The following is a 144,179-nucleotide window of genomic DNA, read 5'->3' as shown; positions in this document are numbered from 1 at the left end:
TTTCCTGAAATCTACAGATAGACCCTATAATATGTTGGCTTTTTTCATAATACTGGGTAAAGAAAGATTCCAGAAGATCTTCTCATTGGACTAAATCAGGAATCAGCAAATTATGGTCTACAGGACAAATAAGACCTTCTGGCTGTTTTTGTAAATGCAATTTTACTGCCACAAACCACAGGCATTCATTTACATATTGACAGTGGCTGCTTTCACATTACAATGACAGTTTAGTAAGAACACAGAACTTATGGCTCTCAAAGCCTAAATTATACACTATCTAAGCCCTTGCATATATAAGTTTCCCTACCACTGCAGTAAATTGTATTATTCTATATGATTGTGTATAGATCTATGAAGGATCTGACATACAGTTACAGAAATTCAGGACAGCATCCCTTAGTACCACAACCAGTCTACTGATGTCATTGTTAATTGCATTAGTATCTACCCTTATATTTGTGCCTCAGTCCACAGAGACAATTTAATAAATATCACATTGATTTCAAGAAAATCTTATTAGGCTTTTGTCTATGGAATAAAGTTGTTAATTATTTCCATGTCATACAAAGCTCTTCATGATTTGGGTCCAGACTTCCTTTTTAATATCTTCTACAGATACTTTCATCCATGTGCCCTCTGATTTCATGCCATTTACCATGGCATGAACTTTCAAGACAACCTCTGTGCCTTAATCCATATTCATCCCTTATCATGGAATTTCCTTTTCCTCTTTTCTTTCTAATTATAACTCATCTTTCAAGGCTGAGCTGAAATGCCCTACTTCTTGAATTTTTTACATCCTCTCCAGTATGAATTATTCACTACTTCCTTCAAACTTTGATAACTTTTATATGTCAACAAAACTCATCACAGATTTTTCAATAGTATTACAGATGCTTAAAATGTGTGATGAATGATTGAATTACATTCAAGGAAGATCTTCTGAAAGATATACAAGTAAGTACTCATCTAAATCTCATATCCTGTGACTTAAAAATTTAATGGAAGATTAGAATTTATTTCTTTCAGCTCTGAATCTTAGTCATTTGTATTACCTCTCTTCTAGTAACAGCACTGATTGCTGTGACTTTGTCTTATTTTTCTTTATATGTCACAAGACTTATCAGAGTATTTGATAATATGGCAGTTGCTTAAAATTCATGATGAATTGATGAACAGTCATCATCACTTTAGTGTTCTTGTATCATTCTCTTTGTTGTTTGTGATGAAACCATTGGCTATTATCTTCTAACCTAATGCATCAAACTTTATTTCCTCCCTATTTTCTTTAGACCAATTTTAACATAAAATCCCAGCTGCTATTCATACTTTATCTATGTTGTAGTACATCAAGCAGAGAGATAGAGTTGTCTTTTTTATGACCAACTAGTCTTCTTTAACTAGGAGGAGGTGATGAAGTTGTACACAGAAGATAGAATACATATATTTGGTATTTGTAATAGCTGGGCTTATAAATTGTTTGGCATTTTTATTTTCCTTTTAGTTACTCCAAGTCCTAATCTCTAATGCAGCTGTGACAAATTTCCCACTAGCCTCAAACAGTCTATTTCTTTCTCCTCACCTCTTCATACACACTCAAAAGATGGATTCATCTATTGCTCAAAATATTTAGGTCAAATAAATGAATCTCCTCATGGGATTATTATTCCAAACTGTAAGTCTTTAAAAGTTAAGTATATAAATAAAGTTAATGTGATAATTTTAGACAGAAAAATTACCCAGGTAAGTTGCCCAATGTGGATGTAGACAAAGGATAAACTCTATGTGTACTTGCTTTTCTCTAATTTGTGAGCTTTCTTGAGGAGAAAAATCCTACTAAAATTTTATATTAAATTTCAGTAATTTAAATAGGTCTGTTAATATGATAATGCATTAGTCATAGATGGTCAAGTACATGTGTCTAAGCCTGCTTTAAAAATTCTGTTAAACATTATTTCAATACAAGATAGTACCTCAATATTCACCATAATATGAAAAGGGAACTTAAAAGATTCATACAAGCATAAAGACATAACTGATAAAATAAGAATTGGCTCAAGAAATAAAACAATATTTTATAAGAAAGTGGATACAGCCAAGTAGCTACAATTCTTTGATGTGTTTTTCTCCTATGAAAAACATCTGACAGACCAAAGCAACATCACCTATTATGAGTTAATCCAAGGCCAATCTTGAGATCATCCTCCCGCACTGGGGTAACTGGGCTAATGGAATGAATTGAATTTATGTATTCAATAAAATTTATTATTTACACATTTATTACCACACATAAATTTCTCTTACTTAAAGGAATATAATATAAAATATGTCACTTACATTCCTGTGGCAGAAAGGAATAAGCCTCCCATTTAGTGCTAATTGTATTTCTTCCACAAAAGCTAGAACCTACTGTAGTAACACATATTCAAAAGGCACTAAAAAATGTCTATTTAATAAATAACAAAATATTTGCAATGCACAATGAAATAAATAAATATAATTTAAAACATAAATGCATTGCAATCTGAAAATGCAGAAGGAGAAATTAACTATGAGTTTTAGGGAACGGTGCCAAAGAAACTTTCTAGAAGAGATGGCTCTTGATTTGAGCTGTAAAAGGTAAATAAGTTGATTTTGAAAAGGTAGAAAAGAAAATCCCATTTCCTATAATTTGAAAAGAGCCAATGTCTATAATTATAACAAAATTTATTCATGTAATAAAACATTTGTAGGGTAGTATGTATAGTGGTTAAGAGCCTATTAAAATTTTGCCATATTTTATTTACCTACTATTTTGTGATTCTGACCAGCTTATTTAATCCCTCCCTCTAGGGCCCACTTTTCTCATCTGTAAAATGTAGATAATCATAGTATCTACTTCAGTGTACTTTTTCAGGGATAGATTAGTTAACACAAGAAAAGCATTTATAGTGGGTTCTAGCTCATGGCTAGTGCTCAACACATGGAAGCTAGTATTAAGAACATTTCTTACTATAAATCATCTACACAGCACACTCACATACTGAGAATCTGTAGGATGAGTGCTATCATTCATACCCTGTTGGAATAGCTCTGCTGTTATACAACGTGCTTTTGCTTTCAAAACAAAACAAAACAAAAAACTGAAGTTTCAAAGTTAATCCCTGAGACAAAGTGGTAGATGCTAAATTAATCTAGAGCTAATCAATGAATTTGGTAAAATTGCAGGATACAAAATTAATGCACAGAAATCTCTTGCATTCCTATACACTAACAATGAAAGATCAGAAAGAGAAATTAAGGAAACAATCCCATTCACCATTGTAACAAAAGGAATAAAATACCTAGGAATAAACATACTTAAGGAGGTAAAAGACTTGTACTCAGAAAACTATAAGATACTGATGAAAGAAATCAAAGATGGCACAAACAGATGGAGAGGTATAACATGTTCTTGGATTGGAAAATCAATACTGTGAAAATGACTATACTACCCAAAGCAATCTACAGATTCAATGCAATCCCTATCAAATTACCAATAGCATTTTTTACAGAACTAGAAAAAAAATCTTAAAATTTTTATGGAGACACAAAACACCCTGAATAGCCAAAGCAATGTTGAGGGGAAAAAATGGAGCTGGAGGAATCAGACTCCCTGACTTCAGACTATTCTACAAAGCTACAGTAATCAAGACAATATGGTACTGGCACAGAAACAGAAATATAGATCAATGGAACAGGATAGGAAGTCCAGCGATAAACCAACGCACCTATGGTCACTTAATCTATGACAAAGGAGGCAAGGATATACAACAGAGAAAACACAGCCTCTTCAATAAGTGGTGCTGGGAAAACTGGACAGCTACATGTAAAAGAATGAAATTAGAACACTCCCTAACACCATACACAAAAATAAACTCAAAATGGATTAAAGACCTAAATGTAAGACTGGACACTATAAAACTCTTAGAGGAAAACATAGGAAGAACACTCTTGGACATAAATCACAGCAAAATCTTTTTTGACCCACCTTGTAGAATAATGAAAATAAAATAAAAAATAAACATATGGAAACTAATGAAACTTAAAAGCTTTTGCACAGCAAAGGAAACTATAAACAAGATGAAAAGACAACCCTCAGAATTGGAGAAAATATTTGCAAACAAATCAGAGGACAAAGGATTAATCTCTAAAATATATAAACAGCTCATGCAGCTCAATATTAAAAAAACAAAAAACCCAATCAAAAAATGGGCAGAATACCTAACAAGACACCTCTCCAAAGAAGACATACAGATGGCCAAGAGGCACATGAAAAGCTGCTCAACATCACTAGTTATTACAGAAATGCAAATCAAAAAAACTACAGTGAATTATCACTTTACACCAGTTAAGATGGACATCATCAGAAAATCTACAAACAACAAATGCTGGAGAGGGTGTGGAGAAATGGGAACACTCTTGCACTGTTGGTGGGAATGTAAATTGATACTGCCACTATGGAGAACAGTATGGAGGTTCCTTAAAAACTAAAAATAGAATTACCATATGACCCAGCAATCCTGCTACTGGGCATATACCCAGAGAAAACCATAACTCAAAAAGACATATGCACCCTAATGTCTATTTCTGCTCTATTTACAATAGCCAGGTCATGGAAGCAACCTAAATGCCCCTCAACAGATGAATGGATAAAGAAGATGTGGTACATATATACAATGGAATATTACTCAACCTTAAAAAGAAACGAAACTGGGTCATTTTTGGAGACATGGATGGACCTAGAGACTGTCATACAGAGTGAAGTAAGTCACAAAGAGAAAAACAAATATTGTATATTATCACATATATGTGGGATCTAGAAAAATGGTACAGATGAAGTTGTTTGCAAGGCAGAAACAGAGACACAGATGTAGAGAACAAACATATGGACACCACGGGGGGAAAGTGGGGTGGTGGGGTGGTGGTGGTGGTGGGATGAATTGTGAGATTGGGATTGACATGTATACACTAATCTGTATAAAATAGATAACTAATAAGAACCTGCTGTATAAAAAAAATCTTGCACCAGCTGTCCATGTGTTATACTGTCTCATGAGTTGTACTCATTCTGGGTAACTTTCTCATTACCCTTAGCATGGCCTATATAAATGTACATTTCCCCTTGCTTTCTACTGATTAAAACATTCTAACTACTCTTGTTTTCCCAAAGTGAATACCTCAAACACCTCATCATGTGCTCCATGTTCTTGCCCCAGCTTGCTTTTCTATATTAGTCTTCCTCTGCTTCTTTGACACATTATGATGTAACAATATCTAGCTAATAACTATTTTTGTCTCTTCTAACCTGAACTATTGGCTCCACCTGAAATACCTGGTCCACCCTGCTACCTGAAAAAAATAATTATCTTTCAAAACAGTGCCAAAGCATTGCCAGTTTTTGAAAACTCCCTGGTCCCTTTTTTGTCCCATTCCCAGTGTATACTTAACACTTCTCCATGTGTTTATGCATTTTTATTATGGCATATCAGCTTTCAATTTAAATTTTGTTTCCTCATTTTGTCCTCACTACAATGACCTGAGCTTCTGTGCTTATCCAAGTCTGGGTAAAATTAGGTGCCCAATAAATACTTTTTCATCAAATCTGTCAATGTCTTAAAGTACACTAAAGAAAAATAATGTCACAGTATAATTTTTTAGGTGAAATATGTTGGTTATGCCTATAACTTAGATAAAAGTAAAAGATATTTTAAAAATGTATACACAGATCATAAAGTTAGCAAAGTATTGTTTTGAATGCCTTTAAGACAGAGGATGATATTAAGTTAGCACTTTTGTGTAGTGGAATTGTTTAGCAGAATTTAGATCCAGTGAGGAGTTAAAAGTTGAAAATGGCTAATTATTTACAGAAACGTAACCTTAACAGATAGGTCATGTGATCTTCAGTGAGCTCCAGAAGAGAAGGCTTTATACCAGTGGGTTTTATGCTGGTGGAAACCACATAGCTTCTCTCTGACCAGTGCAACAGAAGAGGCTAAGACCCACTAGAATAAGCTGGCATCCTGGCCATGTACAATATTGGAAGAGAACTTATGAGTAGATCAGAAAAAATACATCACCAATTCCATAAAAACCTTTTCTTGTTCATTCAGGTTTATCAACCCCATTTCCTATCAATGACTTTTTAAAGATTTGGATGTTAAGTCCACATCAGAGATGTGTTCTTTACACTTGGCATTATATATCAGACTGGTTTTAAAAGGTTTATGAAAATAGAGAAAAGTTTGCAAATGAAAAAGTTACCTTGCAGTAGTATATCTTGTACATGGTGCCACAGGAAAACAATGTCACCACTGCTGCTTCCTTTCAAATTTTCTTGATAAACATGAATGTATAATAGCTCCTTGTTATACATTTTTGTCTAATAAAGAAGTTTAGGGCATTTTAACAAGTTTTGAATAATTCTGAAAATATGTGAATTAAAAAATAAAAAAAAAACATTCTCTGGTAGAAACCTGTACCTTTTACAAAGCCACAATGACAAGTCACAGTGTTGTCAAAATTCTAATATCAAAATTCTGTCTCTAAATTAACTTCATCAGGAAAGCCACTTCAATAAGGTTCTGCAGGGGCTGCAGAGCCCATTACTAGAAACTCAGGTAGAAAATCTCTATCAATATTCATCAAAAAACACTCCAGCATGTGCTAATTCCACAATAAAAATCTGTACAGAACACAAATAAATATGAAGTTACACCAGGGATTTTCACATTTTTTCAACTTCCGGTATTCTAATGAACAACTAAAGTAAGGCAGAAAATAAACTGGCTTAAATTTCAAAGATCATTGTTAGATTTCTTTAGAATATTTAATTGATATATACATATATGAATGTATTTTCCAATTTAATACTGAGAAATTCTTGACCGTCACTGATGATATGACTAAGGTACTTCTTGGAAACCTTAAGCCAATAATATCTAATCCTATAATTCAGAGTGAAAACAAAATTATGACACTGCTGTCCAAGATAAAGTGTGAAGGACAAATTACTATTCACTTAGCTAATAATTTTTCACTTATATCAGTTAAGTTAGGATGATAAACCACTATGACTAGAATATGAAGTGATTTTTACTGAAATTTTGCATAGTATTTATCATATTTCCCACAGTATGAAGGAGGAGGAGTTTGTGCTGCAGTTAACATAGTTGTGGGAAACACTGGATTTGACCAAGTTTGTGATAGGGCTTCTCAGAGAATCAATGTGTTAATTATTATTGTGAGTCTTCCACAGGGAGCTATATCACACAGCAATTTGACTTTTTATTTTGTCAGTAAGAATCTCTTAAGGTTAATATTCAAGAAGGATGAGGTAAGGAATACATATCTGGGCATTTCAGACAGCTTATGCCTTCTGCATTCTCTTTGTCCATCCACTTAACAAGTCAATTCAACCATTTATTGAATGTTAACTGCTAGACACTATGCTAACCCTTAGTGGGAAATAAAGAAAAACTAATAAGATGTTGTTTCTTCTCTCCAGGAATGCCCTATCAATACAATGACTACGATTCATAGATAAATACAACTTTTAATGTGCAACATTAACATAATAAAGATAAATTAAACCTAAGATCACATAGCTAGTGTTCTCTTGTACTCAAAGGGACTAAATAATGTCCATAATTATACTTTCAATCATTTATGGAAAGTCAAGCTTCTGAAGAAATATCTCTTCCAGTAATAATCTTTAAACACGTAATTAAACTCATCACTATTTAGATTCCATCTGAGATATATTAATTAGACTGCATATGAAAAAAAGAAGCTATAAAAGATGTGGCTTTGAGAGTTCATGCATCATGAGGTAAAAGCACAGACTTTCTTGTCATACTGAACTGGGTTTGAATTTTAACAGTGTGACTGGATAAACTATCTCTTCATCTACAAATTGGGAGAGTGAATAGCACCTACCTCCTAATAGTGCTGAGGTCATCAATTACAATTGCTGATATGTAAATGTGCTTAATAACTGCTAATAATTGTTTATATTCTTGACAATAAAATAGCCATAAATTTATTATATATTATATATCATTAATAATACAGTTTATTTGTATTGTGATTATTTTTTGATAGGCAATTTTCTCTTTCCTAAAATGTTGGCATAAATCATGTTAAATGTCATTCAAAAATACTATTAGTATGCACATTCATGTATAATATAAAAAGCAATTATATCAGAGCAGGGGGAACTCTCAGCTTATACTTTTATAGATGCTTACAAATAAATTTATAAAAATGATTTATTTTGTTTAAGGGAGATATGTTTATTGAGATACTCACAAATTTAAGGCTATTGTTAATATAGGTGTCATTGAGAGTTCATTTATTGAAAAAAATTACAAAATTTGAAATATTATTTTACACTTGACTGGTTCATCTAGGCCACTCTACTTAAATTTTAGCCTAAATGTGGTCTATATTAACATTTCTGGTTACTGATTTTTTTCAAGTTTCATGGGACACTAGTAATGTAAATTTTCATTGTGTGTGCAAATAAGGCATGGATCTCCAATTACATTTATTGATAATCAGTTTTTGCTGCACTCTCTGTGTATACCAAAAGTTCCATGGAGTACCTGAAAGTGTCCTATCAATCATTTTCACATTCTGTTTCCTTGTTTATTAAAGGTCCAAAAGGGCAAGAAAAAGTTACACAAAGCCATTTAGAAACTTAATTTCTGAATTATTGTGCCATATCAAATTGAGCATTTCATGAGAAAAAAATATATTTAATGCAGAAAATTTCATGATGTTATGTGTGCCTACTCTCTATACTGCCTATTTGATGGTTCTGAGGAAATACATCTGTCATAGCTTCATTAGTATTGCCAGCAATAAAAACACATGAGACAATTTATGAAAATGCAGCTAAGCTACTGATTTAATAATCCAGTACCCAAGGTCTCTCTTTCTTTTTCTTCTTTTTAAATTCTATTGATCATGGGACAGCACAGAAAAATATATGACCACATTTAAGCAGATTTCTGTTGCTGTTTTCAATCATTCTAACCAATCATTTTCCCATTAGTAACTGAGGTACAACTTCAAACTTGTTCATAAATTTGTTAATACTACATAATGAATTTTGGTTTTAAAATTAAAAGCAATTAGGCATTAGAAAGTCTTTGCTCTAATTTCTTGATGTCTAAAACTAGTAAAGTAGTCATTATTGATGTGCATAAAGGGAGACAGAAATAATGTGAAAATTAAGTCTCTTTTTAGAACTGTCTATTGCAATAGACTACCAGTTTTAGATGTATATATATAGCTGTTAATTAAGTGATATATTTACTTTCCTTTTCTCCAATGAGAGTGGTTTCTTAGTTGGATAAGTAAATAGATTTATTGGAGAGTATTTTAAGTTATATAAAAATATGTAAAAATGTACTGATGAAAGTAGAAGTCACCTTAAACCCCACTTTATGATATAAACAGTAACTTTTCCATGACTATATTTCATGTATCTCATTATACACACACACGCACACACACACACAGAACTTTACTTCAGTAAAGTTAGATTATACATTGTATTCTTTTCTTCTTCTCCATTCATGCATTCACCAATCTTAACAATCTTTTTTTTTACGTCTTTTTTTTTTCCTTCTGCTTTATAACAAAGTGAATCAGTCATACATATACATCTGTTCCCACATCCCTTCCCTCTTGTGTCTCCCTCCCTCCCACCCTCCCTATCCCACCCATACAGGTGGTCACAAAGCACCGAGCTGATCTCCCTGTGTTATGTGGCTGCTTCCCACTAGCTATCTACCTTAAGTTTGGTACTGTATATAAGTCCACGCCTCTCTTTCGCTTTCTCACAGCTTACCCTTCCCCCTCCCCATATCCTCAAGTCCATTCTCAAGTAGGTCTGTGTCTTTATTCCCGTTTTACCCCTAGGTTCTTCATGACATTTTTTTTTTTAAATTCCATATATATGTGTTAGCATACGGTATTTGTCTTTCTCTTTCTGACTTACTTCACTCTGTATGACAGACTCTAGGTCTATCCACCTCATTACAAATAGCTCAGTTTCATTTACTTTTATGGTTGAGTAATATTCCATTGTATATATGTGCCACATCTTCTTTATCCATTCATCCGATGATGGACACTTAGGTTGTTTCCATCTCTGGGCTATTGTGAATAGAGCTGCAATGAACATTTTGGTACATGTCTCTTTTTGAATTATGGTTTTCTCAGGGTATATGCCTAGTAATGGGATTGCTAGGTCATATGGTAGTTCTATTTTTACTTTTTTAAGGAACCTCCATACTGTTCTCCATAGTGGCTGTACCAATTCACATTCCCACCAGCAGTGCAAGAGTGTCCCCTTTTCTCCACACCCTCTCCAGCATTTATTGTTTCTAGATTTCTTGATGATGGCCATTCTGACTGGTGTGAGATGATATCTCATTGTAGTTTTGATTTGCATTCCCCTAATGATTAATGATGTTGAGCATTCTTTCATGTGTTTGTTGGCAGTCTGTATATCTTCTTTGGAGAAATGCCTATTTAAGTCTTCTGCCCATTTTTGGATTGGCTTGTTTGTTTTTTTGCTATTGAGCTGCATGAGCTGCTTATAAATTTTGGAGATTCATCCTTTGTCAGTTGCTTCATTTGCAAATATTTTCTCCCATTCTGGGGGTTGTCTTTTGGTCTTGTTTATGGTTTCCTTTGCTGTGCAAAAGCTTTGGAGTTTTATTAGGTCCCATTTGTTTATCTTTATTTTTATTTCCATTTCTCTAGGAGGTGGGTCCAAAAGGATCTTATTGTGATTTATGTCATAGAGTGTTCTGCCTTTGTTTTCCTCTAAGACTTTGATAGTTTCTGGCCTTACATTTAGGTCTTTAATCCATTTTGAGCTTATTTTTGTGTATGGTGTTAGGGAATGATCTAATCTCATACTTTTACATGTCCCTATCCAGTTTTCCCAGCACCACTTATTGAAGAGGCTATCCTTTCTCCACTGTACATTCCTGCCTCCTTTATCAAAGATAAGTTGACTATATGTGCGTGGGTTTATCTCTGGGCTTTCTATCCTATTCCATTGATCTATATTTCTGTTTTTGCACCAGTACCACACTGTCTTCATTACTGCAGCTTTGTAGTAAGTCTGAAGTCAGGGAGCCTGATTCCTCCAGCTCCGTTTTTCATTCTCAAGATTGTTTTGGCTATTCGGGGTCTTTTGTTTTTCCAAACAAATTTTGAAATTTTTTGTTCTAGTTCTGTGAAAAATGCCAGTGGTAGTTTGATAGGGATTGCATTGAATCTGTAGATTGCTTTGGGTAGTAGAGTCATTTTCACAATATTGATTCTTCCAATCCAGGAGCATGGTATATCTCTCCATCTGTTTGTATCATCTTTAATTTCTTTCATCAGTGTCATAATTTTCTGCATACAGGTCTTTTGTCTCCTTAGGTAGGTTTATTCCTAGATATTTTAGTCTTTTTGTTGCAATGGTAAATGGGAGTGTTTCCTTGATTTCACTTTCAGATTTTTCATCATTAGTGTACAGGAATGCCAGAGATTTTTGTGCATTAATTTTGTATCCTGCTACTTCACCAAATTCATTGATTAGCTCTAGTAGTTTGCTGGTAGCATCTTTAGGATTCTCTGTGTATAGTATCATGTCATCTGCAAACAGTGACAGCTTTACTTCTTCTTTTCCAATTTGGATTCCTTTTATTTCCTTTTCTTCTCTGATTGCTGTGGCTAAAACTTCCAAAACTAGGTTGAATAAGAGTGGTGAGAGTGGGCAGCCTTGTCTTGTTCCTGATATTAGTGGAAATGGTTTCATTTTTCGCCATTGAGGATGATGTTGGCTGTGTGTTTGTCATATATGGCCTTTATTATGTTGAGGAAAGTTCCCTCTATGCCTACTTTCTGCAGGGTTTTTATCATAAATGGGTGTTGAATTTTGTCGAAAGCTTTCTCTGCATCTATTGAGATGATCATATGGTTTTTCTTCTTCAATGTATTAATATGGTGTATCACATTGATTGATTTGCGTATATTGAAGAATCCTTGCATTCCTGGAATAAACCCCACTTGATCATGGTGTATGATCCTTTTAATGTGCTGTTGGATTCTGTTTGCTAGTATTTTGTTGAGGATTTTTGCATCCATGTTCATCAGTGATGTTGGCCTGTAGTTTTCTTTCTTTGTGACATCCTTGCCTGGTTTTGGTATCAAGGTGATGGTGGTCTCATAGAATGAGTTTGGGAGTGCTCCTCCCTCTGCTATATTTTGGAAGAGTTTGAGAAGGATAGGTGTTAGCTGTTCTCTAAATATTTGATAGAATTCACCTGTGAAGCCATCTGGTCCTGGGCTTTTGTTTGTTGGAAGATTTTTAATCACAGTTTCAATTTCAGTGCTTGTGATTGGTCTATTCATATTTTCAATTCTTCCTGATTCAGTCTTGGCAGTTTGTGCATTTCTAAGAATTTGTCCGTTTCTTCCAGGTTGTCCATTTTATTGGCATAGAGTTTCTTGTAGTAATCTCTCATGATCTTTTGTATTTCTGCAGTGTTAGTTGTTATTTCTCTTTTTTTCATTTCTAATTCTATTGATTTGAGTCTTCTCCCTTTTTTTCTTGATGAGCCTGGCTAATGGTTTATCAATTTTGTTTATCTTCTCAAAAAAACAGCTTGTATTTTGATTGATCTTTGCTATCGTTTCCTTCATTTCTTTTTCATTTATTTCTGATCTGATCTTTATGATTTCTTTCCATCTGTTCACTTTGGGGGTTTTTTGTTCTTCTTTCTCTAATTGCTTTAGGTGCAGGGTCAGGTTGTTTACTCGAGATGTTTCCTGTTTCTTAAGGTGGGATTGTATTGCTATAAACTTCCCCCTTAGAACTGCTTTTGCTGAGTCCCATAGGTTTTGGGTCATCGTTTCTCCATTGTCATTTGTTTCTAGGTATTTTTAAAATTCCTCTTTGATTTCTTCAGTGATCACTTCTTTATTGAGTAGTGTATTGCTTAGCCTCCATGTGTTTGTATTTTTTCCAGATCTTTTCCTGTAATTGATGTCTAGTCTCATAGCATTGTGGTCAGAAAAGATACTTGATACAATTTCAATTTTCTTAAATTTACCAAGGCTTGATTTGTGACCCAAGATAGGATCTATCCTGGAGAATGTTCCATGAGCACTTGAGAAAAATGTGTATTCTGTTGTTTTTGGATGGAATGTCCTATAAATATCAATTAAGTCCATTTTGTTTAAAGTATCATTTAAAGCTGTGTTTCCTTATTTATTTTCATTTTGGATGATCTGTCCATTGGTGAGATTAGGGTGTTAATGTCCCCTACTATGAGTGTGTTACTGTATATTTCCCCTTTTATGGCTGTTAGTATTTGCCTTATGTATTGAGGTGCTCCTATGTTGGGTGCATAAATATTTACAATTGTTATATTTTCTTCTTGGATCGATCCCTTTATCATTATGTAGTGTCCTTCTTTGTGTCTTCTAATAGTCTTTATTTTAAAGTCTATTTTGTCTGATACAAGAATTGCTACTCCAGCTTTCTTTTGGTTTCCATTTGCATGGAATATCTTTTTCCATCCCCTTACTTTCAACCTGTATGTGTCTCTAGGTCTGAAGTGGGTCTCTTGTAGACAGCATATATATGGGTCTTGTTTTTGTATCCATTCAGCCACTCTGTGTCTTTTGGTGGGAGCATTTAGTCCATTTACATTTAAGGTAATTATTGATATGTATGTTCCTTTTCACATTTCCTTAATTGTTTTGGGTGGTTATTGTAGGTATATTCCTTCTGTTGTGATTCTTGCCCAGAGAAGTTCCTTTAGCATTTGTTGTAAAGCTGGTTTGGTGGTGCTGAACTCTCTTAGCTTTTGCTTGTCTGTAAAGTTTTTAATTTCTCCATCAAATCTGAATGAGATCCTTTCTGGGTAGAGTAATCTTGGATGCAGGTTTTTCTCCCTCATCACTTTAATTATGTCCTGCCACTCCCTTCTGGCTTATAGAGTTTCTGCTGAGAGATCAGCTGTTAACCTGATGGGGATTCCCTTGTGTGTTATTTGTTGTTTTGCCCTTGCTGCTTTTAATATGATTTCTTTGTGTTTAATTTTTGACAGTTTGATTAATATGTGTCTTGGAATATTCCTCCTTGGATTTATTCTGTATGGGACTCTCTGTGCCTCCTGGACTTGATTAACTATTTCCTTTCCTATATTAGGGAAATTTTCAACTATAATCTCTTCAAATATTTTCTCAGTTCCTTTCTTTTTCTCTTCTTCTTCTGGAACCCCTACAATTCGAATGTTGTTGCGTTTAATGTTGACCCAGAGGTCTCTGAGACTGTCCTCTGTTCTTTTCATTCTTTTTTCTTTACTTTGCTCTGCAGCAGTTATTTCCACTATTTTATCTTCCACCTCACTTATCCATTCTTCTGCCTCACTTATTCTGCTATTGATCCCATCTAGAGTATTTTTCATTTCATTTATTGTGTTTTTAATCGATGCTTGATTCATCTTTATTTCTTCTATGTCCTTGTTAACTGTTACTTGCATTTTGTCTATTCTATTTCCAAGATTTTCGATCTTGGAAATAGAATCTTGGATCATCTTTACTATCATTATTCTGAATTCTTTTTCAGGTAGACTGCCTATTACCTCTTCATTTGTTAGGTCTGGTAGGTTTTTATCTTGATCCTTCATCTGCTGTGTGTTTTTCTGTCTTCTTATTTTCTTATCTTACTATGTTTGGGGTCTCCTTTTTTCAGGCTGCAGGTTATTAGTTCCCATTGTTTTTGGTGTCTGTCCCCAGTGGCTAAGGTTGTTTCTGTAGGTTGTGTAGGCTTCCAGGTGGGGGGGACTAGTGCCTGTGTTCTGTTGGTTGAGTCTTGATCTTGTCTTTCTGGTGGACAGGTCCACGTCTGGTGGTTTGTTTTGGGGTACCTGTGGCCTTATTATGTTTTTAGGCAGCCTCTCTGCTAATGGGTGGGGTTGTGTTCCTGTCTTGCTAGTTGCTTGGCATAGGGTGACCCGTACTCTAGCTTTCTGGTTGTTGACTGAAGCTGGGTGCTGGTGTTGAGATGGAGATCTCTGGGAGATTTTTGCTGCTTGATATTATGTGGAGCTGGGAGGTCTCTTGTGGACCCATGTCCTGAAGTTGGCTCTCCCACTTCAGAGGAACAGCACTGACTCCTGGCTGCAGCACCAAGAGCCTTTCATCTACCTGGCTCAGAATAAAAGGGAGAAAACTTAGAAAGAAAGAATTAGTAGAAGAAAGAAAGAGAGAGAGAAAGAAAGGAAGAAGGAAAGGAAGGAAGCAAGGAAGGACGAAAGAAAGAAAGAATGGAGTGAGGGAGTGAGGAAGCATGGAAAGAAAGAAAGAAAGAATGGAGGGAGGGAGGAAGGAAAGAAATAGAAAAAGTGAAAGGAAGAAAGGAGCGAGGGAGGGAGAAAGGAAAGAAAGAAAGAAAGAAAGAAAGAAAGAAAGAAAGAAAGAAAGAAAGACTGGAGGGATGGAGGGAGGGAGGAAGGAAAGAAAGAAAGAAAGAAAGAAAGGGGTGGAGGGAGGGAAGCAGGAAGGGAAGATAGGAAAAAAAGAAAGAGAGAAGATAAAGTAAAATAGAATAAAGTATAAAGTATAGTAGCATTATTAAAAATAAAAAAATAATTTTTGAAAAAAAAACAAACAAAACCAAACAAAACAAAATGGATGGATAGAACTTTGGGTCCTATGGTGGAAGCAAAGCTATACAGAGAGAATCTCACACAGAAGCATACACATACACATTCACAAAAAGAAAACAGGTGGAAAAAATCAAAAATCTTGCTGTCAAAGTCCACTTCCTCAATTTGTGATAATTCTTTGTAAAAAGAGGAAGAAGGGAAAAAGTCTGAAATCTTGCTCTCAAAGTTCACCTCCTTAATTTGGGATAATTCATTGTAAAAAGAGGAAAAGGGGAAAAATCTTAAATCTTGTCCTCAAAGTCCACCTCCTCAATTTGGGATGATTCGTTGTCCATTCATGCACTCCACAGACGCAGGGCACATCAAGCGGACCGTGGAGCTTTAATCCGCTGTCTCCGAGGCTGCACAGAGAGATTTCCCTGTCTCTTCTCTGCTCTCACAGCTCCTGGGTCTCAGCCTTGGACCTGGCTCCGCCTCTGTGCTCAGGTCGCCGGAGGGCGTCCGTTCTTCACTCAGACAGGACAGGTTTAAAGGAGCTGCTGATTCGGAGGCTCTGGCTCACTCAGGCCGAGGGGAGGGAGGCGCACGCAGTGTGGAGTGGACCTGCAGCAGCAGAGGCCGGCGTGACATTGCACCAGCCCGAGGCTCTCCGTGAGCTTTCCCGGGGAAACTGTCCCTGGGTCCCGGGACCCCGGCAGTGGTGGGGTGCACAGGCTCCCCAGAAGGGGTCATGGACAGTGACCTGCACTCACACACAGGGCTTGTGGCGGTGGCAGCAGCAGCCCCAGCATCCCACGCCCGTCTTCGTGGTCCACGCCTTCAGCCACGGCTCGCGCCCGTCTCTGGAGCTTCTTTAAGCAGAACTCTTAATTCCCTCTCCTCATGCACTTTTGGGGTGTCTGAAGTCTTCTGTCAGCATTCAGTAGGTGTTCTGTAGGAGTTGTTCCACGTGTAGATGAATTTCTGATGTATCTGTGGAGAGGAAGGTGATCTCCACGTCTTACTCTTCCTCCATCTTTCTCCGCACTCCCCCAGTCTTAACAATCTTAACCAGTATACCAGATATATTCTATTCTTTCATTGTATGCAATGGCATTCATCACACTCATAATCATAAATAAATGCATTCACATGTGAAAGAGAATTAGAAATTATTATTGCTTGTTTAAGAAAAATTGAGTAATATTACACACCTTCCTTATTCTAATCTTATATTTTGCAACTGCCCCAAGTCAACTTATAGTTCATGGCTGCCTACCAGTTTATATGGTAATATATCAACAGGTGATTCAGACATTTTGTATTGGTGAATTCCCACTTTCCTTTTCTTTTTCTTTCAAATATTTAAAAAAAAAATTCCCACTTTCCTTCTTCTTTCAAATATTTTTTAAAAATACCTTTTGTTTAACATCTTAGATTATGGAATTATTTGTTTTGCAATAATTAAATAAACAAAGAAGATAGAATTGGCTATTTATCTTCAACAAAATAAAATTGGATCCTGTATCTCAAAATAAATCCCATATTGATTTAAAACTTTAAATGTAAAATTACATATACATATATAAAAGAAGATTGGGGAGACTTTTAAAAATATGTTTTAAAATACCCTGAAATAATGCAAAGAGAGACATAAATTACTGTATAAAAATAATCACACATTTTTGTCATAAAATATCATCTTTGTTACTAAATTAAACTTTGTTATTAATATGACTAGTGTTGGTAACTGTGTATGTGTGTGTGTGTGTGTGTGTGTGTGTGTGCTGTGCTAAGAGGGTACTTATAGCTATAAATGTTTACATTAAAAAATAAGAAAGAACTCAAATCAACAACCTAACTTTACAAATTAAGGAACTAACAAAAGAAGAATAAATTAAACCCAAATCTAGCAGAAAAAAAGAAAATAAATATTAAAGCAGAAATAAACTAAATAGAGAATAGAGATAGCATAAATTTCAAAAAAAATATTGCATCTTCAAAAATAACAAGAACATTAACAAATCTTAAGCTAGATGGATGAAGAAAAATGAGAAGAGGCTCAAATTACTAAAATCAGAAATAAAAATGGTAACATTACTACTGATTTCACAGAAATAAAATAAGAGAGCACTATGAAAAAATTGTACACCAACAAACAAAATAACCTAGGTGAAGTAGACAAATTCTTAAAAACACAAAACCTGCTAGGACTGAATTATGAAGAAACATAAAAATCTGAATAAATCTGTAACAAGTAAGGAGATTTAATCAGCAATCAAAAGTCTTTTGACAATGAAAAGCCCTGGACCTGATGTCTTCAGTGGTGAATTCTGTCCAATATTTAAATAAGAACTAACATCAATACTTTTCAAATTTTTCCAAAAAATTAAAGCACAAACTCAAAACTCATTATATGAGGTCAGCATATCCTGATACCAAAGCCAAAAAGAGACTCTACAAGAAAAGAAGCTACAGACCGATATCCTATACAAACATTGATGGAAAATCTTCGACAAAATAGTATTGAATTCAAGATCATATTAAAAGGATCACATATTATGACAAAGTGGGTTTTATCACTGGGATGGAGGGATGGTTCAATGTGTAAATCAATAAATGTGATATACTACATTACAAAATAAAGGATGAAATTATATGACCATCAAAAAGTGCAGAAAAAGCATTTGACAAAATACAGCATCCTTTCATAATAAGCACCCTCAACAGATTGGGTATAGAAAAAACATACCTTAACATAATAAAGGACATATATGACAAATCCACAGCCAACATTATAGTTAATGGTGAAAGATTGAAAGCTTTTCCTCTGAGACCAGGAATAAGATAAGGATGCTCACTCTCACCACTCCCTTTCAATATAGTACTGGAAGTCCTAGGTTGAGCAATTAGGCAAGACAAGGAAATAAAAGGCATCCAAATTGGTAAGAAAGAACTAAAATGGTCATTCACAGGTGATATGATCTTATATATAGAAAATCCCAAAGACTCAACCAAAAAACTGGTGGAACTAATCTGGATATAAAAACAGTATACAGAAATCAGTTGCATTTCTAAACATTAACAATGAAACATCTGAAAAAGAAATAAAGAAAACTGTCACATTCACAATAGCATTAAAAACAATAAAATACCTAGAGATTAATTTAAGAAAGTGAAATATCTATACAACAAAAGCTATAAGACTTGTTGAAAAAAATTGAAGACACAAACAAATGGAAAGACACTTTGTGTTCATGATAAGAAGAATTAATATTGTTAAAATGTCCATACTACTCAAAGTCATCTCTATATTCAACTCAATTTCTATCAAAATTACTATGGCATTTTCCACAGAAATAGAAAAAAGAATCCTAAAATTTTTACAGAACCACAAGAGAAGCTAAATAGCCAAAGAAATGATAAGAAAGAAGAAAAAAGTCAGAGGCATCACACTTTGTGATTACAAACTGTATTACAAAGTTATAGTTATTAATACAGTGTGATACTGGCATAAAATAGACCCATAGACCAATGAAGCAAAAAGAGTCTAGAATGAAACTCCCATACATAAGGTTAACTAATACTTGACAAGGACACCCAGTAGGAAAAGAATAGTCTCTTTAACAAATGATATTGGGAAAACTGGATAAACACATGCAGAAAAATGAAATGGGACTCATATCTTATATCACTCACATAAATTAACTTGAAGTGTATCAAAGACTTAAGCATAAGACATGATACCATAAAATTTCTAGAAGAAAACAAGGAAGAAGTTCCTCAGTGTTGGTCTTGGCAATGATTTTGAATGACATAAAAAGCACAAAGAAACAAAAGCAAAAATCAATTAAGTGGGACTACATTAAATGAAATTTCTTTACAGCAGAAGAAATCAACAAAATGAAAAGGCAACCTACAGCATAAGAGAAAAATACTTGCATACTTTATATCTGATAAGGGGCTAAGCTAAAATATATAAAGAACTCAGACAACAACAAAATAATCCAGATAATCCAATTAAAAATGGGCAAAGTAACTAAATAGACATATTTCCAAAGAAGACATCCAAATGGCCAATAGGCACATGGAAAGATGCTCAACATCACTAATCATCATGAAAATGCAAATCAGAACCACAAAGAGATATAACATTACACCAGATAGAATGGTTATCATCAAAAAGAGAAAGGATAAGAAGTGCTAGCAAGAGTGTGGAGAAATGGGAACACTTGTACACTGTTGGTGAGAATGTAACTTGATGAAGGTACTATGGAAAACTGTATGAAGATTCCTCAAAAAGTTAAAAATAGAACTACCATATGATCAGCAATTCTACTTCTGGATGTATACCCAAAGGAACTGAAAACAGGCTATTGAAGAGGTATACATATTCCCATGTTTACTGCAGCATTATTCACAATAACCAAGATATGGAAACAACCTGAGTCAACCTAAGTGTCTGTCAACAAATGAATGGACAAAGACAATGTGAGATATACACACACACACACACACACACACACACACACATACACACACACAATGGAATATTTTTTAGGCGTGAGAAAGAAGAAAATTCCGCCATTTAAGACAACGACCTTGAGGACATTATGCTAAGTGAGATTTGTCAGACAGAGAAAGAGAAATACTGTATAATAACACTTATGTATAGAACCTAAAAAGCCAAGCTAATAAAAACAGGGAGTAGAATGATGGTTACCAGAGTCTGGGGGTGGAGGATATGAAAGATTTTGTTTAAGAAACAAATTTGCAACTAATGTTAAAAAATCCCAGAGATCCAATGCACAGAAGAATGATTATAGAAAATAATACTGTATTACAAACATCAAACATGTTAAAAGACTACATCTTGATTATTCCCACCACAGAAAAAGAAATGATTATCATGTAACAAGATAGAGGTTTTAGCTAAGTCTACTAGGCAATCATATTGCAATACATAAATGTATAAAATTCACTTGTTGTACACCTTAAGTTTACACAATATTATATGCCAAATATATTTCAACATATTAAAAAACCTAAATCAGGAAAAAATGCCATCAAAATTGAAATTTAAAATGTGTGCACTTATATGCAAATTATTCTTCAATAAAATTGATTAAAATTATTGGATGGGGGAGAAGCAATCAAAAATAACAGAAAGTAAAGTGAAGATAAAATAATGACAATTCAAGAGAATCATCTTTGATGACATCAAGTATAGCCTGGTCTTCTCTTCATTCTTTCTTAAATCAATGTAGCTTTCCCATTCCTTTCAAATTTCCTCCTTCACACATCTTATATTATCATATAATATAATTGATGCTTGTGTAAGATGGGATTATCAGGTAGCCAGACTGGAACAGCTGATGCTTATCTCTGAAGATGCATGGAAGTGATGACTGACCCTTGAGCAAGATAAGGATGACTTGTGAATCATAATGTGCTGTATAAAGCTTGGTGACAGCTTGTTCTATTTGTTGGGGGATGTTCAATTTGATAGTTTGCACAACTTGGGCTTGAGTTATATGACCATCTGTGTATGACTGTGTATGAAATACCCTACTATAAGTATCTGCTTGGGTTTCCCTGAAATCACAATGATATCTGGCTCAAATCTTGGGATTTCATAAGCTGGAGTTGAAACCCTATGAAGTTTTGTGAGACTGAGAAGGGATCCTGGTGGGGAGGGGCGTGGGAGACAGTACTGTGCCTGAAATAGCTGAATTCTCAATGATTTCCTGTATGTTTTCCTGTTGCACTATGTATTTAACGTTTATTGAACATGAACAAGAGTAAACTCTATGGAGGCTTGTAAATCATTTCAACTTTTTTTTTTTTTTTTTTTTTTGGTACGCAGGCCTCTCACTGTTGTGGCCTCTCCCGTTGCAGAGCACAGGCTCCGGACGCGCAGGCTCAGAGGCCATGGCTCACAGGCCCAGCCACTCCACAGCATGTGGGATCTTCCCAGACCGGGGCATGAACTCGTGTCCCCTGCATCAGCAGGCGGACTCTCAAACACTGCGCCACCAGGGAAGCCCCCTTTCAACTTTTTAAGTCTTTGTAATTGGTACAATGATTTTTAAGTCATTATCATAATCTAAAATAATACAATTTAATTTTTTATTATAGTATTTAGTTGTTACACTGAGGCTAGGCTTCAAAATATTAAAGTACTTCTTCTGAGCCATATTATTTAGTTTTCCCAATGTGTCCTACCTCCTCATCCCCCACCCCAGGTATCTATCAAGACTAAAGGCAATCTTGAAAAGGTAACATCTTCAGTGTGAATGTTTTTACCACTTGTCAAAGCCAGAGAGATGTAACAAAAAATGAGCTGTGAGGGCTTCCCTGGTGGCGCAGTGGTTGAGAGTCCGCCTCCTGATGCAGGGAACATGGGTTCGTGCCCCAGTCTGGGAAGATCCCACATGCTGCGGAGTCACTAGGCCTGTGAGCCATGGCCGTTGAGCCTGTGCGTCTGGAGCCTGTGCTCCGCAATGGGAGAGGCCACAACAGTGAGAGGCCCGCGTACTGCAAAAAAAAAAAAAAAAAAAAAAAAAAAAGCTGTGGGTAAAATGATACCATTTTAGGTTGACCCCTGGTGTTCCAAATATCAATCTAGCTTCAGAGCAATACATTCAAATTGATAAGGTGATTATTTAATTAGATTTAATTATACCATTTGATTGATAACTAGTACTTTTATTTTACACCTTTTATTTAAGTTGATAGTTTATAAGCATAATTTGAACTAAGCAACAAAGGAAGGTTTTACCAGGATAGAAAATCACATAGCAGAAAAGACATTTGTAGATCTGATCTCAAGAAAGATTTTAAAAAGGACTCTAAGGCAGCTTATAGTATCTTTAACTCTCATATCTCCCTCTCTAAGCATCAGCTTTATTCTTATTCCAGTTTATTTCATGTGGCATGTGCAGATATAAACTCATTCTTCCCATCTTTACCATCAGAAATAAAACACCCTCCAGCACTTTTGAAAAATTTAAGAGATGCAATTTGATTGACTATCCTCAGATCATGGATATTTTACTTGGATCAAAAATCACTGCACATGGAATCAAATACTATAATCTTCTCTGACATTAGAATCTCAAGGTTGCAGTGAGGAAGCAGTAGCTCCTCAATGAGGGGATATCAAAGACATTCTATTTTCATGGGCATACTTCTGTGACTTAGGGAGATATTCCTTTATGTCAACTACATCTCTACTCTTCTATACTTGAAAAGAAAAAAATCATGCACATACAGAATCATACAGTAATATATGTAAGGCTTTTCACTAAAATTTTATCAAAAGTATTTCATTTAAGGAATGTTACTTTTTAGAAAATAGCAATACCAGAATGATCTTTACCATTCTGTGGACATAAATAAAAGAAAATAATGTCTCACTTTAAAAACTGTGAAATGGTTATCTAGCATATTTGTAAGTAAACTTTTAGAGTAAACCTCTTTAAAATCTAAAACATGCAAGACAAGAAAATAACTTTCAATTAATTAGTATCCTTTTCTCATATGCAGAATAAATGTAAGAGAAGAGTTCAAAATATTATGTCAGCACATAAGCATAGTTCCAGTCAAAAGTCAATCCTAAATAATGAGGACTTATACACAAACTCATGATTGAAAATAGTTGATCATCTCATATGCAAATGTTGTATAAGCAGGGACATCTAAATCACCTTACAGCCAAATATTTCACAATTAGTCTTTGACATATTCTGCAAACTATACCAAAGCCATGCCCTCAGCAATATAAAAGTGCAAATAAAGCCAGAACTGCAGGCAGTCATTTATTCATTTCCTCAGGTTAGGTACAATGGTAACTGCATTTTCTAAATTATCAGGGCCATACAGACATTGGAGCTTAAGAACAAGATCCAATTTTATAACAGTCTGTTAAACTATAAGCCATTCTATTGACATAAATGTCCACCATGGTAATTAGCATCTTGAGTGATGATGTTATGAAAACAAAGAAACACTGCATACCTAAAATAAAACATTTATATTATATGAGACCAATTTGATGAAAAGAAGGCAAGCTATGAATGAAAATGTAGGTTGTTTTTTAAAAAATATTTGCTTTTACTGTATATACCAATATTTGCAAATACCATTTAATTAGAAATATGATCATGACAGAAAATAATATAATAAAGACTTAAAATGTTGACTTGTTATATTTAATGTTTGTGCACATAAATATAGCCTTTTACTGATGATCTATAGCTCCAAAATCTTGGAAGCTAAGATTATGCTTTGCAAAACAGGAGCTGTGAAGTCCTGTCAAGAAACACAAGAAATCATTTCCTTAGTTATTTTACTACTAGTAGATCCTGAGTGACAGCATTTCCTGCACAGAAATGCAGGAAGCATTTAATTTTCTTAGGGGCAAACTAGCACTAACTGAGAGATTAATATTCAAACGTGTTAAACAAAGATAATTGCCATAGGAACTGAAATATTCTCTTGAAATTGACAAAAGTGTTCTCTCTATACAGACAAAGCTACATGAGGACACAGATTTCCACCAGAAAATCATTTAATGTATATTGAATTAATAAAATAGAGTTTAGGAGAAGTGATGTCAGCAAAATAGTGTTATATGAAGTTCCAACACTTATATCCTGACAAAAACAACAATTTTAGCAATGACCAATCTTTATAGAAGTCTAGGTGTCCAGCTGAGAGGTTCCAGCACCTCAATAGAGCCAAAAATTCAAGAATAGACATATTGAAGAGGGCAAGAAAAACAGTTTTAGTTTACCTATATTATGCCTTTCCGCAGGTGGCACAGCTCGGTGCCAAAAGAGACCCTCAGCTCACAGTTTCTCCCATGGACAAAGGGTGAGTGAAGTGACCTGCAGCTTCCCCAGACCAATGGGTTGCTGATCAAGAGAGCCAAATCTTTCTCACCTGATCTAGAATACTGAGGGCATTGGCATGACTGAATAGTCTTGGGACTGCTAGGAGCAAAGAAAAAGGACAGAGGCTCACAGTAACTGGTGCATGGATCTCAGCATCCCATGAACTCCAAAGGCCACCTCATTTGTACACCCTTTCAGCTAGCTGATGTGTACCCCCAGTACTCTGTACTTCCGATCTTAGTCAGTGTCCCATGCTCCCCTGCAGGTGGTGGCACAAGCCTCCACAGACAGTGCATGGGATCCCCCACAGAAAGCACAGGGATATTAGCATCAGTCCCAATTCTGTTGGATTGGGAGGAGGCACAGAAGCTTGGACACTTCTGAGTACTGCCATAGGAAAAATAAATACGAGTCTCTCAACAACCAGCTCAGCTTTGCAGGATTGAAAACAGACACAATCCTAAACCTTCTCTCCCAAGAGGGAACAAGAGGACTGGAGCAGTCACATCCATAGAAAAAGTCTAAGATACTCCCTGAATCTCTGACCAGGCTGAATGGTGACAGTCTTTTTCTTCTGAAGCCTGTCAATAAAGACCAGAGGGTGTGATTGCTTCTTCAAATGTGAAGACAGCAATACAAGGCTTCAAGCAACACTAAGAATCAAGGAAATATGATACCCCCAAAAGAAAAAAATTATAGCTCCAGTAGCTGATCCTCAAAATGGAGGTACAAATTGCCTGAAAAAATTTTAAATAATCATCTTAAACAAAGTCAGTGGACTACAAGAGAACACAGACAACTAAATGAAATCAGGAAACCAATACATTAAAAAAATGAAAAATTTAACAAAGTGATAGAAACCATGAAAAAGAACCAATCAAATTCTAGAGCTGAAAAATACAATGATTGAACTGAAAAATTTAATAGAGAACTTCAACAGCAGTCTTGATCAAGCAGAAGAATCAGCAGACTCAGACAGATTATTTGAAATTATCCTGTCAAGAAAAAAAAAAAAAAGGAAACAAATGAAAAGCCTACATTAAAAAAGAAAGGAAAGAAAGCCTACAGTACTTATGGGATACAATTTAAGAAGTCATTATATACATTATGGAAGTCTCAGAAGGAGCGGAGATTTGTAGAGATGTGGATGGACCTAGACTCTGTCATACAAAGTGAAGTAAGCCAGAAAGAGAAAAACAAATATCGTATATTAATGAAGATATGTGGAATCTAGAAAAATGGTACAGATGAACTTATTTGTAGGACAGGAATAGAGACGTAGATGTAGAGAACAGACATGTGGACACAGTGGGGGAAGGGGAGGGTGGGACAAACTGGGAGATTAGGTTTGACATAAATACACTACCATGTGTAAAATAGATGGCTAGTGGGGACCTGCTGTATAGCACAAGGAGCTCAGCTTGGTGCTCTGTGGTGACCTAGATGGGAGGGGAGAGGGAGAGGGAGGTTCAAGATGGAGGGGACATATATATACATGTAGCTGATTCACTTCATTATACAGCAGAAACTAACACAACATTGTAAAGCAATTTTACTCCAATTAAAAAAAATCAACAAAATGAAAAGAGAATGAGAGAAAATATTTATAAATCGTATCTGACAAAGGATTAATATTCAAAATATATAAGCAACTGATATAACTCAATAACAAAAAACAAACAAACAAAAAACTCAAAAAGCAAATAACTTGATGTTAATATGGGCATATACCTGAAAAGACATTTATTCAAATAAGACACACAAATAACCAATGGTATATGAAAAGGTGCTCAACATCATCGTGGAAATACAAATCATCAGGGATGCAACCATTAGGGAAATCCAAATCAAAACTACAAGAAAATATCACCTCACATCTGTAAGGATAACTATTGTCTAAAAAACAAAAGATAGCAAGTGTTGGCTAGCATGTGGAGAAAAGTGAACCCTAGTACAGTGTTTGTGGGAATATAATTTATTATAGCCATTATGGAAAATAATATGGAGTTTCTTTTAAAAATTTAAATGTTGAACTACCATGTAATCCAGCAATCCCACTTCTGGGTATCTACGCAAAGGAATTATCTAGAAGAGGTACCTGTACTCTGATATTCATTGAAGCATTATTCACAATAGCTAAGATATAGAAATAAGCTAAATGCTTAACAATGGATGAATGAAGAAAATGTGATATATACATAAAATAGAATATTATTCAGCCTTAAAAAAGGAGGAAAGTGTGTTATTTACAAGAACATGAATGGACCTAGAGAACATTATGCTAAGTGAAATAAGCCAAACACAGAAGTATAAATATTATATGATATCAACATATGTAGAATATAAATTAGTCAGACTCAGATACAGAGAATAGAAACGTGGTTGCTAGAGGCTATAGGGATGGGGAAATGGGAAGTGATGGTCAAAAGGTACAAAATTTCCATTTTTCAAGATAAAGTTGGTTCTGGAGACCGAATATATAGAATAGTGCCAATAGATAACAATATTTTATTGTTTAAAATTTATTAAGGAGATAAATATAATGTCAAGTGTTCTTACCACACAAAAAAATATAATAAGAAAGGTGATGGGAGTAAATGTTGCAAGGTAATAGATATGTTTACGGCATTAACGGTGGTGAGTCTATATATGATTCTATAAACTAAATATGTACAGCTTTTTACATGTTAATCATACCTCAATAAAGTAGTTTTTTAGAAAATCAAAGGAAGTTTAGTTGTATGAATTTAGTATTTTGTCGGTGTCAAGTTATCTACATAACTAAAGAAAATTTAATAATTGACCTCTTCACTAGAAGTCCAACAATTATGTCAGTGACTCAATTTTCCAATATTGACTTCCCCCACCCATCATTTCTGATTGATGACATAGTTTCATTTTTCTTGGTCTGGAATTCACTTTCCCTAAAATGACTTTTTGACTATATGTTTGTATACTTGACTTAAAATCCAATGAGTGAGATTGTTTCTCTATTTTTAAGAAGATCATCCTACCTTCCTCAAAGCCAATACTGTATAGCTCCAGATATGATTCAGGAATTTCAGTACCAAACTGGAAACATTTTAACCAATTAGGTTATCAATAGAGAAAATGAATCTCAATATAATTTAATCTCATTAGTTAATGTAATGATGCATTTTATTTCATATTTTTCACATAAATTTGTCATATTTAAAATTTTCAAGAGTTAAGTATATATGCAATGCCTGTATTTAATTATTAATGTGCAATCCACTATCTTATTTCAGTCATCTTCCATTTTCTTTTAATCACAATATTGCATATCGGTTTCAGTTCCTTTGAATTTCTTTAAGGTACTTTGTGTTGCAATACACTAACAGATGTATTTGTGTAATTATTTCTTATCTTTTTCTCTGCCTTATAATTTTGTTCACATTTGCTGTGGAGATTTTAGAAATCATGTAGATTGTTTGGTACAGGAAGGAAATCAACCCTGGACTGCCTAATTACTTGCAATCTTCCTGTTTTTCCTTGGATGCATTTTTAATCTTACAAACAGTGGGCATTTTTGTTAACCCTTCCTACATACAGCTCTACTATATTTCCTACCATAGCTTTCTGTATATTAAGTCAAACTAGTTTTATATTGAAAGTGGATAAAGTAAGCCATGGTGTTGCAGAGGAAATACATTTGATTCAACATTTAAAAAATAAACTGTAGCTTGAAAGTTTTACATACAGTCATAACAGAAATATAACTGGAAGACAGAGTATATATATACATATCTATAATACATCTACATTTATCTTAATTAATTGCTCATACATCTCAGTTAGGTTTTTTTGGTTTTGTTTACTTTTAAATTGTCCTGACATTTGGCTTTGTTCACTGCTGTATGATTCACTTCTAAAAACAGAACAGGAAAGAAAAGGACAACAAAAATAAGTTGAAAATTTAGAGAACATAAATTCTTGCAAAAATGGAGAAGCACAAAATGGGAGGAGTATTTGAGCATGGCAGTATTAAATATCAGCAAAATAATTAATCACTAATTGGGTCAAAACCTAATGTTCATTTCCCTTTACTTTTTATCTCTTTATGACTCAAACTCTCAGAGCAGAGTTTTACTGGACATAATGGAAAGGGAAGGAGAGTGATTTGTGACATGTGTGAACTAGAGATTTAGTGGAGTGAAAGATTCTGACATTCAGATTGAATAAAAAGAACTTAAACTAATTAGACCACATAGACTGGATAGTTATGTCCACACAACTGTTTTTTACTTCAAATTTCTTCTTGTTCTGAATTCAAAGCTGTTGGAAGTTGATGTGTTATAAATAATAATTGAGCCACTTACATTTTCTAGGTAGGAAAATTTGATATATTCTACTGATACACATTTTCTCTTTTTCCCTTTATCACCAATCTTATTTATAAATTTTATCTCTTTACTTTCAATTTCTGCCATCTATGTTTTTATTACCTAAGAGATGTCATATAAATAACTGTCAAGGAATTAATTATATAATTCAACCTGAATTAATCCTATATCTGTTGAATATTTGACATTTTCCAGTTTCTCCATAATATTCCAGTTAAGCATATACACACTGTTAACCTTTTTCTCTTCTGTGTTTCAGTGCTCAGACTTCTCTCATTAATCATCTGTACACCTAGAGATTCTGCTCTTTTCTGAAACTCACACCAGACCACAGCTTTAGAGATTTGACAAGCATTAGATACTTTTTTACTTCCAAAAGAAGAATCAAAATATCTCATAACTATCAAAATGAGGCTTAGGGAGAATATGTTTTAGACAGACTTTGGCTAAGAGAAAAAAACATCATCAGGTTCAAGTACTCCAGTGACAAACTTCAAGTAAAAAAGCAAGTCCTTTTATTTGACTGAGATACTTATCCTAATTTAAATGGATAATGCATGATATCAGATATTTTGGTATTTTATGGATACTTGGTAGGATTAATAATAGATTTTACAGAAAATTAGCTCATTTATCTCTGAGGTGACATGAGATGCTAAAATCAACTCTAGAAAATAGAAAATACTTTGATTTTACTTGAATATTTCAAGTACATCTTTAAGGGATGTCATTTTTAAGGAATTCGTTTTCATGTGTGTTAAGCATATGATAAAAGGATACAGAGAACCAGCAAACACACTGTTAAAATTTGTGAAATGGCTCACTGGCTTATGGACTGAAACATTTACAAGGTTACTATGTTCCTCATTAGGAAAACATGATTAGTTTCTCACTAATTAGTATATTTTGGCTGTTTTTTTCTTTTGAAAAAGCCAGAAACTATATTAATTTATTGATGGAAAATAATACCATTTCCCCAAATTGAATTTTATTGGCATATGAATAACTGTATTGGAAGCTCTCAGTGACTAGTGAAATTTGGTTTATATTCATGAGTTCATTTATTCCAGCCATATCGCCTCCCATCAACTTCTTTCATTCATTTGTTGATGATCTATCCATTCATTCATATCTAAGTATATATTGAGTTGAATCAGTTGATGTAGATTCAAAAATGGATTAAATTATTCTTGTTGTCAAGCATAATCAAAGAGGCAGACATATAAAAATACTTGAAAATATGATTACTATTATACTGGAAGTCAATACTAAATATTAAAGTAGCATAAAATGAGCTTGATTAATAAACTCCAGTTAGAGAGTAGAGGAAGACTTTACAAAAGCAGAGACATGAAGTGGATTTTGAAGGTTCAGGAGGTTGACTTAAGGAGGCCAGCAGGGGTTAGCAGTCATGTACAAAGTCTCAGAAAATCATAACCACATGGAGTAATTGCAGAAATTGGTATAATTAATGAACTTAATAGGGCTTTAACATTGGACAGAAGTGGCCAAAAATAAGACTAGATATGTTAGACTAGTGTCAGGTTTGTATGTTCAGATAAAAAGATTTAACATTATTTCTTGAGGAATGGGGAGTCATTTTAAAGACAATGAATTATATTGCTAGATTTCTGTTTTAGTGAAATTATCCAAGTAACAGTGAAAATGACTGAGTTGGTATAGGCAAAACTAGAGGCAGAGAGACAATGTTAGAGTGATTGAATAGTGTAGATGTGGGAGGATGAGAGTTGATCTAATACAGGAATAGTGTGAATGATTAGGCTAAAGAATAAACATGAGAGATTATAATAAATGTGAGAGATTATAATCCCAGAGTTCAATAGATATTAGTGAACAAATAGAAGTGGCAGATAAGGGAAGAAAAAAAGTTCTGATTACAAACTTTTTATAAAAGGAGAAGTACTGTGTACATTTTTATCTTGGGTACCTGTGGGTTCTTCAGCTGAAGATGTATAGCATTCAGTGAAATATACAGCCCTAGAAATATTCTGGGCTACAAGTATAAAATTAACAATTGTTAATGCGTAGGTAGTAGTAGAACTACTACTAGTAGAGGGGGTACATGGTACAGATCGTATACTAATATTAGGATTAACGACACTGCAGGAAACAAGCTAATCAATAATTCACAGAAGTACCTATTTTGTGTTTAATCAGAAATGAATTTTTGGAGAAATAGATTTTTAATGAAAGTCATCCTTAGTTAAGATAAATTGAATGAGAGGGCAATTATCTAGCATCTGTAGAAAAAATATTATTCCTCCAGACATGAATTTTTTCATCTGTCAATGAATGTTTTTGTAATGGGGGTTTATTGCCCCCATGAGGCCAAAAATTGCCCATGTGGAGGGTGTGTGGAAAAAAAAAATCCTCAATCTTTTTATGTATAAAGCAGAAGTGTACATATAGTAAATAGACATATGTCTGTGTATAAAATTTCAAAAGAGCAATGTTTTGGTGAAAAATATTTAAGAAATCTCTTGGAAGGGAGACAATAAAACTAATTAAGAAATACTGGTCTAGTATTGGATGGATTCTTCTATTATTTTGTAAAGATATTTCTGTATATCATATGTGATTTGTGAACTCTTGAATGTCAACTCTCATACCAAATGTGATTTAATGGCCACAAAAGCACAAGGACTGGCAATTTCCCTCTCTTACATTTTTACTCCAGTTTCACAGTCTGACATTTTGACATATTTTGCCCGCTCAGCTGTTGTGAGGATGAACTTCTCTCTGCTTAGTTCATGTCCCTGAGGGAACATAAGCTTTTAATTTTGAAGAAACCAGGAACTTAGTGCCAAAATAATTAGTGTTACTTATTGGAAAATCATTAATGGCATCATCATCAAAATCACTCCAGTTTTGAGAGCTTCCTTTCTCCTAGGATGCTTTCATTTAGTTTACCACGTTTTTCCTTAAAGTGATCATCCAAATAAGTTGTATTTAATTTTTTTAATTTATGCACATTTGACCTAACTATAGATCTTATAGAGAGGATATTTTTAATTGCATGTTAGATTTTGGATAAGTTTTTAACACCTATGCTATTCTGCCTAAAGAAGCAGAGAAGAAGCTAGTAATTATACAAATTCTTCCCCTGGTACTATCACATAAATAATGGGTTGTAAACAAGCTTAAAGAAAAAAAATGTTTCTCCGGATACATTTTGTGGAATAAGCAGGTGACTTCTCTGCCAAATGCATGCATAAGGCAAGCAGATGAGATTTGTAACCTAATTCTTCTCAAACAGAAAGGCAGTTTGGCTAGGTAAGCAAAGAGCAGCCTAAATCCTAGCTGAGGTGAGTAGAAATGGGTTTGTGCATTGAATACCTAAATTCTAGCAAACGAATTCTTCTACATCTGAGGTATCTGAAAATAACATTCTGATTTAAACTGTACTTTTGCTGAATTATTTTGTAAACAAATGAACTTAAGGAGTCTTTAAAAAGAATTTCTGGGCTCATATTGTCATCGAAATTCTCAATTGAGTGACTCAGTGAGAAAAATCTCTTCTCAAAAAGTCCTTTTAATCTTTCAGGCTTTTCTTATGCTCTCACTAAAGATCTAGGTCTGGGGAAAAAATAACAAGATTTTCATTTTTAACATGTGATTTTCTGATATGAAGAAAGTTTTAACTTAGAGTCTACGATTTGCTGCTGGGGAGAGGGTGTCTTGTTTAGCTACAAAAGTGATAGAACAATTATCAGTGCTTATCAATGCATGTTATTTTATTTATTCCCCCCCACATTTAGGAGAATTTTTCAAAGGAGTTCTTGACCTGCAAACATTAACAACATTTTATCTGGTGCCTTTTATTTGTTGTTTTTTTTTTTTTTTTTTTTTTTGCGGTACGCAGGCCTCTCACTGTTGTGGCCTCTCCCATTGTGGAGCACAGGCTCCGGACGCGCAGGCTCAGTAGCCATGGCTCATGGGCCCAGCCGCTCTGTGGCATATGGGATCTTTCTGGACCGGGGCACGAACCCATGTCCCCTGCAGCGGCAGGAGGACTCCCAACCACTGCGCCACCAGGGAAGCCCTATCTGGTGCCTTTTTGATTTGACTCTTCCATTCATGTTTTGAGGGAGATAGTAAGTTTTTTTTTTTTTACTTGGCAGGAAACATAGAAAAGTCCCCTCCATTGCATATTTCCAAGGTTTCCACTTTAGCCAGGCTTATGCTCAGCACAGTGACAGCCAATTTTGCCTGCCCAGAAAAGGGAGATGCAGGAGCCCCCTGCATCTTGTCTTGGCTTCACTCTCTCTCCAAATCTACTTTTCTCCTCATCAGGCCTGGTCACTGCTTAAGTCTCCTCTTTGCTTGAAGGATCCATGATGCATAAGCTGCAAGTTGTACATAATTTTAGGTAGGTTTTATATTAATAATAAAAAGTTACATTATGCATGCATTATAATGAATTTCACTCAAATGCTAGAAAGACTGAAACATATCCACGGTGCCAATTATTTTTCCTTAAGTGTATATTAATAGAATTACTTCAAAATGTTATCAGAAGTTATTAAGGGAAATAAAAATAGGAAACAAAGCATGATGCCAAAACTCTGTCCCTTTGCATATTTCAATATCAACTGAATGCAGTTATCATGTTTAAGACATTTTTCTTTAATTGCTAGCAACCTTCTTTGGACAGGAAGAAAGCATGCACTTTTGCGAAGGGCATAATGCACTTGCCTCATAATAGCACAATATCTGTGTCTTTTATAACCCAGAAAAGTTGAATACTCGTGTGATGTCACTTTATAATAAAGAGTAGATATTCTGAATGCAGAAAGTTCACCTTGAGAATGAATATTAGCTAGAACTGAGTAAATTAACTGAAGGAAAGGACAAAAATATATGAATAGACAACAGCATGATTTCCATTGAGGAGAGAAGCAATAGAATATTCACAAAAAATCAATTACTATGAAAAGTAGTGATGTATGCAGAAAAAATGAAAGTTAATGAGTTAAGTAGAAAAGGCAAAGACAAGACAGCAATAAGAAACACAAGTTAAAATGTTAAAATTATAAACAAATACATGATTATCTGTGGCATCTGTAGATCATATGCTTCTTGAGTGTACCTGGTTATATGCATATCTTATCACCTCTGCCTGATTGTATACTACATGAGAAAATAATCTGTGATATGTTCATTTAATATTACTGACATCTCCTGTTCAAATGCTTAGTGTGGAGTAAGGATGTCAGAAACATAAATGTTGAACAAGAGAAATTTTATCATCTAGCTACAGTCTGTCTGGACATCCAGATCCCACAAGTATAAAGTGTCTGGGAATGTTTTCTGAACTAAGTCTCAGATGTCACTTAGAAGTTCTCTGAACTTAAGAATCCACCTGAGGAAAGATTCTGTACTTCTTCCCTGAAGTTTCACTGTGTTCAGATATCTGAGTCCCAAAGCTTAATGATCATGAAAATAGGAACAAACAAGAAAAATATTTGCATATTCAGGAATAACTCAATCTGCTCCACACCTCCCATTAATCAACCCCTCCTAAAGTCTCCCCATATTTTTTTCACACTTTCACCTCTGCTTAAAAACCCATTGCCTTTTCACACAGTATGATAATCTCCAGGTCCAAACAATGTTGCTTCAAATGGCATTATCATACTAAGTGAAGTAAGTCAGACAGAGAAGGACAAATATCACATGATATTGCTTATATGTGGAATCTAAAAAAAATATATACAAATGAACTTATTCACAAAACAGAAACAGACTCGCAGTCATAGAAAACAAACTTAGGGTTACCAAAGGGGAAAGGTGGGGGGCAGGGATGAGTTGGGATTTGGAATTGACATATACACACTATTTAAAATAGATAGTCAACAAGAACATACTGTAAAACACAGGGAACTCTGCTCAATATTCTGTCATAATCTAAATGGGAAAATAATTTGAAAAAGAATACATAATGTATATGTATAACTGAATCATTTTGCTATATATCTGAAATGAACACAACATTGTAAATCAATTATTGTCCAATATAAAATAAAAATTTAAAAAATTAAAAAATAAAATAGATAAACAACAAGGTCCTGCTTTAGAATAAGGAATTACATTTAATATCTTGTAACAACCTATCATGGAAAAGAATATGAAAAAAAGAATATATATATATATATATATATATATATATATATATATATATATATATATATATATCTGAATCACTTTGCTGTATACCTGAAACTAACACAACATTGTAAATCAACTATACTTGAATTAAAAAAAAAACAGGAAAAAAACCATTGCCTTTTGTTTTATTGGAGTTGAGCTCAAACTGAGTTATGGTCTCTATCACCTATAACCTTGAGTAAAGTCTTGCCTGTTTAACTTTGTCAGGTACAATTTTCGCTTTGGCAAAGATCATCAGAAAAAGTAGTCACATGAAACTGGATTTTCATTTGCCTTGTAATTGTTATAAAATCTATTATCTGTTTTATTATTCTGTGTCCCAGATAATGCCTTTTATAAGGTAGTAACAGTAAATTTTATTTTTTATTTATTGTTTTTTCAGTGGCAAAACTGAATATTGTCCAGTTACTGAGGATATATAGAAATAGTCTTTATCTTAAAACAAACACTGGTGGAAGTATAAATTGTTTCTATTTTGTGTCGACCCATTTAGTAATATACATCAATAATTTTAACACATTCACACTTTTAACCAAGTAACTCCAAGTCCTAAGAATTTACACTAAAGGAAAAGACAGAGATTTGTACAATTATTTATGAAAATATTTCTAAATGCTGAATAATGAAATAATGGTTAAGTAAATTATGGCATATCCAAAAGAAAAATTATTATAAAGATATAAAATAACATTGGCCAATGATATTTAATAATATGCATTTATTATCCTTTTGTATTTTTAGTGCCAATTGGGAGTAGAAAGAGATTTATTATGGCCATATCCTAACCATGTGAAAGAAATTATCTAAGCAGAGAACTCAAAGTCTTTGAAGGCTCAAGAAGAGTGAATCTCGGATATAAAATATCAGTGAACTAGAGACACAGTAATAAACACTTTGCTCATGAGGTAGATTTTGAATAGGCATCTTTATTTGGAATGTATCACCTCTCAAGGAGAGCTTAGGAAGTACCTGCCCCTCTAAAATAATGTGGAAATTATTTGTATCTGTATGTACTTTTCTGGTCAGTGTTTAGATTTAATCAGGTTCTCAAAAGATTTGACAACCTCCAAAATCTTAAGGACAAACACGTTTGAATTAATAGAAGAATGTCTCTTATATTGGACCAATGTGATTTTTCAGCTATTTCAATGACGATATAGGTAGTATTTTTAGCCATCCCTCTGTGCTTGCACAGCTTCCTGGTACATGCAGGCCCATAGTCTAAATATCATCCGTTAAAAATGTAAATGGAAACAAGAAAAATGATTTTATTAAATAGGTGTTCGCCATTCCATCAGCTAATGTTGCCTTCCTCACTTAATTTTACACAATACCCACAATGTTGCTGAGAGTGACAGAGACTAATGGAATCAGAAGTTCTCCCTCACTCATGCAGGTACAAGCTAGATTTCAAATTATGTAGTCATTTGTTTTGTTCTAGGGGAACCTCTTTCTTTAGTAACAGCTTCTACTTTGTATGGTAATTGAGATTTTCAGAAGGAAACTGCTTCTTGTATTAGGTTTCCTTGAGTAAAATTTCTGCAGAATATATTAAGGGTTCTGTTTCTTTAAACACTTTAAAACATTAGCTTACATTTTTTTTATTATATACTGTACAGGTAAAGTAAGCTGAACTCACGAAATAATTCCTATTTAATTGTGGTGCATAAAGCTAAGATATTACACTGCAAGAAATATTACTGGTCACCTTTTCAGCATTTTAAAGGTTTAAGAGCAATATTCATCCATCCAATCATTCATTTATTTTAAACACAGGCATCAAAGACTGAGCATGTCTAAGAGCATCAGGTAATTCTGGTTTCATGCACTTTATTTAGATGAAACAGAATGTCAAAATTAAAAGTAGTAGAAAAAAAACAACATGTTCGATGAATACCCAGTTGAATAACTTTGGAGTGTACATTCATAACTGATTCTTTGGAAAATAAATGCAATAAAAGTGCATATAATTATAAAATCCTAATAAAACAAAAAAGATTTGTTATAAAATTAGTTTGAATTTTAGTATCATTATACAATATTAAAAGAATGCATAATAATCTTTTCAAAACGTTAGTCATCTGTTTTATTTTGCATTTCTTTCCTCTTATTGTTTCCTTCTCTCTGAGTCTGGGCCATTAGAGTTTCTTGAAATGTTTGTATTACATAGATATATGTGTAAATGCTGCAAAGTTGACTCCAAATCTATATTAGACATGAGTGTGCTTGTATTTCAATTCTTGTAATTATAAGTGGCCCCTCTCCAGACTATTATGTTTTCTTATGAAACACAACAGAAAGTATCAGATTAGGTGAAAAGAGTGGCTCAGGCTGCTCCAAGCAATTAAGAGAATTAAAGAAAGTTACTAGTGGATGCTTTATATACAGCAGGGGCTCTGTAGATGAAGAAATATAACTTGCTAGACACACTTGTGCTGATTTGCACTGTAGAATTGAAATTATCAGGAGTAAATATAATTACTTAGCAAATTTCATAAATGCTGTTTGGGGTTCTGAAGTGATCCACAAATTACATGGTGACAAATGTAGTAACATACACTCAATTGTACCTTAAAACACAAAAATATGTAGAACGTTCTGGAATGCAGCAGGATGGTTATGGAGAAATAGAGATGATAAATTACTGCTAATATTGGGTGCTAAGACACTCAGAGTTACTACACATGCTCTCCTGTTCCTTCTTTGATTATGTAATTTTGCCAAAATTATTTTTTAATATCCAATAGTTTAGATATCCAGGCTGTCCTCCTGAATTACAAATAATTTTTTTTTATTTTTAGTAAGAAATAAGTAAATATTTGTTAACACTTAAAATGAAGTGCCTTAGATAAGTATTTAATTAACAAATAAAGTAGTTCTTGCTCTTGAGCTGTAGTGATTGGCAATAATTGCTTTACAGAATTTAACAGTTATGAAATTAACAGAGATAAGTAATAAAAGGAAGAAATTAAGCTACAGTTTCCATCATAACTTTAATTTGTGTGCTCTTAAGAATCATAAAAATGATTGGTCATTTACTAAATGAATATTAAGATAAACATTTATATATCCTATTTTATCTTTGGAGGACTATGTTGACCCACTAAGTCATAGTTGATAATTAAAATGCAATACAATTTTTATATTAAAAAAGAATAAAGTATTTTGTAAAATTGCCATATGGCACAAGCCTATTCAAAGTGTAACTCTTCTGCTATAATACTAATAACCATTAATCTTCTACTTTAAACCAGTAAAATTTTAGAAAAAAAAATTCAATAGTTCAAGTATACTTGAGCATTTTATCAAAATTGTTTAAAATATTGTATTAGTTTCCAAGTGTTGTTGTAACAAAATAACACAAACTGGGTCACCTAAAACAACAGAAACTTATTCTCTCACAGTTCTGGGGGGTTGGAAGTCTGAAATCAAGGTTTCTGCCAGATCAAGGGCTTTAAGGAGGAATCCTTCTTTACCACTTGCAGCTTTTGGTGTTTGCCATCCATCAATCCTTGGTGTTTCTTGGCTTGTGGACTCATTGCTCCAATCTGACTCCTTTGTCACATAAGCTTCTTCCCTGTGTATGTGTTTCTATATCTTCACATAATCTTTCTTCTGTGTATGTGCCTGTGCCCCAAATTCCCTCTTCTTAGGAAATTGATCATATTGGATTTTGTAACCACCTTAATCCAGTATGACTACATCTTAATCTTATCACATCTGCAAAGACCGTATGTTCAAATAAAGTCACTGTCTTAGATGGTTTGGACTGATATAATAAAAATAAAATAGACTGGCTGGTTTAAACATCAGACATTTATTTCTCACAGTCCTGGGAGGCTGGGAAGTCCAAGATCAAGGCACTAGTTGTCTCAGAGTCTGGAGAGAGTCCACTTCTTGTTTAATAGACAGCTGTTTTTTCACTGTGTCCTCACATGGTAGAAGGGGTGAAAGAGCTCTCTGGGGTCTTTTTATAAGGGCATTAATCCCATCATGAGTGCTCCACCCATACAATATAATTTCCTCCCAGAGTCCGCACCTCCTAAATACATCACATTGGGAGTTAGGATCTCAACAAACCAGTTTTGTGGGGGACAACAACATTCACAATAGTCATATTCACAGGTTGTAAATGGACATGATTTTTTAGGGACACTATTCAACCCAGTACAAACATGAAATATCCGTGTTCTTGTAAGTCCTAAGACTGACTACCTCAGCTGTGTGGGTGTCCTACAACAGCGGTCCCCAACCTTGTTGGCACCAGGGACTGGTTTTGTGGAAGACAACTTTTCCATGAAGGGGGTTGGGGTGGGATGTTTCAGGCAGTAATGCGAGCGATGGGGAGCAATGGAGAGTGGCAGGTGAAGCTTCACTTGCTCCCCCACCGCTCACCTCCTGCTGTGCGGCTGAGTTCCTAACAGGCCAGGGACTGGTATGAAGGGTTGTGGACCCCCATCCTACAATAAACAAAAATCCCACTGGAATATTCATCAACATACAATATATAATATTTCTCATGCTCCAGTACAGGGACTGGCAAACTTTTTCAAATATTTTAGGTTTTGCAGGCCAGATTGTCTCTGTTATAACTACTAACATCTGCTGTCGTAGCTCAAAAACAGCCATAAACAATAGGTAAATAGATGGGTGTAGGCCATGGTCTTGCCCACCCTTGCTATAGCAGAAATAAATTATTTTTTATTATTATTTTTTTGTGTGTGTGTGGTACGCGGGCCTCTCACTGCTGTGGCCTCTCCCGTTGTGGAGCACAGGCTCCAGACATGCAGGCCCAGTGGCCATGGCCCATGGGCCCAGCCGCTCCACGACACGTGGGATCCTCCCGGACCGAGGCACGAACCCGCGTCTCCTGCATCGGCAGGTGGACTCTCAACCACTGCGCCACCAGGGAAGCCCAGAAAGAAATTATTTTATAACTTAATAGGGTAAATTTTAAAAATACCAAGGAAAATCTGCTCACTGAAAGCATTGTCCACAATTTTTCAAAACTCTGTCTTTATTCTTAATGCTACTTCAAGACCTAGAAAGCAAAATGCATCTTAAAAATCAAACTCATAGAAAGAAACAAAGACTCTTAAATTGTAAAATGTGAATGTGGGGGTGACTTTTAAAGTTCAGACATGTGGCCTTTCTGAGTGCCAGGCTTTGTGCGACTTCACAGATTGTATCCCTTTGAAGCTAACTTTGTCTGAAAGTATTTTTGATATTTCATACACTAAGTACACTCAGTCTTACCAAATGAGATTTTTAGAAACTCACTAAAGGGCTTCCCTGGTGGCACAGTGGTTGGGAGTCTGCCTGATGATGAAGGGGACACAGGTTCGTGCCCCGGTCCAGGAGGATCCCACATGCCATGAAGCGGCTGGGCCCATGGGCCATGGCCGCTGAGCCTGTGCGTCCGGAGCCTGTGCTCCGCAATGGGAGAGGCCACAACAGTGAGAGGCCCGTGTACTGCAAACAAACAAACAAACAAAACAAAACAAAAAATAAAAACCTCACTAAAAATAACTTACAAATGAATTAAATGCATAATATATTACTTAAAGTGCCTAATACAGCATTTTGCACATTGAATCATGTCCCAATATTGAGACTTTTAGATGAATTTACTAGCCCTTAATATTAACAATGAGTGGTGAGTGCTGCCAAATAAAGGTAATTTTAAATGGAATTTATTATATAATAAATATTAATATTAATAATATTCTAGTTTTAGTATGATTGTAGTTAGTCATATATCAATAAATAAGTTGTTACTGAGGTATATGATTTATTTTTTTTACATCTTTATTGGAGTATAATTGATTTACAATGGTGTGTTAGTTTCTGCTTTATAACAAAGTGAATCAGCTATACATATACATATATCTCCATATCCCCTCCCTTTCGTGTCTCCCTCCCACCCTCCCTATCCCACCCCTCTAGGTGGACACCAAGCACTGAGCTGATCTCCCTGTGCTATGCGGCTGCTTCTCAGTAGCTATCTATTTTACGTTTAGTAGTGTATATATGCATGACTCTTTTTGAATTATGGTTTTCTCAGGGTATATGCCCAATAGTGGGATTGCTGGATCATAAGGTAGTTCTATTTTTAGTTTTTTAAGGAACATCCGTACTGTTCTCCATAGTGGCTGTATCAGTTTACATTCCCAACAACAGTGCAAGAGGGTTTAATAAAGTTTTAGCTATGAATGCTGTAAAATCAACATTCAGTGAACATTTTGAATCACTGAAAAAAAATCAATATTGTAGAAATGTTGCAAATCTCATCCATTTAAGTTTGATTGACAAAAGTTAAATTCCAAATACCATAAATTTTTGCCATTTTTTTTTAACGTGAGAACTTTCTCTAGGAATGAATTTAACATCATCCACTTATTTCAAATATTGGTTTGGCCAAAAAGTTCGTTCAGGTTTTTCCAAGATGTTGCAGAAAAATACGAACAAACTTTTTGGCCAACCCAGTACATAGCTATCGCCACAAAGAAAGATATCCTGAAACTTGTACAAAAAAAAAAAAAAAAAAAAAAAAAAAAAACAGATTATACCAGAAAAGTACCAGATCCTTTGAGTCAGTACCTCATGGCCTGAGCAAATTTTACCTGTGAATTATATTGGACTTCTTCCTCTGAACGGCAGGCATCACCCTGTCACATCTATGAAGTCACCAAATCTCATTGCATCTGTTCAACATTTTTTGTTAGACTGTTTTGACTCGAAACAGCTTCTCCATTCCAAACATGCTGCCTTTATTTGGGCTTCTAGATATTTCCTTCTAAAATACTAAATATTTCTATTTCTCTTTCTTATATCAGTCTGTACCCTTTCCAAACTGTTCTCTGCATTCTTCTTAGGATACTTTTAAAAATGGAAATCTTATCACAAAACTCCCCACTTTAAGTCCTTCAAAGACTGTCTTTAGAATAAATTTCAAACTTTTCTTTAGACAGCTTTATTGAGGTATAATTGATGAGAAACTGCACATATTTAAAGTATACAGTTTGTTGAGTTTTGACATATGCATACACCCATGAAACCATCACTACAATCAAGGTAATAAGCATATCCATCACCTCCAAAGGTTTCCTTTTTCCCCTTTGTGTTTTCGTTTGTTGGTTTGTTTTCATTTTTGTGTCTTTTGTGGTAAGAACACAACATGAGATTCTATCTTAACAAATGCACAACACAGCATTGCTAACTAAGGGCACAATGTTGTACAATAGATTCTAGAACTTATTAATCTTGTATAACTGAAACTTTACATGTTTTGAATGACTCTTCATCTCTGTGATATACCACAATTTCAGAATGAACGATAAAAATCACATGATTATCTCCACAGAGGCAGAAATAACATTTGACAAAATTCAACACACTTTCCTTTTAAAAACCCTCAAGAAACTAGGTATAGAATTTACCTCAACATAATAAATGTCATACATTGACAAGCCCACAGCTAACACCATACTCAAATTGTGAAAAACTGGAAAGTTTTCTTCTAAGATAGGGAACAAGGTAAAGATGCACACTCATACCACTTTTATTCAACATAATACTGGAAGTCCTAGCCAGAGAAACCTGGTAAGAAAAAGAAATAAAAGGCATCCAAATTGGAAAGGAAGAAGTAAAATTACCTCTATTTGCAGATGACATGATCTTATATATAGAAAATTCTAAAGACTCCTCAAACTTCTTACATTAACACAAAATGTTCTTTAAGAACTTGGTCATATATATAATATATATGAAGCCTCCTATGTGTATGCATATATAGCCTCAGCCCCTACTATGGCCATGCTGTCCATTATACAAAGCATTCTCTTTACCTGAAATCATATTCCACCTTACCTTTTTAAATTTAGTTAGATTCTAACTGTCCCTTAGGAGCTCTCAGCTCAGCTTTAGCCCTATGAAACCATTCTTGATTCTCCCAATCTGATTTAGATGATCATCTTTTTTGACTTTAACACAACTCATGTTTAATAGGTACAGAGTATACACTCTATTGCAATTATAAATGATATGATTTTTATCATCCAATAGAAAAGAAAGCTTACTGAAAGCAAGTGATATGTAGTGTGTACAGAAGGTAGAAAGTTGAGAAATGTTGCAGAGGCAAGTTGAGACCATGTAATAAAGGTCCTGGCATACCAGGGATAGAAAATTTTCATTGTCTGTGTAAGTGATGGAGTACAAATGATGTGTTTTTATTTTTTTAAACAGAATTATGGATTAAGAAGATTAGTCAGGCAATAATGACTAAAATGAAATGGAGAAGAAAAAAAGTGTAAAAGAGAGCAGTCATGGGCTTCCCTGGTGGCGCAGTGGTTGAGAGTCCGCCTGCCGATGCAGGGGATATGGGTTCGTGCCCCGGTCTGGGAGGATCCCACATGCCGTGGAGCGGCTGGGCCCGTGAGCCATGGACGCTGAGCCTGCGCATCCGGAGCCTGTGCTCCGCAACGGGAGAGGCCACAACAGTGAGAGGCCCGCGTACAGCAAAAAAAAAAAAAAAAGAGAGAGCAGTCATGAAATAGCAGCATTAGTCTATTCTAGCTGAAACACACTAAACTGGAAAAATGGCAGTTGGGAAGGTGATCGGTTGAGGTGATTTCTTTGTTTTGCTTCGCTTTCCCTTGTACGGGTTAACTCTTCTTCTCACCAGCCCTTTATACCCTGGGACCTTTGAAAATTGTTCTAATATCCTCTACTTCTGAAGAGTTAAGAACTCTTTTCTCTATATAGTAAAATTGGTTTTTAGACCCTTCTCAAAAGATGTTTTCTATTTCCTTTTCCTGGTCCTAGTCTCTTACACATTAATCTGATGAATATATTTTCAGATTCTTGAGCCTAAATCTTTTCATTAACTTTGTAGGACTTCAATATTTAACTACAATTTCCAAATTGCAGGCACTGTAAGATTTTATAACCCCAGAGTTTGCTATGCCAGTGATCTAATTAAAATTTTTACTAATATTTATTTAAGGCTTACTATGAGCTAACTATTAAGCCAAGCACTTTAAATGCAGTATCTCTCTCATTTATCTTCACAGCACTGAATTATAAGTCTTATTTTCAAAAATGAGAAAATTGATGCTTCAATAAGTGATGCAAGTTGCCAAGGCCACATGAATAACAAATGCTTGAGGAGAAATTCAAACTTAAGTCAAACAATAAAGCCTGTGGTCTTAATTACAAAAATACTACCAACTTATGACTCCCCATAGTCCAGAGCCAAGATATGTGTGTGTGTGTGTGTGTGTGTGTGTGAGTGTGTCATGTGTTAAAGTGAATTGTGAGAAGTAGAAGAGGGTGAGTATAAGGAAGGCTGGGGTTTTACATATGTCATGGTAGAGATAATAACAATATGACTGATTTTAAAATCTGTACATTGAAGTGGATCTAATGAATTTTATATGGAGGCAGATAAATAGAGTATGGAAAACAACAACCGCATTAGCATAATGGGAATATGGTTCTGCCTAAGTGGCTAGAGGAAATTATTTTTTAACCATTAATGCAAATATGTAGTGTTTATTTTCTATCTTCTGATCATTTTAAATAACGTGCCTGTGTAGTAAACAGAGGGCTTTTTTCTGTAAAAGATCATTGTAATATTTGGTTTTTCCAAATTCAGCAAAACATCCCAAATGAGCTCATTCGTCGAGGTCTTATAGACAAAACAGACATTTAATTCTTCAGATTTTCACTGTTTGTGGAATTATTTTTGTATTTTGATATTTAAACAATGTAAAATATTATTATATAACAGTTAATTAGTAAATATTGATAGGACAATCCAGAATTCTGCTAGACAACACAATAAAACTAGAACATTTTCTCTATATTTTAAATTTTAAAAATAAAAGGGCTATTTTTAAACTCAAAAATTGTACTCTCTGACATTACATAACTTCAAAATACCATCATATTCCTCATAACAAGAAGAGCATAATTTTTTAGGATTAAAGAAATTCCAGATGAAGTTTATTAGTGAAATAATTTACAATAGCTCAGTGGGGATGAATAAGAGGGTGTGTGAAGAAAGACAATTCCCTGGGTTCAAACACATGGATACAAAGCTTTGTAAAAGTTACTTTGACATACCTGGCTCCTAAAGTTTATTTTAATCCTTTATTCTGTGTATAATGAATTGATTATATTTTACAATTTTATTTTATAAATATTTTTCTAAGTGTATGTATGACCCTTTACATGTTCTCTAGAAAATGTAGAAGTATACTTATAGATTAAATTTTTAGACTCATTTTTTGAAGCTATGGAAAATAGACTCTATCCCTAGACCCCCTTTGCATTTGTTTTAGTTCAGGCCCATATTCTCTGTTCAAACCTATGAAAATATTAAGGAAATTGTATTAACTAATGTTAAGCAAGATTTCTGTCTCTTAGAGAAACACTTAACTTCATTACGTTTATTTTTGACCATCTATTTTGCTATATATGAAAGGGCTATTAGGTTACTTGATAAACTTCTGGTTTCTACAGATATAAATTTCATTGTTCTATATTTCCATACTTTATGTTCCTGAAATTATGCTTCATATTCATATTTTACCTGCTCTATCCAAACAATTTTTTGAAAATAAATATACAGATACTGCAGAGTTAGCCTATTATTTCAAAATAAATAATAATGTTAAGGCATGTTGAATATCTAAACAACAATAATTGTTCACTCTGAAAAAAAATGTCTTTTTGTATCTTATTCACTAAGTAAACCATTCAACATTTTTAAAGCCCTTATTATATTTCATACAGTATAATAAGTTGTGAAGGGATATAAAAATGATGCAAGTTTGTACCAGTAAAGACATGGGGAATATGGTCATTACTGATAACTCATGAATCAAAGAAGAACGAAAATATTCTCAGAGTGTAAGGGTAGAAAAGTAGTCACAACGGTGATGAGTGATAGTTGAGTTAGGCCACAAAGATTAATAGAATTTTATTAGGCATATATAAGGAGATCAAAGAGAAATCTGGGTAAAGAGAATAGTATGAAAAAAAAAGGCATAGAAGATAAAAGCATTACAAAGGTATGAGACTTTGAAATTTAGGAAGTCCTTAATAACCAGACTAGAAAACAACCTGAGATTCTTCCTCCTCCCTAAGCTCATATACTCAGTCATTAATCTCATTGCATCTTCCTCCAAGATGCTTTTATTACTTCTCCATTTTCACTGCTGTGGTCCTAATATTGACCTTTATCATCTTGATCAGTGGTTCTCAACTAAGGGTGGTTTTGCCCCCAAGGGGATGTTTAGTAGTGTCTAGTTATATTTGTGATACAACTAGAAGCAGGGTACTAATGGGATCTGGTGTATAGAGGCCAAGGATGATAGTAAATATGCTACAATTATCTGACCCAAAATGTCAACAGTGCCAAGGTAGAGAAACCCTAATCTAGATTATGTGAAAATCTCCCTAACCTTATCCCTGCTTCAAGGATTGCCCAAGGAGTGCAAAGAAATCATCTAGTCATGTCATACCACTTACTGACTGAGTTTGAGTTGTCTATATATTATTCAAGAAAATATATTTATTAGATTTATTAGTTGAAACACCTAATGTTTGGGGTCAATAGAGAAATAATATCTGGAGATACTAATTAGATATGAATGAAGTAAAAAGGATATAGTTCAAAATACAGAGAAGGCTAAATCTTCTTGAGAAAATCTTTAAAAGGAAAGGAGGAAGTAAACAGTAAAGCTTTTATATTTAAATGTGAATGAAGATAGGCCAGCCAATAAAAAAACAAATAAACACAAAAGCAAGACAGAACTATCAGGAAGGTGGAAGGAGAAGAAGAGCTCTTTATAAAACACATGTCTTTAGCCACTCTCCACCTTTGTGAACTTGGTTGCCGTCCCCAACATGCCCTTGCTTCCTATTAGGATGAGTAGCAATTCCATTTATCCCAAACATGCATTTGTTATTTATCTTCCTAATATTTTTAAGCTCTGTTCATTCTCATTCTTAGGAAAATCTTTAAAGCTATAGAACCAAAAGAAAAGCAACCAAGTTCTTTCAAAATGTGAAAATTATGGGGTTACAGAATATAAGGAAGAAGAAATATCAGTGGACACAAAATCCCAGTTGACTACAAACCCTCTCTTAACTATCAGCTTTTTCAATCCATGTCTTGATGTACCAAGGATGATCAGGGAAGTGAAATGGCACTCTTTCATCAATCAATTCCAGGACGTCTTTAAAGTGCTGTCTAGTTCAGGACAGAGGCCATCCTTTCTTACAGAAAAAGAAAATTCCCTTGGCAAAAATTGGGCTGAAACATTTTGCCCAACACAGTAATTTTGGCATTTTTAAATTACCAGGTGGTCACATTACACATGCTTATAATTAGTTGGATTTTAAAAAATCTTGAACTGGCTGTGTTGAGTGAACAACCTATTTCAATATTTGGCCCAACTTTTCCCAGGTGTGAGGGAAAAGCCTTTATTTTTATTAGATTCTGTCTGCATTAAAACACCATTTAAATATTTTGACTTCATTGATTTGTTAAAACTATCAGATGGTTTACTTAGTAAAATAAATATTCACTTCAGAAAATAAAATAAACTAATTACTGTACGTAGTTTCATCCACATAATTAGAAGGCATTAGACCATCCACTTAACAGCTCAAACAGAAGTAAAGACTCTCTTTTTCACTCTTGTGATCACATCGTTTTTGTATTCCTGAGGCTGTGCACCATAAATATAGGCATTGAAAGGAAGGAAAAAAAGAAAGTGAGATGCTAGCAAATTTAAAAATTATAAGAAACAAAAAACCTAAAAGTGAGAAAATATTACTCTTCTATTTGTTTGTTTCTCTTGTCTATATACATCAATGCATTTATTTGAGGAATAATAAATTACACTATACAGGTTTATGGCAGAAAATGTGAAATGAGAATAAATTAAATATTATACTATATATTTATTTTTCATATATTTATTGACCACCTACTATGTGCAAGGTGCTAACCTTACCACTGTTTACGTAGCTGCACTTGCATAGATGCATTTACAGTTATAACAAGACAAGAATGCACTTTTTTGAGCTTGAAGTTTAGAATAAGAGACAGAAATTGAAGAACCAATTACACAATTATTTTATTAAAATGCCAATAATATTATATTTATTTTAATAATATAAGGACTTAAGTCATAATATAAGGACTTAAGTCTAGAGGTTTGAATAAAGTTTTCTCAGTGAGATCATGAATGAATTGAACTTTGAAGATTTGTGGCAATAGGGTAGATGAGGGAGAGGGAAAAATTCATTCCAGGAAGAGGAAAAGTCATGGCAGAATGTTTTTAAGTAGAAGGGAGAATGAATCATTTGAGGAAAAGTGAAATATGTCAGGAAGAAAAGGAGCTGTGTTGGAGACTCTGTAAAGAATAAAATGAGCAAGGATCAAATCATTTATATTCTCCTAATTCATGTTAAGATGGCAGTTTTTATCCCACATCAATGGAAACTGTTAAAATTTTGAAACAGGGTCCTGGTGGGGGGAGTTAGTATTTCCATTGTGTACATGCTTCTTTGGCTGCAGTATGAAAAACAAGTTAAAGGAGGGAAGAATGCACTCAGGGAAACAACTAAGAAAGAATGCATTTCCTTAGGTAGAGACTAGGTAGAAAGGTCTAGGCTGGTATCCGTGGAGATACAGAAAAGCAAAGAGATTTGAATTATTTAGGGGTTAAAATAGGCAGAACTAGATAATGCATAACTTGTAGGCTGTGATGAAAGAAAGGTGGGGGAATTGGGACTTCAGGTTTACAGTTTGAAAAACTAGGTGATTGGAAGAATCTTTCCATAAAATGGGGACAACATTTCACTTTAAAAATTAATGTTAGAGAAAGATCAATTTTGGTATAAATTTTGAAATGCCAATTAGATATCCAAAGAGGTGAGAAAGCATGCAGAACAACATGTGGCATTTAATAGGCATTTAGTATGTAGTAGCTTAAAAATGAATTCGTGAATGAATGAATGAAGAAAACAGCATGATATTTGTTTGTTGTAAAGTATAAATACTTATCATAAAAAAGTGGAAAATGCACAGAAAATTGAGTTACTTGCCAATGGTCATCTGGAAACATAAAGGAAATAATTAAAATAAAATGGAAAAGAAGCACAAGCTTATATTAAATTATGCTGAGACCAGTACCTATTTATTTTTAAAATTGAAACACTTTTCTCTGAACTTATGATACATTGAAATTCATTGAAAATATTACTCATACACATATCTAAGTCAAATACATAATCTACCAAATAGTTTCTGGCATATATTTTCCTATTAGTATTTCTTCAGAACATACTATGAAAATACATGAGATAAATGGGATTTATAAGGAGAGACTTAGCAATTTTTTGGATAAATAAATAAGAAATGAAAATCTAATTTAAAAGCATATCACAAGACTAACTTACTTGTTATATACATAAAGTACATTTTAATAGATCATATACAGAATGTTTCTTTTACATTTCAATTACATTTGTAAGCAATGTTGTCCATTATCCAATATTATTTCTTATTAGTTGTGTCTTACCTTTGTTCAGTTTTTACTATTGAATTTGCTGTAGGAGATTATGTTTGGTAATAAGATTTTAAGTATAACAACATTATATCGGGATATATATATATATATATATATATATATATATATATATATATATATATTTCAATTCAAATGAAATCTTTTTTCCAAGTTTACAATCAACCATTTCCCTACATAACTTAATTTACTGGAAATAAGGAGCATACAGGTAGTACATTTCAGTGATTCAAAATTCTTTAATAGAGGAAAAATTACGTTTTAGCTTTGAGAAAAGTTATTTTCATGAATAAAACGATTCTTATATTCACAGATCATAAGGTAGTCATTCTGAAGTACATTTTTAGATGTGTAACTATTTTTGAGTGGAAGATCATGGTTAAATCTAAATCCCCAATTTCAGTGATGGGGTGAACATCAGAATTGTTACTTTGATATCCTTTGATATTTAAGTTGAGTTGAGGAAATATAATTAAAAACAGAATCTTCCAGCCTTAAAAGCCTCTCCACAAAGATAGAAGAGAAAGAAAACTATAAACCAGAATGTGATATACATCACAGGAAATCCACCAAAGAGACTGCAGAAAGAAAGAAACAATATCTTTTTATACAGCTAATCAGATACTCCCCATTACATAAATGTTCTCAAGATAAACAATAACTAGTCCTCAGGTAAGAGACTTGACAACAGCATCTGTCCTACCAAGTTCATCCTAAACTCACTTGGCAATGTGGTGACCATGTGTGTTAGCTAACTGGCATTATCCAGTGGAAACATAAATATCTTGTAGCCTTATGACAAGAGCTAGATTCCCAACTTGGAGTGAGGCACCCACTGATGTTAGGTTCCTACCCTCCCACAAAACTCAGAGATACAGCTGATGTCTTCCTTAATGATTACATTTCAAAGATGTTCCCCAGGTCTTGAGAAAGACATTCCTGGGTCTTAAAGCTGGCAAGAAGCCTAATTAGCTTTAAAACAATATATATACATTTCAAAGTGACACAGAAGAGGCTTATAATTACAAGTTTTCTCAAGCAAATGCTCTAAGAAGAGAGAAGTCATGGTCAGAGGAATCTCTTTGCTATTTTCAACATGAAGAATTAAGTCTCTTATTTTTAATTCTTATTTGCCTTTTCCAACTCCTGCCTGCGTTACTATTAAATAGTAACAATATTATAATTATGTCCATTGCTATTTCTACTATTCTCTGGGCAAATTGCAACCATCTAAATATCTAGTAAATACACAGTGAAATATAAAGAAAAGCAATTATCAAAATTGTGATGGAATAGCAGAATTACTGATTTTTTTTTAAAAATCAGTACATTATTTGCCTTTGGGAAATAACCTTTGACTATATCATATCAATGGTAAAAGGTTAAATAAAGTTCTTAGTTAGCAATGAATAACAATTTTTCCTAGTCATACATGAATTTTACAAATTGTTGTGATATCTTTGTTGCCTGGGTTTTCAATGAATAACTATCTGAATATCGTGTGGTGGATTCTTATGAAATCTTTCCCCACCTAAGTGTAAGGAGTAGCTTAACTCTGTATCCTAATAGTCTAAATTTTTAATTAAGTTTTTCTTGCAAGGCCTAATAAATTTCTCCTGCGTTTTAGAGAATTACATAAATACCATCACATTTATATGATTCTAGGCCCTTTACTAATTGTTTTATTTTTACAAATAATTTCCCCAGATATGAAACACAATGATATCCATGGCCATCATGTAGTATAAAAGTCTTATTATGAGGCCCCATTGAAAGGTACAGATTGAAATTCTAATGTGTAATGTATATGGCTCTAACTGTTTTAAATCTTTAGAACAAACCCATCCTGTGGGTGTTTTTGTTTTGTTTTGCTTACTTTGGGCCTAAATCGATAGTTATACTATTATAACAGTTAACAAAAGCTCCCTGAATAACAGGCATTAATATTTATTTATCGACCTATATTGGGACTGGAGAGAAATTGCACCCTGGAATTAACCAAGTAATATTAAACCTGTCTTTTGCAGTCTCTATATTACAATTCCAAATTTCTGTTTTTCTATTAATTAGAATTTTTACATCATCTTTCCGATCAAACCAGTTAAAATATTCGTGTTTCACATTTCAGGATTGAGTAGCTGGAGGCATGTTAGTCACTTTTACTTTGTTATTATAAAAAATTACTAATGAAGATGGTCTCTCTTTTACTCTATCATTAATCAGATTGTTGGACTTATAAGTCCAGACCCTGCTTATACTGGCGGGACAGTTTAGAGCTGATGGGAAATGAGGCTGTGGGAGCCATTACTGGGAGGACAGAAAGAAAACAAAAAATAACAAGTAATTTCTGTTTTCTAGTAAACTGTGATTCTTAAAGTAATCAAAATAACCTCACTGTGATTATGACAGCAAGACAGTCTACGAGAAAAATATGTTTTCTAGAACACTTGTTTTCATTTGAGTTCAGTACTAGTATCAGTTAGTCTTGAAAACTTAAGTTTCAAATCCTTTGTGGGAACCACAGTCCAGTCCTGTTGTGCTGGCTTTACATGGGGAAGTATGAATTCTTGTGAGTTTTTGTTAACTCTGAGAGCTGAATGGATGATCAGTAACACTTGAAAGGCTCTTATCAGCAGGGTAACAGTCTATCTTTCTTATAGAACACCTATGTGTAGACGAAATATCCCTGTCCATAGGGACAGGTCCTTCCAGATCCTTATGGCTTTAAGCCTCAGGGTTTCTACAGAAGAAAGAAACCCTTTTAAGTATTGAAAATGATTGTGATTATGAGAAGATTCACTGAAGTCCAATAGAGGGCATGATCTCAGACTCAAATTCATACATTCAAGGCCTGTCAAACATACATTCAAAGGGAGAGATTCTGTGTTTGTGTGCAGGGGTCATTCTAGCAAGGCTAATGGTAAAACTCTGGGCCATTTCAACCAGTTAGATAGATGAATCTTAGCCAATGAATTTTTTAAAAGTTTGATTCAATCATTCTACTTGATTGTAGTCTAACAGACGACCATACTGTTGCCTCAACACCAACCGATCAGAGGAGGGTTACATACTCTTCAGCCTTCCCCTCAAATTCCAAATTTGAGGAAGGGTGTATGATAACGTATAGGAATCTGCAAACATATGCATAATTCCTGAACAACAGTAGAGATAACACAACTTTCATTATTGGATTCAAATGCTCTGGTATTGAAACTATGCAGAACCCTGTGGGGCCCTCCTGGGCACAAAAGCCTTTCAGTGTCCCGTGTTCCCCTGTTTCTTGTTTGTAGGAAAAAGGCTTTCAGCCTCCTAGACCTTCCAAAGGGCAGATTCAAACAGCTACTAATTAAGAGAGTGAGGGAATGTAGAAAGAAACAATAGTGCAGTGATGGGGAACCTGGTCCTGGTTCCTCCTCAGGGGAGGTACATAACAGTTTGATACATATCTCTGAGTTCTTCTGTGGGAACTAAGCGGCCCCCCAACCCCACCCCAGGTGGAGGATGATAACTTCAGGCTGAACACAAGCACTTGACTCCAGCCTGGTTGGAACAAGAAGGCTGATGATTGACATTCCAGGAACACCATACTATTATCTCACCACCAACCAATCAGACGAGGGTTTCACACCCTGTAGCCCTCCCACCAAATTTTGCCTATTAAAACTTCTTCCCTGAAACCCATTGGAGAGTTCGAGTCTTTTGAGCATAAGCCACCCGTTCTCCTTGCAATAAACCTTTTTTATTCAGATGATTTTGTTTATGACACAACATCTAATCAAGCTGTGATATAGGAATTGTTTTTTTAGTTAATTCCCATGATCCAGTCAAATTTCTTCTAGCCCCTTTTATAATCCATTTGCCTATTTTTTCTATGAAGCATGTTTTTGGAAATGGAAAAAATCTTTCTTATTGTATTAAAAGTAAAACTTCTAAATTTGGAGTCTGTCATGTTTTAATAACAACTTTCACAGCTCTCTATGCAAAATAAATTATTGATATTTTAGCATGCAATTGTAAAGCCCCTCACAAATTTCTATGAAATTATTTAGTTCCCACTGAAGTAAAAATCTTTTTAAAAAGTTTGCTTTATAGCATGACAGATACCAAACATATAGTTATTAATTATATGCACATATATATTTATATATATATATATATATCAAATTCATGAAAATTCATAACTATTCATGGAAAATGAATATACATAAATATATACATGAATATATTCACTTTAAATCTAGAACCAAGAATTATAGCTCTACTAACTGCTATTAACTTGTCTGCTTGTGCAGATTTAATTCCAGACAACACTTCAGCTTCCAAAATTTTGTAAGTTACCAGAGCATAGGAAGATATAAGGGAGCCACTTTTATCCCGAGTACAAGACTCTTGAGTAAGCATTGTTAAATATGCAAAGTGAGTCAGAGGATCAGATAAATCAGGTCAAAATTTGGAATATCCAAATGTTAAAATTCCCCAAATTTGGAATCCCCAAAGCTGGGAGAAAGGTGATAGGCAATTTCAGGTTTCAAAAGCATCTTCATATTCTAGGGGCCAAAGCAGAAATTTGGAGAATTATCATGTAAATCAGCAGTTTTTTCCTACTCTGCAAAAACTAGAATCCACTGTATAATATTGTACTTGTCCCCATATTGTCTAATTTTTTTCACTGTTAGTAGTCGATTATATCTGCAAAGTGAGCTGACTTGTAGATTGTAACATTCTGTGGCCTGTAGCTGACAACAGATGTCCTCAGTTAAGCAATATTGCAATTTGCCTAATGGGCCTCTTTGCTACTGTGAAGCAAAGAAATGTCACAAAGCTAAAGTGTCAATTTTTCATTTTTCTCCAATTTCTGAGGCTACCAAAATGGTTCTAAATTTGAATAATTATAGATCCCCCTGAGGAAAACATTTCTCTAGGTTTTGTTTGTGTGTTTGTTTGTAAATGACTAGAGAAAATAATAGTCCCTAAATCTTTGAGAGATCCTGTATCATAAATATTGGACTCCTTCACAAGAAAAAGGAAACAAGGTCCATATGCTAGAGGAAGAGAAAAAAAGAAGGAAGGAATGAAGGAAGAAAAGAAAGAAGGAAGGGAAGGAGGGAGGGAGAAAAAAATGCAGAACATAGATCAATTACAAAGAAAAACTTTGTAGACGATAGTACTGAAGTCAGAAGAAAAGAATTGCAGAATTAGAAACTATATGGATTAATGGAACTACGAATTATTTACTTCTCTAAAATCTTGTACAAATCTATATAAGGGTCATCTTTATCAAATTTCTCTTTCTTCTTTATTGGAAGTATGGGAGTATTACAGAATGAGTGCCCTTTTAAAAAGTATCCTTTGTTTTTCTAAATTTTTTATTACTGATTTTATTATTTTTAATTGAACCCCTAACAAAGGATACTGTTTTACATATGGCCATGTCTTATCCTTTTGGTAAACGGTTTTTACTGATTCTATATCTCAAATGAAATCAGTATCATTATTCCCTAGGGCCCAAGTGATACATCAATTGGTTTCAGCTCAGGGTGCTCTTCCAGCATGGATGACTACCACTCTCTCCAGATCCTTTTTCTTTCAGAAAGCATATGGTAACTAAGTAAAATGGCTTTTCTTAAGATGCTCCACTTTCGGGCCTTCAAAATACAGAAAATGGTAGCCTTTCTGACAGCAGGTCTCTCCCCAGTAGATTTACAGGAGAATCAGAAGAAAGTAAGGATGCATGTTCCTCAGTCCGGGTATCAATCTGTATGGGAACCAAGGAGGACCTGGTAGATTTACAGGAGAATCAGAAGAAAGTAATGATGCATGTTCCTCAGTCTGGGTACCAATCTGTATGGGAATCAAGGAGGAAAAGGAACAAGAATGAAAAGGAACATGACTAACAACGTGACAGCTGCATTGGTCCTTTCTTCACCAAATGGAAAGTGAGAAATTCCTGAGAAAACTTCATATTAAGTAGAACCAGTATCACCAGTTCCCACCTATGAGATACCTAAAATCTGTTTACTTTAAGTGGTTTGCCAATTATTCCCTAGCCTTCTGGGCTTCCCTGATTCCCTTGCTCCTGTGTCCTTCAGCATCTCTTTCTACAATCTATCTTCCAATATTCTGGTTTCTTGTAAAAATGGCATTCATTCTCCATTCTTCCTTTATTCCCTTCATAGGTTGGCCAGAGCAGGGATTATTCTATTTGCTTTAGGAAAGAGTTGTGAGCAGCCAACCCAGCAATCTTTGATGTGTTCCTTGTCTTTCTCAGGATTATCCCAAAACTGAGTAGTTGCTGCTAAAATCTGACTGTGAGTCTGCCTTTGCCATCCTACCACATTTTCCTTAACTTGGTTTTGAAGAGTCTGCATGAAAGCCAAGATAAAGGTAGGGTTAGTGGGCTATTTTGATCTGTTCTTGGATCCATGCCAATAAATTTTGTGAACGCCTCAACAAACCATTAATGGAAATCAACTGAGAATAGACCCATTTTCTGGGTATAATGCTACAACTTCTCCCAGTTCAATAAGGCTTCAAGTACTGCTTTTAGCCACCCCTTTCACTGGGTCTCTAACACCTTCAGATCTTCCATACTTGTGTGGGTGACAGATAATTGTTTTCCCCTGGTCACAATAACTCCTTGATGTGGTGATCTTTGGAACCCCAAAGTTCTTGCTCCATCAAAAGAGCAAAATTGGCTGACTGCAGACTTCCATAATGTAGCCAGTATACATCTCCACATGTGGGGCAGTAAACTGAAAACAGACTTTGGAGTAATTCAAACTTCTGGGGCACAGGGGAAAGAAGTCTTTAAGTGAGTAACATCAGCTGATAAGGAAGGCATGGGAATGACTCAGGAGTCCTTGGGTAGCTTTTCAACAGCATCATCTTTGTTGGTGGTGCAAATAGGAAGGGCTTTTTGAGACAAGAAAAGTGTAAATTGTGAAATGTGCAATATAGTATTACTAATAAGGACAAATTGAAATTATAAAGGAGTAATCATAGTTCAGGCATACAGAAATGAAGTCAGGTAGCCATTGAGGTTCTGGTCTCAGACACATCCCTGCAATGCTGAGAACATGAATTTTCTCTTAAGTATATCAAACTCAAGGACACCACCAGCTGTTTCAAAACAATATCTGCTGGCAGCTGCTAGCTGCAACCTTGTAGATTCAAAGTTTTCCCCCTCTTCACAACTACATAAGCATTTCAAATCCCTACCGATTCTTGCTTAACAAGTGCCCTTACTTCTTGCCAGCTCCAATCGTAATTCTTGACAATTTATGTAACCTTGTGTTCTTTTGCCTTTACAAGCTTCCCCCATTACATAGTCCAGTGGAACACAATTCAAGAGACTCTTGAATCTGTCTCCTGAGCTGCAGTCTTAACAAACCTGAAATAAATGCCTTTTTATTTCAACCAGGTCTCTGTTCTTGGAATTCTTGGTTAACATTAACTATAGGCATTATGTACATCAGCCCTCTAGAACTTTTTCATCTAGTATACTGAAATTTTGTACCTTTTCAACCATCATTTCCCCATTTCTTTCACCCTGCAGCCTCTGACAATCACAATTCTACTTACCTTTTCTATCAGTTTGACTATTTTAGTTACCTCATATTATCGGAATCATGCAAAATTTGTCCTTCTCTGACTAGCTCACTTCACTTAGCACAAGTCCACCAGGCTCCCCTTTAAATTCTATGAATAGTTGGGACCAAGTATGAGAGAAGTGTGACATTTACATGTTTCATATTTAAGTGTTCTATTTACATTTCTAAAATTTGGAAACAATAAAAGAGAGTAGAATCGTGTCAAATATAACCCTTAAAATACATAACCAGAAAATTACAAATTTTCATGATGTAATTAATAATGCAAGCCATACAAATGAGCAAGAAAGTTATCTTTACCAAATCTCCAACTTCAAGGCATCAGAAAATTCCTACAACTTCATATTTTTCTCAAAGAGATTATTTAAAGAATTATTGCAAAAGTAATTAAAGTGAGAAAAATACTCTTTCATATTATATTCATAACTCAGAACTAGTGATTGCAATTGTGGCCTGTTAGAAGACACAGAATATCATATTCATTAAATTGACAAATTGATTAAGAAAGATGGAAGCTGAAACTTTTCTATGTTCATTGTTCATAATTACTCAGTGTTTATACAAATGGGGATTAACATCTGAAGACCAAGGCAGCTTCCACTGGTATTCTTTATATTAGCTTTGGATTATTTTAATGGAAGGGGAAGTTTTGAGAAATGGGAAACAGCAAGATTAACTAAGTCCCAGTTGAAGGGCATGGTTATTGGAAAACCTAATTTACATGGCAGGAAAAAACCTGTAAAAATTACTCATTTTACCATTCTCTGGTATAGTCTTGGGTCTCATTCAAGTCCTATGTTGCTTTTGTTGTTGAGTCGAGTCACTTTTGCCCAGAGCCTATGTGTTGTGGCAATTATTTTACCAATTGTTTTAATTCACACCCTTTTTCTATTTTTGAGTTATGATCATGTGATCTTGGCTGCTCTGGAACTACCCCTTCAGTGTATGAATGGATTTATAACTACAGGATTGTTAAAAAGAAAACACTTTTAAGTTGTGATATTCATGAGAATTAACAAACAAATTTAATCACTGTGTGATCTGATGTGCATTTTTTTATGTTGTTTAAATATTTGAGTTACTAAATTTATCTGTGAGTTAACATATTTGTTCTTACAGTCTTAGTAAGATTCTGGTTTTTAAATGAGTAATTTTGCTTCTTAGGTGCTTAAGATTTATGATAAAAATGCTCCATAAAGTGGACATAGAGGGAACCTACCTCAAGAAAATAAAGACCATATATGACAAACCCACAGCAAACATCATTCTCAATGGTGAAAATCTGAAAGCATTTCCTCGAAGATCAGAAACAAAACAAGGGTGTCCACTCTCACCACTATTATTCAAAATAGTTTTGGAAGTCCTAGCCATGGCAATCAGAGAATAAAAAGAAATAAAAGGAATACAAATTGGAAAAGAAGTAAAACTGTCACTGTTTGCAGATGACATGGTACATAGAACATCCTAACTATGCCACCAAAAAACTACTAGAGCTAGTCGATGAACTTGGTAAAGTTGCAGGATACAAAATTAATGCACAGAAATTTCTTGCATTGCTATACACTAAAAACAAAAGATCAGAAAGAGAAATTAATGAAACACTCCCATTTACCACTGCAACAAAAAGAATAAAATACCTAGGAATAAACCTACCTAAGGAGGTAAAACACCTGTACTCAGAAAACTATAAGACACTGATGAAAGAAATCAAAGATAACACAAACAGATGGAGAGGTATACCATGTTCTTGGATTGGAAGAATCACTATTGTGAAAATGACTATACTACCCAAAGCAATCTACAGATTCAATGCAATCCCTAACAAATTACCAATGGCATTTTTCACAGAACTAGAACAAAAAATTTTGCAATTTGTATGGAAACACAAAAAACCCTGAATAGCCAAAGTAATCTTGAGAAAGAAAAATGGAGCTGGAGGAATCAGCTGACTTCAGACTCTACTGTAATGCTACAGTAATCAAGACAGTATGGTTCTGACATGAAAACAGAAATATAGATCGATGGAACAGGATAGAAAGCCCAGAGATAAACCCATGCACCTATGGTCATCTAATCTATGACAAAGGAGGCAAAAATATAAAACAGAGACAATATAGTCTCTTCAATAAGTGGTGCTGGGAAAACTGGACAGCTACATGTAAAAGAATGAAATTAGAACACTTCCTAACACCATACACAAAAATAAACTCAAAATGGATTAAAGATCTAAATGTAAGATTGGACACTATAAAACTCTTAGAGGAAAACATAGGCAGAACACTCTTTGACCTAAATCACAGCAAGATTTTTTTTGACCCACCTCCTAAAGTAATGAAAATAAAAACAAAAATAAACAAATGAAACCTAATTAAACTTAAAAGCTTTTGCACAACAAAGAAAACCATAAAACCATAAATGAGATGATAAGGCAGCCTTCAGAATGGGAGAAAATATTTGTAAACAAAACAACTGACAAGGGATTAATCTCCAAAATATACAAACTCATGCAGCTCAATATCAAAAAAACAAACAATCCAATAAAAAAAATGGGCAGAAGACCTAAATAGACATTTCTCCAAAGAAGGCATACAGATAGCAAAGAGGCACATGAAAGGATGCTCAACATCACTAATTTTTAGAGAAATGCAGATCAAAACTACAATGAGGTATCAGCTCACACCAGTCAGAATGGCCATCATCAAAAAATCTTACAAACAATAAATGCTGGAGAGGATGTGGAGAAAAGGGAACCCTCTTGCACTCTTGGTGGGAATGTAAATTGATACAGACACTATGGAGAACAGTATGGAGGTTCCTTAAAAACTTAAAAACAGAACTACCATATGACCCAGCAATCCAACTCCCGGGCACATACCCTGAGGAAATCATAATTGAAAAAGAGTCATGTACCACAATGTTCATTGCCACACTATTTACAATACCCAGGACATGGAAACAACCTAAATGTCCATCGACAGATGAATGGATAAAGAAGATGTGATACATATATACAATAGAATATTACTCAGCCATAAAGAGGAATGAAATTGGATCTTTTGCAGAGATGTGGATAGACCAAAGAGTGAAGTAAGTCAGAAAGAGAAAAACAAGTATCATATATTAATGCACATATATGGAATCTAGAAAAATGGTACAGATGAACCTATTTGCAGGGCAGGAATACAGATGCAGGTGTAGAGAACGGATGTGTGGACATGGCGGGGGAGTGGGATGAATTGGGAGGTTGAGATTGATGTATGTACACTGACATGTTTAAAACTGATAGCTAGTGGGAACCTGATGTATAGTGCAAGGAACTCAACTTGGTGCTCTGTGGTGACCTAGATGGGTAGGATGGGGGCAGGGAGGGAGGTCTGAGAGGGAGGGTATCTACATATACATATAGCTGATTCACTTTAGTGTACAGTACAAGCTAATGCAACATTGTAAAGCAAAATACCCCAGTTTAAAAAAAAAAAAAAGATGTTTGAAAAAAATTAGCTATATTAAGTTGCAATTATAGATTGAAAGGCTAAACTAATTTAATGAATTAGTATGTAAATGGGGTCAAATATTTAAGGGAATTTATGTGAAATTTATCAATTAATTGAATATTAGTCAATACACATTTTAAAATGTGATTTCATTTTATATGCAAATCACTTAAATGTATTATTGATATACAGAAGTTATAGGTTGAAATAAAGGGGACTAAGAAATAGGGTTTTCAAATTTGTGAACTTTTTGCATATATAATTGATAAAATAAGAATAAAGATCTCTCTGTACATTAAAATTCCACTGCACGTAGATATTAATATATGTAATCAGTATGTCAGGAAAGTTACTAATATATGAGTTGTACTAGACAATTTTTCCCTTCCATTAAAGAGCATTCTGTCTTTTCCTCAGCATAGGTTTTTTTGTTATTTTCTCCTATGTTAGACAGGTTCTTTGTGTTTTGTGATGGATATTTGGGAGAATAGGTAGAGTGAGACAAAAATGGAGAGGTGAAATAAAATAGAAGACAAGAAAAACATTCAGGCTGGTGCTATGGGGTAAACTTTTGATGGATTATGAAAGAGCATTATACAGAAGCATCTGTGAGATATGACAAAAGTAGATTTTAAAGGAAGTAAACTTTATTTTTAAATTTTGCTGCATTCTCTTTAGAATATTTGGCAACACATTTCTAAAAATTTAAATTAAATTTATTTTTTATTTGTTGGATTTTCTTGATTACATAATTGCTGAGGGCTTGGACCATGTTAATCACCTAATAGATTACAATAAAATTTTTTAGGATACATCAGAACATCAATCTGGTTTCATAGAGTTGGGGATCTGGATCTGAAGAAAGATTAAAATAGCATAAGGTAAAGTTTGTTACCTAAGGTATATGTTAACTCATGCAACTCTGGGTTACATTAAAGAATTGGAGGTCCTTTCATCTTCTGTACCAAGACTCAGAATATTTCATTTTTTGTCTATATGTATGAATATTGATCCTCCTGTTGATATCCTAGGCTATACTCTTTTAGTTGCACAATATTTAATTGCCTTTTCTTCATTAACTTCTACATAAAAAGTAAAGTTGGACTGAATATTTATTTCAAACATATGCCTGAGGGAATGTGGCTATTACAGAAGTAAAGGTAGCTCATTAGATTACCCAAATGAAAAAGTAGTCAGCTGCTAGTCTGTATAAGACTACATATTCTATTTGTTACATGAGAGGTACAACATGATGTGAAGAAGCTATATGGACATAGATCCAAACATCAAAGACAGCAACATGCAAAGGCCTCATTCACAAGCATGACATAGAAAACTTCTTGAGCATTTCAAACAATGAGACTAGAAGCATATTTATTACTATTTTTTGTGATTTCTACCAACATGTTGTATTTGATATTAGCAATCATCCTGTATTCTGTCAGATTTGTACTGATAATTTGGTAATAATTGTGAGCAGAGAGAGTTCCTTGCACGTGTTAAATCAATTCCAAAGGAGTTGGGCACTATGCAACCAGTTACCAATCCCAGGGAAGGATTTGAACTACATGGGAGAATAGCAAAATCATCACAGTGCCAGCCACCAGGAAATGAAGTCCAAGCGTTTCTGCCCACTGCATCGTGGTATCAGTCACCAAGAAAAACACAACACAGTCAAGCACTAGATGGAATAATGCTTTACTTACATAGAGAAGAGACAGATCAGGGTCAGCTCCAATAGTGTGCTTTGGTCCCCCAGGGACAGCTAGTCTCTCCCAGTGGCTGACGCAGGACAATTTGCCTACACAAACCCTTCTTGTGCCTCAGTAGAAAGGACCCTGTCTCCTCTCTGCAAAAGACAGATATAACAGTGGGTTTGACCAGATGCCATATGACATACAAGCTTCAAGCTTCAAACGGTGTTAATTGAGCCTGAAACAGGAAAGATAAACCCATCCAAAGTGATAAGCCTGGCTCAGGGCATGTGGGCTCTTTATCTCTTGTTAAGGAAATGTTCCAAGCCCAAGGCCCATTTTCGAGCAGCCAGTTGTGGTAGATAGACTGCATGCACAAGACTGCTTTTCCCAGTTATATTACTGTGTCTTTAAAACGTCCACATTGATATAATTGACACATAAATACTAAATAATTCAAATATAGCCTACTATTTCTTCCCTTAAAAAAAAAAAGAATGAAATATTGCCATTTGCAGCAACATGGATGGACCTAGAGATTATCATATTAAATGAATTAAGTCAGACAGAGAAAGGCAAATATCATATGATATTACTTATATTTGGAATCTAAAAAATGATACAAGTGAATTTATTTACAAAATAGAAACAGACTCACAGACATAGAAAGCAAACTTATGGTTACCAAAGGGGTAAGAGAGGAGGAGGGATAAATTAGGAGTTTGGGATTAACAGATACACACTAATACATATAAAATAGATAAACAACAGGGACCTACTGTATAGCACAGGGAACTATACTCAATATCTTATAATAAACTATAATTTAAAAGAATCTGAAAAAATGTATATATATGACTGAATCACTTTACTGTACACCAGAAACTAACACAACACTGTAAACCAACTATATTTAAATTTAAAAAAATAAATACAAATAGGATCACTAAAGAAAAAGAAAAAAATGAAAAAAAAATGAGAAGTCCTTGCTCCCATCATTATATTGCTACTCATCAGAAAAAAATATATGTAGTTTTGGAAACACCCACACAGTATAAATATATATGAATGGATAAAATTGAGAAATAGCTTAAGTCATTTGTTATTATTCAGTATGATTAGTGTACATTTTCAATTTATGTTTGTTTTTTTTCTATGTAGTATTATAATATAAAAAAAATTACCAGAAAAAACAGAACATAGAATATTTGTTTGCTGTAAATCTGAGAGACAAATGTTAAACAAGCTAGATTCAAAAATAAGTAATTCAAAAGTGAAAATATCAAGTGATGAAAAGCATTTAGATAATCATTAGTAATCAGATAAATAACCAAGTTGCCAAAATGAAAAATTAGAAAAAAATAATTGTAAACAAACCTACAAACATATAGTGTGTATGTGCAACAATATAGGCTAGATCACTACAGCAAGAGAATGAAAAATAGAGTGATCAACAAGATACTCACACACACACACCTGGTAGCAGTTTGGTTTAGGGTTGTATGCCAAATTGAAGCTTTCAGGAACTCAAGAACTTTTCATCTGTTTGTTCTATCTTCTCTAGGGTCTGCCTTTGTCCAGTGATTAAAGATGGCTCATCATTACTTTAGCATTCCAACCTGCAGATTGGGGAAAGAAGAATTGTATGCTTCTTTCTTTTTAAAGCTTGGCCCCCAAGTTTCAAACATCATTTGTGCTTATAACCCATTGGCCAGAACCTTGCCATATGGCCACACCTATTTCAAGAGAGGTTGGGGAATGAACAGTTTAGTTAGTCAGCCATGTGTCACTTAAATCTTTAGTTACTACAGAAGAAAGCAATAGAGGACTTTGGGAGGGCAATTAGCTGCCTGTGTATCTCTCTATATAATGGTGCCTCTTGCATGTTTTTACTTGGAGTGTTATATGGACGTTATTTTTCTAAAGCATGAATCAATAAACCAGGAACCGGGGCTTCCCTGGTGGCGCAGTGGTTGGGGGTCTGCCTGCCGGTGCAGAGGACACGGGTTCGAGCCCTGGTCTGGGAAGAGCCCACATGCCGCGGAGCAATTGGCCCCGTGAGCCACAATTACTGAGCCTGCGCGTCTGGAGCCTGTGCTCCGCAACAAGAGAGACCACGATAGTGAGAGGCCTGCGCACCGCGATGAAGAGTGGCCCCCGCTTGCCACAACTAGAGAAGGCCCTCGCACAGAAGCGAAGACCCAACGCAGCCATAAATAAATAAATAATTAATTAAAAATAAATAAATAAATAAATAAACCAGGAACCATTAAGAAGTTATACACTTTAGCAATTCTGATTCTATGACTCTATAATAAGGAAAACTATTAAAAAGAAAATGTTAAATGAGATTCATAACATCTTTAATATAGGATTGGAATCAGTCAAACATCCAACAATAGGGAGTGTTCATGTGTCATTTGATACATAATAGGGACACAGTATGCTGATGTGGAAGGGTTAGCATTTCAGATTATAAAGATTGCTATAGAATTCTGGTTTATTCAGTTCTGTGACTCAGTCAATTCAATCTTCACCCTGACCCTCAGTTTCCTCATTTGAAAAAGAGGATAAAAGCTTTGATGTAAAGATAAATAATGTTGATAAATGTCAAGAATCTGATGAACTGTACATGCAGAATACACTTTCAATTGAATTAAATAATTTAACAAAAGTAAACATGATATAATGTTGAGAGAAGCATATTTTAAATGAGGACTCATTTTGAGTTAAGCTTTCTAAATAATGCATAAAATATGAGAAAAAGGAAATATATACATATAAAATACATACAAAATGCAAATTGTATTGATTCTAGATAATTGGTTCTAGGAAATAGATAAGACAATAAAAATGGTATTAGTTTTAGATTACTCATTCCAGACAGTGAGATTATGGGTAATTAATTTTCCTTCACCCATTTTGTACATTTTTTGAAAAAGAGAAAACTAATTTTTAATAAAATTATGGAACAGAAATTATTTCCATTGACTAATTGTTTATGCTTTTTTAACACAGGTTTCTTTCAATTTTCTTGGACTAATCTGATACTTGTTGCCATTTTACTATTTAGAAATTTAGAATTTAGAAATAATTTCTCAGAAAATAAAATGCTTATATTACATTGTTATTGTTTAATACAGAGACACAATATTTGATATACCTTATAAGTGCAATTGCAAAGAGAGAAAAGACTAGATGAAAATTCACCAGCTTTTTTAAAACAAGTGATCATAGATGGCTGGTGAATATTTTTTCGACATGCTACTATTCTATATATTCTGCCTGTTCCATAATAAGAATATTACTTCATAATTTAAAAATTATCACAATAAAATTTTTTCATTAAGAAAAAGAAAAGAAAAAAGTTTAAAAAATGACTAGGACCATCCATGAAGCAGTGTTTCTCCATTTCTAGTAGCTTAACAGCTTCTTTATAATTTATGTTCGAATTTGTGGCTATCCAACATGAGAAAAACTTTTACATTTAAAGTCATGCAATTTTAAAATATGGGTAGTCAAAATTCATATTATAGAAATAAACTTCTTATACTGGTAATTTTCCACAAAGCAGTGTGTGGAAAGTGTAGTTTGTTTTGTTTTTGTTTGTTTTGGGGAGAGTGTTTACATAGAGAGAATAGCAAAGGCTTCACTGCACCTCGGCTTTCATACATACTATTATTTTACTATCACAAAGCACCTGACTTGGGTAGAAGTTCTAGACATATACAATATCCATAGTCATTTAAATGAGGCATTATTCGTTTCTAATCAAATTTTAATTTTAAAACAGTAAAGATATTTATGCTCTAATTAGGTATAAATACACTACTCAGAAAAATGCATAAAAAAATAGAATGATTTTCCTAAAGTTGGGATCCTTATTCAAGAGTCATCCTTTCACTCAATTATTGTAATCCTAAAGCTCTTTTGAGTCTTATTTGACTGGATTCTTAATATGTTGAAACCTGAAATTTCTAAGCATCTGAAACATGGTTTCTTCTGAGTTTTTCTTTAGTGCCAGTATAAAGTGCTTCCCATCAAAGCCCATAAGACTTTATCAGTACTAATCTACCATTTCTTTCCTGATGCTTCCAGACAACTGAAAGCTCCTAATTTGCAATAATTAACCTCCTGAGAATAGCATTTCTCATTTATACTAGGGAGCAGACATGTCTCTCTCTCTATGTTCAGTTTTCAACCTCACAGACAGGTTAATTTTGGTCTGTATTTCAGGAATCAGGTAAATTATGCAGTAAAATACACTGAGGGGTTTTGTAGTAAAAGCCAAAATTATATGGATAGCACATGTCATGTGGATAGGCAGTTTGTTGTGGAGGTCAAGAGCAGATGCCTTAGTGTTGTACCCGATTCTACTTAATGGCTTATGTGATGTTAAGAAAGTTATATAATTTTTCTTGCCTCAATTTCTCTATTAACAACCTCATAAGATTGTTATGAGAACTAAAGCAGTTAATATCTATGAGGTCCTTAGAACTGTATCTGGAACACAGGCATAGTAAGCTTTATATAATATTTGCTATCATTACAACAAAAAAATTTTGTTTCAAAACTGGATATATGGATAAATTGGTATGCAGGAAAAAAGAAGTAAGCAATTAACATAATAACTGAATAAATTATTTCTCAATATATGAAGCATTCTTTGAAAGAGAGAAAGACAAAGTGGATGGAGAGGGTCAGGAACAAGGAGAGAAAAAAGTATTTCTTACTCATTTCCTTAAAGAGAGCATAGAATACCTATCATGCTTTAATATGAATGTGAACGTGCTTCATGTTTTCATTAAAATTGTCCTTCCCTCTAGTTAGAACAAATTTTTGAATAGGTATAATTGGCATAAAAATATCAAATGGTACATATATATTATGATATATGATATATATCATTGATTATATTTAATTTGTAGTAAAAATATATGTTATAATCAATGATATAATCACTATTTCTTTGAAGTATAGATTTCACTAAGTTTAAAACAAAGGTATATATCAACTAATATGATACATTTATAACTTTTTTCCAGCTTTATTGAGATATAATTGATATGACATTGTATAAGTTTAAAGTATGCAACATGATGATTTATTTGATACACTTATCTATCACAAAACGGTTAGTTAACAAACCCATCACCTGACATAACTACTATTTCTTTTTTCTTTTTTGCTTAAGATTTACTCTATAGCAACTTTCAAGTGTATAATACAGTAGTGTTAACTATAATCACCATGCTGTGCACTAGATCCCCACAACTTATCTTAAAACTGGAAGTTTATACCCTTTGACTGACACTCTCCATTTCTCTCACCCCTCAGCTCCTGGCAACCACAATTCTACTGCTTCTATGAATTTGACTGTTTTTCTGCATACTAAGTACTCTTCTCAGAAGAATAGTCTTTAAAGAAGACCTAGAATGACTGAGTAGAATGTATAAGCATATAAAATAGAGACTCAGATGAAGAATCTACAACAAAAGCATTGGAATGATGGTTGTAGATTCATCCTTTCATTGTATATATTTTAAGTGCCTATTATGTTCCATTTATTTTAAATTTTTTTATCAGTATTTTATTTATTTATTTATTTGTTTGTTTGTTTGCGATACACGGGCCTCCCACCACTGTGGCCTCTCCCGTTGCGGAGCACAGGCTCCGGACGCGCAGGCTCAGCGGCCATGGCCCATGGGCCCAGCCGCTCCGCGGCATGTGGGATCTTCCCGGACCGGGGCACGAACCCGTATCCCCTGCATCGGCAGGCGGACTCTCAACCACTGCGCCACCGGGGAAGCCCCTATGTTCCATTTATATGCTCAGGATTTTGCAGTGATCAAAAGAAGATTGTACTAGAGGAACCTATAACCTAGAAAAGGGAATCCAAATTTTCCAGGGAAATGGAAAGGGGAAGAGGTGTCCACTAAATTAGGTAATTATGCATGTATGCTTAAATTTTGATTAATGTGTAAATAAGTTAAACTAATAATTCAAGAAAAATTTTTATTGAGCACCTATTATTTGGCAGGCACTGCTGTAGGTACTAGTAGGGTATACTTCAATGAATAAAACAAAGTTGCTCTCTTAATGGAATGATCATTAACTGAGGAACATAGACAATAAAATAAATAATTGTGTAAGTACATAATGTGCTTGATAGTTTTAAGGACATTTATGGTAATGCAGCAAGATGAGAATAAAAGGCAGGAGTAGGGGTGGAAGAGAGTAGACTTTCTACGTCACATAGGATGATTGGGGAAGGCCTTTCTAAAATAGTGATAATTGTGCAGAGATATACAGGAACGGAAAGAAGAAAGTTAGATGGATGAAGAACATTGCAGCTAAAAAAAAAAAAAAATACACAGGCCCTAAGCATGGCCTTGCTAGACTGGCCCAACATAATTTTTTATCAATGTCCCATCATATCACACTGTGCAGTGTATATCCAGAAATACTGTAGTTTATATTTTTGTCCATGTTCTTGTCTTTGTATCCTTTTTCAGGTTCTTCTTCCCATCTGAAATAGTCTTCCTTCAGTCCCCAAACTATTTACTACAGGAATCTTTCTTAGAATTCAAACAAGATAATGATATACAAAATACACTGAGACATGTCCCTTACTAAATAAATTCCTTAAGATATACAATTATGTTTTATTTATGTTTACATCCATGGTATACCCATGGTGTACTACAGTATCTTTGGTATACAAGGCACCTGGCACAAAGTAGATGCTTAATTTAGCACTGACCAAAAGAGTATCCTAACATCATGCTATCAAAAACTATATATTTTTTAATTATAAAATTAAAACACATTAATGTTTAATACAATTCTTTATAATAATAATATCTAAGAACTACTGAATGCTTGCTATATTCTAATTCAGTGTTTTATATTCTTTATATGCATTTGTTTTTTCAAAATAAAAATTTCAAAATAAAAGAAAAAGAAATTGAAAAGAAAGAAGACACTTGTTCTATGGCACAGTAAGAAAGAAACAAGAAAAGAAGAGAGAAATATTAAAGCTCAAACTTTAATCAACAAAACTTCTGTCTGTAACTGCACAAAATTTTCAATCAGGGACTTAGTTCTTCATAAACATACTAAATTATCAATGAGATGAATGTATGTCTGAAAACAAAATAATGCATCATTTTGCTGTGAGAGCTTACACAGCTTCAAAGAGCAGATGTTTTGGTTCTACCAAACTGTGGTTGACAAATTTGCTGGCAGTGGGAGTGGAAAATTAGTTTTCATTTTTAGAAATTATTTACAGACCTTTGTTTTTTATCACGTTGATTAAAAGCTGTCATTTGCAACATTTATAGTCTTGAAGTACATGTCAAAATGGTTTCTAGCTAATTCAAATGCTCTTCTGAAAAGGCATATTAAACCAAACCAGGGTATATATTTTTCTTTTCTTAGGCAATACATCAAATCTATGCAGTAAGATACATTCTAATATAGTATTGAGAATTTCACTGATTAAATTTGGAACGATTCTTATCTGTCACTTACAAACTTGGAAAGATCTTTAGAACCAAAGATAAATATGAATAGGTAAGAAATGCTGCAATTGAAGTGTCATGATAAAATGTCTGCAGTTTCCATAAAAGCAACAATATCTCAAACCCATTTATCCCACGAGAACAAATTTTCATTTCAGAAAAAAAAAAGATCATTTATTGAAGCTTGTGAATTGGTAGCTGAATTTCCATGAGGATTTCTCATGATCAGGAGTTTCTTAAATGGATACTGGAAAAAAACAGGAAGGAAAGACTCCACTCCCCTCAATCATTTAGTCTCAGGATTTGCAATGAGTTGACTCATGCCTGCACTCTTATTGTAGGTTGAAATTATTGAACACATTGTATATTTTCAAAGTCTAACTTTGATTAACTAAATAGCTCTTATTTTGAAGAAGGATTTTGTGTTTAGATAGTTTTTGATAAATTCCTAAATAATAATAGCTTTTGACTAGTTGTTTAAGAATTTCAACACACTTAGTATGATCAGTTTGCATTGTGTAGTAACAGTATTTTATGTAGTATATTATTATATAGCACATGTGTGCTATTATATACATATATACATATATATACAATATATATTATTGTATAGAATATGTATTTTTTCTCATGGTTTTATTTTTCACTCAGTGTAGACTGCATTGTTCCTAAGAACTAAGAAGCAATGATCAAGTTCAGTTTTTGACAATTGCAGGTATTCAATAAATGAGTGCTAATTGGCTTCATTAATGAAGACTGTGTGCTAAGTGAATAAATCTTTATATGTGTATTTTTTATGTGTTAGCTAAAGCAAACTCAAGTGTAAAAAGAATGACTGTAAATGATACAGAAACATTAACTGAAAGATCAAAGCTGTAAAATGAGGTGGAAGGGGAAATGATATGAGTATTGGACTGGTTTCCCAAGAAGTTAGACTTGTGATTGTGTTATTGGTTATTTTAAGTATGAATATATTGGATCAAACTTCCCTTTTATTTCTTCTCTTTTTCTTGCCTTAAAAAATAACTCTACATATCTCAAAAATTTATTGGCATTTAATAGTTTATAAACATGTTGAAATAAAGTTGAAACACATCTTCCTTAAACTTTGGTCAACAAGGCTAATAGAGTTCATCCCTGTCTTCTTCTCTCATTGTCTTTCACTGTAGAACATGTGGCTTTCAAAATATGGGAAACACAATGAATATATATTTGTGTAATGTAGTATTAAAATTAGATATTACATAATATATGTAAACATTTAAAATATGTTTTAAATCTACATAGAAATATAATGGATGTTAATATTATAATGAAATCTTAATCTCAAATCAGGGAATATTATTAAGGACAATATTTTTATTGTGAAATGATGGATTACTATAGATTAGCCCTGATATATACAAATGTATACATAGGTATAGTATATATGTGTGTGCATATATGTGGGTGTGTGTGAAGTTGTGTGTATAATCTTGTTAAAATATTCGGGCTTGTGACTTGGAGGAGGTTTCAAAGTAGTTGTTCTGCTTTGGATTGAAGACTGTCAGCAGGTGGACAGTATATGATTGGATATCCACTTTATTTGGATATAATATAATGAACAGTATATTATTTTTTGTCATTTTCCTTCAGAAAGATACTTATACCCAAGTATTTTTTAATACTAACCTATTTAATACTAACTTGTTTTTAATACTCGCCTATTTTTTTAATACTGATCTGCCTCATGATATTCGAAACAACATTCACTAAAAGACAATATTACATACTTGGTACAAGCTGATTGAAAACAGCTTGCTTGTTTAGTCAAATAATTAGTCTAAGAATTAGGCTAAGCAAATAAATGAATGCAAAGAGCCAAATCTAGCATATCAATTAAGCTCTGACTCTTAGGAAATTAATATCCCTGAGTAATGCTGAGTCCAGGGACACAGTCATGTCTATAGATATCTTTATGATAGATGCACACATGTGAACTGCATAAACGTGCTCATGTGAGTTCTTGGCTTTTTCCCTATAATTTTTCTACTTATTTGTTCTCCCTGAGAGATAGGGAAAGCAATTCTTTCTTCTTCCCTATGCTATTTTTCTAATGTCCTTATAAATAAACTTGTTTACTAATAGCCTCTTTACACCATTGGCCAGCAGAGTAGGAAGATGACAAGTATATATACGTTGCCATCAAGGATACTTGTCCCTTTTAATTCTATATACTGGTGTCTTTCCTTTAGTCAGAGGCAACATTGTGACCACTATAAAGAAATACACAGAGAAACCAGACCCTTTCAGCATATAATGGAGGAATTTGTTATGTAAAAGCAAGAAAGATCCTGTTTATATGGATGATAATAAACCAAATCAGAAAGCCATCTTTATGATCGTGATTGATATAGTTACCCAGAGTGTAAGCCACTGCACAGACATATAAGATAGGCAAAATCAGAGTTGTCCATCAAAACTGAAAAATTTTCTTGAATATACTCCTACCCTACAGACCATCACCACTACCACAATGAAACCCAAATTATTTTACCTATATTTTCAAGATAGATAGATGCTAGTTAGATAAATAGAGACATATACTTGTATTTTGTGTTACATAAGATTTACTGATTAATCCATTTAACAAATAATTAATTTACCTATTTTATGTAAGGCACTTTTCCAGGCACTGGGTGTTCAGCTGTAGATAAGATAAAGTTCTTACTTTCATGAAGAAAATATTTTAGTGGGACAAATATCTACCTGATTATTGATATAACATGCTGGGGAGGGGAGACCAATTTAGTTACTATGTCCAAAGACTATCTCATAGGACAGGTGACATTTGCATATATACCTGAAAGAATATATGGAATAATCCTTGTGATTTAATAAGTGAGGAGTATGATAGCTATTCTATATATGGCCATGAACTAGATGAACATCGAGTGTGCATGTCCTTGAATTGACTCTAGGCTGGCCTATGACTCCATTAACCAACTGAACACAGTAACAATGATAATCCTGGCACTAGCTTTTCAGAAACCTCGTAGATTTCTCTTCCTCTCCCTTTGAATGCTTGTCACTGGAAGCACTGAGCTGCCATGTGAGAAGTTCTTTGATCTTGCTGGAGACACCACATGGAAAGACAATGTGTATAGGCCACGTGGAGAAGAGAAGTCCTGGACTACGTGAGGAGGGAGTGAATGAGGTTCAACTATCCTAGCATCCCGTCACCTTTAAGCCCAAAGTTGGCTCAGGACTTTGCCAACATCCAGAGCTGGTAACATGTGCATTTGACCTGTGCAGTCCCACCAGGCCTGGTGCTCAGAAGGGCCTGCATTTAGATGGGTGCTACACTTGGTTAACTGCCCCACTGCTGCTGTTATTAAATTCTTAATTTTTTAACCCACATTTTCACAGCTGACTTCTATTGCCTGAGACACCAAGTGAAACCACCAGAAGGACTGCAGAGCTGAATCCAGTCAACCCACAGAACTCTGAGACACAAGATGTTTTTTTTCTTTTAAACCACTAGGTTTAACACATCAGGGAAATATAACCAAAAATATGATGATCTTTGGAAAAAAATAAACTTTTGACAATAGTTCCTTATTCTCAGTATTGTGTAGACCATGTTGCAAGCCTGCAGATTGGACATGATTTTACTGAACCAAACTTGGGTCCGCTCGCCTGTGCGCTGTAAAGCCAATCTACTGACACCAGATTGTGATGAAGGAAAGGACAGTGTTTACCACAAGGTGTCAAGCAAGGAGAATGGGCAGCTTATGCTCAAAAGACCTGAACTCCCCAATGGCTTTCAGGGAAGGAGTTTTAAAGTCAGTGTGAGGGGATTGCAGAGTGTGTGATCAGCTCATGCACAGTTCTCAGACTGGTTGGTATCAAGGTGAAGTTTCAAGCATCATCAACCTTCTGGTTTCAACCAGTCTAGGGTCTATGTTCTTGTGATCAGCAGTTTTCATCTGGGGAGATTCTGCTTCCTGTAGAAACAACTTAGGAATGTGTGTTAGGCCTTTATCTGTATCTTTCAAGGAACTGTAAGTTCAGTGATTCTGCTATGTGGCAGATTTATAGCCTAAATTGTTACTAATTTCCCAGCCCAACAGCTATTCTTTGTTTCTACATCTTCACATTTCCTTATCATTAACTCTTGAGTCAGACTTTTGAGACTGAAGGGAGGCCTGGGAGACTAAAGCAAAAGCCTTTTTCTTCAAAGGACAAGAACACAGGGGTTTGTATGTGGTTTCAATCCCTCCATTTCTTTGATACTCCTCAATCTTGAGGGGAACATATTCAGGAAAAGAAAGGGAGTAAAGTTTTGGGTACAGAGGTTAATCATAAACTCAGCAGAAGAACTCAGTTCTTGGTTTCAGTGATAAGGAGTGAAGGGTTCTTACCAAATTGACCTTTTAGAATTAAAATATATAATACCTTTCAAAGTGTGGGAATGAAGCTATAAAGGTATTAAGGCATTAGTTTTATAGTGTCAGAGTTAAGGTATCATAATCTAGGATGCCAGTAAAAGAATTTACTGTCCAAGGTCTATGCTAAGTTATAAATTTACTAAAACATCTGTGATTTTTTTTCCTAATGCAAAAATTGGCATACAGTCAGAATTCACTAGTGCTGACAGAGGGACTGTATCATGTTAATTAATTTGGATGGTTTCAGATTCCCTCACGAAGCAGGAACAGGTGATCGTATTATTTATCAAAATTCAATCTAACCCTAAATACCAAAATCTTTCATAAGAGGTAGAATGTTCCATGGTCACCTTCCCTTCCTAATTAATTTATGATTTTCTATGTATGTCTCAACCTCTTCTTTATTATCAGATGAAGTTGGACTATTGAAAATATTCTCAGATTTGTTAAGTCTTTCAAAAGTATTTATGTTTCCTTTTACTCTACTGTCAAATGACTTGATCTTTGTCACCATTTTTGGAGGACACCTCATTTATATTTCTGCCAAATAAACCTGCCCACCTATAGAAATCATGAGAGAATCTTTTATATCTTGTCAACAGCATTACAGTACACTGAACTTTTTATGTTCAGTGCATTTTGATTAAACAAATGCTCAACTCATGAGTTGCAGCATTTCTATTCCGAGATACATCATCGTATATATTATTGTAGAAAATTCACCTCTCCTCCATCTGATCTAGTAATAGCATTCTTTAAAGATGATTAAACATTTTAATTATTTATTTTAAAACTTATTCCTTGGTATTTTCAACACCATCACACTGACTATTAATTCAGAACAGACTGTGAGAACTCTCTAATAAAAAATCATGTTAACATATTTGAGCTTCATTTTACTCAAATGTAAAGTGAAGATAAACATATATATTTTTATGTCTGGAGAAGGATACGCATCCCTAGAGTTCTCATAAAAATTTAAATTCGCCTTACTTTCAAAGTTCAAATGACTTTGTAGGGGAGGAAAACTTTTCCCTTCTTTCATTCTAGGTTTTTTGGATGGTCTAATAATTAAACTGACATAAGACAGTTTAATGGGAGAAAAACAAATTTCATTTCATATGTATGAGAGTCCCATTAAAAATATGAGACTGAAAGAAGTCACCAAAGCAGGCAGCTTTTATACCTTTTAGACAAAGAAATAATTATTTGTGAAGAATTGGCAAGACAAAGAAATTTGGGCTTGAGGTAATAAATTAATGTGGAAGAAAGAAGGTGTATTTATATGGCCTTTTTGGCCCTAAATTCCCTATCTCTGGTGATAAGGATGTCTCTTCCTCCTGGTACAAGGAAGGACCTTTCACATGGGAGATTTATTTACTGCTTTCAGGGAGACAAAGAAGGGTCTTTGTACTGGCTGTTTCTCAAGTAACTTTAATTCAAAATAATCAGTATGCCGGAACTTCCCTGGCAGTCCAGAGATTAAGATTCCATGCTTCCACTGCAGGAGACACAGTTTTAATCCCAGGTCAGGGAAGTAAGATCCTGCAAGCTGAGCAGGGCAGCAAAAAAAAAAAAAAAAAATTCAGTATGCCATAGTAGCATAATTTGAGGTGACATATGTGTTCCCCTTCAACTTCTTAGCACACTCTAAATAAATCTGTACTCCTCCAGGGCTCTAGAGTCCCAGTGATGTGACCTCATTAGCCCTCTTGTCTCCCCTCCTCCCACTGCCTTCCTCACTCGATGCACTATAGGTAGACTGACTTGCTAAGGTTGGAAAATACTCCCATTTGTGTCCTAGCCCCAGATGCCTCCCACTTGTTCCTCCATCTGTCTGGAAGACACTTTCCCCAAAGCTTTGCATTGCCTTACTCTGATTCTTTACTTCAGTCTTTCTTTATATTTCACTCCCCCAGAAATCTTGTCCTGAACACCTACTTGATCCACCCATCTGTGTCTACTTGCCAAGGTTTATCACTCATATCACACCTTAAAATTTGAATTTATATGTATTTTACTCATTTACTGTCTTTCTCTTTCACTAGGAAGTAAGGACTGAGATTTTATTTTATTATTATTATTATTATTTTAATAAATTTATTTATGTATTTTTGGCTGCATTAGGTCTTCGTTGCTATGTGCGGGCTTTCTCTAGTTGCAGTGACCGAGGCCTTCTGTTCGTTGCAGAGCACGGGCTCTAGGTGTGCGAGCTTCAGTAGTTGTGGCTCACGGGCTCTAGAGCACAGGCTCAGTAGTTGTGGTACATGGACTTAGTTGCTCTGTAGCATGTGGGATCTTCCTGGACCAGGGCTCGAACCCATGTCCCCTGAGTTGGTAGGCAGATTCTTAACCACTGTGCCACCAGGGAAGTCCCTGGGATTTTATTTTAACCATTGCTGAACTCATAGCATATAGAACTAAGGATGAATGCATACTTGTCAGATGGAGAAATAAAATAGAGGAGTGCATGGCTACTTAGTTCCATGGTTCTTCCAAGTTGATTGCCTGCATGCCTTCAATTTGTCTCCTCTCCATGTATCCATTTCCTTTGCCATGTAACTTGGCAACACTGTGTGGCATGTTCTGCTGCATTCCTAAACTCTGGGCTCAGCTTTGTGACTTTAGTGACCAGCAGGATGTTAGCAAATGCAGAGGCAAGAGAAGTCACTTTCCAATTTCTGCTTGCAGTCTTATTCCTCAGACTTTATTATGAGAACAGACTCATTTGGACTAACCTGTGGGATGTATGATGTGGAGCAGAGATGAGCCCTCTGTCATCTCAGTTGAAATCACTCTAAATGAGTAGATCTGTGGCTAATGCCAAATGTGTGCATGAGCCCAGCCATGACAAGAATTGGCTGCACTAGCTTGTTTGCTGGACTGCAGACTCCTGAGTTCAATAAAAGTTTATTGTTACAGTAAGTCCCCTACATATGAATGAGTTCCATTCTGAGAGTGTGTTTATAAGTCCAATTTGTTCATAAATCCAACAAAGTTAGCCTAGCTACCCAACTAACACAATCGGCTATATAGTACTGTACTGTAATAGGTTTATAGTACTTTTCATACAAATAATACATAAAACCCAACAAACACACAAAAAAAAGAAAACATTTTTAATCTTACAGTACAGTACCTTGAAAAGTACAGTAGTACAGTACAACAGCTGGCATTGGGGCTGGCATCAAGTGAACAGGCAAGAAGAGTTACTGACTTGAGGAGGGAGAGGAGGTGGGAGATGGTAGAGCTGAAAGATCTCAGCAACAGGAGATGGAGGGCAAGCTGCAGTTTCACTCATGCCTGACATTCATGGCACTGGTTCTGGTTCCTTGCTGGAACCAGATGCATGTGCGCATCTTTGACAGTTCGCATCTTGAAGGTTTGTATGTAGGGGACTTACTCTATAGTTTACTGAAGTTTGGTGGTTGTTTGCAGCATTGTTGTGACAATAGATAACTAATAGAATAGAAAACAAGCCCCCAAAGTTTCTTTTATAATTTCATTATCAAAGTCATGCATTCCCTTTGTAACAAATGAAACAATTCAAAACAACAGTAATTATCTTGGCCTACTTTCACCTCTTTCATTTAATTCCATGTGAGGAAACTAATGTTAACAGCCTGATGTGCATAGTTCAATATTTTCCCAATAATAAGTGTTTCTAAAAATTAAAAAGAATGAGAAGTGTGCAGTATAATCTGTGTACATTGGGGTCTATAGAAAATATTTTGTAGGAAAGGAAGGTGGTCCAATAACTTCTTTAGAATGTTTGCTCTGAGGGTAAGAATATGATGATGGGACCCTATATATAGAGAGAAGATAAGAAGTGATTATAACAGACCATGAAAAGGTAATGAGGGTTGATATTAAGGTAGAAGAACTAGAAGTAACAAGTGTGGAAGATGAATAAAGCTAGGACTTCATTTTTCAGAATTTAAACATGAGTGGGTGAGATGAAGCACAGAGAGAAAGATATGACTTGCCAATATATGGGTAACGTTATAGAGGTTAAAGAGTAATTTGCACCTTAATCTCTTCATTACTAGCCCCTTCATTTGATATCTATTCTGTATTTGTGATGCCAGTTAATTCATCCAGCCAAACATAGTAAGCCAGAATCACTGAAGGCATCCTTAATGCTTCCTCCTTCCTCATTTTCCTAAATCCACTCTTCTAGTCCTCCACAACCAATTTTTTAAATTTTTCTTCCCAAATATATCTTAAACTCAAAATGTTTTACCTGTTCCTACCACCATCCCCTGATACCTTACCATCAGATATTTTTGCCTCTTGACTTCTTTGATTCTGCATGGTCCACATCACAATGAAACCTATTGTTCTAAAGTGTAAACCTAATTGTGGTTACAAAACTAAACCTTCACTTCAGAGATTCCTGCCCACAAAGCAAGAAATTCAAAATCCTCACCTGGGCATATAAAGCTCTTACTGATGTGGCTCCTGCTTACTGCTATGGTCTCCTGGGTAACAGTGCTACCCAGATGCCATGATTATAAAATGTCTCATGGCACACAATAATATTTATTCTCTTGATATCTTTAAAGATGCTATGTCCCTGTTTGGATGTCATCTATGATATTGACTTTGAAAACTCTAACTCTGCCTTTGATCCCACTGTTTAATAGATAGTTGCTTTAGAAAAGTGAAGTTCTGCCAAGACAGAATGGTCTTGTATCTCTCAGGTCCTCCATCTCATAACTAAAACTCTCTGGATATAACACAACAAACCAGCAAAGAAAAACTTCAAAGATGGGAAGAAGTCAGATTGCCTATGGACCATGGAACCTGAGGAACAAGACAGTGGTGAGACTCTGAATTTCCTTATTTTATCACATATCTTCTGAACAGGATGCTGCAGAAACTTCTAATCCAAAACCACCAACAGGCAGAGATAAACAAAAGCTTAAGTAGAGCTTATTTCCTCAGGCAAAAGACAGGGAATGATCTGACCAAATGAAAAAAAAACCTTTTGCAATACTCACCTGTCATTACTCCAGGCTACTATAACAAATTATCATAGACTGGGTGGCTTAAACAACAGAAATATATTTCTTGACACTTCTGGAAGTTGTGAAGTTCAAGATCAGAGTGCCAGCATGTTTCAGTTCTGGTGAGGACCCACTTCTGAGTCTGCAGGTGGCCATATTCTTGCTATGTCCTCACATGGCAGAGAGCAGAGAGAGAAGAAGTTCTCTGGTGTCTCTTCTTATAAGGGCACTAATCCAATCATGAGAGCTCCACTCTCATGAATAATTACCTCCCAAACGCCCCAGCTCCCAATAACATCACATTGCAGGTTAGGGTTTCTACATATGACTTTGAGGGGAACACAAATATTCAGCCTATATCACCACCCATTATTCAGCCAAACAAAAACAGAAAAAAGACTCCTCACCTTTACACACACTTGCACAGTTTTTGTGGGTCAGAAAAGAGAGTTATCTTCCACCCTATCTTTCAAGACATATGCAAGTAGGCAATAGTGCTCTGATTCCCCTATCTGGGACTGTCAGCCAGGCTGAGCAAAGAGCAACCTTCCTTCCCATGCCCTTTGGAAGTAGGTGACAGTGATGTAATTTTCCTTCCAATATAGTAATTGTGGGCCAGGAATTGAGCTGCTCTTCTTCCCCACCTGGAAGAAGCAGGAAGTAATCTGATACCCTCAGCAAAGGTAGTTTCAAAGGATCCAGTGGCAGACTGAGCATCTATCCCACTCAGCTCAATCTCAGTGAGACTGAGCAATACAATGAAATTAGAGCTTGCATGCTCTCTATTTCACCCCACAATTCTTGGTATCAATGAGGCCCATTGGGGAGCTGAGCCTCTATATCCATCTGACAGCAACAAGAATGAATGATACAGTGTAAATCAGAGCCAGTCAACACTCCAATACTCCCTGTTGCTTGGAGTCAGGAAGACCTAATGAAAAGCAGAGTCTCTACTCCCACCAGGTGTCAGGGAGGTAGACAAGGTGGTGGAAAGTGAAGTGGGTGACATTCTACTTTCTTCTCCTGGTGTCAGAGGTGCATAGTGGGGAACTGAGCTTATATCCTTAATCAGAGGCAATAAAGCAGTGATCATCAATGATCTGTTTTTACCAAGGAAGTGTCAGCAAGGCCTGGGAGAGCTGTACTTCTATCCTACCTGCCTGAAATGAAGAGGTGTGCATAAGTGCTCAACTTTTGCCAAGATAGCATTGGTGGGGCATAATGGCAGGCTGGACATACAACCTACCGGGCTCTAGTGGTCCACCTCAACAGGGAGACTACCTGCTAGGATCCAGAGACTCATAATATAAAATCCAAAATGCCCAGTATATCATCTTTCATACAAAGAACAAGGAAAATCCCAACATGAATGGGAAAGGACAATCAGCAGACACAAACACTGAGATAAATCAGCTGTTAGAATAATCCGACAAGTATTTTTCAGTAGCCATCATGAAAATGCTTTAACAATCCATTGGGAATTCTTTTAAAACAAACCCGAAAAATGGAAAATCTTAGTAAAGAAATAGAATTTTTAAGAAGAACCAAGTGGAAATTACAGAACTGGGAAACAATAGCATTCCAGGGGCTTGTGTGACAGCAACAAAAGAGCTTACATTCATATCACTGGAGTTACAGGAGGAAAAGAAAGAGAATAGGGTGAAAAAAAGTATTCGAAGAAAGAATTGCTGAAAACTTCCCAAATTGGTAAAAAGCCATAAACCTACAAAAGAAATCTATACCAAGACACCTCATAATTAAACTTATGAAATCTAAAGAGAAAGAAAAGTCTGGAAGCATCCAGGGAGAAACGATGCATTACTTACAGAGAAACACCAATTTAAATGACAACAGATTTCTCATCTGAAACCATAAAGTCCAGGAGGAAATGGCTCAATAGCTTTCAAGTAAAAGAAAAGAATTGTCAACCAGAAATCCTATATCCAGTGAAAATATTCTTCAGGAATGAAGGGAAAATAGAACCATTGTCAGATGAAGTAAAACTAAGAGAATTTATTTTAGCAAAACTAACCTAAAGAATGGCTAGGAGAAGTTCTCTTAAAAGAAAGGAAATGATAACAGAAGAGAGATTGAAATTTCGGAAAGGGAAAATAAAATATGTGTAAAAGTAAAGGTACATATAATAGACAATTCTAATTTTCGTGAGTTTTATAAAATCACATTTGAAAGTGGAAGCAACAATTATAATACCATCTGATGTGGTGCTCAGTGAATATAGATAAATATTTAAGACAATTAAAATTTGAAAAGGGGAAGGGTAAAGGGGCCTAATAGAAGTAAGGCTTCTACATTTCACTCGAACTGCCAAAACTTCAATACCAGCAGATAGTGATAAATGTCATATATGATTTTTAATGCCTAGAGTAACTACTAAGGGATTTATACAAAGTGAGATGCTAGGAAACACTATAAACAAATCAGGATGAAATCTAAAAAATGTTCAAATACCTACAAGAAATTAAGTGAAGAGAAATAGAAGAATGAGCGACAGAGAAAAAGCAGAAGAGGAATATTAAAAATAAAGGCTTCCCTTATATTCCAGGACCATTTGGTTTGAAGCTATTGTACATTTTGCATTTTTACAATTGAGAAATTTTCATGTTATTTTTAAATTCTCTATTTCACTCAGTTACTAAATTTCTAGAAAATAGAAACCATTTTTTATCTCCTTATTATAAAAGCATGCCACATAATGCCATTTGATTTATGTGTCTAGCAAAGTGGCACTGCCAAAGAGTGGCTCTGGCAGGTGGCAGGGATATGATAGGGATGATCACATCCCTATCCTAAGCCAATTCAATTAATCTAAGTAAAAATGTTCATGATATTCAAATGCAGCTTCAAAAGAATTCTCCTAGCTTCTCTCTTAGAACAAAGTGTTAGTTTCTCAGCTCTTCACACATAGAAATTTACATGTAGGAACTTTCCACACATCAATAAGAACATGGTTTCTTTCTATATGCTTTGGGGTGCTTTTGTCTTACTATTAGATAAAAAATATATGTATATATTTTATCCAGTTAAAGATTTTTATGAGATTTACAATTGAAATGATAAATTTTATATTATTTGCTGAAAATCAGAGGGACATACATATAATACATGATGATTCTTAAGAATATTGCCTAGGGGACTTCCGGGTAAGATGGCGGAAGAGTAAGACGCGGAGATCACCTTCCTCCCCACGGATACACCAGAAATACAGCTACACGTGGAACAACTCCTACAGAACACCTACTGAACGCTGGCAGAAGACCCCAGACCTCCCAAAAGGCAAGAAACCCCCCACATACCTGGGTAGGGCAAAGCGGAGAGATCCCCACACAGAGGATCGGTGCCGAGCGGCACTCACCAGCCCGAGAGGCTTGTCTGCTCGCCCGCTGGGGCACGCAGCGCTGGAAGCTGAGGCTCGGGCTTCGGTCAGAGCGCAGGGAGAGGACTGGGGCTGGCGGCGAGAACTCAGCCTGAAGGGGGCTAATGTGCCACAGCTAGCCGGGAGGGAGTCCAGGAAAACTCTGGAGCTGCCGAAGAGGCAAGAGACTTTTTCTTCCCTCTTGGTTTCCTGGTGCGCGAGGAGAGGGGATTAAGAGCGCTGCTTAAAGGGGCTCTACAGACGGGCGCGAGTCGCGACTGAAAGCGCGGAGCCCAGAGACGGGCGTGGGATGCTGGGGCTGCTGCTGCTGCCGCCAAGAAGCCTGTGTGCGAGCACAGGTCACTGCCCACACTGCCCTTCCGGGAGACTGTGCAGCCCGCCACTGCCGGGGTCCCGGGATCCAGGGGCGGCTTCCCTGGGAGAACGCACGGCGCGCCTCAGGCTGGTGCAACGTCACGCCGACCTTTGCCGCTGCAGGCTCGCCCCGCACTCCATGCCCCTCCCTCCCGCCCGGCCTGAGTGAGCCAGAGTCCCCGAAGAGGCTGCTCCTTTAACCCTGTCCTGCCTGAGCGAAGAACAGACGTCCTCCGGTGACCTACACGCAGAGGTGGGGCCAAATCCAAAGCTGAGACCCAGGAGCTGTGAGAACAAAGAAGAGAAAGGGAAACCTCTCCCAGCAGCCTCAGAAGCAGCGGATTAAAGCTCCACAATCAACTTGATGTACCCTGCATCTGTGGAATACATGAATAGACAACACATCATCCCAAATTGAGGAGCCCGGAGTCAGTGCTGTGCCTCTGAGGTGGGAGAGCCAACTTCAGGACACTGGTCCACAAGAGACCTCCCAGCTCCACATAATATCAAACGACGAAAATCTTCCAGAGATCTCCATCTCAACACCAGCACCCAGCTTCACTCAATGACCAGCAAGCTACAGTGCTGGACACCCTAAGCCAAACAACTAGCAAGACAGGAACACAACGCCACCCATTAGCAGAGAGGTGGCCTAAACTCATAAAAAGTCTGCAGACACCCCAAAACACACCACCAGACGTGGACCTGCCCACCAGAAAGACAAGATCCAGCCTCATCCACTAGAACACAGGCACTAGTCCCCTCCACCAGGAAGCCTACACAACCCACTAAACCAACCTTAGCCATTGGGGACAGACACCAAAAACAACGGGAACTACGAACCTGCAGCCTGCAAAAAGGAGACCCCAAACACAGTAACATAAGCAAAATGAGAAGACAGAAAAACACACAGCAGGAGAAGGAGCAAGATAAAAACCCACCAGATCTAACAAATGAAGAGGTAATAGGCAGTCTACTTGTAAAAGAATTCAGAATAATGATGGTAAAGATGACCCAAGATTCTATTTCCAAGATCCAAAATCTTGGAAATAGAATAGAAAATATGCAAGAAACAGTTAACAAGGACCTAGAAGAACTAAAGATGAATCAAGCATCGATTCAAAACACAATACATGAAATAAAAAATACTCTAGATGGGATCAATAGCAGAATAACTGAGGCAGAAGAACGGATAAGTGAGGTGGAAGATAAAATAGTGGAAATAACTGCTGCAGAGCAAAATAAAGGAAAAAGAATGAAAAGAACAGGGGACAGTCTCAGAGACCTCTGGGACAACATTAAACACACCAACATTCGAATTATAGGGGTTCCAGAAGAAGAAGAGAAAAAGAAAGGGACTGAGAAAATATTTGAAGAGCTTATAGTTGAAAACTTCCCTAATATGGGAAAGGAAATAGTTAATCAAGTCCAGGAGGCACAGAGAGTCCCATACAGAATAAATCCAAGGAGAAATACGCCAAGACACATATTAATCAAACTGTCAAAAATTAAACACAAAGAAATCATATTAAAAGCAGCAAGGCAAAAACAACAAATAACACACAAGGGAATCCCCATCAGGATAACAGCTGATCTCTCAGCAGAAACTCTACAAGCCAGAAGGGAGTGGCAGGACATAATTAAAGTGATGAAGGAGAAAAACCTGCAACCAAGATTACTCTACCCAGCAAGGATCTCATTCAGATTTGATGGAGAAATTAAAACGTTTACAGACAAGCAAAAGCTGAGAGAGTTCAGCACCACCAAACCAGCTTTACAACAAATGCTAAAGGAACTTCTCTAGGCAAGAAACACAACAGAAGTAAAAGACCTACAATAACGAACCCAAAACAATTAAGAAAATGGGAACAGGAACATACATATCAATAATTACCTTAAATGTAAATGGGCTAAATGCTCCCACCAAAAGACACAGATTGGCTGAATGGATACAAAAACAAGACCCATATATATGCTGTCTACAAGAGACCCACTTCAGACCTAGAGACACATACAGACTGAAAGTAGGGGAATGGAAAAAGATATTCCATGCAAATGGAAACCAAAAGAAAGCTGGAGTAGCAATTCTCATATCAGAAAAAATAGACTTTAAAGTAAAGACTACTAGAAGAGACAAAGAAGGACACTACATAATGATCAAGGGATCGATCCAAGAAGAAGATATAACAATTGTAAATATTTATGCACCAAACATAGGAGCACCTCAATACATAAGGCAAATACTAACAGCCATAAAAGGGGAAATCGACAGTAACACAATCATAGTAGGGGACTTTAACACCCCACTTTCACCAATGGACAGATCATCCAAAATGAAAATAAATAAGGAAACACAAGCTTTAAATGATACTTTAAACAAAATGGACTTAATTGATATTTATAGGACATTCCATCCAAAAACAACAGAATACACATTTTTCTCAAGTGCTCATGGAACATTCTCCAGGATAGATCATATCTTGGGTCACAAATCAAGCCTTGGTAAATTTAAGAAAATTGAAATTGTATCAAGTATCTTTTCCGACCACAATGCTATGAGACTAGATATCAATTACAGGAAAAGATCTGTAAAAAATACAAACACATGGAGGCTAAACAATACACTACTTAATAATGAAGTGATCACTGAAGAAATCAAAGAGGAAATAAAAAAATACCTAGAAACAAATGACAATGGAGACACGACGACCCAAAACCTATGGGATGCAGCAAAAGCAGTTCTAAGAGGGAAGTTTATAGCAATACAATCCCACCTTAAGAAACAGGAAACATCTCGAATAAACAACCTAACCTTGCACCTAAAGCAATTAGAGAAAGAAGAACAAAAACATCCCAAAGTTAGCAGAAGGAAAGAAATTATAAAAATCAGATCAGAAATAAATGAAAAAGAAATGAAGGAAACGATAGCAAAGATCAATAAAACTAAAAGCTGGTTCTTTGAGAAGATAAACAAAATTGATAAACCATTAGCCAGACTCATCAAGAAAAAAAGGGAGAAGACTCAAATCAATAGAATTAGAAATGAAAAAGGAGAAGTAACAACTGACACTGCAGAAATACAAAAGATCATGAGAGATTACTATAAGCAACTCTATGCCAATAAAATGGACAACCTGGAAGAAATGGACAAATTCTTAGAAATGCACAACCTGCCAAGACTGAATCAGGAAGAAATAGAAAATATGAACAGACCAATCACAAGCACTGAAATTGAGACTGTGATAAAAAATCTTCCAACAAACAAAAGCCCAGGACCAGATGGCTTCACAGGCGAATTCTATCAAGCATTTAGAGAAGAGCTAACACCTATCCTTCTGAAACTCTTCCAAAATATAGCAGAGGGAGGAACACTCCCAAACTCATTCTACGAGGCCACCATCACCTTGATACCAAAACCAGACAAGGATGTCACAAAGAAAGAAAACTACAGGCCAATATCACTGATGAACATAGATGCAAAAATCCTCAACAAAATACTAGCAACCAGAATCCAACAGCACATTAAAAGGATCATACACCATGATCAAGTGGGGTTTATTCCAGGAATGCAAGGATTCTTCAATATACGCAAATCAATCAACGTGATACACCATATTAACAAATTGAAGAAGAAAAACCATATGATCATCTCAATAGATGCAGAGAAAGCTTTCGACAAAATTCAACACCCATTTATGATAAAAACCCTGCAGAAAGTAGGCATAGAGGGAACTTTCCTCAACATAATAAAGGCCATATATGACAAACCCACAGCCAGCATCGTCCTCAATGGTGAAAAACTGAAACCATTTCCACTAAGATCAGGAACAAGACAAGGCTGCCCACTCTCACCACTCTTATTCAACCTAGTTTTGGAAGTTTTAGCCACAGCAATCAGAGAAGAAAAGGAAATAAAAGGAATCCAAATCGGAAAAGAAGAAGTAAAGCTGTCACTGTTTGCAGATGACATGATACTATACATAGAGAATCCTAAAGATGCTACCAGAAAACTACTAGAGTTAATCAATGAATTTGGTAAAGTTGCAGGATACAAAATTAATGCACAGAAATCTCTGGCATTCCTATATACTAATGAAAAATCTGAAAGTGAAATCAAGGAAACACTCCCATTTACCATTGCAACAAAAAGACTAAAATATCTAGGAATAAACCTACCTAAGGAGACAAAAGACCTGTATGCAGAAAATTATAAGACACTGATGAAAGAAATTAAAGATGATACAAATAGATGGAGAGATGTACCATGTTCTTGGATTGGAAGAATCAACATTGTGAAAATGACTCTACTACCCAAAGCAATCTACAGATTCAATGCAATCCCTATCAAACAACCACTGGCATTTTTCACAGAACTAGAACAAAAAATTTCACAATTTGTATGGAAACACAAAAGACCCCGAATAGCCAAAGCAATCTTGAGAACGAAAAATGGAGCTGGAGGAATCAGGCTCCCTGACTTCAGACTATACTACAAAGCTACAGTAATCAAGACAGTATGGTACTGGCACAAAAACAGAAAGATAGATCAATGGAATAGGATAGAAAGCCCAGAGTTAAACCCACGGACATATGGTCACCTTATCTTTGATAAAGGAGGCAGGAATGTACAGTGGAGAAAGGACAGTCTCTTCAATAAGTGGTGCTGGGAAAACTGGATAGGGACATGTAAAAGTATGAGATTAGATCACTCCCTAACACCATACACAAAAATAAGCTCAAAATGGATTAAAGACCTAAATGTAAGGCCAGACACTATCAAACTCTTAGAGGAACACATAGGCAGAACACTCTATGACATAAATCACAGCAAGATCCTTTTTGACCCACCTCCTAGAGAAATGGAAATAAAGACAAAAATAAACACATGGGACCTAATGAAACTTAAAAGCTTTTGCACAGCATAGGAAACCATAAACAAGACCAAAAGACAACCCTCAGAATGGGAGAAAATATTTGCAAATGAAGCAACTGACAAAGGATTAATCTCCAAAATTTATAAGCAGTTCATGCAGCTCAATAACAAAAAAAACAAACAACCCAATCCAAAAATGGGCAGAAGACCTAAATAGACATTTCTCCACAGAAGATATACAGACTGCCAACAAACACATGAAAGGATGCTCAACATCATTAATCATTAGAGAAATGAAAATCAAAACTACAATGAGATATCATCTCACACCAGTCAGAATGGCCATCATCAAAAAATCTAGCAACAATAAATGCTGGAGAGGGTGTGGAAAAAAGGGAACACTCTTGCACTGCTGGTGGGAATGTGAATTGGTACAGCCGCTATGGAGAACGGTATGGAGGTTCCTTAAAAAACTACAAATAGAACTACCATATGACCCAGCAATCCCACTACTGGGCATATACCCTGAGAAAACCATAATTCAAAAAGAGTCATGTACCAAAATGTTCATAGCAGCCCTATTTACAATAGCCCGGAGATGGAAACAACCTAAGTGTCCATCATCGGATGAATGGATAAAGAAGATGTGGCACATATATACAATGGAATATTACTCAGCCATAAAAAGAAATGAAATTGAGCTATTTGTAATGAGGTGGATAGACTTAAAGTCTGTCATACAGAGTGAAGTAAGTCAGAAAGAGAAAGACAAATACTGTATGCTAACACATATATATGGAATTTAAGAAAAAAAAATGTCATGAAGAACATAGGGGTAAGACAGGAATAAAGACACAGACCTACTAGAGAATGGACTTGAGGATATGGGGAGGGGGAAGGGTAAGCTGTGACAAAGTGAAAGAGCGGCATGGACATATATACACTACCAAACGTAAGGTAGATAGCTAGTGGGAAGCAGCCGCATAGCACATGGAGATCAGCTTGGTGCCTTGTGACCGCCTGGAGGGGTGGGATAGGGAGGCTGGGAGGGAGACGCAAAAGGGAGGGGATATGGAAACATATGTATATGTATAACTGATTAAATTTGTTATAAGGCAAAAAATTTTAAAAAAATAAATTAAAAAAAAAAAGAATATTGCCTAGTTGGGTTTTTTTCCCCTACATTGTTAATCTATTATAAATTTTAAAATTTGTTCCCATGGATTTAATGAAGTAGATTTAATTTCTTTATGGTGTTTTTCCTGAGTTTATCATATAGGTGACTAGGTGAAATAAAAATGGACATCTTTTCGAGGAGAAAAAATGACAAGCAAAGCAAATGTTTCCATAGATTTAAGTTCACTGCTATTCATTTGTGCATGCATGTGTGTGTGCAGGTTTGTGTGTGTGTGTGAGGGGGTGGTTCTTTCTAAGGGAAAGACATATGCAAGTAGGTGACTAGGTGACTAGGTGAAATAAAAATGGACATTTTTTAGATGAGAAAAAATGATAAACAAAGCAAATGTTTCCATAGATTTAAGTTCACTGCTATTCATTTGTGCATGCATGTGTGTGTGCAGGTTTGTGTATGTGTGTGAGGGGGTGGTTCTTTCTAAGGGAATGAATAATGCTTTTTTATATCCTCTATCAAATATTATTTAACATGAATTGCATGATGTCATTCTTTGTCATTATGTTCAAGATATTTCTCTCTTTGTTTTTTTCATAGCATTAATGCTTGTTTGGTTTGTCTTTTCTTGGCCCAAATTTCTACATTTTGTTGTCTGTAGACTTCTGATGCATGGCTTGAGTCTGCATTAGATTCCTCTTAAGCTAACTTTCCTATCATAATTTAGGGTTTAAATATTTTGGATTAAAGTTTTTCTATCTTCTTAAAACACCAGCAATTTACCTGTCCTCAAAGTCCATAAATCTATCTGAAGTCTAAGTCTATTCAGTTTTCATCATCATGTTTAACAGTTCCCTCTGTACATGTTCATATTTTCAAACTTTTCAAAATTCAATTAAAAAGTCAAAAGTTTTATTATATACCACCAGAATTGACAGTAGCAAAAACAAAGTTTGATGTTCAAATAATTTTGCAAAATAAATAGTTAAAAGTAGAGACATTAAATATTTTATGGCATTAAAAATAAACATAAGTCATGTTTTATACAGTGTGGTTACTTGTGGTATGTAATTGTTATTAAAAAGTATCCAAAATTTGAATATAAGGCCATTTCAATGTCATACTGGGGCATGGTTTAATGCTACGAGTAAGAGAATGTACTTGTATTTGCCTTTGCTATTTATTATTTTATGAGAGCCCAGGCATTGTGACAAAAGACACAGCAAATCCAGTTGTCACGAGACTCTATCCACACTGCCTTTTCTCTTTCTCATTCCTTCAGTATACTCAACATGCTCTCTAGCAGGGCATTTGTGCTTATTGTTCTCTCTTTCCCCAGATATCCAAATTGCTCCTTCCCTTGCTTCTGTCAGTTATCTGGTCAAATGTCACCTCTTCATAGGTGCTTTCAATGATTATCTTATTAAAAACATAAATAAATTAACTATCAATCTCTCTTTCTACTTGCTTTATTTCATTTCATGCTACATATTAGATACACATAAAACATCTGTATGATGTTTCCCCCAGTGAAATATAAGATCCTTGAGGTCAGAGACTCTGTTTGAGTCACCCTAGAACGTAACATGAGTGTCTGATTGTTTTTTGTTTGTTTGTTTGTTTGTTTTGTGGTACACGGGCCTCTCACTGTTGTGGCCTCTCCTGTTGCAGAGCACAGGCTCCGGAAGCACAGGCTCAGCTCCATGGTTCACGGGCCTAGCCATTCCACGGCATGTGGGATCTTCCCGAACCAGGGCACAAACCCGTGTCCCCTGCATTGGCAGGCAGACTCTCAACTTCTGCACCACCAGGGAAGCCCCTGATTGGTTTTTGATAAATAAATTGGCCTATTGGCCCTATGCCTTTTTTTCCTTTCAGTTTTATTGAGATATAATTGACATACAGCACTGTATAAGTTTAAGGTGCACAGCATAATTATTTGACTTACATACATCATGAAGTGATTATCACAGTAAGTTTAGTGAACATCCATCATCTCATACGGAGAAAAAATTAAAGTAATAAAGAAAATTTGTGTGTGTGTGTGTGTGTGTGTGTGTGTGTGTGTGTGTGATGAGAACTCTTTGGATTTACTCTCTTAACAACTTACTTTTATATGTAATATGCATCAGTGTTAATTACATTTATCATGTTGCACATTACACCCCTGATACTTATTTATCTTATAACTGGAAGTTTGTACTATTTGACAGCTTTCATCACATTTCTGCTCCCTCGATTTCCCACCTCCAGTAACCACAAATCTGATCTCTTTTTCTATGAGTTTGTTTCTGTTTTTGTTTTTGAAGTATAATTGACCTACAACACTATGTTAGTTCCTGTTACACAACATAGTGATTTGGTATTTCTATACATTTTTAAATGATTACCACAATAAGTTTAATTACAATATAGCACCATACAAAGATATACATAATTATTGACTATACTCCCCACATTGTATATTTCATACCTGTGATTAATTTCTTTTGCAACTGGAAGTTTGTACCTATTTCTTTCCTTTACCCACCTTCCTCCCCTCTGGAAATCATCTGTTTATTCTCTGTATCTTTAACTCTGTTTCTGTTTGTTACAATTCTTTGTTTTGTTTTGTAGATTCCATATATAAGTGAAATTATACAGTATTTGTCTATCTCTGTCTGACTAATTTCACTTAGCATAATACCCTCTAGGTCCATCCATGTTGTCACAAATGGCAGATTTCATTCTTTTTATGGCTGAGTAATATTTCATTGTATACATATTCCACACCTTCTTTATTCATTCATCTATTGATAGGCACTTGGGTTGCTTCCATATGTTGACTATTGTAAATAATGCTGCAATGAACATAGGGATGCATATATCCTTTCTAATTACTGTTTTTGTTTCCTTTGGGTAAATATCCAGGAGTGGAATTGCTGGATCATAGGGTAGTTCTATTTTTAATTTTTTGAAGAACCTCTAAAGTGTTTTCCACAGTGGCTACACCAGTTTACATTCCCACCAACAGTGCCAGATGGTTCCCTTTTCTCCACATCCTTGCCAACACTTGTTATTGTTGTCTTTTTGATAATAGCCATTCTGACAGTTGTGAGGTGATATCTCATTGTGTTTTTTTTTTTTTTTTTTTTTTTTGCTGTACACAGGCCTCTCACTGTTGTGGCCTCTCCCATTGCGGAGCACAGGCTCCGGATGCGCAGGCTCAGCGGCCATGGCTCACAGGCCTAGCCGCTCCGTGGCATGTGGGATCTTCCCGGACTGGGGCACGAACCCGTGTCCCCTGCATCGGCAGGCGGACTCTCAACCACTGCATCACCAGGGAAGCCTTCATTGTGGTTTTGATTTACATTTCCCTATGACGTTGAGCATCTTTTCATTTGCCTGTTGCCCATCTTTATGTCTTCTTTGGAAAAATGTCTATTCAGATCCTACACCCATTTTTTAATTGGGTTGTTTGTTTTTTGATGTTGAGTTGTATGAGTTTTTTTTTATATTAACCCATTATCAGACATATCATTTGCAAATATCTTCTCCCATTCTTTATGCTTCCTTTTTATGTTTTGATGATTTCCTTCGCTGCACAAAAGCTTTTTAGTTTGTTGTAGTCCCATTTGTTTACCTTTGCTTTTGTTTCCCTCTCCTGAAGAGACATATCCCCCCTCCCCACAACAAATTACTAAGTCTAGTGTCAAAGAGAGTATGTTTTCTTCTAGAAGATTTATGGTTCCAGGTATTACATTTAAGTCTTTAATCCATTTTGAATTTATTTTTGTGCATAGTGTAAGAGACTAGCCCAGTTTGATTCTTTTGCATATAGATGTCCAGTTTTCCCATACCATTTATTGAAGAGGTTGTCTTTTCCTCATTGTATATTCTTGCCTCCTTTGTCATAGATTAATTGCACATATAAGTGTGAGTTCATTTCTGGCCTCTCTATTCTGTTCCATTGGTCTACATGTCTTTTTTTGTGTGAATACCATGTTATTTTGATTACTGTAGCTGTGTAGTGTAGTCTGAGGTCAGAGACCGTGATTCCTTCAGTTCTGCTCTTCATTCTGATGATTCCATAGGATATTTGAGGTCGTTTGTGTTTCTATACAAATTTTAGAATTATTTGTTCTAGTTCTGTGAAAAATGTCATTGGTATTTTGATAGGGATTGCATTTAAGTTGTAGATTGTGTTGGGTAGTCTGGCCATTTTAACAATATTAATTCTTCCAATCCATGAACAAGGTATATCTTTTCATCTGTTTGTGTTGTCTTCAACTTCTTTCATCAATGTCTTATAGTTTTCTGAGTACAAGTCTTTTACCTCCTTAGTTAGATTTTTTCCAAGGTATTTTATTCTTTTTGATGTGATTTTAAATGGGATTGTTTTCTAAATTTCTCTTTCTAATAGTTCACTTTTGGCATATAACAGATTTCTGTATATTCATTTTGTACCCTGCAACTTTACTGAATTCATTTATGATCTCTAGTAGCTTTTCGGTAGTGTCTGAGGATTTTCTGTATATAGTATCATGTCATCTACAAAGAGTGACAGTTTTACTTCTTCCTTTCCAATTTGGATTCCTTTCATTTCCTTTCCTTGTCTGATTGCTGTGGCTAGGACTTCCAGTACTATGTTGAATAAAGGTGATGAAGGTGGACACCCTTGTCTTGTTCCTGATCTTAAAGGAAATGATTTCAGCTTTTCACCATTGAGTATGATGTTAACTGTGAGCTTATCATACATGGCCTTTACTATATTGAGGTATGTTCCCTTCAAACCCTCCTTTTTGAGAGTTTTTTTAATCATAAATGGAAGTTGAATTTTATCAAAAGACTTTTATGCATCTACTGAGGTAGTCAACTAATTTTTATGCTTCAATTTGTTAATGTGGTATATCACACTGATTAATTTGCTAATATTGAACCTTCCTTGTATCACTGAGACAAATCCCACTTGATCATGGTGTATGATTCTTTCACTATATTGTTGAATTTGGTTTGCTAATATTTTTTGAGTATTTTTGCATCTATGTTCATCAGTGATATTGGACTGTAATTTTATTTTTGTGATATCTTTAGCAGGTTTTGGTATTAGGATGATGCTGGCCTTGTGGAATGAGTTCAGAAGCATTCCTTTCTCTGAATTTTTTTGGAATAATTTGAGAAGGATAGATATTAACTCTTGGCAATATTTCTTTTGTAGTTGCAAGAATGCAAATCATTTCCCAGTTCTCTCTGTTTTATCTTTTTCTTTTCACAAGATTTGGTTAATCACTATAACTAATGATCCTTTCTAAAAATGTCTTCTGGTTAAATTTGCTGCCACTTCTTCATTTCTAAATTTCCCCTTCAATGTAATACTTTCCACTGAATAATCTTAATGTTGCTCTAGTCATACAATCAAATTATTGCAGTTCATGAATATGCCTGCTTAATGTTGAATAAATGCTGTGATAATACATTTATTACTTTATGCATACATGCATTCCTCAACTATGGAATGCATACCATGTGACAGGATTCATACACATGTAATTGATAAAAGTATTTTTTCTGCTACTTGTCTGGGCTAGTGACTATGAATAAAGACACAGTTCATGTTGTATCATCTTCTAGATAGAGGCTCTTAGTATAGCTTTCCTGGATGTACTCTGCATAAATGAAGGGGGTATTTTTCATCAATGTACAATGTGAACAAACATACACAATGGCTGTACTGATGAAACTTCCTTGGTTTCTCCAAAATTATTTTGATACCACTCCCATTAATCCCATGGCTCTTAATCTAGACTTCATCATAAAATTTACCCCAACAGCATAGAACTATTTATCCATGTTCACCAATATAATATGAATATTATATGGGTATGAATTTGGTTTTTCATATATGATCCTACTGTCTAACACAGTACATAGTAGGTAGTTTAAATATACTTGTGAGATGAATGAATGGTGTATACAAATTATCTTTGACAAGAAACTATTTATTTTGAATTTATTTAAAAATAAAGGATATTCCTAGAAACAGAATATAATTCTGTTATGTCTATAGTTGGTTTGAATGTAAGCATAAGTAAAAAGGATATCTCATTTTTGTACTTGAAGCATCTTAACAATTTAAATCCAATTTCATTCTGAGTCTCCTAGCTTCTAAAAGTTACTATTCACATAACCACTCTGGCAGTGATTACTATTCCCTCCTCTTTTGTAGATACTCCAGGAAAGCAGTATATTTCTCAGTAGTCTTATATCTACATATAGTCAAGGGACTAGTTCTAGCTATTGCAATGTGAATGAAAGTGATACATGTGGCTTCCAGGCTAGGGCGTTTTAAGAAACAGGGGTGTGCCTTCCACACTTTCTCTCTCTTCTTTTGTAATCTGTTTCCATAGGAGGCAGACATGTTTGAATACAGGTGGTTTATTTTGGAGAATACTCAAGAACAATACCTGTAGGGAAGTGAAGGAAGCAGTATTGAAAAGAGAGAGAGTAGCTAAACAATTCTCTCAGCAACAGAAGAATGCATCTACAGTAGAGCCCTCAGCCAACGTCACAGTGAGTTCAAGGCTAGAATGGCCTTTAAGAGATAACAACACTTGAGGCAATGGGATGGATCTTTGTAACTCTGTATTGACCGGTTATTTGTTGTGGACAGCCTCTGAGGAGAAGAGTAACCTTGGGAAAGATAGCTTCTTCAGCCAAGGACAATTGAAGAGGCACTCAGCTTTCTGCCCTCAAGAGTGAAGAAATGAGAACTCTAGTCCGAGGAGTGGGGCACACCACAGCATTCACTATATTTCCTCCAAAAAGATGCAGATTGGAATGGGAAGCAAATGAATAATGGAGTCATGACACAGATGGAGCTAGAGTACCTAAATTACTTTGTGAAGAGAAGCTACCCAGGAGCATTCACTTATGAGAAGGAAATAAAGTCTAATGTGTTTTAGCTACAGAAATGTCCAGAGTCTAATGTCTAATTGTTAATCTGACATATATATATATATATATATATATATATATATATATATATATATATATATATATATATATATATATATATATATATATTACAGATAAATTTTGTCAATGGCTTTCAGAGTAATCCATTTCTAATACTGTCCTTCCCCCCAACACTGCCTTTTAAGTTAAAGGAATGAAAGTACACAGAGCAATTACGCAGATTGCATAATGTTTAACAGTGTTGCCAAGAAACTCCTGTGAGAGGTTATATTTCAGAAGCACAATATCTGAAGTCATTGATTTAAAATTATTCACCCCTGAGGGATCTTAAACTACACAGCATTCTCTACCACAACTGTTTTCAGGTGAGGTATTAAAATCCAGTGATTCCACATATGTATTCATTATTCAAGTAGTATCACTTGCAGAAATAAATGTTTATTACTATACACAACTTTTGAAGTTTAAAAAGGTATAATTTAGTGTAAAAGTTCTCTAGGCCTCAAAGGGAGACAATATAGACAAGTATATATAAATGGTCCTTCTCAAGAAATGTAATCCTCAATTCTTATATTGTTTTAGTTGGAACTCTAGAATAAAAATCTGTGACTAAAGGAGCAAGCAATATTGACTACGTAAGTACAATTCAGCATTCAAGGCCAAGTTGATCAAATGATTCAGGACTGAATCTTTATCCAATACATTGAAATGTTGGGAGTGGGGGGTTAATAATATTTATGCCCAAACAGATTTTCTTTCTGACATAAACTATATGGTTTGAAGACCTACAATATTACAATACACTAGGAAATCTAGAGAAATTTAGAGGTTTAACTTAATCTGCCAAACCTAACCGAACCCCTAACTATAAAGCATTGGACTTAAAACTTTTGAAATAAAGGTGGTTCTGAACTGGAATCCTTAGCACAACCCTTATTAGTTGTGTGTGACTGTGGATTAGTCACTGAGACTTAATTTTCTTATTAATGAAATGGAGTAAATTACATCTATGCTTTGTTGGATTCGTAAAGATTAAATGATACACATACAATGCTTTTATTACAGTAGATCATAGTGTGCAAATGTTCAAAATGTAATTGGCATCTTTACTGTTACTATAATACTTTAAACACATATAAAAACAAAGCTTCATTTGAGATAGTTGTTCATAAATACCACGTGTTTCTTTGACTTTACTGGTTTCCACAGTTTCATTATAGTGTAGGACACATTATCAAACATGCAGTAGCTAAATGATTCAATCATCTGGTACAAAGGAAGAGACAATTGTTGACACTGAAAAACATTACAAGTGATTAGAAAATGTTGCCTCATTTGCATAATTCAAAAATAGCATTTCATTTCAAATGCATCTTAGTAATATTATAGAAGTCAAGTGATTAAAGGTATCTGGTATTCATGAAAGGATAGACTAAAAGCTTAGTTCCTTAAGACACAAATATTCTGAGACCTAGATCTAAATATAAAAATAGTTGTATATAATTAAGGTGGGGAATGGACAGATTATTTAGTTATTCATTCTGGAAAATTTATTTACTATTTGGAAGAAGAATGATTTTAAATTGCTACCTTACTTCTTAAATAATTGGAATTCCTTCAGTCCCTTGAACGCTAAGTGTTCCTTTTTGATGTTGTCTTTGAATAAATATATTTCCCTGTTTGAATGTTCCTTTAAACCCCTACACTGACTTACATACATGCATCCTTCAGATTTTAGCTTCTTTGTGTCATAGAAATAACTTTCCTAACCTCTCTTGAATAGCTTAATCTATCCATTTTATTATATCCTGGCCTAGAGACTGATTCCTCTCCATTGTAACATATGGCTGTTGGAATTTACCATGCATTTTAGTGATTATGTGATAACTGTTTCTACTTATTATAGGATAAATTCACAAGGAATGACACCATTTCTATTTTCACATATGATATTTTCCCTGGTCCCTAGCACAGTGCCTGGTATTTGTTTGATTATCAGTAAGTATTTATATTGATAGAATAGTAGATAAATGAATAGAAGTTTAAGGATTAAGAAGACATCACCGAGAAATTAGAGGAAAATAGTTATCAAAAAGATAAATGTGGAATCACATTTAGTAAGTATATATTTAAAGTATTTGTTCTTTGAATGGAGTTCTTTGGTACTATAAAAACAAAGTAAGAATCTATTACAGGTAAATTCGATTGATTTTCCAAACAGTAAGTAAAACATTTTTATAACAAAAGAGGAATAAAAAATCTAAATGTAAATAAAAACCTGGAAAAATATTTACAACATACCATAAAGGCTAAATATATTTTGTATATAAAAATATTGATCAGTTTTTGAGGTAAGCAGAAACAAATGACATAAGTATGCAATTCACTAAAACAGAAATATAAAAGACTAATACATAGGTGAAAACATAATATCATTGAATTTCTTCCTTTAAAAATATCAGTAGAAAAATGCCATAGTCAATATTGGCGAGTGTTTAGGAAAATGATATTCTGATACACTGCTGGTTGTATATTAGTGCTTATTTTCTACAAACAAGTTGCTTATGGAAAAATTTAATAATGTAATGATGTAATAATGTTGAAAAATAATTATCCCCCCATAGTTAGCTTGTTAAACTAATTAAACAAGGAGGCCATTTGACTGAGGGGGCTCTAAGACCAAGGTGGCGCACATAAGCAAACCAAAATCCAAGCCAGTAAATGCCTCCAGGTTACCAAATCAAAACCTAAGGACAGCCAATCACAAACAGCCAACTAGGCTTTAAGCTATTGCCAATCAATAAGTTCCTCAATTTTCTTCTGCCTTTTCTCGAGACAAGTCTCTCCTGAGCTTCTGTCAGTGGAGCGCTCCTAACCACTTCTGATTCGGCACTGCCTGATTGGAATGGATAGATGCTCAAACAAAGTCTTAAAATTTTTAATATGCCTCAGTTTATCTTTTAACAAGCTCTGATTATGAGATATTTGTTTAAAAGAAACATACTACCTACTATATTCATAGGCTTTAAAATGTAAAATGTGCATATCTGAAATTCAATCATTCAAGTTATAAGTAATTACCCTTAATAAATTATTAAAGATGGGTAAGAAGATTTATGAAAAAGGATCATCACCCAAGAAGTATTTCAAACTGCTAAAATTGCATCATTTTTGTTCTCTCTTTCTCTCATCAATCACCAAAGTTGTGAACAATGCCTACTGGCTCCATTTTAAGTTATGTCCCAATTCTGCTATTCTGTTCCTCCAGTATTGCCCCAGAGCAGGTCATTTTCATGTTTGTGGGACAATTGCAGCAACATCCTAACTGGTTCCCCACAACTACTCTAGTCTCCTTCCCATGTTCTTTGCACATAGCAAGCAGAGTGGTCTATTTACAATATAATTATATCATTTCATCCCCTCTAGTAGCTTCCAATCCCACTTAAAGTCCAATCTCCCAACCTCAGCCTTCACACCCTCATCTGACCAAGCCCCTGGTTACCTTCCTGTGCTCCGGTCACTCTGGTCTACTTATCTTTCCTTGATAACGCCAAGCATCTCAACCTGGTCTCATCTCAGGGCTTTTGAATTTGATGTTTTTTGGCAGCTGAGAGTGAATCGTTCTCACTTGAGAGAGATGCTTTCATGCAAGCCTCTCTCCAAATGTTACCTCCTCAAAGACTCTTTCCCTGCTCATTCTGGGAAAGCAGCCATTCACCCTTGATTATAATTTTATGTCCACATAACCTTTCTTCATTTTATTCATTGCATTTATCACTTCTTGACACACACATATACACACCTGCCTTCTGCAATAACATATAGGTTCAAAATAGAAGGGTAGGAAATTTATTTTGTTTGCCTCCTAACCCATCTCCAGTGAATTCTTGGTAGATAGTAAAAGTTCAAATATTTGTCAAGTGAATGAATATATTAATAAGGGAATGGTTACTTATATTAAGGTAAATTCATGTGATGGAATGCAATGCAATCTTTATTAAAATGTTTGTTGGAAATGATGAGGGAAGAGAATCATTTTATAAAATATTATGATCACAATTATGGAAAATTTTTATTTTCAACTTCTGTGCTTTTTGTATTTTCCACTTTCCTAGTAAACACCTATTACTTTTGTAGCAATATGTGTGTACTTTAGATTACTAAATTACTCTTAAAATATTTGTCTCAACATTTATAACCAGAATCTTGTAGTATCAGGCAACTCAATACCTTGTTATTAGTCTACTGCAAAGATAGGATACTATCTTATTCTTTAGGTAAAATAAAGCAAAAATATATCTTTTTCTTCTTCATACAGTATATCTAGTTTTATTATATGTATTTTAATTGTGCTATTTTCTAATATTTCTTAAGTTTGGAAGTCTGCTCTAACCAATTTTAGATTTGGATGAGTATATGTAGTTTAGTATATGGCCATTAGTATCTTGATTCTATTTAAGTGACAGTGATCAAGCTAGACTACAATCAGAGTTATAGTAAACCAAAAAAGATTCAATGCAATTTGAGAATAACAGCTATACCACTGGAGTTTGTCATTGATTTTTTTTTAATTTACATAAGTTTCTATCTTATTTTTTTTTAATTGTTTCCATTTTCTTGTTTTCTTCATTCTATATTATAAAATTGAATAAATTTAGCTTTCAAAATCCATGGTGGGATAATATTTTATCTAAGTCAGGGTCTCTCAGGCTCAGCACTAGTGATGTTTTGAACTAGATAGTTCTTTGTTGCTGAGGAGGCTTTCCTGGGCATTGTGTGGCAGCATCCTAGGCCTCTACCCAATCAATGACAGTAGCAACACTCTCCCCCTGCCCCTGCCCAGTCGTGACAAAAAAAAAATACCTCCAGACATCACCAAATGTTCCCTGGTGGGCAAAATCGCTCGCAGTTGTGAATGACTAATTTAAGGGGAGGGCAAGCACAGTAAATCTGGTCAAATTTATATTTCAGGACAACTGAAATAAATGTTTGTTTATAAATTGTATTCATCCTAATAGAAAATATTAGCATGGAAGCATTTTACTGACCTTCCAAAGTTTATGATTTATTCATTTATAATTCATATGTACACAGACATGCTCATTCCACTTAAAATGGATTTAGTCATAGTACAGTGCATTTTGGTTCTATTATTTGACTTTTCTTCAATTAAAAAAGATGCCTGAATCTTACTAGTCTCTTTTTGTGTCAATATATCCCATAAAATAGACATTTTTTTTTCTTTTCTTTCAAAATAAAGTTCCAAAAAAATTAGAAGTTTAATTATGCAGTGCTCTGATATCTGTGCAATTTATCCTTTTTTTGCTTGCATTTTATTTAATTTAGTTTTATGGCAACAGACTGCAATCTATACTTTGGCAAGAAATGAGTTCCAGTTTCTCAGAGGCACTATTTCTCCCTTATTGTAAGTATGTCACATTCATTTGTATACCAAATGCTTATTTATGATAGAGGATTTTGCTTCTTACATTTTGGGCTAAGCTGATAAGGAATGAATATATTTTTTGCCTGCTTGCTTGCTTTCAAGAAAGATTAAGAACACAGAATACATGTTTAATGTATTTTAGCTGAACTCAGGGGTCGAGTCAGCTGGATATATCTCCAGTATGTCCTATGTCTAAAGATCGCCTGGCTCCATAACAAGTAGTGATTCAGTCAGAGCAAGACCTCCCTCTGACCAGTTTTGAAACATTTAAGATGAGGAAAATAATTGGAGAATTTTATTGCTGGAAGAGAATCCGAATGGTTTTATAGAATTCCACCTCACATTTCCAATTTTAATGTAAGGCTGAGAGAGATTATAGGCACACCTCGTTTTATTGCACTTCACAGGTATTGCATTTTTTATAAATTGAAGGTTTGTGGCACCTTGCATACAGCAAGTCTATTGGTGCCACTTTTCCAACAGCATTTGCTCGCTTTGTGGTCTCTGTGTCACATTTTGTTGAATGATGAAATATTTCAAAATTTTCCACTATTATTATGTTTGTTATCGTGATCTGTGATCGTTGATCTTTGATGTTACTGTTGGAAGAGGTTTTTTGTTTTGCATTTTTTAATTAAGGTATGTACATTTTTTAGAATAATGTTATTGCAAACTTAATAGACTGCAGTATAATGTTAACATAACTTTTATATGCACTGGGAAACCAAAAAATTCCTGTGACTTGCTTTATTGCAATATTCCCTTTATTGTGGTGGTCTGGACCTGAACCTGAAATATCTCTAAGGTATGACTGTAAATGCCAAAAGTAATGACCCACACAGCTAATTAACCATAAATTAGAATTTGAACCAAAATCATAGGTTATCTCCAATTCTCCCTGACCCCAAAGGGAGGCTGGAGTAAAATTTCAGTTTTAATTTCAATGCTTAGATGCTAAGGCAAATACTCAGGAAAAATTCCCAGATCAATCTGAGCAACCCTAAGAGATCAAGCTACTTAGTAGCTGTTTATATGACTTAGTAAAATTACAGTTATACCACAAATCTAATATTGCCTGACACTGTGACAGACCTAATAAACCAAGCATAAGGAAGATATGTGTTTATGCATGTGTATATAACTACATACATAGATATAAATATACACATACATAGTACATATCTATAGCTATGTCTATGTCTAATCTATATCTACATCTATGTCTATATCTATCTCTTTATTCTTTTATGAATATGGCAAGACATTGATTCCACCATGCATGAGCTTGCTCCACATAGCAGAATTAGCTAGGAGGAAACATGCAAATACATACTAAAACTAATAAATCAAAGGGAAGTTTGCAATCTGAAATCAAAAGAAAACATGAATCATGTGTCAAAGTAATATTTCATTTTTGTTATGTTATATTTTGTGTGTCATTATATGACATAATAAAATAATATATATTGTATATCATATCATATTACAATGAATGAAGTAAGAAATTGATGTAGAGTACTGGAGATTAAATATCTTTTTGTGTCCTTCAAGTTATGTATATCTATATCTGCTTTTGTAATCAACTTTGTTTATAAAATTTTCCGCAGAACTGTAGATTCAATATACAAACTTAAACATTTTATCAGCTTTTCAGAAGTCATGTACTGGTTGGCAAGTCCGTTTAATAGAACCTGGCTGGAGAGTCATTAAAACCTAGGAGCCTTAAACCAAATATACCTTTCATCCCACATGTAGACCCAATGATCACTGCTAAACCTTTTGTAACACACCATACTTCTGCTTTATAGCCATCATCACAACTTAATTTATTTTGTGATTTTTATCTATGTCTTGTTTCTTTCACTAGGCTATAAACTCTCTAAGTACAGACTTCAGGTCTGCATTGAATCTACGGTAACTGAATCAGTAGACCTATAATAATATAGAATAAATGAGTAAATAACTTGATCCATTTATAAGAGAAAATAAACTAAACTTTGAATTATTAGAAAATATACTTGGAAGACTGATGAAATTATCATTCCATTTATTTCCATTGACAGATTTAAACTAAAACAAAAATGTGTTAGAAATCTTTGGCTTACAAGTACAAATAAAAGAGTATCATTACATACAATCTATCCTACAAAATAATTAGATGGCTTTTTCACAAGAGCAGTCATAAGTAGATTTACTTAGGGTTTTATTTTTATTTTAATGTTTTTTTCAAATTTGTTTCTTTTGTTTTTGGCAGTTACAGTGACTGTATAGTGCAGGGACATCAAGTGCTGATATACTTTCTGATTTTTCAATTGAAAACTCTACAGATCATTTCTTGATGATTCCTACCCTGGAAAATGTTGTTTCCCTTGATTCTTCAGACTCTATTGTTCTGCTTTTTACATTTCTAATTACCTTTCATATCTTGCCTACCATTATTCTTTTGTGTAGATACATTTGTCTCCCAAAATTCAAATATATATCAGCAACAACTCTAACTGTATGGCTCCCCAAATCTCTCCACATTAATACCTCAATGCACAATTGATTCCTTTCAGAGACTGCATCTGCTCCCCTCTAACAGTGTTTACCTGAATACTTATTACAGATACAATTGAATCATAATAATCAATGTGATATTAAAGGGAAAATGTTAAACTGTAAGTGGAAGGCATATGTATTCTTTAATTGTCATAAAAATCTCTTCTCCATAACATTTAAGATTTAAACGTGCATTTAAACTCTTTTAAACTAATTAAATTTTGATATGCAAGTTTACATAATTTAATTTAGGTAGAGTTATCATCTGGAATTTTTAAAAATACAAAGGAAAACATACATTTAACTCCTTCAGACTTCAGTTTCTTCATTTATAGATGAATTAAATTATGTTATATGGTTTCTTCCAGTTCTGTACTACTATGAAAATCTGTATCTAAAAGTGATTACTTTCTACACTAAAACTCTACAGTTATTGCTGTTCAAGTTTTATTCTAATGAATATAATCTAATCCGGAATATATTTTATTGTCTTGATTTATAGTAACAGGAAACTTTGAAACTTTTAGAACATCTAGATATGGTCTGTTTCCTCTTAGCCTCTAATTGCTATAACTTTGTCATTTACTATAATAAAATTAGATTCCCATTGGATTAGGAATAAAACTTAAAATCCTCATCCTCACCTTTGTGATTAATTTGTTGGCCAATTTTCGAAGCCCATGACTCTTCATTTCTATCTCATTCAGTGTCCTTCATTTGAAATGGCTTCCTTTCTATTCTGTACCAAGCCCTTTTCTATTTCTTTTTCTTTTTTTTTTTTTTCGGTATGCGGGCCTCTCACTGTTGTGGCCTCTCCCGTTGTGGAGCACAGGCTCCGGACGCACAGGCTCAGTGGCCATGGCTCACAGGCTCAGCTCCTCTGCGGCATGTGGGATCTTCCCGGACCGGGGCACGAACCCGCATTCCCTGCATTGGCAGGCGGACTCTCAAGCACTGAGCCACCAGGGAAGCCCGCCCTTTTCTATTTCTAATGTGCCCTTGCTCCTTATCTCATTATCATCCTTCAGGTCTTAATGTAAATGTCACCTACTCAGGGAGCATTTCCTATATCAACAGAAAATAATTAGTGAGAAAATGAGAAGTTTATTTTGGTTTGCAAACTACACATTTCATGATTACTCCTTGAATGACTTTGTTTCTTGCACTGAATGTCAATGACTTTGATGGCCTTTGTCCAAATAATTCTCAACAATTTTGAATAATAAATTATAATGGGTGAGAGAATTTCATGTGTTACCAAAACTGATCCAGTTGAGATCTTGCATTTGCTGGAATGGAAGCTGTAGCTTCTGTAAATCATCACTACATAGATGCAATTTGCTTTTACATAAATCAGATAAAATCATTATTCTTTAACCAAATACTATCATACCCAAGTAGAGACTAAAAATTATTTCTGAGATAAATGCCACATGAATGTATGACAGTTGTTCAAAAATATTATTTTCCTTGATATCGGAAATTATGAATTCCATAAATATTTGTTGTGTGAATGGAAACTTTCCTATATGCATAGATGACTTTTATGACTCAGTTTCCATTTTTGATTTTCCATTTAAATAACACATTTATGATTGCTCAATGCATTCTAATTTTTAATTAAATGATAATATCTAAAATACTACTAGGTACATAAAAAGCTTAATTATTGAAAGAAATATTGTTTTACCTTTAAAAATAATTATAATACTATATAATATGAATTTTAGCCCATGTTTTAGGTAAATATTCCTGATAATTGATTTATTAATTTATATCTCTTGCTTTAAAATAATTTAAAATAATAGTAATAATAATAATACTATATTAGTTTATAAATTAAGTATATCAGTAGATGCACTTAGGAGAGTTACCTATTGATATGACTTCAAAGCTGAGACAGTTTGTCCCTGTTGGAGCCCAGGATAAGCCACCCCAAAAGGTTCCTCAATGGCATATTGACTATTTTGAATTAAAATTACTTAAAAACAGGGCCTCCCTGGTGGCGCAGTGGTTGAGAGTCCGCCTGCCGATGCAGGGGATACGGGTTCGTGCCCCGGTCCGGGAGGATCCCATATGCCGTGGAGCGGCTGGGCCCGTGAGCCATGGCTGCTGAGCCTGCGCATCCGGAGCCTGTGCTCCGCAACGGGAGAGGCCACAACAGTGAGAGGCCCGCATACCGCAAAAAAAAAAAAAAAATTACTTAAAAACAGCCAACATAAGACACTCTGGCCCTCCTTTCTGTCTCCCTGAAAGCAAGAAATAAATCTCTAATGTGAAAAGTGCACTTCATGTATCTGGAGGTAAATGGACACTCTTATCACCTGAGACAGAGAATTCCGGCCAAGAAGCCTATATCAACAACTTTGTTACTTCTTTAATTCTACCCCAAGCCTAAATTCTGTTTAGATTCTTCACTAATTGAGCACCCAAAAGCTAAATTTTTTTGTCCTGTCAATTCCTCACAAATTTATTGTTTCTTAGTCTGAAAAGTAAAAAAGTTGCCTGCTTTGGCCACTTCTTAGGTCCCATTTCTATGGTACCTCCAGGCACCCGAATTAATTTTTTTTTCTCCCATTGTTGGGCTGCACCCCACAGGCTGACAAGGCATGTGCTTGCCCAGCTTTAAGACCAAAGAACCTGGAGTCAGCAACAGAGACATAGATGGTTTAATGGATAGGGGAGCTTACATGTCTGAAGCAAGGTCCTGACACCCCACAGTGTGAGGTAGACTGTGAGCAGGACAAGGTGACAGTCTTTGGTTCCCTGGGGGAAGGGGAGATTGCCAGTTATAGGGGGAATTAAGTCAGGTTGGCTCATCGGTTACCAGGGAGACCAGAAGAGGGGCACACCCCTCACCGCCCCTTTGATAAGAACAGTCACTAGCTGGGACCTGGGGCAAGTATGTCGGAAGGTCAGTCACGTGAGTAGAGTGTAGGTGCAGCAGGCACTGGTCAGGCAGGGGATGGATAGAGAGCAAGAGAACTGCCATCTTGAGTAGCCTGACCATACAACCTGTTCATCTATCTTGTGTCAGTTTTATTATTAGTCTAGATACAAGAACTCAAGAAGGGTAGAGTGGGAACTATTCCCCTCCCCTTAACCATGTTAAACATAACAAGGTTAATAAGTTAATTTTAAAGTATTTCTCCTCATTTGAACCAAATGATTTATTCATCTTTCCTTTAATGTTGTATGAATAATCTTTTTAAACTGGAGGAAACTTTATATATCCCTTGAATTAAATCTTTTAGTAATTAAATTTTTATAGTAGTGTACCCATTGGTCATAGCCAGAAAATCAACCATAATATGCTTAGCTCAACAATTTCTTCATATTTTCAACCAATTCAGAATCATTATGAAATGGGAAATTTGCATTTTCTTAAAGCAAAAGTACAATAACATCTTTAAAATGTTTTACAGTCACAAAATGAGAATAAGGTTGCAAACGGCCTCCAATAATCTCTTGCCCTTTTGTATATTCTACTTTGTCTTAGGTCATTGTCACCTGAAAGAGTTTTGGTGACCAATACCAAGATGCAGGCCTAATGGACAGGAGACACCAGGTTTATATAATTAGAACTTAAAGTAACATTTCCCAAGAAACACTAAACTGAAGTTGGGGCTGGGGGTGTGGGTGGGGAATACTAAAATAAAAGAGAAAGAATTATCATGGAGAAGTAAACACAGAACACTTTCAGAACAGCAATGAAACCAGTAAAATACAAAATGGTGCATGGATCTATTGGGACATTGAACCAACTGATTTTATCCACTTCTTTATCCCAAGAAGTCCTAGACTTACCCTCAGATTCTTATTGAACTAGTCATGAGTTTAGCACACTATCCTTTGTTCCCTGTATGGCCCCATTCACATTATCCCATTTGTTTACCTCATTCAAAAGTGAAATTTGGCTTACACTTCTCACTGAATTTCACCTTCTGACAGATCAGACGGCATTCCTTTGCCTGACTGAGCTCTGTCCTTTAAAAGGAGGGGTGTTCTCACAATCGTTTTTCTGATATTGTCCTCCTTCACTTTCTGTCATCTATACCATAACCTTGAAATAAATTACATGTAATATGCACAAACTTGTAAGCAGATAGGTTAGGGGATCTCCAGAGAAAGAGAATCAGGAATGGCTTTCTTGACACAAGAGAATCCATTTTGGCCTAAGCCATTTTGTGATCTCAGCCTGGCCCCAATGCTTGCCCTTGAAGAGGTCTCAGTATTTAATGATCTTAAAAGAACAAAGGGACGCAAGAGCAGGGAAAAGGCAAACAATAGTTCATTGATAAAGCAGAGTCCTAGTTCCCCTCAAGGGATATACAGTTCTGCAGGAACTAAGGCCCCCCACCCAGGCGGAGGATGGAATGATGATGTTGACCCTCCTGACATCCATCAGGTAAAGCTTGTACTCTGTTGATCTTTGCCCCAATTCTGTGTTGAATTCTCCTCTGCTCAAGCCCCTTCATGAATACACATGTACCCTTAGCTTGAAACGTCCCCAATTTTGCAGTTCAAGGAGACACTGCTTTGGGAAAGAGGCCTGGTGTTCTTACTTGCTGCAAGTCATAATAAATCCTTCCTTCTCCTGATCTTTGGCTATTGGCTTGGCACCCACCAAAAGGCAAACCCAGTTTTTGGGTAACAAACTTTGCCCAAACTGTGCTACTCTTAATAGTACATGTGATTGAATTTGAAATGTTTCATCAAAGTTTGATATTTTACCTGTAAAGCAATAAATCTATAGCACCAGAAAATATGAATATTTTCCCCAAATGTATACCATCTTCAAAACTCAGCACCCATTTGCAATGTCTGAATTTTAAGTTTAATTTCTGAGTAGTAAGTTGAGGTGTTTTTAGTCACTCAGAGATATTGAAAAAAGGATGGACGATATACTTTAGCATATTTTTTCTAATTAATGCACTACACCCATTAAACTACTGGAATCATATTAACTAAAAATGTCATCCCGAGTAAATGCCAAATTGACTAGGAATCTTTCTCTTGTGTAGTAAATTTTTTTTACATCTTCTGATAAGTACTACCAACTAAAAATTGGTACTTGCTGTCTGCCTCAACAAGGAATAAGTCAACAACCGCTGCAGCCACTGACCTTCAACACACACTGAAAGGAGTTCAGGGTGGAGATCAAGAATGAGGAACTCTGTGATCTGGGAAAAACTGGAAGCCCAGGCCATTAGTTATTTTCAGGAGAAGATTTTATGAGCCCAATTCTTGCATCTCCCCATATCTACAAAGCATTAAAATCATTAATGGTGACATCTGCTCCTCGTGACGAGCAGCAAGCCTCTTCCAAAATGTGTGCTTGACTGCACGTACCACCCCTTCACTAAATTCATATATAACACTGAACTCCCCCCACCCCCCGACCTTTTTGGAGTGGTTTCTCAGAGCTATCTGAAATGCTATCTCCCAGGCCATAGTACTCATTTTGCCCCAAATAAAGCTTAACTCACAACACTCGCATTGTGCATTTTTTTCAGTCGACAGTATGATCATCTGATTGTGATTTTTCTATTGAGCCCAGAAAAATTTGTTTTTACAACAAATAGAAATCAACTATTTGTTTTTACAAAAAATAGAAATTGACTGGTCTCGTGTACATCCTTGGCAAGTATACGATCCCACAATAGATTATATCTTTGCAATAAATATCTTTCTAAAATCTTCATTCCTTTCCTTTGGACTCTTTGAAAGCAGTAATTCCCTAATAGCCTGATTTCTCTCTTTAAGCATTTTTCTTCTTGAATGCTTTAAAAAATCTCTTGCAATCCAAACAGATAATACTCTGGTTGAAGAACTATAAATAAGATCAAAACAAATTAACAATTAGATAATTGTTTGGGTCCTAATGAGTATTTCCTTTTAAGAAAGGAAACATGAAGTTAAAAATATGAGATTAACCTTTATATAAAGAATGTTATTCAAAATGCTATTAAGTCATTAACTTCAGTAAACAGGCATTTAACCTTTGTCAAAATGCAACAGTGTTTAACCTTTGTGTTTAAAATAGTGCTTCTATTAGATATGCTTCAATTGCTACAGATCAAATAGGAAGCCAGCTGCCTCTTGACCTGAAATTTAAACTAATCCTGATGGGACTTTTGCAAGAAGTTAAACCAAAGTTTGTTGAACTTTATTTTAAAACAGCAGTTTTTTGTTGTTTGTTTTTTAGTTTTGCAGACCTTTGCATATATCCCACTTCCTGCTGGATGGGGACAGCTCCAAAATGCTGCAACAAAAAGCTGCTGTTTTTGTATTTGCAGTTTTTTTGGAGGCTGGAAGCAAAGAACATTCTCTTGAGAAAGTATGTTTTAACAGTATTTCCAGTCAAATTTTGCAAACTCAAGAGATTCAGGTTAAGATTTATACTTATGCTTATGGAACAGTACAATTCTAATGTCTTGCCATTTACTCACTGTTAATTTACAGTCATGGAGGGGTAAAGTCATGATTTGATTTACCTATTATGTGGAAACCAATTGCATAGAAAGCATAGTTTCAAATCAGAAAGAGCTATTTTCCTCCAACTATTTGCATCAGTCACTCTTAGTGATCCACTTATATATTTCAATTTTCCTCTCTAATTAGAGCACACAGTTCTGTCTTCTGTGTGTTCTACAACAGATGTGATATTTGCAAGCATCTCAGGGGAAGGTATGTTTTTCTGAAAGATGCTTACCTGCACAACCAAAAAGGTTTTCAGGAGTGTCTGAAAATATAAACTAAAAAGCACAACTTTTCCATAACTAGACACAAGTAGAAAGTAAGTGAACTGGGTCCTGCTGTCCTTAATTGCCTTCTTTCTTCTGGTGAACAGATCTTCAATTAGACCTTGGGAACTACATATAAAGTGGCCTTGTGATATAAAATCATGAAGGATAAATCAGAGATGTTCACATTTTAAAGGAAGATGTATCTCCCTTTCAGAATGTGTCTCTGTAATATAGTCTTTGACATTGTGCTGAGACCCATTCCTTTACAAACTCTTACAGATTCTATAAATTTTAGATGTGGGAGGTTCCCAACCCTTCAGTTTCCAGAGAGAAAGCAAAACTGGAGAAGAGAAGATGCTAGGACACATCCACTAAGCAGTATAAGCTCTGAAAGTTTTCAAATAAGTGAAGTTAGCTTTGAGCATTTAATGATCTATATATTCTAGCTGTCTGTTTCTCTCATTTTCTGGTTCTTATAGGTCTTTTAACTGTCCAATTGAAACTAGGACTGTTAGCTACTTAAACAGTATAAACTCCAAAATGTTGGCAATTGAGTCTGCTTTGTTCCGGACTGTGTCCCTTACTCCTAGAGCACTGCCTGGGAGAGAATAAGTGCTTAGTGAATGTTTATTGAATAAACAAATAAATAAAATGTGCGATGAATGAACTATTCATTCATAATGTTAGCTTTTAAAAACCAGTTTGCATTATAATAGATCAAGGAACACCTAAAGCTAAAGAAATGCAACATTTGTTGAAGAAAATTTGAGGAGTTAACCAATATGTTTAAAGATAGACTTGGCTTCAAGAGTACGTTCAAGAAAAGAAAGTTGCAAGAAAAGGTATTTCAAATGCTTGGATTTCAAACACCAGTGGATTACTTTGTCGTGGAGTAAAACCTACTTTATAGAAATCAATTTCCTCCTAAATAACTGGTGTAGGGAAGGAAAAAGTTGTCCTCAATACTCTTAGGGTCCTTGACTGGGTCTAAAAATTGAACTGACAAAGACAGCCTAACAGGTGAAAAGCATACAGATTTATTTAAATTTTATGTGACACAGGGAACTTCATAAGGAAATGACCTGAAAAAAAAGGTAAGCTTGAGTACTTTTATGCTAAATTGGATGAAGTGTGGACAGTTGTGTAGAAATTATGAGAAATTAAAGAGTATGAGTAAATGTAGTAAACTGGGGGAAACTCAGAAAGTTCGTTTGCAAGGATTCTTCTCAGCATCCCGTAGTTTTTGGATATCAGGATGCACCTTTCTTCCGAGTATAGGGAGGGCAATTCTCACATTAGGATTTGTGACTTATTTCAGGGAAGGAGTTGGGGGTGGGTGGATGGTGGGGGATATCAGAGTGATCTTCCTGCTTCTGCCATTTTCTCAAACTCCTTCAGCTTAATTTATTCAAAGTGCAATGTTCCCAAATTTGGGGGTAATGTGCCCTGGACTCTATCACTGGCAAGTGAATTTTATGAAGAGGAAACCAATCCATTTTTCTGAACACTCATTTTGAGATCATTTAGGGTTTATTGTCCCAAAGATATTTATTTTTCAGAAGATTCTTTAGAAAGAAGTTCTTTGCATTTTTTCTAAATTTTTGGTAATCTAGGATGGGCTCTGTCTTAGTCAGTGTGGGCTGAATAAAATAGTACAGATTTTAAACAGGAATTTATTTTCTCCAAGTTCTGGAGGCTGGAAGTCCAAGATCAGGATGCCAGCATAGTTGAGTCCTGGTGTGAGAGCTCTCTTTCTGCTTGGAGATGGCCACCTTCTAGCTGAGTCTATATGTGACACAGAGAGAATACTACTGTCTCTTCTTCTTCTTACAAGGTACTAATCCCAGAAGGTCATGAGGGCTCTACCCTCATGATCTCATCTAAACCTAAATATCTCCCAAATATTGCACCCCAAATACCATTATACTGGGGGTTAAGGGACCAACATATGAATTTCTAAGGACACAATTCAGTCCATAAAACCCCCAAATGTAAGCTTTTAAAATATGGATCCAGGCTGCCCTGGTGGCACAGTGGTTGAGAGTCTGCCTGCTAATGCAGGGGACACGGGTTCGAACCCTGGTCTGGGAGGATCCCACATGCCACAGAACGACTAGGCCCGTGAGCAACAACTACAGAGCCTGCACATCTGGAGCCTGTGCTCCGCAACAAGAGAGGCCGCGATGGTGAGAGGCCCGTGCACTGCGATGAAGAGTGGTCCCCACGTGCCACAACTATAGAAAGCCCTCGCACAAAAATGAAGACCCAATACAGCAAAAATAAATTAATTAATAAACTCCTACCCCCAACATCTAAAATATATATATATATATATATATATATATATATATATATATATATATATATATATATATATATATATATAATATGGATCCACTTTGTACCCTGGGCAAAAAAAGAAAGTAAAATTTTATATAATTCTTTTTTTGTTGTGGTTTTTTAACATCTTTATTGGAGTATAATGGCTTTACAATGGTGTGTTAGTTTCTGCTGTATAACAAAGTGAATCAACTATACATATACATATATCCCCATATCTCCTCCTCTTGTATTTTCCTCCCACACTCCTTATCCCACTCCTCTAGGTGGTCACAAAGCACCAAGCTGATCTCCCTGTGCTATTCTGCTGCTTCCAACTAGCTACCTATTTTTCATTTTGTAGTGTATATATATCCATGCCACTCTCTCACTTTGTCCCAGCTCCCCATGTCCTCAAGTCCATTCTCTACGTCTGCAGCTTTATTCCTGTCCTGCGCCTAGGTTCTTCAGAACCTTTTTTTTTTTTACATTCCATATATATGTGTTAGCATACGGTATTTGTTTTTCTCTTTCTGATTAACTTCACTCTGTATGACAGTCTCTAAGTACATCCACCGCACCACAAATAACTCAATTTCGTTTCTTTTTACGGCTGACTAATATTCCATTGTATATATGTGCCACGTCTTCTTTATCCATTCATCTGTCGATGGACACTTAGGTTGCTTCCATGTCCTGGCCATTTTTAATAGAGCTGCAATGAACATTGTGGAGCATGACTGTTTTGAATTATGGTTTCCTCAGGGTATATGCCCAATAGTGGGATTACTGGATCATATGGTAGTTCTATTTTTAGTTTTTTAAGGAACCTCCATACATGTTCTCCATAGAGGCTGTATCAATTTACATTCCCACCAACAGTGCAAGAGGGTTTCCTTTTCTCCACACCCTCTCCAGTATTTATTGTTTCTAGATTTTTAGTTAATTGTCATTCTAACTGGTGTGAGGTGATACCTCATTGTTGTTTTGATTTGCATTTCTCTAATGATTAGTGATGTTGAGAATCCTTTCACATGTTTGTTGGCAATCTGTAGATCTTCTTTGGAGAAATGTCTATTTATGTCTTCTACCCATTTTTAGATTGGGTTGTTTGTTTTTTTGATATTGAGCTTCATGAGTTGCTTGTATATTTTGGAGATTAATCCTTTGTCAGTTGCTTCACTTGCAAATATTTTCTCCCATTCTGATGGCTGTATTTTGGTCTTGTTTATGGTTTCCTTTGCTGTGCAAAAGGTTTTAAGCTTCATTAGGTCTCATTTGTTTATTTTTATTTCCCTTTCTTTAGGAGATGGGTAACAAAGGATATTGCCACAGTTTATGTCACAGAGTGTTCTGCCTATGTTTTCCTGTGAGAGTCTTAGAGTGTCTGACCTTAAATTTAGGTCTTTAATCCATTTTCAGTTTATTTTTGTGTATGGTGTTAGGGAGTGTTCTAATTTCATTCTTTTACATATAGCTGTCCAGTTTTTCCAGCATCACTTATTGAAGAGGCTGTCTTTTCTCTATTGTATATTCTTGCCTCTTTTATCAAAGATAAGGTGACCATATATGCATGGGTTTATCTCTGGGTTTTCTATCCTGTTCCATTGATGTATATTTCTTTCTTTTTTTTTTTTTTTTTTTTTTTTTGCCAGTACTATACTGTGTTGATTTCTGTAGCTTTGTAGTAAAGTCTGAAGTCAGGAAGTCTGATTCCTCCAGCTCCACTATTCTTTCTCAAGATTGCTTTGGCTATTCAGGGCCTTTTGTGCTGCCATACAAATTGTGAAATGTTTTGTTCTACTTCTGTGAACAATGCCATTGGTAGTTTGATAGGGATTGCATTGAATCTATAGATTGCTTTGGGAAATATAGTCACTTTCACAATGTTGATTCTTCCAATCCAAGAACATGTTATATGTCTCCATCTGTTTGTTTCATTTTAAATTTCTTTCATCACTGTCTTATAATTTTCTGCATACAGGTCTTTTGTTTCCTTAGGTAGGTTTAGTCTTAGGTGTATTATTCTTTTTGTTGCAATGGTAAGTGGTAGTGTTTCTTCAATTGCTTTTTCAGATATTTCATCATTACTGTATAGGAATGCAAGAGATTTCTGTGCATTAGTTTTATATCCTAACACTTTACCAAATTCATTGATTACCTCTAGTAGTTTTCGGGTAGCATCTATAGGATTCTCTATGTATAGTATCATGTCATCTGCAAACAGTGACAGCTTTAATTCTTCTTTTCCAATTTGGCTTCCTTTCATTTCTTTTTCTTCTATGATTGCTGTGGCTAAAACTTCCAAAACTATGTTGAATAATAGTGGTGGGAGTGGGTAACCTTGTCTTGTTCCTGATCTTAGTGGAAATATTTTGTTTTTCAACATTGAGAATGATGTTGCCTGTGGGTTTGTCATATATGGCCTTTATTATGTTGAGGTAAGTTCCCTCTATGCTTACTTTCTGGGGGTTATAATCATAAATGGGTGTTGAATTTTGTCAAAAGCTTTTTCTGCATCTATTGAGATGATCATATGGTCTTTATCATTCAATTTGTTAATATGGTTTATTATATTGATTGATTTCCATATATCAAAGAATCCTTGCATTCCTGGGATAAACCCTACTTCATCATGGCATATGATCCTTTTAATGTGCTGTTGGATTCTGTTTGCTAGTATTTTGTTGAGGATTTTTGCATCTATCTTCATCAGTGATATTGATCTGTAGTTTTCTTTTTTTGTGACATGTTTGTCTGGTTTTGCTATCAGGGTGATGGTGGTCTCGTAGAATGAGTTTGGGAGTGTTCTTCCTTCTGCTGTATTTTGGAAGAGTTTGAGAAACTTAGGTGTTAGCTCTTCTCTAAATGTTTGATAGAATTTGCCTGTGAAGCCATCTGGTCTTGAGCTTTTGTCTGTTGGAAGGTTTTCAATGACAGTTTCAATTTCAGTGCTTCTGATTGGTCTGTTTATATTTTCTATTTCTTCCTGTTGCTGTCTTGGAAAGTTGTGCTTTTCTAAGAATTTGTCCATTTCTTCCAGGTTGTCCATTTTATTGGCATAAAGTTGCTTGTAGTAATCTCTCATGATCCTTTGTATTTCTGCAGTGTCAGTTGGTACTTCTCCTTTTTCATTTCTAATTCTATTGATTTGAGTCTTCTCCCTTTTTTCTTGATGAGTCTGCCTAATGGTTTGTCAATTTTATTTATCTTCTCAAAGAACCAGCTTTCTGTTTTATTGGTCTCTGCTATTGTTCCCTTCATTTCTTTTTCATTTACTTCTGATCATTATGATCTCATTCTTACTGATAACTTTTTGTTGTTGTTGTTCTTCTGCTAATTGTTTTAGGTTGTTTATTTGAGATGTTTGTTGTTTTTTGTGGTAGGATTGTATTGCTATAAACTTCCCCCTTTGAACTGCTTTCACTGCATCGCATAGGTTTTGGGATGTCGTGTTTTCATTGTCACATGTTTCTATGTAGTTTTTTTTTTTTTTTTTTTTTTTTTTTGCGGTACGTGGGCCTCTCACTGCTGTGGCCTCTCCCATTGCAGAGCACAGGCTCTGGACATGCAGGCTCAGCAGCCATGGCTCATGGGCCCAGCCACTCCACGACATGTGGGATCTTCCTGGACCAGGGCATGAACCCCTGTCCCCTGCATTGGCAGGCGGACTCTTAACCACTGTGCCACCACTGTGCCAAGCCCTCTATGTAGTCCTTTATTTCCTCTTTGATTTCTTCAGTGAACTCTTGGTTATTAAGTAGTGTATTGTTTAGCCTCCATGTGTTTGAATTTTTTACATATTTTTTCCTGTAATTGATATCTAGTCTCATAGCATTGTGGTCAGAAAAGATATTTGATACAATTTCAATTTTATTAAATTTACCAAGGCTTGATTTGTGACCCAAGTTATGATCAATCCTAGAGAATGTTCCATGAGCACTTGAGTAGAAAGTGTATTCTGTTTTTTTGGATTGAATGTCCTATAAATATCAGTTAAGTCTGTCTTGCCTAATGTGTCATTTAAAGCTTGTGTTTCCTTATTTATTTTCATTTTGGATGATCTGTCCATTGGTGAAAATGTGATGTTAAAGTCATCTCCTATGATTGTGTTACTGTTGATTTCCCCTTTTATGGCTGCTAGCATTTGCCTTATAGATCATGGTGCTCGTATGTTGGGTGCATAAATATTTACAATTGTTATATCTTCTAATTGGATTGATCCCTTGATCATTATGTAGTGTCCGTCTTTGTCTCTTGTAATAGTCTTTATTTTTAAGTCTATTTTTTCTGATATGAGAGTTGCTAGTCCAGCTTTCTTTTGATTTTCTTTTGCATAGAATATCTTTTTCCATCCCCTCACTTTCAGTCTGTATGTGTCCCTAGGTCTGAAGTGGGTCTCTTGTAGACAGCATATATATGGGTCTTGTTTTTGTATCCATTCAGCCAGTCTATGTCTTTTGGTGGGAGCATTTAATCCATTTACATTTAAGGTAATTATTGACATGTATATTCCTATTACCATTTTCTTAATTGTTTTGGGTTTGTTATTGGAGATGTTTTCCTTCTCTTGTGTTTCCTGCCTAGAGAAGTTCCTTTAGCATTTGTTGTAAAGCTGGTTTGCTGGTAATGAATTCTTTAAGCTTTTGTTTGTCTGTAAAGGTTTTAATTTCTCCATCGAATCTGAATAAGATCCTTGCTGGGTAAAGTAATCTTGGTTGTGAGTTTTTCCCTTTCATCACTTTAAAAATGTCCTGCCAGTTCCTTCTGGCTTGCAGAATTTCTGCTGAAAGAGCAGCTGTTAACCTTTTGGGGATTCACTATGTGTTATTTGTTGCCTTTCCCTTGCTGCTTTTAATATTTTTTTCTTTTTATTTAATTTTTGGTGGTTTGATTAATTTGTGTCTTGACGTGTTTCTCCTTAGATTTATCCTGTATGGGACTCTCTGTGCTTCCTGGACTTGATTGACTCTTTCCTTTCCCATATTAGGGAAGTTTTCTACTATAATCTCTTCAAATATTTTCTCAGACCCTTTTTTTTTCTCTTTTTCTTCTAGGACCCCTATAATTCGAATGTTGGTGTGTTTAATTTTGATCCAGAGGTCTCTGAGACTGTCCTCAAGTCTTTTCATTCTTTTTTCTTTATTCTACTCTGTGGTAGTTATTTCCACTATTTTATCTTCCAGGTCACTTATCCGTTCTTCTGCCTCAGTTAGTCTGCTATTGATTCCTTCTAGAGAATTTTTAATTTCATTTATTGTATTGTTCATCTATGTTTGTTTTCTCTTTCATTCTTCTAGGTCCTTGTTAAAACTTTCTTGTACTTTTTCCATTCTATTTCCAAGATGTTGCATCATCTTTACTATCATTACTCTAAATTCTTTTTCAGGTAGACTACTTATGTCCTCTTCATTTGTTAGGTCTGGTGGGTATTTACCTTGCTCCTTCATGTGCTGTGTATTTCTCTGTCTTCTCATTTTGCATAAACTAACTGTGTTTGGGGTATCCTTTTCACAGCTGTATGTTCATAGTTCCCATTGTTTTTGGTGTCTGTTCCCAGTGGGTAAGCTTGGTTAAGTGGGTTGTGTAGACCTCCTGGTGGAGGCGACTGGTGCTTGTGTTCTGGTGGATGAACCTGGGTCTGGTCTTTCTGGTGGGCAGGACCACATCTGGTGGTTTGTTTTGGGGTGTCTGTGACCTTATTATGATTTTAGGCAGCCTCTCTGCTCATGGGTGGGGTTGTGTTTCTGTCTTGCTAGTTGTTTGGCATGGGGTGTCCAGCACTGGAGCTTGCTGATTGTTGAGTGGAGCTGGGTCTTAGCATTATGGCAGAGATCTCTGGGAGAGCTCTCGCCAATTGATATTACATGGGGCCAGGAGGTCTCTGGTGTAGCAATGTCCTGAATTCGGCTCTCCCACATCAGAGGCTCAGTCCTGATGCCTGGCCAGAGCAACAAGACCCTGTCAGCCACATGGCTCAGAAGAAAAGGGAGGAAAAAAGAAAGAAAGAAGGAAAGAAAGAAAGAAAGAAAGAGAAAGAAAAAAAAATAAGAAATATATTAAATTTAAAAAATTATTAAAATAAAATTATAATTAAAAAAAAAGAAAGAAGAGAGCAATCAAACCAATAAACAGATCCAGGAATGATAACAAGGTCTAAAAACTATACTAAAAAAAAAAAAAAAAAAAAAAAAGGACAGACAGATCCCTAGGACAAATGGTGAAAGCAAAGCTATACAGACAAAATCACACAAAGAAACATACACATACACACTCACAAAAAGAGAAAAAGGAAAAAAATATATATGTGTATATAAAAAGAAAGAGAGCAACTAAATCAATAAACAAATCTACCAATGATCATAAGCTCTAAATACTAAACTAGATAAACATAAAAGCAGAAACAAATTAGATGCAGAAAGGAAACCCCAAGTCTACAGTTGCTCCCAAAGTCTACCGCCTCAATTTTAGGATAAGTCATTGTCTATTTGGGTATTCCACAGATGCAGGGTACATCAAGTTGATTGTGGAGACTTAATCCTCTTCTCCTGAGGCTTCATAGAGAGATTTCCCTTTTTCTTCTTTATTTGCACAGCTCCTGGGTTTCAGCTTTGGATTTTGCCCTGCTTGTGCATGTAGGTGGCCCTCTGGCGTCTGTTCTTCTCCCAGATAGGAGGGGGTTAAAGGAGCGGCTGATTAGATGGCTCTGGCTCACTCATGCTGGGGGGAGGGAGGGGCATGGAATGCCTACCCTTCCCCTTCCCCACATCCTCAAGTCCATTCTCTAGTAGGTTTGTGTCTCCATTCCCGTCTTACCCCTAGGTTCTTCATGACCTTGTTTTTTTTCTTAGATTCCATATATATGTGTTAGCATATGGTATTTGTTTTCTCTTTCTGACTTACTTCACTCTGTATGACAGACTCTAGGTCCATCCACCTCACTACAAATAATTCAATTTCATTTCTTTTTATGGCTGAGTAATATTCCATTGTATATATGTGTCACATCTTCTTTATCCATTCATCTGATGATGGACACTTAGGTTGCTTCCATCTCCTGGCTCTTGTAAATAGAGCTGCAATGAACATTTTGGTAATGTCTCTTTTTGAATTATGGACCTAATGAAACTTAAAAGCTTTTGCACAGCAAAGTAAACCATAAACAAGACCAAAAGACAACCCTCAGAATGGGAGAAAATATTTGCAAATGAAGCAACTGACAAAGGATTAATCTCCAAAATTTACAAGCAGCTCATGCAGCTCAATAGCAAAAGAACAAACAACCCAATCCAAAAATGAGCAGAAGACCTAAATAGACATTTCTCCAAAGAAGATATACAGACTGCCAACAAACTCATGAAATTAGGTTCAACATCATTAATCATTAGAGAAATGCAAATCAAAACTACAATGAGATATCATCTCACACCGGTCAGAATGGCCATCATAAAAAATCTAGAAACAATAAATGCTGGAGAGGGTGTGGAGAAAAGGGGACACTTTTGCACTGCTGGTGGGAATGTAAATCACTACAGCCACTATGGAGAACAGTATGGAGGTTCCTTACAAAACTATAAATAGAACTACCATACGACCCAGCAATCCCACTACTGGGCATATACCCTGTAAATCTCTTTTAAAGGCTTTAGCCAGTTGTACAACCCAGGAATTTCTTTCTCAAGGACCTGAGAGCCATCCCTTTGAAATGTAATTATCCAGAAATATAGAAGCCATATCTCTCTGTCTCTGTGGAGGGTAGGAACCTGACTTTGATGGGTGCCAATTAGCAAACACAGATGGCTTAATCATAGAGAAAAACAGTTGCAAACTCAGCAATAACTTAATATCACACATCCCATTGATCAACTTCCATCCTAATGTTCCAGTACTTTTCCACTAGCTCACTTCAGTGATGAAAAAAAAAAAAAAAAGAACAAAAACCCCCCTCCCTTTTTGTCAGGAGTGTTCAGCCTGAAACCAACTCTGTCTTTTCTCTCCTATTGCAATAACGTTGAATAAAGTCTTTCTTGCCTGCTCTAATTTTGTCTAATGCAATATTTGCTTTGATAGATTATATATGCAATTAAGGAAAACAATTTTCATTATGATAAATCTTTTTGAATTTGGGATTGATTGATAATGAATTAAGTGAAGTGTCTCAGCTATCTAAAATGAATTTAATTGATCTTAGTAAAAAATTTCTGAATGTATATCCATTTCCCAATGATTTAATTTTTTTTATTTTACTTTTTCCATAAGAACTGCTCCTTACCTAGAAACAGAGCCCCTCCAAACATGTTTGTAAATGAATTCAACATATGTGAATCATGGTTGCTTGGACTTAAGGAGATTTAACCTGAGATAGACCAAACAGATTCTCTTTTCTAAAGAATTTTAAAAACATAGAATATTAATTTCTACTAGCACTAGAGCCCATAACTTATAGAACAAAGTCTGTGAACTATCAGCTAAATACAATATACCATGGACCAAAGAGAAATAAATTGGAACAAATCATAGGGAGCTGGCACGATATTCTTTTGTTGCAGAGAATTATTAGCAGTGATTTATGTAAGAAGTATACACTTTTAAGGACCCCACTAATATTCTTCCACCTAGAGGCCAGAGTTAGAGCCAAAGTAAGTTACAAAAAGGGTTAATACTACCCCAGCTGGCTCAATCATGGTGGCTGGATTGGAGGTGAAACAATTTCATCATGCAATTATACTTTCTTTACCCTGATTCTGGTTGTAAACTAAGAAGGCAAAGTCCTTTAAGGAAAGTGTAAGTCTTTACAATTTCACATTTGTAATCAGAAGTGACATGGCAATGCAGAAAAAGTATGTGCTGAGTAACCACAGACAAAAGTCCTACAGTAGGGCTTCCCTGGTGGTGCAGTGGTTGAGAGTCCGCCTGCCTATGCAGGGGAGATGGGTTCATGCCCTGGTCCTGGAAGATCTCACATGCCGTGGAGCGGCGGGGCCCGTGAGCCATGGCTGCTGAGCCTGTGCGTCCAGAGCCTGTGCTCCGCAATGGGAGAGGCCACAACAGTAAGAGGCCCACGTACCGCAAAAAAAAAAAAAAAAAAAAAAAATCCTACAGTAGTGTCTCTTTGTTACAAGTGTTCTCCATGAATTAGATGGGAATACCCAAAGCTGAAGTATAAACAGAAATCTAAGGTTAGGGTAATTCTTATGATAACATTGGTAAAATAGTTTCAACAAAATCAGAGAGAAAATGTACTAAATTGAATTTTCCCAACTGTTGACTGCTGAAACAAGTCCCCGTCTCCTTTCTTTACTCTCCTCAGGGAGAGAACTGCTGACTCATAAAAATAAAGCATGTACACCCAGTCCTCCCCCTCAGGTACCAAAAAGAAGATTAAGAATCTCCAGGTAAACAGAGAAGAGATGTTTTTTGAGGTAAATAGTAACCCAGATGGAATTAATCTCATCCAAAGGAAATTTGACAACAAAACAAAAAATCAAAACCAAAGCAAAGAAAAAGGTAAACTTTACTCCTATCAAAAAAAAAAAAATATATATATATATATATATTTATACACACATACACATATACATATATATTATATATGGAGAGGCTAATGTATAAATATGTCTATATAAAGACATAAAAAATAATGAAAGCCCAAAGTGTGAAAAAGAATAGGTAAGAAGACATTTTGAAACTGAAAAAATAAACTATAAATATCTTTTAAAGAGAAGTATATTCTTCCATTTTATAGTTTTAGAATAATTTACTTACCCATTCTCTTATATACTGTGTCTCTTAGATTATACTGGCATTTGTTTGTGTATTCTATTATAAAATAGCTATACTGAAGTTATTTATGCGTACATTTTTGCATTGTTCTGATTATTTCTTTTGGATATGGTTCCAAAAGATAAATTAGTAGATAAAAGATGTAAATCTTTTGAATTAGTGATACTTTGCAGCAAAATGCCCTTCAGAAATTACTGTCTACCACCAGTATAGAAAAGTAGCTCTTTCACTGAACTCCTTCCAGAATTGACCATTTAAAAAACTTATTCAATATTTATTGAGTACCAAGTATATTTCAGATACCATACTAGGTTCTGGGGCTGGTTACAAAGATGATCAAGGACAACATAGAGGTAGTATGCCCTAAAATAATAGGCCCAGGAAATATATCCAGCCATGAATAAACATGAGATTTACAGTATTGACCAAAAAGTACTAAAATAAAATGGATAGCGCTATTTAGGATAAAAGTAAAAGAAGCTGTCTCTCTGTACGTGTCTTTGCTAAGCAGTTCCAGGAGATAGTGTGCACATTCTTCTTTGTGTGGGGTAATGGTTAGTAAACTTCTATTGCTGGTTCCCTTTGGGAGACAATGTTATTTTCATAGGGAAATGTATCCCAAACAATCAAATTCAAGGTGAACAAACAAGGAATCTCAATGGAAATTGCACTTTCCTTGTTCTCACAGTAGGAAAGGGTTATCATTTACTCCAGTGGGCAGGAATTATCCTTTGAGGGACTATAAAGATCAAAGGCCTCATCCAAGAGTGTTTCTTCTCCTGTCAAAAAAGAGCCATTCTATATATAAAATCTGAAATTAATTATTTCAAGCAATCTTTTTTTTAAACTATGATCAACTAGCAAGTTAGTAAAATAATAAACTAATTTAGAGTAAGTAAAAATGAAAAATTATTTTAAAAACTATTAAAGTGAATCCTATTGCCTGGTATTCTCATACCAAAATAAGTCTTACATAATATATGGGTATAGATTCTCATTCCCTTCTGTGCATTTACTAAATTTATGCATCTCAGCCATAAGGCATGGGTACAAACAGGCCTAAAATTAATAAGGAACTTTGGAAAATCTTTAAACTGAATTGTCTCCATTGCTTCCCTTAGTAGTCTAATAGAAGTTAAAATTTTAAAACAGAAAGATTATTAGTAAATATGCTAAAAAACAAATAAGGATCCATTTGGGGTTAATATTTGATTATAATTCAAGGTTTGAATCAAAGTTTATTTTCTTATTGTTTTGTTCTGATTTGAGTTTGCATATGGATTTCCAACAGTTCCAGCACCACTCATTTAATCTTTCCATTCTCCACCAAATTGCCTTTGCATGTTTCTTGAAAATCAATTGTCTATATATATGTTGACCTATTTCTGAACTATATTCTGTTCCATTTATGTATTTGCTTACCTTTAAGCCAATGCTATACTGTACTATTCACTGAAGGTTGACTAATTATTGAATTCAGATAGTGTAAGAACTTCACATTTATCTTTAAAATTTGGCTATTTTAGGTTATTTGCCTATTCATATAAATTTTAGAATCAGTTTTTCAATTTCCACAATATTGTTCAACACTAAAAAGAAATTAGCTTTCAAGTCATGAAAAGACAAGGAGGAAACTTGAGTGCGTATTACTAAGTAAAAGAAACCAATGTGAGAAGGCTACATATTATACGATTCCAACTATGTGGTATTCTGAAAAAGGCAAAAACTATGGAGACAGTAATATGATTAGTGGTAGCTGGGGCTTAAGTGGGAGGGAATAATGAATAGGAGAAACCCAGAAATTTTTTAGGGCACTGAAACAGTTCTGTATGATGTTATAATGGCAGATATATGTCACTATAAATTTGTCCAAACTCAGAGTATACGACACCAAGAACCAACCCTCATGTAGTTATGGACTGGGGTGATAATGTTATGTCAGTGAAGGTTCATCAATTATAATAAATGTACCACTTTGGTGGGGGATGTTGATGATGGGAGACACTGTGCATGTGTGTTCATCACACCCAATTCCTCATTTAATTTTCACAGACATTTCATGTAGTAAGTGCTATTTTTACCAACATATTTTTTAACAGATACCAAAGATTAAATTTAGTTCATTAATTAAAGATGGAACCAGAGGATATTATAACATATTCAAAACAGAATAAAAGAATACACATATATGTAGGCAGTCAGGGATATTTAAATAAATGTGTTAACATATATATAAACCTGTTTTGGAGGGGAGGGATCAACCGTATCTGCACTGGATAAAATTAATTTGCATTTCTGTGAACAAGAATCATTTCCACTACTATAATTTTTCTATAGCTTGACGAAACATAAAAATGTTCAAAGAAAATGAAAGGCACAGATAACACAGAAGGGTGCACTAGATACTGAGTAATCTTTTTTGCCTATTTCAGAGTCTTTCACAATTTTTCCTGACAGTACTTTAAGGTGTCTTCTATCAGTCAGTCCAATCATGAGATGGAAATCACACAGTAATTTGAACAAAAAAAGCTTAATATAAGCAATATTTAACTACAACCAGGACTGGGGTAACAAGAGATTGACTAGTAAGAGCAATTCAAGGGACTCTAAAGCATATAGGAAGACCAGCTATAAGGAACAGCTACAACCCTGGGACTGAGGTAGAGCACCCAAGGAAGAGACATCCACCCCAGGGCAGAGATCCTGATTGTGTTGGAGAGGGCACAGCTTTGACTCACTAGATGGCAGAGAAGCCATCATAGGGCTGGTTGGCCAAATTTGCTGGAAGTGCATCCTCTATGGGGCTAGGGAATGTTATTCATGTGAGGTATCTCACTGAAGGCAATCTGCTACAAAATCATCCAAGAAGGTGCCAGGGAAGCTTCTGGCCACTGGGTGCTCTTGACTGCCACACACCACAGGAGCAGGACACTGGAAAAGGCACACACTCTGGAAGAGCCATGACCTAATGGATCCTCCTCCAGTGTCCACTTTAGAACAGTAATCACTCCCCATTTCCACTCAGTCTACTGACACAAGGACAGTCATTACCCCTGACACAGGCCAAGGAAAGCTTGTCAGAATCCAGGGTGAGTGAGCTATGCTTCACAAGGGCCTAAATTTCCCTAAAGAGCTGCAAACTAGCTGACCATCCTCAAATACTCCAAGCAGCTCTCTGCCTCAAGCCTTCTCACCTCTTTCCCTACCAACATATGTTTTGAGCACATAATACCCACTCAGTAATTATACATTAAATTGGATCAGAAATATAATTGTGTGTGTTGTGTGTGTTATACTACGTTATTTGTATATCTCCAATTTCTGTGTTTTGTTTAGGAAATGGGTGGGTAATTGTAATTTTCATGCAGGCCCACATAGCTTACATTCAATATGTAATTGTTGTATAAAGTGAGTTCCTGTACACAAAGATTAGGAGTTTCTTAATCAAAAGCTCCAGGGACAGTAAAAACACAGGAACAAAAATAGAAGAATAAGCCAAATTGATACTAAATCAGGAAAACAGATTCAAAGAAGCCACAATGTATATATATGTTAAATCATCATATTGTACACTTTAAATATATACAATTATATTTGTCATTTTTTCTTCAATGAATCTGGAAAACTAATTTTTGATTTTAGAAAATATAATTACTTTTCCAAAAATAATGTTACTTTTATTAAAATACATCAATTTATGATTGTCATTTTTTCAAAAAATCAGTAATTATTTTAAACTGTAAAATAAACAGAAAACCAAAAAGTCACATGGTTCAGAGAATTAGAACATGGAATAAAGGTTCATTGAAATAAGAAAAGAAGAGCAAAATGATATGATAAAAAGTGAAGAGGAAGCTAAAGATATTTTGTTCATAGCTTGAATGATAATAATAATACCAGCAAACATTTATGCAGCCCTTATTATGTTCCATGCATTTTTTTTAAAGCTCATTTAATTCTCCCAACAGTTTTGTGCAGCAAGTACTATGATTATCTCTGTGGAAGAGAAGAGGACAACAGATACAGAGGAAGCATGGATGACTGATGATTATTAATTACACTAAAATCTCCCACAGAGTGAAGTAGTGTCTATAAACAAACAAAGGTCTTTGAGTTACTGATATAATTTAATACCTTCAGTGTTATCCAATGTCTCTGTGTAGAAAAACAGATGCTTCTATAATTAAATGAAATCAATTATAGTGCTTTATAACAAGAAATTTTACTCAAAAAAATTAATACAATACTATAATGGCCAAATAACAACTCCCACTGCAAAACAGTAAGAACTAATAAATGCAGAAAAATTACACACTTATCTATATACACTGGTTTACATCTTTCCAGAAAGTTTACCTTTATACAAACACTTTACCACTTTATGAATATGAATATTCAATGAAACATTTGGGAGAAGTATTAGATTTTCCATTCACTGCTCTATAGGAAATAAGTCACTGATGGGCATACAAAAAGAACAAAAACTATTTTAAAGCTAACTGCCATGCCTGTCTCTTCAGAAAACTTTTACTGCTACACTGAGTCACAGTTTAATTTATTTGGTGGAAGAGAAGGATTGGGGGGATAATCACAAAGTTTTTCCAAAGCAGACTGTTATATATTAATTTCTTTTCACATAGAATCTATTAGCAAAGCAAGGCTCAAGAAAGTTTCTTGAGATTTAAGTTTTCATTTAGAAAGTTTCCAAAGAGCTCTACAAACATACCCTCCTAAGTCTGATGGATCTTTACTAGACACGGAAACAATACACTGTTTTTCACATCCTTCTATGCTAAGAGTTTAGGGCACAGGGATCATTTAAACCATAAATCCTTACATGAAGTTACTTATTCTAAATAATTATTAGACTTCATTTCTTCTACTGGTTGTTGATCACTTAATAAAACTAGTTGGAGATACAACAATTCTCTATTTCTCCTTAGTTTTGCATGCCATTTTAGTCTATGCAATAGAAAGAAAGAATATATAATAACATTTATCACAATACTTCATTAAGTTGAACATATGCTAGCAGAGCACACTGCCATTTGTGGGGGGGGGGTTGTGTAAAATTGATGCCGCCCCCTTCGCTACAAAATATCTAGTAACTGAAATTGTAGCCCTGAACAAATGGACTTGTTTTAGCTTTACATTGGAAGGAAACAAGGCTGCGCATTCTCAATTCACAACTCCCTTTGGCTAAAAGGCCCAGACTTCACAATCAATGCATCATTTTGGTTTATATTGCTCTTTTTCAGTTTTTGCAGGTCTCATCATCACAGCACATAAAGAAGATATTATGTTAATTTAAAGCTAAGCAACTGATGTACTAACTTAGCATTTTATAGGGGTAATGTCAGGCTTTGGAAAGTTGTGGCCATCTGGAGTAGCAGCATGAAATTTGGTCTCCATATTTGCATCGATGCAAAGGTTAGCCATATTTTCTGTTTCTAAACTTCCTCTCACAGGGAATTAGGCATACACATTTTCTGTAATCTTTTCACCTCTCGTGGTATGCATACATTGTAATAACATATGGGAGAAACATGATAGTCAAAGCAATTATTTGTGCTTTCTGTCTTCATGGGCAATCCAAAGGGAAGTGAGAAACATTACAGAAATATCTACAGCATACACTTCTTTAGCTTCCTGGCTATTTCCATGTGGTCATCTTGCTGGTATACTGCTATGGGTCAAATACTTTGAATTTCAATTAGTTAGAGCAATGCTTCTCAAAATATCTGTGGTAAAGGACCATTAAAATAATTCCAGTTTCTCAAAACTGATACATTATGAATTATAACAAAAATAAAGTACTATTTACTTGGAAAACCTCTACAATACAGGATCTATTTTGTTAGCATTAGATTCAACAGACATGAAATTATTTTGTCAGAGTGCTCTGAATATTTCTAGATGCTTACTTTCAATTTAGGCATTTACTTCAACCATCTTGGTGTGTACTAGTATCTCACTGTGGTTTTCATTTGTATTTTCCTGATGACATATTGTTAAGCATCCTTTAATGCGCTTATTGGTCATTTGTAAATATTTTATTGTTAAGTGTCTATTCAAGTTGTTGGCATATTTTTTAAAAATTGATTGTTTTATTATTGAATTATAAGTTTTTTTAATATATTCTGGATACAAGTACTATGTCAGATACTTATGCTGTAAATAAGTTTCCCTGTTAGTGCCTTGTCTTTTTACTTTCATAATGATGTTTTTCACAGAGCAGAAGTTTTCTAATTGCGTTGAAGTCCAATTTATCAAGTTTTTATTTTAGGTTTTTCTTTTTTTGTGTCCTAAGAAATGCTTGCCAAGCTCAAAGTCAAAAAGATTTTTTCTTATGTTTTCATCTGGAAATTTAATAGTCTTAGGGCTTCTATTTAGGGTTAAAGTTCAAATCAATTTAAATTTTGTGAGATAAACATTGAGATTCTCTTTTCTCCAAACCTCTATCTAATTGTTCTGGTACCACTTGTAGAAGCAACTATTATTTCCCCATTTTATTATGTCAGCATTTTTGTCAAAACCCAACTACCATATATCCGTCTATTTCGAGCTTTTTATTCTATTCTGCTCATCTATTTGTCTCTTCCTATACCAAGATTAGATTCTCTTTATTACTATAGCTTTAAACTAAGTTTTTATATCAGGCAGTGAAATCTTCCAAATTTGTTTTTCTTCCTTAGAATTCTTTTGACTATTCTATGACATTTACATTGTTATACAGAGTTCACAGTCATTTGTCAAATTCTATAAAATAAAGTCTTCTGGGATGTTTATTGGTCCTGTACTGAATTTATAGATCATTTAGGGTAGAATTGACAACTTAATATGAGTCCCAGTCTGTGCACATGACATGTTTCTCTATTTAGTAGTAGTTCTTTAATTTCTCCCAACACAGATGTATAGTTTCAGTGTAGAGGTCTTGTACATAGTTTGCTAAATTAATACCTAAGCATTCCGTAACTTGGATGATATTGTAAATTATATTTTTAAATTTTAGTTTCTAATTATTCATTGCTAGTATAAAGTAACACATTTTATTATTGTATATAAGTCATGTATCCCTTTACCTAGTACATTCTTGTTTCTTATTTATAGTAATTTTTAATAGATTATTTTGGATGTTATATACATTTAATTACTGTGGTTACTGTGTATTGCTGCCATATCATGCTTCAGTGAAAGACTTCCCACCCAGATGCTGGGGATGCTCTTGGTAGTCAGTGTGCAGCTATCACTCTTTCAGAGAGTGCCTCAGTCGAAGGCAGCAAATTTGCCTGAAGGTCAATCCCTTCCTGGATCAGTATAAGTTTGTCTGCCTTGTCCCAACTCTAAAGTGGCATTCTAACTCCACAGATCCCATGGGGTTACTTGAAGCTTTGTTGGTTTTGTATCTCAGCATGGCTTCTCCCTCTACCCAATACTGTTTCTTTATCCTCCCCACCACAGATATTGATTACAGAGATGTTTGTAAATAAAACCCCTATCTGCTAGTCTCCATCTCAGTGTCTGCAGGCAATCCAACCTGCAAGAATGATCTTGTTTTCTATGAATTGAGGCTTTTCCTCTTCCTTTCTAAGCTTTGTGCCTTGTACTTCTTTTTCTTGCCTTAATGTACATGCTAGGACAGCTAATGTTGACTTGAAGTTGTGAGAGGAAATATACTTGTCGGTTTTTAGCAGCTTCCCTTTATCAAGTTAATCAAGTCCCCTTATATTGTTTATTTTCCAAGACATTTTATCATAACTGAGTTATTCAAATATGTTGTTTAATTTCTAAATATTGGGGATTTTCCAGGTATATCTGTATAATTTATTGAGTGCTAGACTTGGTGAATGTTATGCTGTTGAATGTCTGGATGTATTTTCTTCCTTTAAAATGTGTTGACTTTTGTTTAGACAGCCAGTTCCTTGTGGATTAGCCCCAGGGTTTCAAAGCCTTATTTTGGAGGTTTGTTATAGAGGGGCCATAGCTTTTCCTCTAGGGAAAGTTTAACCTTACTATGAGATTATAATCTTTCTACAGATTCTACTGAATTATCTTAGTATTTAACATTTTTTCTCAATCTGCTTTGTTGGAATTCAAATGCCTACCCCATCCTGTCTGAGTTTTGGACATCGCTCACCTTATAACTTTTTAGTTTTCCATTGACTGACCTTATGGAGATTCTCCCTCTGAATTTACAGTCTAGGTTTCAACAAAAAATCAAGGCTACTCCATTCAGATTTCTGGACTTCATTCTCTGCTTTGCTTTATTTTCTTGGTACTGTGATCTGTAAATTCTAGCCACGTCAGCCTTCTTCAACTTTATTTTCTGTTTCCCTAACACAGTAAGATCACACTGTTATTCATTTCCCTTTTTTGTGTCTGGATTTCCCCTCCCTATGCTACAGAATAGAAGTACCTCCAGGCAGAAAGCCAGTGATGTTGTAGAACTTCTTCCTAATCCCAAGAATCACAGTTGTGTAATGTCTTTTATCCACTGTCTGTCTGAAAGCCTGAAAGCACTTGTTTATATGTGCTGTTCAGTTTCCTAGCTGATAAAGGGAATGTAAATATGGTGCCAATCATTCCATCAAGGCAAGGAGAGAAAGTCTCTTTATATATTTTTAAAAATATATTTCTATGGGAGCTAAACACAGACATAGACACACATTACTCACATACATATGCACACACAATGCTTGAAAACTCTCTGGCTCTCAAAAAAGAATCAAGAAAGAAAAAAATATGAACATATGGCAGTGCTAGAAAATTTTTATTGAGTAAGAGTTCTGGAGACACTTAGACTTGAAAAGATGAAAACCTGGAATTTGGAAGAAACACAAAATTATATCTGAGATTAGGGCAATAATTTAATTTCTGGGAAGTGTTCTCAGATACAACTATCAATGTGTGATAAAGTTTGTGTATATTTCTAACAGAATGAGGAAGGTCATGTATATAGTACTATATTTGATAGGGATTTAGGAAATGGAGAGATTGTTGGGATTTTTGTAGGTATACAAAATCAAATCTTAAATCAATGCTTAATTCCATCAGTTCCTTACTCAAAGTCTGTAGATTAATTTTTTTTTTTTCAGTACACGGGCCTCTCACTGTTGTGACCTCTCCCGTTGTGGAGCACAGGCTCCAGACGTGCAGGCTCAGTGGCCATGGCTCACAGGCCCAGCCACTCCGCGGCATGTGGGATCTTCCTGGACCGGGGCACGAACCAATGTCCCCTGCATCAGCAGGTGGACTCTCAACCACTGCGCCACCAGGGGAGCCCTGTAAATTAATTTTTATAATAGCTATCCTCACTGAAATTTAAGTTACATACAAATTTGATTCTTAAAAGCAATATTGGGAAGCAAAGAAGATGAAAAGAAAGTTTCATCTTCATCATTATCATTATGGTTATTATTACTCTTATCTAAAGGTCATGGCTTAGTCCTTCTTTACTTTTTCCTCACCCTTCTCATAACTCTCATAGAGCTTTCACACTCATTTTATTTTTAACGCCTCTGACAAACTCTAACTCTATGAAGAGAGAGAGAGATACAAGAGTTTTGACCCTTACTTCTAGAGTCTAAAATATAGTCTACTTGAAAGAACACATAAAATAACTCAAATGTTAGATTTTTTAAAAGCTGGCTTTATTTGGTTTCCAGCTGAGTTCTTCAAGTGGATCAGAGAGCAGAAAATTAATTGGTGCTTCTCTGAACCAAATAGTAGTGCCTATGGCTAGTTGCCCTTCCCAGATCCTTGTAGCATCGGGTCTTATAATGCTATTATATGAGTGTTCTCTGGTGGTGGCTGTCCTGGTTCATAACCTGATTTTGATAGCAACAATCCCTGATTCTTCAAAAGTCAAGTTTCAGACCTCATATATTTTCTGAAATTGATGAAGAAAATCTTCAGAGAACAGTCATGAAAGAATTTTCTTTTTTTTTTTTTTTTTTGTGGTACGTGGGCCTCTCACTGTTGTGGCCTCTCCCGTTGCGGTGCACAGACTTCGGAAGTGCAGGCCCAGCAGCCATGGCTCACGGGCCCAGCCACTCTGCGGCATGCGGGATCCTCCCGGACCGGGGCACAAACCCGTGTCCCCTGCATCGGCAGGCGGACTCTCAACCACTGCGCCACCAGGGAAGCCCAGAATTTTCATTTATAATAGCATATTTAGAGGTTTGATACCTAAAAATATAACTAAAACAATAATTGCCAACCTGAGGACAAGACTGTTAGAATAAATTTTGCATATTTTACACTACGATAAACAGGAAAACCAAGCAATTTTTATTTAACAAGCTATCCAAATCTGAAGCTAGGACTAGAATAATATAAACATCCACAGAATAGTATTTTTATGGCTCCTCCATAACCAACTTTTCAAAAATCCTAGCCATCTCTCAGAAATCTGATGCAAAAGCTCTGAAAGCCTTTTGAGTTTCTTGAGAATGGGGCTGGAGAAGGAAGGGGCAGTTGTGTCATATCTGCTCTAGAAACTGCTTTTCATAAAGCTACTCTATTCCTTATAATAATTGGCCTTTGGCACAAATTCCATTTTTCCTTAGATAAAAATACCACAAACCTATAAAATATATAAAAATTAAAATTACGAGATCTGGGAGTTTGAGTAGAATTATACCATCATTATGAATATATGATATCATTTTATGTCTTTATATTTAACTGGAGGTATATTCTGAATTAAACACATTGGAGAATAAGAACAATAATTTACTCTCTAAAATTGTCTAGGAAGTCATTACTTGCTGTGGTACCCAGAGAATTTTATCTTCACCCTCTTCAGTTCCTCTAACTCTGAATTTGTTTGTCCTCATTCTTTTCCTTCTTCAGAATTCTCCTGCTTCACTTTGGCTGCTGATTTTCACTATGGTAGTCTTGCTGCAACCAAAATATTCTGTTCACTATTCCCCTGACCCACTTCAGTTTTGTCCCTAATATACTATAACTTCATAATACTCTATTTATCTAATTCTTGTTTTTTGTCCTAAACCAAAATAAATCCAATATTTTTCTTATGATTGTATGTAATCCACCCCAGTTTAAATGAATTGGCTAACTTCTGATCACCTCTAGCATTTATACATAGAAAACTGTTTGTGTTATGAATGGATATTTACAAGCTGTTGTTTCAAATCATGGAGATCAACCATTAGACATTTAAGTATTTCTTTGTCCTGTCTCCACAACTCTACTGTGTTCTTTAGAGAAGGAAAAAATAGCCCTTAACTCTTTTACTGACACTGCATATTTTGAAAAATCATTTTGATTTGATTTTTAAAATATCTGTAGCATTTTTATCTTACCCCCCTAACCCTAAGGCAGATTTTCTTTAATTAATGTTGAATTATGAAGAAATTTGGGGTTCATTATAGTTGTGACTAAATAAAATGATATGTAATAGGCCAAGGATTAAGGATACTTAATCTCTGCCCTCTAATACCTAGCTTTGTTTCCTGAGCTACTAATGAAAATTTTATTGAGAAACAAGGTGAAGTGGTACAAAGGAATATTTCATCACCCACAAGGCTTTAAATCCAAACACATATTGAGGTTTGTTGAGTTACTTAAAGAAGCCCTTTCTTCTTGAACTGTCACGTCCATATAGACTAGAATAAAAAAACAGCAGAAAGGTTAAATTTTCCTACTTCCAACCCATTCTCAAAGATAATATGGTGTTTTACCAATTCAAGAAAAGAGAAGGTATGATGGATGAGAGTGTAAATGAGGAGTCAAGGGAGAAGTGAAAGGTTTGGTCCCAAAGCTTCAATAAACATGGTGTATGCCACTTACTCCAGGTAAAAGTCACAGCAAAAATTGCAACAAAGTTAAACAGGGAAGAAAGACGTTTTTCAAGGTGATCACACTAGGAGAGAGATCTGTGCATAGTCTGAGCTCAGCTCTGCTGAAACAAAGAGTGAGAGAATTTTTAAGATCTGGGGTTCCGGGAATTGTAGGATACCTGTAATTGCTAATTGGACTTACCCAAAGAGAAAGTAAACTTCCTCCTCTCTTTATGACAGGAGATAATTTCGTAACCTGGAGCAAAGCATCACTGAAGTTAGGCTCCTGACCTCTCACAGAGACTGGGTGGTCAGAGTAGTATCTTCCTTGATGGTTACATTTCAAAGGGATGCCTCCCATGTCCCTGAGAAAGATGGTTCTAAGTTGTAAAACTGGCAAGAGATTTAAAAAAAAAAAAACACCTACATTTCAAAGGGGCAGAGAAGAATTGACATTGAAGTAGATGTACTAAGTTTTCTAAAGTAAATGCTCCAAGAAAAAGAAGGAGAGAAACGTCTCTGGTTATGCTATCTTGATACTCTAAGGACTGGAGTGGGAAGAAGTTCGGGGACACAGAGGCACAAAGAAGTCTATTTAAAAGTCAAGCTGAGGGAAATGTTAAGGCCATCTTGGTCATAAGGAACAGCTACCTCAGAGGTACCCCTGAAACTGTCATCTTAGCCATATAAAAGTAGGAAGAACATCCAAAAAATAATAATTAGATATGACATTGGCCTCAAATTCCAAAGTAGAACTGTAGAAAGGTTGACTGAATACCATATATAGCTTTTTCTTACCTAGTTGTAAACAGAGGAAAGAGCTAACAATAAATTTGTACCCTAGAGGTATGATGTAAACTGGAGAACAATAAAAGTTACCATCCTAGAGACAAATACTTTTTTCCTACTGTGAAATAAAGTACATATTTTATGGTAAGACAAGAAATATTTAAACCTAAAAATTCTCTGCCCTTTGGCCTCCTCTCTCTCTCCACTTTACATTGTGTACCAGCATTATGCATTGACCAAACCTTCCCCATCAGCAGGAATACCTGCTCAAACATAAAGAGTAACATTCTCCCAGCATCAACAAGACAACTCTTTAAAAGATAACATTCCTTCTTGATCATGTAAGGGGTCACATGACCCACCACAATGGTGTTTAGATCTTGATTATGTAAACTGTCAATAGTACATTATCTGACATACAGCCCTCTGTCTCAAAACAATTTATATAAACTGTGTATTGACTTCTAAAGGGGTGGAACAGTTCTCAGAGCCTTCTGAGGTGGTTTTCCTGGGTTATTATTCTCAAATTCGGCTAAAATAAAATTTTACAATTCTTTCTTAGATTGACTGATAATTTTTTTGTTGACACTACTCATTCTCATTCATTCACACTTCTGTTGAATTTACTATCTATCCTACATATAGATAAATCTTCATTTAATTTAAAATATATTGAACTCTGAAATATGCTGGGCACTGCACTGGGTACTTGGAAATCAGAGATAAGTAAAAATTAGTCTTTGCTTTTTAGCAGTTTAAAATTCAATGGTAGAATTCCATAGGCAAACAGGTAATTATAGTAAATACTGTGATAGATATAAGTACTTATTGCTAAAATGTTCATTTAACTTAACTTTACTTTGGGAGAAGGGTAGGTCAGAGAAGACAAAACGAATAACACTTGAAACACACTTCTAATGCTATCATACTTTGCTCAAAAATCCATTAAAACTCATACTCTAAAATGTCAAAACTCCTTAACATATCTTTCAACCTGGCATCAATTTACCTTCTCACACCCTGTCCTCCAGCATATTTAAACTGCATTAAATCCATGAGCCTAAATAATTTCCCACAGCTATAACTTTATTTATAACATTTCCTTCAACTAGAATACTCCTCCCCCTTCTATATATACAAATTCAACCTCTCCTTCAAGGTCTAAGTTCACATCTTCCAGGAAATGGACTGAAGAGTGAAGTTAAAATGGTAGGAAGACAATCCTCTATTTGTGCTTTCCACTGACCTTAGTATGGTGCTTATCTTTTGGTGAAAATGCCCTATAACATATTTTTTGACTAACTCAAGGTCTAAGTAGCCTCCATCCCTGTGACTTAAGTTGGAAAAAACACCTCTTTTATATTAAAATTCTGCATTAATTTCAATAGTATTATCAATAGTACTGATTTGCTCCAGTATAAAATATTAATAAATAAATGGATACAAATTACCATCTATTTGAGGGCAAAGTCATAATTTTATTCCTTTTTTTAACTTCCAAGATTCTGTCAGAGTAGCTTCTATATTGTAGCTTTTCAATGAACAAGTGTTAAGTTAATGTTTTCTCTCTTTATATCCCTATTTCCCACAAATTTTCAAAACTGCTGTATCCATAGGTGTTAAATAAGTGATTATTAAATACTAAATTCTATCCAGCTCTGAATTCCTTGAATGTTATTCTGAGGATATATCTCAACTTTTTTTCTCACCTTTTCAATATGCTGCTCTCAACTTTGTCACTTCTCTGCTCTCTGATTTTCATAATTAAATAGTATGCTAACTCATATGGTGTTATAAATTTATCCTCAAGTATTTTGTTTCCTAACATCAATTCTAATACAAAAATTTTAAAAAAAATTAAATACATGAGATCTGAAGGAAAAGACCCGAGGATCACATTTCCTCTGTGCCTGCCCTAGACAATGAGAGACACAAATTAACTCTACTCTCCAACACCATCCTAAGTTCATCTTCAGCAGCTGACCTAGCTGACTTCCCCAAGGAAACAGAAGCATTCGGGTGTGAACCTCTCTCCTAACAGGTTTATGCTCCCCCATCCTCTTTTTGCATTATCTCATTTTTTGCTGATTCTGAGGAAAAAAAAAAAAAACATATCTTTTTTTCCCCCCTCCAAAGACCTTTTCTTTATACTTCTTCAAAGATCTGTCTTAAAATTTTCTTCCAGGTTGGTTACTTTCTTTTAGATTACTTCCATTTTAAAAAGAAAAAAAAAAGTCAAATGGTTTACAATTAGCCCTAAAATTTCACTTCTCTCCTTCCCTTCTCTGTATAAATATCTTAAATAAACATAGGCTTTCCCTATGTTCTTTCTCCCCTTTGTATATGCTAGTTGACTGACTTTAATCTCCTCCTTATCAGTTACACTGGTGAACCTTCTCACTCTAAAGCCACCCAAAATTTCTAATTACCAAACCTTTGGAATCTTTTGTCCTATTCAAAAACTGTATCATTTGACATTGTCTGCCATCTATTCTTGGAATTTTATTTTTTATGTTTTAAGACAAAATTGTATATTTCTATTTTCCTCTGACTCTTCCATCCATCCTAATATTTTACTTTGTTGCTTACTCTTACCTTTTACAGACAGAATCTCTAAAGGAATGGACTTTGGTAAAGGCAATGGGTGTGCATAACAGCTTGGTGCTTGCTCTTGTTTAGTCAACCTTGGCAGGAGACAGAATTATAAGTGCTAATGGTGTGTCTTTTAGAGTGAGCTTATTAACTATCTCTTCTACCACTTACCAGCTCTGTGAACTTTCCCTCCTTCATCTGTAAAATGGCCATAATAGTAATAACAAAAACATCTCCCTGAGAACCATTATACGAATTACAAAATAAGCCATGTAATGTTTTCAGAGCAATAGTTGGAATATAGTAAACATTCAAAACATTTTGGCTATTATTAGCAGTAATAAGACGTGAAAAGTGGAATGGAAGATAAGTGAGTGTGTACATAAGACAATGATTTCAAACACTCAGAGCACTTTGTTATCTCAGTTTTTTTATACTAGAAAATTTACTCAAATCATTTCACACCTTAGATTAAGCAGATGTTTTAGAGAATCATCTAGTTGAAGCCTCCCATTTTAAAGAAGATGGAATTGAGGTTAAAAGATTGAAAATGTCATGTCTACATCTCATAGGTAGTTCTGGAATTTTTCTGTGTAATATTCCATTAGATGGAAACTGAATGCCAACCTGTTCATGCTTAGGTAGTATTTTAAAAGTAAATATATATATATATATATAGACAGAGAGAGAGAGAGAGAGAGAGAGAGAGAGTTATTATTTTGGGTCAATGCATACCTCTGAGTTTATGCACTAAAGAACTCTCTAACTTGTATTTAAATACCACCATTTCAGAAATTTTGGTGGGACTAGTGGGGGAAATTGAAAAAGCTTTAATTTACCGATACATATTGAAATAAAACAAGAAATACTGAAATAACTCATGTTACAGTCTTTTATTTCAAGTCTTCAACTTTTACCTTCATTCCGTATCCATAGGGACTAGATTAAAAAAGAAAGGTGAAATGATTCACCTGAGAACAACTGGATAAGCAGCCCTCATTCCCAGAAATTTCTGAAGATCCATGTATTTGCATATACTTAGAAACATTGAGACCAAGGCCAGGTTCACTTCCTATTGTGGTAGTTCTTATGGGTGTCAGCGGCAGCCCAGATAGTGCTGTCAATCATTACAAAAACCTTGGGATGGCTGATCACAGGAACAAAAAGAGAATTTTTCAGTGTTTCTTTTTGGTTTGTACTTTCTAACTACAAGGTTTACCTTAGGCTTTTTTCTGGGAGGGTTATATCCTTAAAGCCAGGTCCAGCTGCCTGCCTCTATCACAGCTGACAATTAAAATTTCCTCTGCTGGGGTGAGATATCATTGAATCTAGCACCTCATATTTCTCTTATCTTCCCTGCATATGTCCTAAGAATACTGCAGCACCATTAGAAAATTATCTTTTAAAAAGTTAGTAAAATGCAGGAAGGAGAAAAGAAAATGAGTTTATCTTGAGAGTCTTGGCTTTTATTGACATAATTTGAATATATTCCCAACCAAATTGTGTTGTGTTGTGATGTTGTTAGTTTGAATTTGTTTTGATTTTCTTTCTATGGGGGTGGGTGAGGCAGTTATTACAGTGCTCTGTTTTTCCAGTAAGGGTTAATACTAACCTTACAGAACAAAGAAGGTAAAATATAGTTATTCAGGATTGTAAATTATGAAAAGATACATGGGTTTTGCTCAGAACATTACTCAGATATTATATTTTATCATTTTCAAATAAATAAGAAAGTACAGTCAAATCTTATTGGGAGATAAAATTATATACAGTAGTGTCCCCTTACCCACAGTTTGCTTTCTATGGTTTCAATTTCCTGCAGTCAACCATGCTCCAAAATTATTAAATGGAAAATTCTAGAAATAAACAATTTTTAAGTTTTAATGTGCATGCTGTTCTGAGTAGTATAATGGAATCTTGCACCTTCCCTCTCTGTCCCACCCAGGATGTGAATCATCCCTTTGTCCAGTGTGTCCACGTAAACTACCCAACCATTAGTCATTTAGTAGGCATGGTTGTCAGATTGTTAAGGTATTACAGGGCTTGTGTTCAAGTAACCTTTATTTTACTTAATAGTGGCCCCAACTGCAAGAGTAGTGATGCTGGCAATTTGGATATTCTCCTATTGTGACTATAAATTAAACTTTATCATAGGTATGCATGTATAGGAAAAAATCATAGTGTATATAGGGTTTTTGATTTTTTGTTTTTTTTCTTATTTTGGCCATGCTGTGCAGCATGTGGGATCTTAGTTCCCAGACAAGGGATTGAATGTGCACGCCCTGCAGTGGAAGCATGGTGTCTTAACCACTGGACCCAGGGAAGTCGCAAGGGTTTTGTTCTATCTACGGTTTCAGGCATCCATTGGGGTTCTTGGAACATATTCCCCGTGGATAGGTGGAAACTATTGTATTGCTACTGAGCTTATACTGTGAAGGGGAGCTTCACCAGCAGTAACCTGAAAATGACTTCTGGCAATATTCATCTATCTAAGTTTGGCTAAAGAATTATAAAGTATTCTTAGCTAGTTAGAAAAATAGTACCTTAAGACAAATTAACTTGTTAAACTTGGTTTAGCATTTAAAACAAAAAGCTGTCCTCATGTTAAATTAAAAGAGTCATAAAATAAAAGTTAGTTTACAAATTTATATGCTAATATTATTCTAATATAAATCTACAATTAATAGGGTAAACTTTTACTGTTGAATGTGAAAGTTGTGACCATAGCTGCCAAATGCTACAATTCATTAAAAATTAGTATTGACATGTATATTTAACTCATAGGTATAAGAAGGAAAGAATCATGTTTTAAATAGACCACATCAGTTTTAATAAGCAATCTCCTGGATAGTTGATGTATCCTACAGTTTTTGTCACAACACTTCTGGGAATTTGAGATAATAAATTGTGCTTTACTTTTCATCAAAAGTACACTGATGGTCTCTGAGAATTCAAATATTTTATCTTTGTGACATCTTTGTAATGCTCAGTAATTAGCTTCTTTGACCTACATTCACAGTACAGAGAATAAAAGTATGGTATGAATAATTATTTATTAATAATATAACTTAAATTAAGCACAGTTACTTTTCCCCCAAAGATGTCTTTCTTAATCTTTGATGCCTTTACCTTCCATAATAATTGCAAAACAGATTTTCTCATTATACTCATCTGCCTATCTCCAACCCATAATTTTATTGTCTTGAACAAATGCATTCGTTATCAACACTAAAACTGAGTATTAAGGGAGAGATTCAAAATGTGGCATTGATATCACAAAATTTGATTTTCATTAAATCATGATAACTTCAATGGAAGGATTAAAAGTAATTATAACCTAGCAAATCTCTTTCAACAATAAGACTATAGAGTTAATTTTTTATCTCTTCCCTGAGTCATAACTATTCCTTAGTTCTTTAGATTCTTCATAATAAAATGTTTTCCCCAATCTGTTAGTGGATATCAGCAGAACAAAAGTGGTGAATCTTTGTATATGTATAGTAACATTGAGTTTAAATATATTTTAAAACAATAGGTGGTAAGTTATATTAGGAAATCATCAAGTGGAGTCTATAACACTGACAAGATGGTGGTATACGGTCACACTCACGGACCTCACCATACTTGAGTCTGATTGTGATGAATCAACAAAACCACCTTTTTCACAACTCTGATTCAATTTTTGGAGAAGTTTGAAAAAAATATAAGGATTATGAAGGAACATTTGTTTCATGTCAAAAAGGACTAAATCTGAATGCTTAAAAAGAAAAAAAAAGAGTAAAAAGCAACTGAAGCCAAACTCTCTTATCTAATCCTGTCATCAACACCCATCCTGTACCAAAATGACAGAAAGAAGGATTCAGACTTATATTTATGGTGAAAGAAGAAAGGCAAGACAAAAAGGAAGGAAGGAAGGAAAGAAGAAAGGAACATAGGACAGAGTTGCCAGGCTAAAGTCTAGAGACATGAGAGAAGAGATAATTTTGGAGAGTCTTAGAAATGTCTGTTTCTATGAGTTTTAAAAGAAGACAAAAGCAACTGAGTGAAACAACACATATTCAGTAATAATATTCAAATAGGTAGAAAAGAACACTTTGTACTTCATTTGAATAAAGTAAATAATTTGAAATTCATATAGACCTTTCCACAGACATCGGGTGTGATAGATATTTGAAAATGTCATTGATAGAAAATAAATGGCTCTGACTTACCATGAGAGATATTCACAAATGTTAGGAGTCAACCTGACGATGAGGAGAAAAGGAATGGAGACAGCTGGGTAGGGTAAAAACAGTTCTTTAAGAGAAACTGAAGCAAGCCTCTAGCCTCATCACAGAATTATAGCACTGCAAGGATTACTGAAACAGAGGCACTTTAAAAACCTGTCAGGTGATAGGAATAAGAAGAAGCACAGTTGGCACTGGTGAACACATTTTTTTGGAAATATTCTAGATACCTGATTTAGAGTAAAAAGACTATATCTTAGTTTTTGGCAGAGTGCTAGTGCAATCTTCCCTCTAACCACCTCATACTATTTCTTTAGTGGATTTTTATTCGTTAGGAGGCTGAACCAAATAGAGTCTCTCTGCCTGCACTGAAACATGTAGGTTTTATTAGACATAACACCCGCAAAACTGCTGGGAACATTTTGTTCTTTTCTAATCCACCAGTTTTTGTGTGTGTGTGTGTGTGTGTGTGTGTGTGTGTGTGTGTGTGTGTTACTCGGGCCTCTCACTGTTGTCGCCTCTCCAGTTGCGGAGCACAGGCTCAGCGGCCATGGCTCACAGGCCCAGCCGCTCTGAGGCATGGGGGTCTTCCCAGACTGGGACACAAACCCACGTCCCCTGCATCGGCAGGCGGACTCTCAACAACTGAGCCACCAGGGAAGCCCCCACCAATTTTTTAATCAACAAAGAAGTTTTGTATTCTAACAATGTCCCAAAAGATGACTCCTTTGGTAAACAAATATTAGTTCTTTTTTTTCTTACATTGCATTTTGGAGGTGCTCTTTGGTTTTGCAGTATCCATGTTGAAAAAATTAGTGAGAAGTTTCTCATTTAAAAAGTGGACCACAGGGCTTCCCTGGTGGCGCAGTGGTTGAGAGTCTGCCTGCAGATGCAGGGGACACGGGTTCGTGCCCCGGTCCGGGAGGATCCCACATGCCGCGGAGCAGCTAGGCCCGTGAGCTATGGCCGCTGAGCCTGTGCGTCCGGAGCCTGCGCTCCGCGAGGGGAGAGGCCACAACAGTGAGAGACCCGCATAACGCAAAAAAAAAAAAAAAAAAAAAAAAAAGTGGACCACAGATCCAAGAATACAACATACACTACTAAATAAACAGCATTATTCTTTCGTTCCATCAACAATTATCTAGTTTATTCTATATACAAGGCTCTGGGCTTAGTGTGATATCAGGCGGTACATCATCCAGGATAGTCTAGGTTATGCTCTGTTATCAAACAACTAAACAATCCAAGTGGTTTAAAATAACATTAGGTTGTTGTTTAATCCCACTGTGTACCCACATCAAAAGCAGCCAGATGGGGGCCTCCCTGGTGGCGCAGTGGTTGAGAGTCCTCCTGCCGATTCAGGGGACATGGGTTCGTGCCCCGGTCTGGGAAGACTCCACATGCCGTGGTGCAGCTGGGCCCATGAGCCACGGCCGCTGAGCCTGCATGTCCGGAGCCTGTGCTCCGCAATGGGAGAGGCCACAACATTGAGAGGCCCGCGCACCAGGAAAAAAAAAAAAAAGCAGCCATATGAGGATGACTCATCATAATATTGCAGGAAATCAGTCTGACAGAGCAGCCTTCATCTCAAACGGTACCCATTGTGGTGCTAGAGGGAAAAGTGCTCTATGGAGTCCCATATAGGCAATTAAGTGCTTGGTCACAAAAGTGACCCACATCACTTCTGCTCACAGGGCACTGGTTACAATTAATCACAT

Source organism: Mesoplodon mirus (genome assembly GCF_964341445.2).
Source record: "Mesoplodon mirus genome assembly, chromosome: 2".
NCBI classification, from domain to species: Eukaryota; Metazoa; Chordata; class Mammalia; order Artiodactyla; family Ziphiidae; genus Mesoplodon; species Mesoplodon mirus.
This window is presented reverse-complemented; position numbering follows the sequence as displayed.